Source organism: Diabrotica undecimpunctata, chromosome 6, assembly GCF_040954645.1.
Source record: "Diabrotica undecimpunctata isolate CICGRU chromosome 6, icDiaUnde3, whole genome shotgun sequence".
Lineage (NCBI taxonomy): Eukaryota > Metazoa > Arthropoda > Insecta > Coleoptera > Chrysomelidae > Diabrotica > Diabrotica undecimpunctata.
In genome coordinates, this window is record NC_092808.1 from 136,133,050 (window position 1) to 136,277,228 (window position 144,179).

At 32.7% G+C, this 144,179-nt stretch overlaps 6 protein-coding genes and 1 non-coding gene across 12 annotated transcripts in view; 3 read left to right on the forward strand and 4 right to left on the reverse strand.

Annotated features, from left to right (window-relative positions):
* Nucleotides 1-7,532: 7,532 nt before the first annotated feature.
* On the reverse strand, nt 7,533-31,242 carry LOC140443961 (uncharacterized). Of its 2 annotated transcripts, none has more exons than XM_072535500.1 (4): nt 31,085-31,242; nt 23,818-24,261; nt 16,339-17,151; nt 7,533-10,621 (listed from the first exon to the last, which is right to left on the reverse strand). In XM_072535500.1, exons 2-4 carry the CDS (start codon nt 24,249-24,251, stop codon nt 8,344-8,346), a joined length of 3,525 nt encoding a protein of 1,174 aa, XP_072391601.1. In that variant the 5' UTR covers nt 24,252-24,261; nt 31,085-31,242; the 3' UTR covers nt 7,533-8,343. The 2 variants fall into 2 exon arrangements, with proteins under 2 accessions (XP_072391601.1, XP_072391602.1); XM_072535501.1 differs by lacking the exon at nt 31,085-31,242 and adding an exon at nt 25,129-25,346.
* Nucleotides 27,927-30,622, reverse strand: LOC140443963 (uncharacterized). Its single transcript, XM_072535505.1, has 3 exons — nt 30,207-30,622; nt 29,708-29,801; nt 27,927-29,654 (listed from the first exon to the last, which is right to left on the reverse strand). Exons 1-3 carry the CDS (start codon nt 30,573-30,575, stop codon nt 29,362-29,364), a joined length of 756 nt encoding a protein of 251 aa, XP_072391606.1. The 5' UTR covers nt 30,576-30,622; the 3' UTR covers nt 27,927-29,361.
* A 1,848-nt stretch (nt 31,243-33,090) lies between the features above and the next one.
* Nucleotides 33,091-37,179, reverse strand: LOC140443962 (uncharacterized). Of its 2 annotated transcripts, none has more exons than XM_072535502.1 (5): nt 37,093-37,179; nt 36,480-36,917; nt 34,577-34,673; nt 34,236-34,519; nt 33,091-33,589 (listed from the first exon to the last, which is right to left on the reverse strand). In XM_072535502.1, exons 2-5 carry the CDS (start codon nt 36,840-36,842, stop codon nt 33,491-33,493), a joined length of 843 nt encoding a protein of 280 aa, XP_072391603.1. In that variant the 5' UTR covers nt 36,843-36,917; nt 37,093-37,179; the 3' UTR covers nt 33,091-33,490. The 2 variants fall into 2 exon arrangements, with proteins under 2 accessions (XP_072391603.1, XP_072391605.1); XM_072535504.1 differs by having other exon boundaries at nt 36,480-36,896; nt 37,093-37,176.
* Nucleotides 37,180-38,991: 1,812 nt separating this feature from the next.
* On the forward strand, nt 38,992-58,518 carry LOC140443964 (adipocyte plasma membrane-associated protein Hemomucin-like). Of its 3 annotated transcripts, XM_072535507.1 has the most exons (8): nt 39,048-39,086; nt 39,149-39,231; nt 42,245-42,362; nt 50,131-50,453; nt 51,664-51,832; nt 53,304-53,497; nt 53,680-53,894; nt 53,976-58,518. In XM_072535507.1, exons 3-8 carry the CDS (start codon nt 42,250-42,252, stop codon nt 54,786-54,788), a joined length of 1,827 nt encoding a protein of 608 aa, XP_072391608.1. In that variant the 5' UTR covers nt 39,048-39,086; nt 39,149-39,231; nt 42,245-42,249; the 3' UTR covers nt 54,789-58,518. The 3 variants fall into 3 exon arrangements, with proteins under 3 accessions (XP_072391609.1, XP_072391608.1, XP_072391607.1); XM_072535508.1 differs by lacking the exon at nt 39,149-39,231 and having other exon boundaries at nt 38,992-39,086; XM_072535506.1 differs by lacking the exon at nt 39,048-39,086 and having other exon boundaries at nt 39,093-39,231.
* Nucleotides 58,519-65,352: 6,834 nt separating this feature from the next.
* On the reverse strand, nt 65,353-106,272 carry LOC140443965 (uncharacterized). The gene is made up of 9 exons (XM_072535509.1): nt 106,096-106,272; nt 105,932-106,020; nt 99,637-99,838; nt 97,129-97,446; nt 90,899-91,048; nt 79,017-80,171; nt 76,134-76,232; nt 72,217-72,315; nt 65,353-71,090 (listed from the first exon to the last, which is right to left on the reverse strand). The coding sequence occupies exons 1-9, from the start codon at nt 106,117-106,119 to the stop codon at nt 71,064-71,066; spliced, it is 2,163 nt and encodes a 720-aa protein (XP_072391610.1). The 5' UTR covers nt 106,120-106,272; the 3' UTR covers nt 65,353-71,063.
* On the forward strand, nt 93,058-93,141 carry TRNAL-UAA (transfer RNA leucine (anticodon UAA)). Its single transcript has one exon. It is a non-coding gene; the product is annotated as a tRNA-Leu (tRNA).
* A 16,397-nt stretch (nt 106,273-122,669) lies between the features above and the next one.
* Nucleotides 122,670-144,179, forward strand: part of kay (transcription factor kayak) — a 126,230-nt gene continuing 104,720 nt past the window's right edge. The window contains exon 1 of one of the 2 annotated variants that reach the window (XM_072535512.1): nt 122,670-122,968. In XM_072535512.1, the coding sequence (XP_072391613.1) occupies nt 122,843-122,968 (126 nt within the window). In that variant the 5' untranslated portion in view covers nt 122,670-122,842. The remainder of the gene's footprint in view (nt 122,969-144,179) is intronic. The other variant, XM_072535510.1, reaches the window with a different exon arrangement.

The following is a 144,179-nucleotide window of genomic DNA, read 5'->3' on the forward strand; positions in this document are numbered from 1 at the left end:
TTTGTATTATAAATCATATTTAGCCGTGAATACGGGTTAATTCGGACAGAAAAAGAATAAGACAAAAAAAAAACATTTTAAATTTGAAAAAAATTTATTTCGACAAAGCAGCATCAATAGGTATAAACTAAAACAGGGCTCCTTAATTCTAAACACATTCTATAAAATAAGACTAACAAAAGAAACTCAAAATTCCACATTTAAACTAAAAACTAGAAAAAAATTATTCGATTCGAATATTTTCTATTTGTAATAGAGTGGGAAATTGGTATCTCTGACGTCTCATTTCCATCACTTTTTCAAGAATTTTAAAAATTTGACTCCCCTCAATTACACTTTCATCTTTTATTTGAGGATATGTAAAATAGACCCCCATTTTTTCTGATGTTTGCTTTCTAAGAAAATTGATAAGATAAAGATTTTTCTTGTTATCAATTACCTCTGTAACATTCCCAACATAATATTTATCTACATTCTTTGGTGAAACTAATTTAACAAGTACAAAAGTATTAATCTCTATAGAACAATCGGTCTCACCCATTTCAATTTGTTCACTTTCAACCTCAGCCTCTTCTTCAGTCTGCAGCTCTGTTCCACTTTGGTCGTCATCACTACTTGTTCTATATTCTTCAGTTTCCCTTTCTTCTCCGATTATTGGTTGTTCTAAATCTCTTACGCTTACCCCTTTACCTGCAGGCACCTGTAACTTTTTGCCCCGTGTTTTTAAACATTCCTGGGTTCAGCCCTGTCTACTTTCATGAAGAAAGTTTTGAAGAGTGTTGGTCCAGTGGTCTTGGTTTTCAGTTTCTGAAGGTTCACTAGCTGGTAACTTTTTGATGACGTTGTCGTCTGACTTTAATGGAATAATTCCGCAAGATTTAAAACCAGACGTAATATTATCTTTGATATAAACAATGGCTTTTTTTAAATATCCCAGGAAACTCAGACTTGGGAATACATCCTCTATTTTTGGTTTTCCATTCGGTAAGGGTATTTCGCCACGACTTTTCAAATGGAGCAAAAAAAGCGACGTCTAGAGGCTGTAACAAATGCGTTGCGTTTGGAGGCAACATCACAAACTGAATGTCATACTTTTCGCAGTTTTCCACATGTATAGACATATGGCTAGCTAAGTTATCGCCTATGATTAACTTTTTTCCTTGGCAATTTTTTAAAATATGGGAGAATTTTATCGAACCAGTCTTCGAATGTTGGAGAGTCGAACCAGCCTGACTTTGTTCTATTGTAGACACACCCTTCTGGCCCTCCCTATACCCATGATGGATATAAGTGTACCGATTTGTACACCACATATGGGGCTAAAAGTACACCTGATCCGCTGATAGCCATCATAACTGATGTGCTGGCTTTGCTCGAATCCATTATTCTTTCGACCCTGATCCGCGACGGCACAACGCTTTTAAGAATAAAGTAGAAACCCGGGTCGTCAGTTAAATTCGTTTCGTCGTAATTGACAATGTGAGACGGGAGAACGCCTTCAAGTGTGTTTTTAAATTGTTAAAATAGTTTAAAACTGTTTCTCGTGTAACATTTGCCCTTCACCGCTTTATATTTTGGGGCATACGTTCTGTTACACTAGAACATTATTTATCTTAAGGAATGTATAAAACCAGTCGATCCCGGGTAGATTGTTCTTAAAAACTTTAATAGTTTGTCCTTTTTAGATAGCTTTTTATTAAGACTCTTATATCGAAACGGGTCATGGGAAACCCCCATTCACAAAATGTTATGATACCTTGTGCTATCATTCTTTCTTCTTGTGCACTAAGAGCATTTTGTCCACCTTGTTGAAATGTCGATATGCCTTTGAGTATATCATGCAAGGTGGATTTTGGTACACGATAATATTCAGCAGCTTGTCTTAAGGTTTGTTTGGTCTTACATTTAGTTTACTCTCAATAAACACCAAATTCTGGTTTTATAGTATGTTATTTAGAAAACATAAATGATGTATTCTCGATGAATTGTATAGATGCAAAATTCACATTCTCGACGTTATGATTTTTTTGGGTTAGAAATAAAACATTAAATTATTTTATTTCAATTTTAATAAGTCATTTAATTCATTTTACAGTGCTAAAATTAATTGTTATTTGTGGTGTAAATCAGACTTGCCTTGATTGTTTTAGATACACTGTTTAGAATAACGTATTTTTAAACATTAAAGATGTTGGCTTCTTCGACGTGTTTACAAACTGACTCGGGGTCTGTATTGCCATCAGCCTCATCGATGACATTTTTGTAGGAGAGTAAATGGTCCCTCCACTGGTCCCTATAATGCTTCAACAAGTTGTTGAAGTCAACTTTCTTCACTGGTTTCGTCGAATTTGACAAAGGAATCAAGTTTGGATTCATGTTCAAAAGCAGTGTTCCTGGCGTGGTTAAAGACTTTGCTACACCTATGTCTGACTTGTATGTGTACTCACCTCTAACGAGAACATTTCTATTTAGCTCTTGTCAAAATAATCCTTTTGCAGGTCCCCAGTTGAAAATGAAATTGTGCCGGTTTTTTCATGAATACATCCTTTTCTTTCTTCCAGTCAAAGACGTCACAGTCTTGGCAAACCTTTACTACGTTCGAATGTTCGGCTATAATATCAATATACTCTGATGGTTTGTAAATCACCTCTTTTTTTCTCATAAACTTTTCTGAGACTCCAAATACTCGATCTGGTGGAAGATAGCTATGACCTGATATGGGAAAAAAGAACTCCAACGTTTTTACATTTTTTGGTACATGTTTAGAAAGCCAGAAACAAGCCATGACCTCGACTATTGAATTTTTGTTCTGGTCCCCACATCCTTCACCCACTAATCACACAGTAGTAATAGGGCATTCCATTTCTGTTGTTTTGAGTGTATCAAAAACAAACAAAGCAATTTCATTAGATCCTTTTTTCAACTCGTTTTCTGTCCAAATGTAGGATGTCACATTATCTGGAATGAGTTTACTTTTAGAATTCCCTTTGACCACAGTGAAGTTGTAAAGGTAGATTTGCTTACTATAGTAAGTGGCATAATCTGGTAATTTGGGCAAGGGTAGGTTTTTTTTTTGACAATCAAAATTTTTGGGTCAGTGTATTTTAGTGATTTAAAAAAAGCCTTAGCACGTAACTTATGAACACGTTTGTCAATCATTAGCTGTTGTTTTTAGTGACCTTGCTGTGCATGTTTTAATTGTTTATCTAACTATAGACAAGTAGAGCAAACGTCTACGCTAGGGGATCCTAAGTTATGATTGTACTTCGTGTTGAAAATTGACCTAAAGTACCAGTGTGTTTGGTACTTTAGGCCAATTTTCAACACGAAGTACAATCATAACTTTGGATCCCCTAGCGTAGACGTTTGCTTTTTGGTAAAAATTTTACAGTAAATACTGATGGTGATCGTGTTGTATGGAATGATATACGAAAAATTTATTTGAAAGATACTTCTCCATACCAAATGTGCTATAGCAACCCCTATGCTCCGGAAGCGACGATGAAATACATTAATGTACGCCATAGGACAAGAGACAAAAATGCAGATAATGACGTAGAAGTAGACTTACTGTCTTTATGTGACTCTAATGTAATCCCTACGGTATACCGCGATTATTATGCTGAGTTATCAGCCTCAAACAATCACACTGAGCATGAAGAACATTCTGAGAACAATTAATTTTTATTGTAAAATATTTCTGTTATCCTACATTCTACCAAGATAATTTTTCATTTATGTATTTGAGAATAAACGTTCATTTCAAATTTATTGTCATTTATTTCTTCCATTAACACAACATTTAGAAATATACCATTATATCTTTCACTTGTAATAGCTTTCTAATACATACTCCTAATTCATTACTGGAACATTTCACAAACTTATTTATTATTAAAAAAATAACAGAATTTTAAATTTTCTAACAATTGCTCATTAAACTGTAACATTTCTTCAATACATTGGCGTATTAACCTTGAAAATCGGAGAAAATTATTTTGCCTAAATTGGCATTTCAAATACTCTTCAAACTTTTTTAACTTACATTTTCTAACAATAACATAATTTGGAATGTTCCGATAATGAATCAGACCGACGATATGTAAACACGTACAAAAATATGAAAACACTCAAATCGCAAAAGAACATTTATTAGACTCTATTCAAATTCCGAAATAGACTTGTTATTTGTGTGATATTCCTTTGTACCATTCTAAACGTTTTAAAACCAATTTTTCACAACAAAACATTTATACTCCATTCGCTTAGCTCGGGCATATTTTGACAGATTCATTGTCGGAAACCTACAACACAACTTACTTCAACCTACTTCTCAGTATTAATAGCTCAAGTATCCTACAATTGCAGACTTCTTTCTTTAAAAAAAGAAGAATAATTCTAAATAGTGGAAGTGTATACTAAACCCATCAAATTTTGGATAGTATATATTTAAAAAATATATTTTAGTTGTTGTAAATATTGATTGTCGGTAATTCGTAAAGTTCTATTTTATATACTATTTAGTTTGTTTACTATTAAATTAATATTAGCTCTAAGTACGTGTGCTTGGTTGTATAGTAATTTCCAGCCACTTCTAGTCTGTCAAAAAGTAACTAACTTGGCAAAAAAATAATTACTAAATTCACTACAGTTAGGACTGGTAATAGCGAACCGAGTATAAGAGCTTCAAACTTCGAACAAAGTTTTTTATATTATTAAAAAATTGCATAGGTAAGTTAATTTTTTTTTCATTTATACATGGGCTCCCTCTCTATTCAATGGTATTTTGAAATTATATACCATAGCACTGAAGATGGCTTTATAAGCCGAAAGTGCTCAGCTGGAATTAAATTGTACACACTTAAAAATACTTTTCTTGTCCCTGTCACTCAGTTATCACTAGCGTGTACAAAACATACAAGTCTTTACAATAATTACTGTTTAGAAAATAAATACATTATTTAATTAGTTAAAATAAACTACTTATTTTTTTTGTGTTGTTGAAACCCTTTCTTCCTTCCTGAATGTCAATAAATTGTAAGTATTGAGGAATTTGTTATTTATTAAAGTACTCCTAATATTTTACTCATTATTTTATCGAATGCAACTGACTATAAACTTCATAAATATTAAAATCTATGAAAATAAAAATTAACAAATTCATTCTTCACTTTAATTGAATATACGTATAAAAATTTATTTTAAAGCTACCGGTTTCCGTCCGCCACTGGTAGAAACGATCCGCCCGTCTGCGCGAAACACTATGTCACATTCCCAAACTAAAGTTTGTCGGAGTTTACTTTCAAATCACTCTGATCTTCTGTGACTGAACCGATATACATTTTCTACATTTTTCTAATATTCAACTCAACAGAAAGATATTTTCTGTCCGTGTGTTTGGCACAGTAATGAGACTCTGAATATTTGATTGTATTTATGAAATTCATTATATGCGTTTTCTTACGAAACCTTTTAGTAGAAATCCTGTCACCTCCTCTGTTTTCTTTACTAAGCTGACCAGTTTCTCTGAAACGCTTCAAAATACCATTTACCCGAAATCGTGAAACATGGAATACACCTATGAATGTGTTACGTCATACAGGCATCATGGATTTATCTTTCAAGCCTATAAAGTATTTGGTCCTCATAGATTCTCTTTTGTACCGTCCAGAAGTTGGTCCTCTTCTTTTAACTTCTATTGATGGTAAACCTTATCTTTTTGAGGGTAGAAGTTTTGATGGAAACGTCTAATGTCTTGGAAAGGAATGGTAGCGCATTGAAATTGTCTTGGTTACAAGAAGGAAAATCCGGCATACCTTTCGTAGAGTACCTACACAAGAAAAGTATTATTAGCTTTTTATTCTTCCACAGCTAATGAGCTAACAATATTTTTCTTGGTTCCAGATGTAGTGAAAATGAGTTATAAACAACTTTGGTAAGACTAGCCTACTATTTTAAACTACTAACAACTAACCTCGCTAATTTAGATTTGTTTCGTTTCCACTTCTCGGGACTTATTTTCTTTTTCTTTGTTTGACCAGTCGAGGGTCGAGGGCTCTACTAGTTCATCCATTATGCACCAATAATTTAGTTTATTAACTAGTAATAAAAGTCGTATTATTTAAATCACAATCATAATAGTTATTTATGTACTAAGGGCATTATGTAGACGTTTATACCCGAGGGTGACTGTCTTACAAACAAGAGGGCCTCTGGCCAGAGTGTATACACATCTATTAATGCCCACGGTGCATATTCCTAATCTAAATATTTTTAAAAATTCAGAAAATTTTTCATAGTAGAATGAGCAATATCGTCGTTAGGGTGAAACATATGTTAGTTAGAATAATTTTATTCCATATTTTGTAACTTCAATAAAAAATGTTATTAAGAAGTTATCAATATTTTTTTTGTCTTTATGCCTGTGCGAGTAATAAAGTGCACTTTATGCCGCACGGGTATAAAGTGTATGTAGTTGGTAACTAAGCAATAAAAACACGATAATGAACTAGTGTGACATAAAAGCATTAATCAACCTTAACAAGCACATGTAAATGCAACAAATGAGATAAGGTTAAAAAAACCGTTGACAAAATATCACCAGAGTGACGACAATCACGTGATGCGCCCTACGCACTATGATTGGTCGAATTGGAGCATGTTAATTTTGCTGCAAATCATGTGTTGGATAATGTGACTTATGTTTCACAACTTCATTATCAGTATGGTTTTTCGATATTAAAATGTGAGTTTTGGTTCAAACTATTATCACGGTTCGATTTGCCTTTAAAAGACGAATTCATTGATATACATAACTGAAAATATGAAAATTTGGAGAATGTGAATTTTGCATCTACACAGTTCTATGTTACTGACTTACTAATAGTGGCATTTTCCTTTTATTAAGTTCCTCTTTTAATATGGGTAACCAGATCCTACCACATTCTGCTGAGGAATTTGCGACACAATTGGTATCATCTAGCATAATTAGAGTCGCTTCTTTGATTTTTCTCGTTTTACCATCTGTTTCTTTTAGGACTATACTTGAATCGTTCCATTTAACCCCACATTCATTTTCCCATGCATGTTTACATATTTGAGATCTATCAAATTCTCTATTTTTATTATAAGATTGATGTTTACTCTAACATTTAATTTAATAGATCTCAATGTGTTCGTTGTTTTGAATGTTGTTGAAATATTGAATATATTTCCTATCTTTTTCAGTTTTTCTGATAATCCTTTTATGTATGGTATTGGTATTTTCCTCGTAATATTCCTTATGTATGCTGCAGGATCTCGTTAAGTTGTTCTGTTCTATTCGGTCGATTGTTGAAAATTCCTTATTTGTAAACGATAAAGAATACTTATTTTTTAATAAAACAGATATTATAACTGTTTTTCCTCTAAGAACGAATTTTCGTTAAGTAATTTTGGCTCTATCGTGTAAGGATTTAATTATTCCCTTTTTTATTTATTAATAATTTTATTATAATAAAAAATATATCGATATAAATATAGCAAAACAGACATTAACGTTATTTCAACTTTATTTAAAAAGTAAGTTTAAGACAATATTGATAGAAAATATATTTTACTCTTGCTAGCAAGGAATCTTATAAAACTAGATATTAAAATTAAATATTATTCATTTTGTCACAATAATAAAAAAAATAATAACATCGAGAACTTATAAAAGCGAAATTAACAATTTATTCAAATGTTATTTATCACAGCTGCCTAATTATGATTTACTCCATTCCTTAACCCTTTCGCGAACACCTCAATGAGGTAGAAAAGTTTTACCGTTGTATGACCAGAATATAATAAGATCCATGATTAGAAGTACATACTTATTTACATTAGATTGCAGTGTCGTCCTATGATAAACTTTCTGCCTAAAACAGTGCCAAGGCACTCGAACCAATACCGATTGCTATGAAAGTAGCAATCGGCATTGGTATTTTCTTTTTTTATCAATTTTGAAAGTATATTCACACGTGCAAACAATTCATCATTTTAAATATTTTGTTTTTTAGCCGTAAACGAGATTTTATTTTATTCTAGTACAATATCCATACCTTGTACATACCGATCTCTCGAAAACACGATGTTTAAAAATATACAAATACTTCTATTCATCTAGAGTATACGTGATTCTAAGAGTGTCAGCTTTGATTGTGTTGTCTCATAAATTCGGCGACTAAAACCTAATCTGCGAAAATGTCAACTATTAAAAATAAAACCAGAATATAATAAAAAAAAATTACTTTGAAAAATAATCAACGATTTAATGACACAAAAATTTTAAAGCCTTACCAGTTCTGGTAAAAACGTATCCACTTAATTTTTTACAAGAAACGCTTTTAAATTAATTTGAATAATTGGTGTTTCAACAACTTTAATAATTTCAATAATGTCGTTGAATGTATTTTTAAGGTTTTCATTGCCATCGCCACTCATATTAGCTATATTGTTTAGTACTAAAGTACAAGTAGTTGGTGTTATCTTATACTTCAAAATAGCCAAATAGAACTTATATTCTTCCACCGTATCGTAGTTATTAAAGGCGTTCTTAAATTGTTCCCCAAAACGCTCAAAGCAATGATATCCAAATTCCGTGATTAGTTGTTCTAAGTAATTTACAGTTTTGGTAGCTAACTCATCAACAGACAAATTTTCCAATTTAAACGAATTCAATTTCAAAGAAATATGTTCATCAAAACTGTCGATCAAAGTGAAGTGTTTACACCAATTTTCCGCGAACAAAGCTAGCAATTGTTTGTCCGGATCATTGTGCATAAATGATTTAAAAAATGAAATTCTCATACTATCAGAGAATTTCGATAACATTTTAAAAACAATTTGGAAGTTTCCATTTCTTTCTGGTACTCGAGTTTGTAACACACGTACTACAAAATAATCGATATAACCAGGTCGTTCCTCTATAACAGGGAAGTAACGGTTGATAATGTCGCTTATGAATGGCGCCGACAATATCATTAATATATTATTATCTGCAGACATGTGATTCAGAAAAGCATTCAAATATTCGGTTATTTTAACCTCTTTCGATTTCAATCCTTCAAAGTACTTCCAACATTTTTCGATATATTGTGCTCTGTATTTGACAGGTATAGTAACATCCTTCAAACTATCTAAAGTTTCTTTATCGTTAACATCGATACTATTCATATTCTCGATAACTTTATTCAATAGTTCTTCGGATGGATTCTTCAGGAAATACTTTAAAGTTGCCGAGAATAGATATTTTAAACTTGATATATTACTCTCTTTTGTATTTGTCAATAAATGTAAGGTATGTTGTTTGTCCAAAACTTCGCAGCTGAGGAATATGGCGTGTTTCCTCGCAGATACTGCTTGCTTTGACAAAGCTTCTACGTATGAATAAAGCACTCTCTCTGGAGATCTATAAAAAGCTTTTTGTAGTGAAGGTAAGGCAGATTGTAAATAGTCTCCTCTGCAAAATTTCATTATTGTTGGAAGCATTTTGTAAGGTTCATTAACATGAGCAAGTCGTTTGGCTACTTCACATTGAACCATATAAATTTCACGCATCTCCTCATCCATTAAATCAAGTTTGTCCTTTTTGGGTAAATATCTTTCAGAAACAAACGTTACAAAATCATTAGTAGAAAGTAGGATACATATTGGTATAAGAATTATTCTTGGAACAGCAACATTATTCTTATCTAGTTGTGCTATTAGAGAATCGCTCACTATTTTATCAAATCCTAAATGTGAATAATGTTTTATTATTCTATAAATTGTGTTGCCATCAAGACATGTGGCATACTTTTCTGCTACTATTGTCATATAGGACGATAAAATCTTTGGTTCATTTTTTAGAAACCAACAGACAATATGTGAAACCGGATGGCTCTTGAATAATTCTTTAAAATAAAATTCTAACATCTTATTTGAGAAATCATCTCGATCTTTGGTAAGAATTATTTTACTAAAAACTGAATCAAATGGACCTAAATACCTATTTTTAGCAATAGCTTGTCGCAGTATGTCAAATATATCTCTATTGTATTCAACTGCATATTGAGGGAATTTTACATTGTATAAAATAACATTTGCTATTATTTCATTATCGAATTCAGAATTTTTACTAAAATTGTCTTGCATTAGCTGCACAAATAGTGGAAAATCTACAATTTTAATACAAAATTCGGGATGATTCTGACAGAACTTCAGAATTGTGAGTAAAAAATCTCGTTTAAAACGTGTACTATAAGAATCATTGTTAATACTATTAATAACATCTTCGATATGCTCCACCATTTCTGTGTAAAGCCGCTTACTCACGGATAAATCTATATAACAGAAATCTCTGCTACGATGTTCAACAACCATATCTTTAAGGTATTGAATAAGCAACGGTTTATAATCTTTACCATTCTTAACTAAATATTCCAAATATTTTTCAATAAAATCTCCATTGTCGTAAAGTGAAAATTTTTTTTGTATTCTTAATATTTGGAATTGTTCGTCAATATATTTCCAATGATTTTCATTAAAGTTTTCTAACTTGAATCCATTTCTCAACGAGCCTAGCATAGTTGTACGAAAATTTGGTTCTTCATTCCTATGCCTAAAACAATTGAATTTTATTATTTATAGAAAAACAAACACTTAAAACATAAACTTAAACTGAAATTCAAACCTAAGCTACCAGTGGGACGGTTGGTGATAATACCCTTTTTTAGTCGCCTTGACGTGAAAAATACACCGTTTGGTTTAACTTTTTAAATAATCAACAACCATGCAATTTTCAGTTCTCTCATACACGATATAAAGAACTAACGCTATGCAGATTATGATTTCTAAATTCGTGTCAAGTCACGCATCTACGTCACTCAGGAACTAGAAATTCTCGATCAATTGAGAAGGCTGAGAATTTCTATTTTCCGAATTAAGTAGATTTCTTCCAGCTCAGTACAAATTAAATAATCATAATTGGTATATTATTGATTCTTAAATATCGTAAATTAGTAAAATTGAAATGGATTAAGTGAATAATAAATGTTGTATTCTTTGTACGTATTTAACTGAATTTTCTAATTTGATTGCTTTGTTTCTTTTTATTTTCAATACACCGTTAATCCATTGCAAAGAGAACTTAGGTTAGTTAAGACCGTTTTCATGATTAAAAACATAATTAAAAATGAATATTACATTGGTATCAGAAGCAGAATTCTTTTATCATTGAATACGGCTTGCTTAAACGAGTACTGGAAAATGAAGATACATCAACCAATTTGGAGTGCCTTTGGAGATCCATAGTGACCAGGAACAGAACTTCGAGAGCGATCTATTCCAGAGAATCTGCGAATGACTAGGCTTGAAACAAACAAGAACTCCAGCCTATCGCCTATAATCGGATGGAATGGTAGAGTGAACGAATAAGACAGTTGGCAAGTATTTGGTAAAAATGGTGTTCAATCACCAACGAGACTGGGACAATAGCGAAAGAATGAAGAACGGGAGCGATACCCAAGCTGCAAAGGGATGTTTTAAGAATAATGACAAAGTCTAGCTCTATAATCCAAGGAAGCGAAAAGGTTGTTTTCTCAAGTTGCAGCAGTTCTCATCTCTATGAATGACCCCGCCCATAATCTATCAGGACTGAGCAAAGGTACCTTCGAGTAACATCGTGTATCAGCGTTTTAAGTTTACTTCTTAGTAATTTAGTTCACTACATAAATGGTATAATCTTATCGCCCGGATATTAATACTATTCCAATTGGATTCGCACGTTGATTAAACAATATGTTAAAATTAAGAACACCAAATTTTCATTATCAAATAGGTACTGAAAATTTGTGCAATGAATTCTTCGCCAATAAAAAGGCACAATTACTACCTTGACGTTCCCTAGCTTAAAAAATAACTTGACTTAAAGCCTACGACACAAAGTGAAATTAGTGAAAGAAAATACAGTTGAGATTTGATTTCACCTATAGTGACTATGTATATTCGCTTATACGTATTTCATCCTACCAGGATTCATCAGAGCGACTGGTACAGAAGCTCTAAAAGTGAAATCAAATATTTTCCGTCAAAAGAAGAAATTATAAAATGACTTCAATATGGACGCTATAGTGACAACTGAGAAAGATGTCGACATTTCTACTCAGTGTACGAGTGTACATGCATTTCTGCTAGGTCGTTCACTCATAGCACGGTCACAGTCTATTGCTAAAGAATCAGTAGGTTCACTCTGCCGTAGGTCTTTTGTTCTTCATGTTCCATTTTTTTCACGCGCATTTGTCCCACGCGCAGATAAATTCCAGCGTTTTTTACACTGCTCAATATAACTTTTAATACACTGCTCGAAAATAAATAGGAAAAGTGTGACTCGTGGCGACTTAACATTTGAATTAGATTTTCGGAATAATGAATACTTTCCTAAATTTAGTGTTTACGAAGCTCTTGACAATTTATCAATAGTTTCCCAAATAATTACTACTGATTGTCCTTCAAAATGTATTATGTTGAATCCGACAGATTGGATTAATCGAATATTTAATTTTTTGTATTCGTTAAAAAATCACGCTGTATTCACTGTTACTGGTGAGAAATCTCATAAAACAAAGAGCTGATGTCTAAAGAGCTAATGAGGAAACTAATTTCTATAAATGAAAAAATAATAATATATTCGAATTATAAATTATATTTTGAAGATTTAAATTTTACAATACGTTATAATAAAAATAGGATTATAAAAAACACAAGTAGCGAACTATGAATACAAGTTAGAATAGAATATATAGCCTAAAATCCCACTGTAGGATCACTATGTTCATAACGTAGTTAGTCAAACTCATATTTTTACATACATTTAAAATTAGAAGAATCAATATATAAGGCTAGGATGACAAGTCACACTGTTTGTCCAGTAAGGTAACTACGCCATCTAGGAATGAAATCTGAACTACCAACATCTACCAAAATTAAATATAATTAAGTAAAAGCTGTAAAAATGCTGTTGAGACAAAAAATACACATTTCGGCATTGGAGCGTGTGATGCGTTAAATGAAAGGGAAGGATATAAAGAATATATTAGGATAGAAAAAATAAACAAGGCGACTACTAAAAGGGCACTACACAGTATCTTCAATATTAATGAACGTATAGCGGCATACAAGATACGATAGGGCACTGTGTATAAAAATAGATTTACCTTAAGACAAATTTTGATTTATTGACTTAAAGAAGGCCTCAGGCTGAGTACAAAATTAACAACTGATCGAATCCTAACATGCGACATAGCAAATGAAAGGAGAGGATATAACATTACAAGTCGGAAGAGAAAAGTGATCATACTGGATTGGATTGAATCCCCCGTAGGATGCGACGGGCAAAGTCACTAGTACACTGATAAATAGGTTGCCAGTCAAAAAGTATTATAGTAAGTACATATTATCGCTTGTCAAACCAGTGTAGTTGCGCCCTAACTTTGTTTGATGTGAGTTTAATGAACTACGATATGGACGTAGTGATCCTGCAGTGGGATCTTGTACTAATATGAATGTAAGGTATATAGAGTTACGCAGACTCCCTACAAGACATTTCAAATTCATCCCTACAATAAAGTCCATTACTTAAAATGAACTTGTAAATTTCCCTTTTTGAAAGAGTGGTAGGTGCTCATTTCACAAAATCTACTCGGCATCATATTAAAAAGTCGCAGGACCATACATTGGACTCTTCATAATAACTTGCAAATTTGCCCAAATAATTAAGAATAATTTTTATCATGAAAGAATGACTGATGTTTGTAACGGAATAAAATAATCTGTAATATAAAGTCCTGGAAGTGTTAAGATTATATATATACTTATATATATATATATATATATATATATATATATATATATATATATATATATATATATATATATATATATATATATATATATATATATATATATATATATATATATATAATGACCTCTACAGCTCCTGTATTTGACATTGAGTTCTGAATGCTCAATTTTGTATGAGAATGTCACTTTTGTTTGCAACTGAAACATCATCATCATAATTACGGTGCTACAGCCTTTAAAGAGCCTTGACCAACTACAGCTTTATTCGCCATTCTGCTCTGTCCCTCCCTTGGAAAATTATACATTGATTATAACTGATTAGCATGTATGAGAAGTCGGATAATATCTATATTTAAAAATCCAGATCCAAGAAGTTCATCATACTAGAATAGTAGATCTATTACATAATATGTAATATTTATATTATTATTTATTATAATTTTATAGGCATAGGGATAGATACAAACTTATCTGTAAATCCGCCTATACAAGTTCTGTGTAAAAAAACACAATCTGACATTAGGAACCCTCTCAATAAAGATACTCTCTAAATTGAAATTAAAAGCCAGAGGCTCAAGAGTTCAATCAAATTGGATCACCTAATATTTTTTGGGCAGAAAAGATATATGACAGAGACATACATAGGAGGCTTACTATTGCAAGAACAGCTACGATGAAATTGGTAAAAATTTGGAAAAATTGAATCATAACAATTCACAAAAGACTGTAAGGGCTCTAATTTTTTCCATAGTCACATATGCACTCGAAACGTAGACCTTGAAGAAAGCGGATAGAAATAAAATAGGCGCTTTTGAGATGTGAATATAATTCCAGTAGAGCAGTTGAAATTAAGTTTTTAACAGGTTTTTAAAAAATCCCAACTATATAACAACAAATAACTGAAATTTATATGTAAATTACTGAAATAACTACATAAACACACACGTGTTTGGGATAAAATCAATCTTGCCAAATATAATTAATCAACGGATAGATACTTATGATTAATTATTTGAATAGATTAAGTCAATTAGGCAATATGATTTTTCAAACTTTAGAAGTGTGTATAGTGGGTATGTGAAGAATTTTACCATTTATGAAATTTATTTTCCACTTTTCGAAGAACTTTTATAATAATTATTTTATTATAATTTTGGAATATTCTTTGAAACTAATGGAATATTTTAAATCTTGCAACAGCAGTATTTTTCGCCAAATCTAGTGCGCATTTCTCATTGGAACCGTGAAAATGTGACTGATTCTTTAGCACGGTCGTCGCTCATTGTTTTGCGCATCCCAGAGACAAGGCGAAATTTGCCAAGTAGTACACTAGTCACATAACACAATGCATAGTTATGTAGCGTGACAAGGAAATTCCTTTGGGAGAAGTATTGCAAGTAATTGTGATTTATAAGTAAATTTATTGATTCTTTGGAAAACACATTGTTGCGTAACAACAATATTTAATATTTTTATCTTATTTTGTGTCATATTATTTTATATCACACTGTATATTAGTTTAAGATTTATAAAATTCTCTGTACCATCCAATAATCTGTATGGCGTCGATAACTTGCGTTCAAATAACTTTCTAGACATAAGCTTTTAAAATCATCAAAGAATCATAACAATGAAAGGATTAGTAATTCCAAATTATAGGTTTGAGTCATTTGAAATTTCCCAACATTAACGAAAGTTACCCTTCTCAGGTAATTTTAACAATAAAATGAAAGTCGAAGGTATTGAATGTAGACATATCCGTTAGATACGTCGAGGGGGCCAGGGGGAGATTTCTTAATGTTAAGAAACGGTTACAAGCCGAGTAAAAAATCAGTTTGCATCAGTTCGAATCCAGCATTGGATGAGCTATAGGCTCTACTCGCGCTAGCCGCACTTCAGAAGGTTTAACACAGTCGGGATATTAAGTTACTCAGTTCGTGGCAATATTGTATCACCGACAATTGATCTAATTTTATAGTTTCATAAAGTTTAGTTTCATAAATCAGCTATCGTAAGCAAGTTATCGGCGTCCAAAATACGTTGTTGTAATAATTTAAATAGATTTGTTAAAACGTTCTTTTCGAAACTTTTATTTGTCCCAGTTTTCTGGGTGGTCCTTCAAAGAAGTATATAAAGTGAACCTATTTCCCTAAGGACAAAACTTGTTCCCCAAGGGAAAAAACCAGCGACCTATGATTGGTGCGCGAAACAAAGGCATCAGAACAAGGTGTAAGGACAAACACACCTGCATCTTCGCTCACACATCTCTTTGAATTATTACACATCAATTTGAAGTATAAATACTTCACCTATAGTAAATTTTAGGGTACCGTATATTCCCGTGTCTTGGGAAACAAAATAAGGCCACAAATAACACAGGCTGAATAAAATACAGATACTTCGTGATAATATACCAATGTTAATTTTGCATTTTAAATATCGTTACATTCAAAATATTAAATAAATAATAGATCTTACCTGAAGCATATATACTTCAAAACTTCTACCAGCGCATCTAAATCTTCACTGTTGCTACATGTTTCTATCAGTAATAACACCAAAGATTGTCTCTCATATAAGTCAGAAGTGACATTAATTTTTTCTTTAAGCATCGGTATAGCTTTTGAAGGTGGGTAATACTTAAGATAGTGATTGTAATTTCCCTTTTGTTCTTTATAGTGAACTTCAGCCCACAACTCAACAATTTCTTTGGGTGGATTTAGCTTCATAATTGAACTAAAATTCAGCAAGAGATCTTTCAATTCTTGGCCATTGAATTTCTCGATAAAAGTTTGATTAAATAAGTTCCATCTTCTGTGTTTAGGATAATAATTTAATAATTCGCAGCTATTACAGTATAAATTTACGCCACTGAGCTGCTTAGGAAACAGATTTTTAAATAAAGTATCAAAATTTTTACCTAATTTCCGAATCACTACAGCTTTGTTTAAAAACGATAGGTAATATTCGGTATCTTTTATTATGTCATCATTAACTATATTAAAAATGTTTTTAGAAGTTCTTCTGCCAACTTGGTATAAATCAATCTGTTGCTCCCGTTGAAGTTTCAATACAAGTTCTGGATTTTTTACAGCTATATTCTTTAATACCTTTCCATCAGTGTAATGCTTTTGTTTCAAATTCAGATAAAATATGAATAGCTCTTCACTTTTATTGTATATGTTGAGTACTTGGTTTGAATTTAACTCCAAATCATGCTCAACAATTGCAGATTGGATTTTAGTAGGACTGCATTTATGTAAGACTGATACTGCCAGGGGTAAGCCATACCTGAAAAATATTATTTTGAGTCATTATAATATGTCAAAGTATAAACGAAAATAAAACAAAATACTTGGACATATACAAAATAAAGCTAAATATTATCAAGAATAAGTAGCGAAAGCAGAGAATAATGTTTTGGAAAAGTGGATCAATTCAAATACCTTGGAGTGGCGATTATAAATAGAACCGAAGATACTAAAATAGAAAAAAGAATTACTAAAGGAAGTAAAGCTGTAAGAGCACTAAACAGAATGATCAAATCAATTTTTTTTTTATTTTTTTTAAGCCCTTCTCTATTCGGATTGCCGAATATAGGCCTCTCCTACTTCTCGCCATTCATCTCTGTTGTTTGTAAGACGTTTCCACATTGGCCCTGCAGTTCTTTTAATATCGTCGCTCCAGCGCATTTGCGGTCTTCCTCGTGGTTTTTTGGCTTCATATGGCCGCCAATTCCCGATTTCTTTATTCCATCGGTCATCTTAAGACGTTTGTTATGTCCAGCCCATTTCCATTTAAGTTTAGCTGCCTGTTCGACAGCATCTTTTACTTTTGTTCTATTACGAATGTCTTCATTAGTTTTATGGTCTTTGAGTGAGATACCCAGCATCTGTCGTTTCGTAGCTCTCTGAGTTTTTCTGATCTCCTCCATGTTTATTTTAGTGGATGTCCAGTTTTGAGTTCCATATGTAAGTACAGGTAGGATACAGGAATTAAACACTTTGGTTCGCGGTCTTTGAGGTATATTTTTATTTTTAAGTACGTATGAGAGTCTTCCGAATGCTGCCGATCCCATTTTTACACGTCTGCTTATTTCGGTAGTCTGATTTTCTTTGCTTACCTTGACATTTTGACCTAGATATGTATATTCATCTACGTGTTCTATCTCTGTCCCTTCGATGTTTGTCATAAGTTTGTCATCTTTGTTTGACATTAGTTTAGTTTTGCTGAAATTCATTTTCAGTCCTTTTTTTAGGGATTCTGTGTGTAGCTCCTCAATCATCGTATTCAGTGCATTCCACGTGTCGGCTATTAGTACTATATCATCTGCGTATCTAAGATGGTTCAAGTGTCTTCCGTTAATAGGGATTCCCTTATTTTCCCAGTCTATTGACTTAAAGATATCTTCTAGGGCAGATGTAAATAATTTTGGAGATATTGTGTCTCCTTGTCTTACTCCTCGGTTGATTTTTACTGGTCTTGTTTTGTAAAGTTGTGAAAGAAGTGAAATTGGTTCATAATTTTTCAGGTCTGTGGTGTCTCCCTTTTTGTGTATTAGTATTGTTTTAGCAGTATTCCATTGTTCGGGTATGTTGCCTTGGAATAGACATTTATTAAATAGTATTTTTAGATATGTGATGGCTTCTTCTCCGCCTTCCTTCAGCATTCTGCTAGGATTCCATCGCTTCCAGGAGCTTTATTCCTTTTTATTTCTTTTATTGCTCTTTCTATTTCTTCGTGGCTTATTTCGGCAATCACTTCTGAGTTGACATTTGTTATCTGCCTTTTCAAGTTCTGCTTTGAGGAGTTAGAGGGATCGTTTCTGGAATGGTACAAATCGGCGTAGAACTTTTCAATGGAGTTTTCAATATCAGATTTACTTTTTTCTAGTTGCCCTTGTTCATTTTTAATGATTATTATGTTTTTCCCTCCTAGTTTCGGTTTGGTGCATTTGAGACTTCGGTTTTTCTATATGATTTGTTCTTTACGGACTTCTTGATGTTTTTTAATGTCCTCTTTTATCGGTTTTCTTATTACTCGGTTAAGTTTCTTAAATTCTGCAGTGTCTCTTTTGTTTTGTCTCAGAAGATCTTTTCTTTGTTTCAGCATGTTTTGTGATTCTACACTTATTTTGGATTTTCGTTTTCTGTTAGCGGTTGCCACTTCTGAGCTTGCATTTAATAGTTCTTTTGTTATGACTTCATTGATTTCATTTAAGCTAAGTTTATATAGATTTAATACTTTCGCGGGTTTTAACTTGCTTTTATATTGTTCTGCATTATCTGCATTTTAGTTTATCTGTTTTCCAAGTTTTTCTAAATTTATTTCTATTTTTATTATGTTTTATCTCTAATTTGGCTCTAACCATTCGGTGATCGCTACTTACTGACGCCGTATTTATTACGGTTACGTCCTGTATGATATCTGTTTTGTTACACATTATGTAATCTACTTCGTTCTGAGTTTTTCCGTCTGGGGATAGCCACGTCCACTTTCTTTGTGTTTTTTTCTTATAGAATGTGTTCATTGCATAGTATTTGTGGGCTTGTAGTAAGTTAACAAAGGTTTCTCCTCTCTTATTTCTAACTCCAGAGCCGAATTATCCTATATAGTTTTCGGTTTTTTCAAGTCGTTGTCCGATCTTAGCGTTGAAGTCTCCTATTATCATCGCATACGTGCTGTGATAATTCGTGCTAGTTTCTGCAATTTTCTCATAAAATTCGTCTATCCCTTCATCGGGATGTGCTGCGGTTGGAGCGGATACTTGAATAATTTTCAGGGAGATGTTCTCGTTTACATTTAATCTAATCATTGCAATTCTTTCAGATATTCATACGAATTGCTCTATTTTATGTGCATCTAGGCTTTCTTCTTCTCGCCCTTTGTAATATAGGACGTTACCGGACTCTAGTATTATGCACTCTTCCCCTTTTCTTTTTACCTCTGCTAGACCAATTATGTCCCATTTTAAGTCCTTGATGTCTTCTTTGAGTTCGTAGACTTTTTCATCTTTGCTTAAGGACCTTATATTTAGAGTTGCGATGTTCAATCGTGTGGTTTTTAGCGATTTCTTGCTTCCCCTAAATTCCATGAAGCTGTCCTTTTTTTCAAAGAAGTGTGATTTGCCATTACTGTATGGTCTACCCACCTGGGGAACCATCCTTTTTTGTTTTAGATATCGCCATATTCCTGTTAGGAGGTTTTTTAGTCTTAAAAACACCACGCTGGCTAGAAGAGTTGTTTAGTGATTTTATACAATCCCTAAAATCCCTAAGGGATTGCCACTTCCGCCATTCACACCGTACCGAGGGTATTCTTCTCCGCCGTTGTAGACTTCATCCGTGACCCTGGACAAGGGACCCTAAGCAGGTACTAGTTTCCCGTTTCAGGAAACCCCTGGCATCTACGGAGGGCAGGGATTGATTCATTTTTCTTGTTTGGAACTCCTTTGGATAGTCCTATCAGGTTAGCTAAATCTAAGTTAATATCCAGGAAATTGAAACGATAGGAAAGAAAGATCTTACGCAAGATATATGGAGGGACAAAGGACAATGTCGGCGTATGGCCGACAGTATGGCGTAAGGAAGTAATGGAAGCACAAAGAGCACGTTGAATGCTCTAACAGTATTAACAGGAGGAGCGGATGGAATGCGCAGACGCGGAAGACCAAAAAAGAAGTTGTTAGCAGAAGTTAAAACCGATGTAAGAAAACTAAGAATACCAGACTGGGAGGAAAAGACGAAAAACAGAGATGAGTGGAAGAAAATAGTGAAGAAAAAAGTCATGGGCCGCCAGGTCTGAAGAGTTGTTATATATAATATGTTATAATATACGAATTTAGGGCAACTATTCAAGGATTGTGTCAAGTACTAATAGAGGAGTAATGTTAATAATTGTCGTACACGATGTTCTTTACGGTTAAGTTTACTTATGTTAAGTTATTTTGGGAAAGTTAAATGAATTGTAACGAATAATTTATTAATTGTTGTATTTGGAAGAAGTTAATAAAGTTTTGTGTTGAATAACGATTTTTTAAATAACCACGAGGTTCACCGAAATATGGAGTTCATTCTTTTAGCTTAAATGTTACAAGTATAAGATTATGTGTAAGTGTAAGATTATGTATAACAATCAAAATTTATATATTAAAAAAAAATAGCTTCAAAAGGATTAGAAATTAGTTGGCTCAATAGAAGCGATTTAGTCTCTCTGCGTAAACATGAATTAAAAGAAAACTGGGAACTTGAATGGAATGCTTTCTGTAATAGAAGTAAAAACCTTTATACAAAAATTCACTCTGTATTACCTACTGCGCCTTTTCCTGTAAGAAGTCACCCAAATAGAAGATTGCCTAGTTAGATTGGATTTTTAGATGCCTTGTTAATCAAGCTACTGTGAAGGCTGCATAGATTTAATTTAAGTGAAACAAAATTCTGCGATTGTAATGGTAACACTGACAATATCAATCATTGGATGTTCGGGTGCATATATAATGATGCTGCTATTAAGTATCCACTGGAAAATCTGATAAAAGAACAAATACCTCTTCCTCAGAGTCAATTTTCTAGTTTATATATCTCTCGTTGTAATATTAGGCTTAACCAACCTTTTTTGGGAAATTTAAAAAGGACTAAAAGAAAAATTTAGGATGGAATGTGTAATGTGAATGTATAAATCTAGCTTTGTTCCCTCTGTCTATCCTTATGTTATATATTTACCTCCTAGTCGTTGCCTGTCTTGTGTTGTAATAAAGTCGCTATGAAAGGCACCTTAGCGTGAAAATTATTCCAATATTATGTAATCCCTTGTTGGTACTAAATATTCACTTAAGTTATTTAGGGCCCTGAATGCGAACTAGTACTAGCAAAAATAAGAATGAAAATAACACCAAAACAGGGGAAAAATTCAATGTAGAATCACTGCGGGACGACTCTACAAGAGAAACGTACCGAAGGAGGCTAGCACAGAAGATACAGCTGAAACAAATAGACGACATCGAAGATATAAACGCGAGCTGGGAGAAAATTAAAAACAACATTAAAGAAGCAGCAACAGAAGCTCTAGGAAAACGCAAAGTCATACTGAACAAAAGAAACCACAAAAATACACCATGGTTTAGAAAAGAAATAAAGAGGAACGAGAGGCCTACACGAAGTACAAAACATCAAATACTCCAGAATCCTGAGACACCTATAGAAGAATATGAAATGAAACAAAGCAGTTGGTAAGAAGAATAAAAAATGAACACTGGGAACAGTTTACAAAAAGGATGGAAAGCGACTTCTACGGTACACAAAAACAAATATGGAGATTCATAAGAAACCAACGGAAAGAAATGGCAGAATTGAAGGAATAACATACCAGCAAACGAATGGGTAAGATACCTGACGGAACTGCTTAAAGGAAAGGAAAATAATAATCAACACAATAACGTACCTGAATTAAGACACGAAATAGAAATCAGTTTTCAGGAAAAAGAGACAGCCATAAATTCACTCAAAAGTAGAAAGTCACCAGGACCAGACGGAATAACCAACGAGCTTCTAAAACACGGAGGAAAAAGTATAACCCTGGAGATGACAAAACTTATACAAAGACTAATATTGCACTGCAAGATACCAGACGCATGGAGAAACAGAATAGTGATATCAATGTTCAAGAAAGGAGATAAAGAAGACCCAACAATTATAGAGGTATAAATCTACTGAACACCGCACTTAAGCTTACCGCAAAAGTCCTAACTAACAAAGTCAATAAACTAACAACTTTTTCATGTGAACAACAAGGATTCAAATCCGGAAGATCCAGCGTAGATGTCTTATTTGTGCTAAGACAAATCACAGAAAAGGCTATAGAGTACAATAAACCAGCATATCTATGTTTTATAGACCTGACAAAGGCTTTCGATCGCATCAAGTCGAAGACGTGTTACAACTAGTGTATAAATGAAACATACCAATCAGTATTATACAAACCATCGAAAACATTTACTTGCATAATCGAATACGTGCAAAGATAAATGGAAAACTAACACAGTGTATACCAGTACAAAGCGGAGTAAGACAGGGTGACTCGTTAAGCCCACTTCTTTTTAATATAATAATGGACGAAATAATACAAGCAGTACATAAAGGTGATGGTTACAGAATGGGGAACAAAGAAATCAAAATATTATGTTATGCAGACGACGCCGCATTAATCGCCGAGACAGAAGACGAGTTCCAAAGATTAACACATATCTTCAATACAACAGCCAAGAAATACAATATGATATCAGCAGAAAAAAACCAAATGTATGACAACATCTATAGTAAAAATAGCACGAGATAAGTCCCCAAATGGACGAAGAAGTATTGGCAGACCAAGAAAAAGATGGTGCGGCGATTTAAATAAATTTAGGAGGCTAATATTGAAGAAGAAATAGGATATGAAGCCTACATACAAGAAGGAAGAAGAAGAAGTGTCCTGAATGTAACAATGAAAGTACGGTTTCTTGTCAAACTACCGATTCTTGCGATACTGATGCTTACAATATATTTTTTAATTCACCTCTAGGCGAAGTACTATTTTATTAACAAATGCGAGAGGGCAATACATGATTAACAAATTCAAGTAGCTAAATACATTATCGTGGCTGAATGGATCAAATTATCCGAAGCCATTGATTTGTAATATAGAAAGAATTGGGTTTGGATCCTGGAATACGATATGCCGACGATACGGTATTAATTGCCGGTAGCGAACAAGAACTACAACATCTGCTGAACAATATAGAATTCAAGAAGTCAAAATAAACACTATGGGCAATTGGATCTAACTAAAACAATTACAGAAAAAGGACCAGACTATAAAAAGGAAAATGTCCATCAAATTGAGAAAATTTAAAGAGATTGGGTAGGTCTGAACGCAAATGATTGAATGGCTATGATAATGACAACACTGAGTTGTACTTACTTTTTTAGAAGAGCTTCAAATAGCGAGTCTATCTTTTGCTCATTCCAGTGATTTAAAATCCTATTTAGAAATTTCTTTTTAACAGCATATGATACATGTGGCAAGAATTCTGTAACAAATGCCTCAGGCTCCACATTTTCAAATATATTCTGGAAAAACCATGTTTGCTTCAAAATTTTACTTATGTAAACATCATTTCCTCCTTTTAGAACCTCTAGGAGTTCGTTGGATCTTTTAAAATAAATTAAAGTTTCAATGTAAAACAAGTTTTCTTGGTAAGATTTAGGTTTTAGGCTTTTTAAGGCACTGTCTAATTGTTCTTCATTTTCAAATACTGTTGTTTTTAACAACTTAAAAAGATTTTTGGTCCTTTCTCCTTTTAAATCCCCATCAAGTTTATGAAATTTTGTTGCAAAATCTGCCTGGTCACCCATTACGGACTATCTGCAAAATAAAAGTATTCGTAAATAAAAACGGGATCAATAATTTCAAATGATACGTATTAGATATTAGTAAAATTATATTCTCACCTATATTCTTGGTAGATAAAAAGTAGATATAAATCTCGAAGGACCAGCGACAAATAGGTCGAAAAATTTCGGATTAGTATTAGTGTAGGGAAATTGAAAATAAAATAATTAAAATGTGACTTCCGGTAAAAAATTTTTATTTTATGATTTACACAAATAAATAAATAGCAGTATGCCAAATGCCAACAAATCACATTTTTAAATGTTAATGGAATGTACAAATGTTCATATAGTGTTCTTAAAACTAAATAAATGAGATGTATAGAACAATAAAGTTTGGTTGTTTATCCGGCAACCCTGTAATTTGTCGGGCCGGCATTTACGAATGATTTGTACAAAAAACTGTCGATTTCTCCTCGATCATCGATTACCTAATTGATAATAGCAGATATTTACATATTAGATGCACTAACACTGAATTTAACGACGTTAACTATTCCATAAAAATAAAATTAACTTGAAATCAGCTTCTATTTGAGAAGCATGAGATGAAATATATATGACGTGCGTTTTCAGTTGGAAAGTGGGAGAAGTTTTTACGTGCTTCTATTTCAGAAGCCAAAGACGAAGTATTTTAAGGTAGTGGTAGTTGTGCTTGAATAGTTCGAACGTAAAAAAACTGATAGGCGCAGGAGATACGATACAGTAGGAAGAAGACACCTCATGCTGATCGCGTATGTCTTTAATTTAGTTAAATGGAAATTTCAAATAATTTAATTATTGTTTATTTATTGAACAAACTGTTGTAGAAAAGACAATTTTCTACAAAATTTAAACATACCTTTACAGAAGATTAACAAATGCCACTATTGCCTTAAATAACACATCTAAGTAGAAAGGAGTTTACTTAATACAGTAGAAATATTATCACAAATTAATTGGTTATTACATTTTTATCTTATCTAAATTAAATCATCAGTTTAAATGATAAAAAATTAGTACTATACCATTCTACTCGTATTTGTACAATAGTTTTTACTATCACCTAGATTATTATTTGAACCAAGATTATCCTGAGGCTATGGCATAGCTTGATAATCGTTTTTCATTTCATTTTATAAATTACAGTATGAGTAACTTTATTTCTATTTTTATGGCACTAATAATGATTACTTTATTGATTATTTTTTATTTATGGCATTTATAAATTCATTGCACAACAAGGTATATTTTTTTTTAAATAAGCTTTTCAATAAATAGATATACTGCAGCCAATCGGTTTATTGTACATCTCCCCATACAAAAAGAGACAATGCGGATAAGTTTTTGGTTAGCCGTTTTTTGCGGGTATGGTCTTATCACGTACTTGGACAACCTAAATACTTCATCTCCTAGAAGAACATACTTCAGTCCTGATAAAGGCGGGACTTTTCTTTAGACATACTTAGTTGCTCTCTCGAGTCCCTTCGTCCCAAACGGGCTCCATATTTGGAAATTAAGTGCCCTGTTTTCCGCGGCATCAACGCGACGGCATAAGCGCTCGTCTAACAGCTCCCTAAACTAGTTACTAGCCAATAGTCTATCTTCTTCTAAATGTGCCTATCTTCTAAAAATGGGTCAATGTTGGCAACCACATTGACCCATCTTAATCTATTCACATCAGCTCGAAATAGATCAGTTGACGTTAGACCAGTCCACTTCCTAAGATTAGCCAGCCAGGGTGTTAATAATTTCTTTGTCTTTTCTTAGCCTCTGGAGAATAGTGTGGTGTAGCTACTTGTGTGTTGTATATATGAGACCCTCAATATACGTCGGTAGCACCACATTTCAAATGCATCTAATCGTTTTACGGCATCTTCTGTAAGGCTCCAGCTTTCTACTCCATAGAGGGGGACACTAAAGACGTAACATCTAAGAATTCTTATGCGTATATTGATACTTAAAGATCAGTTGCAGAGAACTTCACTCAGGTGTTCTTCTAATTTGGTGTACATGCGCGGTATATGCGCGAGTGAATGATAGTAAGGAGTACTTTAAGTACATGGCTCATCAAACTAATTAATCTATGTTCTTCGCATTTTCTAGCGTTGGCTTTTTTAGGAAGTAGAATGAATATTGGAGTAGCCAGTCTTTAGGTAAGTAACCAGTCTCGTAGATGTTGTTGAATAGCTTCTTAAGAGCTGTGATTTGGTGCGCCTCTAATAGCTTTAAAATTTCACCATGCATCTCATCAGGTCCTGGTGATTTCCCATCTTTAAACCACTTAATGGCCATAGTTACTTCATTTATTATTTCTGGGCCCTGGGGATTGTTCATTTCATTCGGACTTCATGCTGCATCTTCGAATAATTCTTGCGTATATTCTTTCCATCTTCGTAATTTATCTTCAATGGTAGTCAAAATCTGGCCTTCAAGGTCTATAACTATGCCTGTATTCCGTTGCTTTATGGTGTTCTGTACCTTTTTAATTTTTTTGTGCATATGGAAATCGTAATGTTTGCATTGTAGTGTTTCAATTTCCGTACATTCCGGACCGGTGTAGTTTCCAAGAAAAAGGGGTTCTGAATTGAGTAGCGGCTCTTCAGTACTTCTTGGAAAACACACTCGGCGGGGGATAGTTCTCAACCTCAACACAACGCGTCCCAATGGCTGATAGGGAACGTCCACAGATATGTGGGACAGGTGTGAATAAGGCTTTGCCAAATAAACACCCGCGAATCAACTGAGAGCATGGCATATGGTAGCAGCTATGTCATTACAGGATCGGAGCAGTAGAGAAAAATCTCTACTGGTCTGATACTGAATAATCACAGACATTAATTATGATTAATGTCTGTGAATCCCTCATTTGTTGGTCAACAGCTACGAGTGGAAAAACTGACATGTGATAAGGCACTCCATTGCCCTGGCGCTGAGAAATTGACTCCAAAGGCGGAAGAGCTAAATTAGCCAACGACATTGAGATGTGGAAAGCCACGGGATGATTACCACATTAAAGATCTGTAAGGATATCCCCAGAACACCACAATGGCTGAAAATCCAAAACAAACGGCCCTCAGTCCCGGGCACAAATTAAGTGAGGAGAGGGTGCTAAGATTCCCCCGGTCAGCCAAAAATATCCCAAAATACTCTATATATCTACAAATCTATGTGATATACTTGATATTTACATCCATTCAGCAAATATCGATTTTTGTGGATACTACATAATATACACTATCAACTATAAATATAACCAATAGGGAAACTGAAGCATTTGTATTTATGACCAGTATCTTTTAATAAAAAAAAAACATAGAAAACAAAGATAGTGGCCCTCATCTTTAAACAGAAGCAAAAGAAGCTAGTGATGAAGCTTTTCCACTAAACAGACAAAAGAAAAACAAATCACAAACTTGTGCTCAATAAAACAAAATTGCAACATTTCAAAAACTTTTTGAAAACTAGCATGTATTGTGACAGTTGGAGATTGAGCAAGTACCTCATTCAGAAGCGGGAACATCAAATGGTTGTGACATGTTTCGAAATGAAATGTGTAGTGAAAAAGGTCATGTTGTGTTTATTATTGTTGACTTACTAGTCTCAATAGGAATTTTGTACCAAATTAGTTGTTGTTTTGACTCACAGAATTTATCCACATCACTCACACATTTTAGGGGAAATTAATAGATTTTGTGCTGTAAAAATAGGATTAAAAATGGATACCTACAAAGGAATTGCCCTATTGTTTCAAATCAATGGGATGGAAATTGAAATAAAAACTACAAACATAATTTCACAATATCAATGTGAAAGAAGGAATTATAAAAAATGAAAAAATCTGGTGCAGGACGGCATTTTACACCCAAGTGCAGTTAAGGCAAAGAATAAAAAAAAACTTCTCTAAAAATGTTGTATTTTTAATTAGTTTGGTGTTATAGCGAGGTTCCTTTTAGGTTCTTAGTTAAATGAACTTATAATAAAATGCCTTTAACTTCACTACATTATTATATTGACTTTTTATAGTATAGAATAACAAATGTACACAAATGTAAACTATAACAAAGCTACTGACTAGCTTGAATCACAACTTACTCAAATGGACAATGATCATCATATCTAGGTACATTGTTATTTATAGGTAGATATACAAAACAATTCATACATTCCCCAATGTCAGTAGGTTAGTCCAAGTTCAGATCAAACTCAGTTCATTGTATCTTTAAGTATTAAACATTTATATTTATATTAGGTATAAATTATTTACGTTATATTGTAAGACTTAGCTTCAATAACTAACCAACATTGTAGTTAGCTACCTTAATACAATGTTGTTATTGAAGAAAAAATTGTGCTTTGACTTCCTTGTGACAACCACAGGAAAAAAACCATAAACAAAAACAAAACTGGAACAAAATGTAGTTGGTTTGATGGAAACAAGAGTTATGAGTTTGTTTTGTTTTTGTTTTTCGAATAAGGAAAACTCAAACAAAAATATAAACACAAGGTAAGTATTTAAAACTATAATATTAAACACATGGTTAATTTAAATAAATATATGCTCTGTAAATCTACAACTAAAATTAATGACATGTTAGCACTTTCATAAAAGTTTTTTATATTATCAGCACTCTCCAGCATAGAAGAAATTCATTGTGAATTCAAATATTACGTATATTTTTCAGAATGTATAAGTGATGTAGTACCAGTAGTGTGTATTTCCAGCAGCTGATCAAGCATTGTTAAGAGGGAGGGCTGATCGACTCTATTTTCTAAAATTTTCGAATAAACTGACCTGTTTTAGCCTACCAACCACAGGGGAAAGTCCTGTACTAACAAAATATATTCATATAATTCATATATAGAGTAATTTTAAAAAAAGTTATAACTACCCATTTGAAAAAAAAAATTAATGTTTTTATAATCTTTGTACATAATTAAAAAAAATTAAATCACTTGGTTTGAAAGTGCGAGCCAATCACCCCCCCTTGAATCCACCACTGTGTATTGTGGAGCTTGGTGATGGTGTTGAAATAAACAATTTTGACTGTATAATTGGAGTACTTGGAGAATTGAACTAAAAGTTAATGGAATGTCACTGAACAGAGTGTTGAGAAGAACGCATTTTAGCTTGGTACATCATATTTTCCATCACATGCATTAAAGAATCTCTTTCTTGTTGTTCTAATGCTCTAAGTCTTTTTGCTACCAATTCTCCAAATAAGTCGCACTCATCCCTTTCTCTAAGTTGACTTGTTTTCTGGAGTATATCATAAGCCTTTTCCATTTTGTCAAAAATTATGTCATGTGTCATTTTGCTTATTTTAGCCGTTTCATTAATGAAATCATCTGAAGTTGCTTTGCGTTTGGTTGTCAGTATGCTAGGTTCTGTAAAAAATGTTCTTGTATAAAAGTTGATTATAATGTACATTGAATAATACCTGCCGAGCTCACCAAGATATTTGAAATATCATCATATTCTGTTTCATTTTCTATATAATTGTCTTGCTCCTCATTTGTTTGTAATTGTATACCCTGAAAAACAATCTATATTGTAAAGTCTAAATTACAAAAGAGTTTCATACATATTTCATAATACATAATATGTTGTAACATACTCCATTTCAGAAGCAGAATGGAAACATATAGCAGTGGATTATGAAAATTAGGAATTTTCCACTTTGTTTAGGAACAATAGACTACAAGCATATTATTAAATATGATTATGTTCTCTAATGTAATAAAAATCAAGTTTCAAATTTAAATTATACACTAATTGGAAGTTTTACAGTGAAATATATGAGGAATTTCAAAGTGTAAAAGCAAAACAAATCAGAGAATCCTTTGAGGAATATTTTATGAACAAGTGTTAAGTTTCAGGGATAATAAACATTTTTAATGTACACAAATATATAAATAAACAATATAACTATTACTTACTTCTAACTTTATGGTCTCAATTGGTATATGAATATCATCCAATGGTGTATTATAATGGATTAAAAACCTTGCCATTATAGGAAATGCAAACCATTTAGGTTTATATATCTCATCAGTATCACTGTCATTTCTCTCACTTGCTTTGATTTTACCCAGACATTTTCTGAATGAACCCATAAGGGTGTCTTTTTTCTTTTTCAAATCATCTATAGATTTTTTCAAAGAAAATTTAGTCTGGATTCGCTTCCATGCATAATGAACTTCACTTCTAATTTTATTATCCTCGTGAGAAGGGTCCCAAAGAATTCTTTCGTTCTCATAAAGCTTCAAAAATTCAATAATTGCCTCTTTAGACCACTCCATCTTCATAGAATAGAACCATAGAACTGTTTATGTTTAATGTTTACACATGCTGCTTGTCATACGGCGCTACTACTTGTCACCTTTGACAAGAAACATGTGGAGTTTCGAATTTATGTCATTTCACATTTCATAAACACTGCACAATTTCACTACTAACTATTGCACAATATTGTATATATTTGGCAAATGCCCCTTATAATAATGCTGTAAAGTGAATAATCGCCTTAATCAAGCAACATGTTTCCATTAATTAAACTAATGTACAGGTATACAGTTTATATTAAAAACTATATTGTTGAACAAAAACGTGAAATTTTAAAATTCTAAAACAGGTACAGCAAAAATTATTTCACGGTGAATAAAAAAACTAAGAATATATTTATACTATATATTATACTACCATACTACTAAGAAATATACTATCCCACGAAAACTGTTTTTACTACCGGCTATAAAGTTATTTCTCGTTCCGTAAGAGATCTTATTACCAAATAATTAATTAAAAGAGAACTTACCTCACTTTGTATCTCAACTACGTTAAATACCTATATACATTTTTTAATAAAAACTACTTTTGGAAATATACTTAAATCTGAATCACCTATAAAAATAAAATGGGTGGAAATTTTGATTCCAATAAACAATGACATTGACATTTAACATATGTGAATATGCCATTTTTCAAAGTAAAAACGTTGCACGTCACAATTTATATGAAGTGACGTCACTTATACTTAAAATTTCCAGAACGTCATCCTTACGAGTTCAAATTTTCCAAACACAGCTAATAATACGAAACCCATACGGAACTGCTCGATCTTTCATAGGTGTCAACATGGTATAATAATCCGAAAAATGTAATCATCATTATATGGGGAATTTTAGAATTATATTGATTAAATAACCAAAAACATTTGTTATTATTAATAATATAAATTTTATGAAATAACTCTGTAAGTCTAATATTCCACAAAATAATAATTTTAATTAAATAGATTAGACAATTGTACGCAACTGATACGGGAATACTTCAAATTTTAATAATGACAGTTCAGCATGTGGCAAAATTGTTTAAAGTGTTGCCGCTTTTTTAGAGTAAGAATTTTGTTTACGTTTTGATTTCTTAGACAATTTGATCATAATATATTATACATTAATAAATTGTATTTATAAATACATATTAAATTTAGATTAATAGCTTTAAAAACTAATTATTATTGTGAATTGTGCTATGCCAAAACAACTAAATAGTCTGTAGAAAGCTGATAAGCTTTTATATAGGATGGATTATTTTGAACAATAAATAATGACGGGACGTTTTTACTATTAATGCTCTAAAAGTGGTAAGTTTAAAATTTAGAATATATAATTTTGTATCAAAACGTTTTCTTATGTATTTTAGTGTGTTGTAGCAGTCTTAAAACTAAGTGTATTTACTGTTAATATAATAGTTTGACAAGTGGCGCACCCAGAATTTAAACTCGATGATTACATCGTTGGTGAATACATTGATGCTACTTTGGTAAATCTTACTACTAACCTCCATTGAAGGCCAGGGAATTAAGCAAAAATTTGGCTTTTTTCGTCTATCAGCAAAAAGTGAAACATTATTTGAAACAAATTTGAGAGTAATAAACTTACAAGTCATATAAAATCCTTTAAAATAGCGTTTTTAAAATGTTACTCTCCTTATTTGTTGCTTAGAAAGTTAACTTTTTTAAAAATAAACTTATACTTCATATTACATGGAATATTGGGTTTTGTGGTGCTTAAAACATTATCAAAATTTCAAACAAATAGGTTAGTTATTTAATTTATTTATCCCAAACTAAAATTTTTTGCAACAATGTAAGTCAGAAAATTATGTAGTTATAGGAATTATACTGGCAGATTCTGAAAGAAGATTTATTCTATTATTATCATTTAAACATAATGAACAAAAGTAATTTTAAATATTGCAAAAACATGTCAATTTGTGGCTTATAAACAAATAGAATAACTTTTTTTAACCATTGCCTGCTAGAAAATTATTTTTTCATATTTAGAAAGCTTGCATTGTTTCACAATTTTAAAAGAAAAACAGTTGTCCTAAGACAATTTGGTACGAAGTTAGTCCCTTTCTTTGAAATTGACAGCTGATTTGTTTATAATAATTTAGAGATCTTATTACAGTCATTTGAAAGAACAAGCTTTAAAGTTTTATTGCGCAAAATTCGAAAAAATTCCGTGCCTTTTAATGGAATCGTTCACAAAATTTTAAAATGTGGAGCAGTGAAGGTGCTGTTAACTGTATCCCTGATTCTTGTTTATGGATTTCGACAATTCTTTTTTTAATTTGCATGTATTTTTTACGTACATTACGGATACGTATCATTTAAATAATTAAATTGTTAAATAAACCATCTAATTTGTTTAAACAATGTTTTAATAATATTTGAAGTAATCTTTATTGTAAAACATAAATATTTTAAGATTAGTATATTATAGTTCTTTAATAAACTTTTTTCATATACCTATTTTTTTAATTATTTATTTATTTAAAAATTTTTAAATAAATTATAAAAAATTATTTTTTGCTTCAAAATTACTTTTTTTAATAATTTGAGTTATTCTAAGATGAAAGTTATTTTAGACATGTAGAATTTTGTCCTTTATTAAAGGATCCTGTAATAAAGGAGGTTGTTATCTTACGGTTTCAATAACTCTCTAATAACAAATTGGATCATCTGTTTAAATTTTTATTCTAGACAATTCCCATTTTAAAATAATTTCATGTAGATACAATATCGGTTTTTTACAATTATCAGTTTGACTATTGTATTAAAATGCGACAAATATCTTGTAAGACATTTTAAGTTGAATATGAAAATATCTATACTTTGGAAGATATTTATAAAGCAGCACATATTAAATATGGCTTTTTATGAAATAGTCATCACAGCAAACAGTTGGAAGAGTCCATTTATGCAAGGAGGGCGGTCTGTTATACTACATGTAAATTTTATCAATTTTACTAAAACCTATAAAATTAATAAATATTAGATTTTAAAAATATTATTTAAAATGTTAAAATACAGAAACAAAACAAAAGAAAAAATTAGAATAACTGTAGAGAATTAGCAGACAAGGAGAAGATAAGAAAACGGGATACAAAAAAAAACGAAACCACCTAAACGAGGAACTTAAATATATAGAAAACCTCAACAGAGAGAAAGAATTCAGAGCATTCTATAAGAAAATTAACATCAACAGAAAAGAATTCAAGACAACCACAAGACAATGCAGAAGTCAGAATGGCGACCTTTTAACAACAAGCAAAGATGTATTGAATAGATGGGTGGAATACTTTAACCAGGCACTTAATATAGAGGAAGAAGAAGAAAACCTGGAAGACGAAAGAGATGAGGTAAGGGGAACAGACGAGAGGGAAGAGGAAACACAAACGATTCTTGAAGTTAAAGATGCAGTTCAAAAACTAGAGCTATTTAGTTAAAAAGATATTTAAAACAATAATATTTAAACTTTCATATAAGGTATTCAGGATTTCATAGAAGAAATGTATGGTGAATTTGAATATTGCGAGTATGTTGTGGGTATTGATAATAATGTTGAAACAAAAATGTTTCGACTGTGTAATTGGAGTAAACTTATGGAATTTCACTGAACTATGTGTTGAGAAGAACGCATTTTAGCTTGGTACATCATATTTTCCATCTGATGCATTAAATAGTCTCTTTCATGTTGTCCCAATGCTCGAAGTCTTTTTGCTACTAGTTCTCCAAATAAATCGCACTCATCTTTTTCTCTAAGTTGACTTGTTTTCTGGAATATATCATAAGCATTTTCCATTTTGTCATAAATTATATCCTGTGTTATTTTGCTTATTTTAGTCATTTCATTAATGGAATCATCTGAAGTTGCTTTTCGTTTGGTTGTCAATATACTTGGTTCTGTAAAACAAACATTTTCTTGCATAAAAATTGATTATAACAGATACTGAAAAATACCTGCTGAGCTCACTAAGATATTTGAAATATCATCATATTCTGTTTCATTTTCTATATAACTGTCATGCTCCTCAGTAATATTTTCTAATTTTATATTCTAAAACACAATCTATATTGTAAAATCTAAATTACAAAAGAGTTTCATACATATTTTATATTACATAATACTTTGATACAAACTCCAGTTTCAGAAGCAGAATGAAAACATATAGCAGCGAATTATGAAAACTAGGAATTTTCCACTTTATTTAGGAGCAATAGACAGCACAGCAAAATAATGCAGCCAACACAAACTGAACTGTAGTAAACTGAACATAGACACCAGCAATATTGACCAGTACTGGGATCAACTAAAACATTGTCTACTGGAACTGAGAACCAAAACAGGGACAATATAAGAACAAAGATAACAATAAATACAATGGATTAAGACAATGCGGCAATTACCACACCATTAGCTTGATGTCCATGTGCTAAAGTTACTACTAAAAGTCATCCATAACTGAATACTCATATATCATAAACTGGACATAGACATTAATGATACACAATTTGAATTTCGCAAAGGGTTAGGAATATGTGAAGCTCTTTTTCCACTTAATATACTGATACAAAGGTACATGGACATCAATCAAGATATAATGCATGTTTTATTGACTATAATAAAGCATTCGATAAAGTTTGATATGAACAATTAATAAATGTCCTGAAATCAAAGAAGATAGACTACAATGACGTCAAGATAATATCAAACATATACTATAAGCAGCAGAATATAATGAGCAAAAGTATCTGTTAACGAGCAGCTGTCAGAGAAAATTGAATTTAGATGTGGGGTGAGATAGGGATGTGTATTGTCTACAATTCTTTTTAATGCCTACTTGGAAGAGACCCTGACAAAAGCTCTTGAGGATGGAACAGCTGGAATAAAGGTAAATGGAGTAATTCCCATTAACAACATTAGATATATGGATGACACTGTCATCTTAGCCGAAAATATTAAAGATCTTCAGAGACTGGTAACTAGAATAGCAAAGTATGGAAAAGAATATGAAACAATCAACATCAAGAAAACAAAATTTATGAAAATATCGAAAACTCAAAGAAACAACGAGAATGTTCCAATAAACAGAACCAATGTGTAATGAGTGGATAAATGTATATCTTGGAACTGTGATTAACTCCACAAATGATTACTTCCAGGGAATCAAGATCAGAATAGAAATGGCTAGAGCAAATTTGAACAAAATGGGAAGAGTGCTCTGCACAAGAGTTTTAAATTTGGTGGTAATAGGTAGGTTGATGAGGTGCTACATTTTCTCCACTTTGTATTATGGAATGAAAGCTTGAACCTTGAATACTACATCAATAAAAAAACTGAAATTATTCAAGTTGGAGGTGTATAGAAGAATTCTGAAAATATTGTGGACAGAACATTTCACAAACAAAGAGGTCCTGAGAAGGATGAATAAAGAAATGGCAATCTTAAATACAATCAAAACAAGAAAATTAGAATGTCTTGAACATATTACACAAGGAGAGAGATAAAATTTGCTAGAACTGAATATGCAGAAAAATATCCAAGGAAAAGAAGCATAGGGAGAAGAAGAATATCGTGAATGCACAATCTGAGAGAATAGTACACATGATTTCCAAACTCTGTTGTAGAGATGGCACTGAAGAAGAATAGACAGCAAGCTGCATATTATGCTACAATTTAATACCGATAACTGTATTGCACAATCTATAAAATCTGATTATTTTCTCTAATGTAATAAAAATCAAAAATTCAAGTGTAGAAGTAAAACAAATTAGAGAAGCCTTTGAGGAATATGTTATGAACAAGGATTAAGTTTCATGGGTGATAAACATTGTTAATGTCCACAATAAAACTATTACTTACCTCTAAATGTATTGTCTCATTTGGTGTATCATCCAATGGTGTATTATAATGGATTAAAAACCTTGCCATTATATCAAATGCAAACCATGTAGGTTTATATATCCCATCAGTATCGACGCCACTTCTCTCACTTGCTTTAATTTTACTCAGACACTTTCTGAAACAACCCATTAGGGTGTCCTTTTTCTTCTTCAAATCTCCTACGGATTTTTTCAAGGAAAATTCAGTCTGGATTCTCTTCCACGCATCATGAACTTCGTGGCTGTTTTTATGAAGCTTGTGAGAAGGATCCCAAAGAACTCTTTCATTTTCATAAAGGTTCAAAAATTCAATAACTGCCAGTTTAGACCACTCCATTTCCATAGAACCGAACTATTTATACATACTTTTGCCAAGTACTTGTCAGTTAGTAGTCGCCTTAATAGAGTAACATTTTTCCTTTAATTTAATTAATGTAAAACACTTTATATTAAAAACTGCATATTGTTTACGAAAAACGTGAAATTAGAAAACCTTAAGATACTGTTCATACTACCGGCTAACAAGTTATTTCCCGTTTGTCAAAAGATTTTATTTCTAAATAATTAATTAAAAAGCTCACTAATTAACTTACCTCACTTTGTATCTTAACTAGGCTAGCTAATATCAAATAATCAGTCATATCAAAACAATAATATGAAATTTCAATGCATAGCATCGGCACAGCATAGGTAGAACAATAACAATAACATAAACAATAAATTTGAATTTGATATTTTGACTCAATGTCAAATAAGCATGACATATGACAGTGACATTTAACCAGTTATAATGGACCGTGGAAGTGTGACGTCACAACTGTCAATTACTTTCCAAACAAAAGTTGAAATGTCCAATCTCAAGACTTTTTAATTTCTATAAAGTTAACATTTTGCTTCCTCTGCTGCTTTTTCTTTTAAGTATAGTGTTTTTAAGATAATACCATCATAATTCAGTGTTCTATTTCTATGAAATATAGTTTAAAAGTTTAAATTAAAGACATTCTAACCTTACTTTATTGATACATGCATTTTATTCTATTTTTATAAAACAACATTTACTGCTGTAATCTGTACGCAGTTGCTGCCGGCGTGTTATTATTAAACGTCGGAAAGTCAATGCAATCAACGATTTATTTTCCATTATAATGGTTTAAAAATCTAATAATTGATACCTATACTGTGTCTAATATCTCTATGACCATAAACAAAAAGAAAAATCAAGAAAACCTCACTCATTGTTACTCATATCATAAGTCATAACTTATCATGCAGTGTAAACACGATTTTTTAAAACATCATGGAAACGAGGAATCATAACAAATCTCATATGATATTGTCATATGATAAAATCATGTAATGTAAAGTCTACTTTACTTTTAAAACTATTTACTTTGGTAATTCTGAACTATTAATTTTTATATATCTTACTGCTTTTGATTGCATATGTTTCATTTGTAGTGTAAATTTCAACACTGCCAAACACCAATATTTCGTTCTGTCAAACTCATTTGAGGCTATCGTCTCGTCTTTATATGCTGTGTGCTTCAAATATAAAGCGATAAAGCTTTAGAAAAGTACATTTTAACATATTATGTTATGAATTCTGCAATTTTTGATTTATATAAAACAAGAATGAGTAAATATTTGTTTCTTTGGAGATTAATTGCAGTTAATTATTAGAAATTTTTTGGCAATTGCCCTTTGATAGATTAGGGGATAGATTTGGCAATAGTCAAATAAGAAGTTGCCAAATGTTTGTAATTAATCTCGAAAGAGACAAATATTTACTCGTTATTGTTTCATATAAATTAAAAATTGCAGAATTCATAAAATAGTATAATCAAAATGAACTTTTTAAAAGCTTTCTCTCTTTATATTTGAGGCATACAAGATATGCATTATAAAAAAATCGAAATATTTTATTTCACAGTTGACATTTGCGACTATATTCAGCTTGTACTTTCGGTAAACTCAACCAATAATTGATATGCGTGTGAGACACCCTTTTGAAGTTCGTGTAAGATACCTTCTAGACCTACGTGTAAGATACCCTTTAGCGTTGGTAGTCATAGAACATAAATTTATTCTGAGAAATAATTGACATGCCTATGAGACACCTTTTGAAGTTTGTGTAAGATACCCTTTAATGTTGGTGATCACAGAACATAGATTTCTTTGAGAAAATTAACATGAGTGTAAGATATCCTTTAATATTGATGACCAAAGGTGGACCAAAGGATATATATCATAGAATTCATAGATATATGACAGTTAGCTCCAAAGAATATAATATATATTCTTTGTATATACCATGAAAATATTTATCTTAATCTTAGCTAATACAAGAACCAAGACTTGTACAGTACATAAATTCTTACATATTTTCATACAAAATTATCCCGTTAATTACTTACTGATCAAAATTCATTCTTTGAAACCACTGGTCGTTTCTGTTTATTCTGTCGGGCCCACTAGCCCACTGGTCCACTGCTCCCTGCTCCGTCACGTCAGAAGTACCAGAAAAAATGTAAACGTCAACAAACAATGACATTTATATGAGCTGTTGTACAAGGTTGCGGGTTGTACGGTACGTTTTGTCGTTTTGATTTAATTAACATTGAAAAAACTAATCAGTATATAAGTCCACAGGTCACAAATAAAATAATTTGGAGATCCTTTATTGGGTGGTAGTTAGTGCATATATTGTGTATGAAATTTTGACTGATTAAGAGGTATGAGATTAAATTTTTATATGAATTTTGTCTATTCAAATAAAGTTATTTCAATCGTTATTTGCCGGTAATTTACATTGTGATTTATGAACTAAAACTTATATTATTTTTTTAATTTTGAAAATATAAGGTTACTATCGATTAAATAAGTTTTGTACACTATAATGTATCATCTTTTGAAGGTAACAACTGTTTAATCGCATTATTCTTATTATTTGAACATTAGAAAATGAAGTAAGGTCAATTTCTAATATTTTAAAATGACATGACAAATTTTGCTTTCACTATTTTATGATACAGTGATCATACTTTAAGGTCTTATTTAGTTCAGTGAAAAGTAAATTGTTTTAGGATTGGAATGTATGGCAAAAGTCCTGCTCCTGTATAGTTTTAAATGGTCATTGACCTTTATAAACATGAATGTGAACAGGATTCTTCAGTTTTAAAGGTCTTAAGGTCATAGCTTACTTCATTCTGACTATAAAGAACATGTTTAAATTGATATTTTTCTGGTATCAGTAGAAAAAGTATTCATTTTTCCCATGACAAATTCAGTTTTTGTAGACATCAACTTTTTCTTTTGTAATAATTGTAATGCACCGCCTTTATATACAAAATTTTTTATATATATATATATATATATATATATATATATATATATATATATTGCATATATATATACATATATATATATATATATATATATATATATATATATATATATATATATATATATATATATATATATATATATATATATATATATATATATATATATATATATGTGCAAAAACTGTATAAAATAAAAGTTGCTTAGAATTAGTCAGTTTATTCAATTCTGGACTTATTTTGAACGCATGTTTTTTCACACCCGAGAAGGGATGAAACTCACCTCCATGGCAAAAGCACACATTGGTACAATATCACTTTTTTCTTTGCCGTTAGCTATGTATATGCTAAATTTCATGTCAATCCAAGCGGTTCTTTAATATTTACAGCAAAAACCGTGATTAATGGACTAAAAAGGAAATAAAACTTTTCGAAACATCAATAAATTAAAATATTGGTTTATCTTCCTTTATTAAAGTTATTTCCGCAAGCTATTTTTACTTTTGATTAACAAATACTTTGTTTTTGGATACTAAAAGTTCTCCACACACTATAAAACTTAATACTAAACACTTAAACTAAACTCTAAAAAATAACACGACCAGTAAATAACTTAACAATACTATAATATATAACACACAATATATTAACTTAAAAACCAACACGCTACAATTTGAATTTAAACAGACTGGCAAGTTTCGATCTGTAACATGAGAATATGTCTGGCTTAAGGCAATAAATTATATTTAATAGCCTCTTGACGAATGAGAGAGCGAATATCAACACATGCGTGTGTTTATAGATGGGAATTTGCTAAACGAATGTACTTTAGGAAAAATGAGATTGTTCTTTATTTTGCAATTTGTTAGCGTTTTCATTACCCTTCACTACTTAATGACCTTACCTTTTCTGCTGTCAATTTCTTGTTTATAAACAACAGTTTATGCTGTTTACGCTGGACATGTAGCTAGGAGCGATCTAAACAAATAGCACAGATCAGTTTTAACCTGGAGACCATACCAACACAAAAGACCCAGAGGCAGACCTCCTATGAGATGGACAGATGATCTGAAAAGGACTGCCGGGAAAAATTGGCTACAAGTAGCGTACAATAAAAAACAATGGAAAGGAAGACTTGAAGAGGCTTATGTTCAGATGTGGACGTGAATGGCTAGACGAAGAAGAAGAAGAAGAAAATAACAGTTTAAAGTAACTCATAAGCAATAGACTTCAAAGAGTAGTTAAAAGCTGTTTGGCTGTCTGGAAGAATGTAGTCATTTACCTTGCAGATATCTTAGCACTAGTTATTGTTTTTGCCTGAAAGATATTCTTATTCTGAAAGGTGTTCTTAAAGAGATTTTGAGAGCTTGAAGTTTAGCCATGTTACTTCAGCTCAAGTTCTGTTGTAGTTCCAATGCAATTTTTATATAATCACTTCGTATGGTCTATTGAAGTTGAACTTAACTGCTATGGTGTCCATTGGTTGGATCAAACATTTATCACAATGGAAATTGTACAATTTCACAACCAGAACATCAGAATTTTTTGGGCAAAATAGAACTCGTAGAAAAATATAAATACCTTATATTATGATTGGCAGGGATAATCAGACCCATGAACTGAAGAGAAGAATAAATCTTGGGTGGACAGCATATGGAAAACTGAGAGTAACTTTTAAAAGTGAACTGCCCACATGCCCGAAGAAAAAAGTATTTGATCAATGCATCTTCCCTAGGGTAGTCTAACAGACTACTCTGTCATAGGTGACAGAGTAGTCTATCACATATTTCATTCCGTAGTCCCAATTCATTTTTACCAATATGTTTTCAATTTTATCTTTACCCACTTTTGCATTGGTATCCAAAAGAGTCACTATAGTGACAAGGTTTTTCGAAAGAATCCCTTGATAGTAGCATAATATATCACTAGACTCTGACTAATATCACAGTGATATGAGACATTATCTAGAGTCTAGTGCTATGTTTGTAGTGTATATATATATATATATATATATATATATATATATATATATATATATATATATATATATATATATATATATATTATTCTGGCTCTTTAAAATTTTCAATAGACATAACATGTATATGGCCAGATCCTAGATTTTTTTTATTCAAGTAAACATAAATTTCACCAAATGTTACAATTATATTTTCAAATTATTTTTTGTTTTATATTAGTTGGTGCATTAAAAAAATAAGAATATATTAATTTTATTATTAATATATTCATTATAAAATTATGATCCTTCTCGTATGCTTGGTTTAACTTTTTTGTAAACCATTTTTTTCTCCAAAAATTAAATATCTTAGAAATCTTATAAAAATACCAATTAAGTTAAATGTACTTCCTTATATTATAACTAATTATTTTGTTTTTGTTTCAGTAATCATGGGACTTGTTAGTTGTTTAGGCAAAACTATATTGTTTAATGTTATTCTAGTCCTCTTAGTATTATATCTACCTAATATACCACCTGATGCAGAATTTACACAATCTGTAAAGTAAGTTTTAATATATATAATTTTAAGAATATTAAATAATTATTTTTTAATCAGTGTTATTTGTAAAAAAGTTGAACTTTGATAGCATTCAACTTTATATCAGAAATAATTGAAATGAATTGTGATAAAAATATGTTTGTCAAGAGTAATCACATTTGTTCTTTTGTTATATATATATATATATATATATATATATATATATATATATATATATATATATATATATATATATATATATATAAAATTAGTATTTCTTGGGTTTAGGTTCAATAAATTATATTAAATGTGGAACTAGATTTTATTTTCCATAGAAATCAACGTTTCGGCAGGAAACCCTTGCCTTTGTCAAGATTCTAAAATGTATAAGATTAAGAACAAATAGTAATTGTGATTATAACTTACCAAAACGTAAAATGGAACACTGACATTATCGAATTGACAAGTAAAAGTTTATATCTGATATCTCATCTTTTACTGTCATTAGTGTATAATTATTTTTATATGGGCGTATCATTGATTTTTTTGAAAAAGGTAAAGTGGAGATATGTTATGACTTTAAGAGCTTTTTATGGTGTTTATTTATTATTATTTAAATCAGATTGAAATATATTTTATTTAGGTTTTGTGTATGTTTTTTGTCATTGATTGCGTTGGTATTTCTTTTTGGTTGGTAAAAAGAAATACATACAAAATATATTTCAATCTGATTTAAATAATAATAAATAAACACCATAAAAAGCTTTTAAAGTCATAACATATCTCCACTTTACCTTTTTCAAAAACATCAATGATACGCCCATATAAAAATAATTATACACTAATGACAGTAAACCATGAGATATCAAATATACCATTTTTCAAAGTAAAAATGTTGCACGTCACAATTTATATAAAGTGACGTCACTTATATTTAAAATTTCCATAACGTCAACCTTAGAGTTCAAATTTTCCACAGCTAATAATACGAAACCCATACGGAACTGCTCGATCTTTCATAGGCGTCAACATGGTATAATAATCAGAAAAATGTAATCATCATTATATTGGGAATTTTAGAATTATATTAATTAAATTAGCAAAATAATTTGTTATTATTAATAATATAAATTTTATGAAATAACTCTTTAAGTCTAATATTCCACAAAATAATAATTTTAATTAAATAGATTAGACAATTGTACGCAACTGATACGAGAATACTTCAAATTTTAATGACAGTTCAGCATGTGGCAAAATTGTTTAAAGTGTTGCCGCTTTTCTAGAGTAAGAATTTTGTTTACGTTTTGATTTCTTAGACAATTTGATCATAATATATTATACATTAATAAATTGTATTTATAAATACATATTAAATTTAGATTAATAGCTTTCAAAACTAATTATTATTGTGAGTCGTGATTGTGCTATGCCAAAACAACTAAATAGTATGTAGAAAGCTGATAAGCTTTCATATAAGATATATTATTTTGAACAAGAAATAATGGTGGGACGTTTTTACTATGAATGCTCTAAAAGATGCAAGTTTAAAATTTAGAATATATAATTTTGTATCAAAATGTTTTCTTATGTATTTTAGTGTGTTGCAGTAGTCTTAAAACTAAGTGTATTTACTGTTAATATAATAGTTTGACCAGTGGCGGACCCAGAATTGTCCTGTGGGGGGAGGGGGGGTTTATTTGGGCACCGAAATTTTTTTTATGCTACCTCCATTTTGAGTCCTTTAAATTTGTGAGTAAAAGTGTCGGACTAGTGCCCTGGGGGAGGGTTAAACCCCCCAAGGTGCGCCACTGAGTTTGACAAATAGTTGACATTTTAAAAATTCCTCACTTACTAACTATTCTGATGTTTTGGCAACAACTATTCTGATATTTTGGCAACATGTGGGGTTCTGACGTCATAAATCTTGAATGACGTGCATTCATTATTATATGAAACATTCTGTATTATGTTTGTTATAGGGTGGTTATAGTCAATGGCGTATATTATACGTCATTGGTTATAGTATCATGATACGTCACTGATACCATTAGTGCCATTACATCCATCGAGTTCCTATAACGCGATGATTAGATCGTTGGTGAATACATTGATGCTACTTTGGTAGATCTTACTACTAACCTCCATTAAAGGCCAGGGAATTAAGCAAAAATTTGGCTTTTTTCGTCTATCAGCAAAAAAGTGAAACATTATTTGAAACAAATTTGAGAGTAATAAACTTATAAGTCATATAAAATCCTTTAAAATAGCGTTTTTAAAATGTTACTATCCTTATTTGTTGCTTAGAAAGTTAACTTTTTCAAAAATTGTTTAAAGTTTTGCCGCTGTTTTAGAGTAAGAATTTTGTTTATGTTTTGATTTCTTACACAATTTGATCATAATATATTATATATTAATAAATTGTATTTATAAATACATATTAAATTTAGATTAATAGCTTTAAAAACTAATTATTGTTGTGTATTGTGATTGTGCTATGCCAAAAGAACTAAATACTAAATACAAAACTGTAGAAAGCTGATAAGCTTTCATATAAGATATATTATTTTGAACAAGAAATAATGGTGGGACGTTTTTACTATGAATGCTCTAAAAGAGGTAAGTTTAAAATTTAGAATATATAATTTTGTATTTAAATGTTAAATGTATTAAAAGTAGTCTTAAAACTAAGTGTATTTACTGTTAATATAAGAGTTTGACAAATAGTTGACATTTTAAAAATTCCTGTTACTAACTATTCTGATGTTTTGGCAACGCTGTGGGGTTCTGACGTCGTAAATCTTGAATTATGTGCAATAATTTTTATATGAAAAATTCTATATCAACTTTTATTTGTAAGTGTAAGTTATAATTTTACAATTACTGTTTGTTCCTAATCTGGTACATTTTAGATTAAGAGAGAGTCATGTCATAACCGGCAATAAAGAAACACACATATTTATCCATGTTGATAAATTTCTTGTAAAAAACGTAAAGTCCCCTGAGAAAAACTTAAGTTCATGCTGTATATTTGGTGACCAACTTGTGGCATAGATATATATTTGTTACCCAACTTGTGGCAGGAAATTGTAATCTTGATAACTCTAAGTTTAGTGTGTTTTAAGGGATAATTAACTACAAAATTCGCTGGTTAACACAGTGACCTATTTTGGCAATGAAGATAATGATGATGAGGATAGTGTATTTGGCATGGAAACTAGTCCATTTGCCACAGATTTTTGAATGATTTATGTTTATGAATTGAAACTTGATTATAACAAATTTATATTTTATATTATATTTATATAGATTTCTGATCAATGACAGTAGGTGAGTTATGTTTACTGCAAGTTGCACATTACTTTTAACCAGGTTTTCATAAAATGTAGATGAGAGTGCTTTATTTTTAATACATCCAAACAGGATGTGATTAACATCACACTGGGTAATATTATCACATGAGCACTTTCCTGATTCTATAATGTTTAATCTAGCCAGGTGAGCAGGAACAGCACCGTGACTATTTATTGACATTCCTCATCATACCATTCTTTTGTTTTGTGATTTCTATTAGTTTTCATTGAGGTTTCTTTATTCGTGTTTAAAACTGCTTCTTTTATTCTTTTCCACTGTTCTTCCGGGTCTAATGTTTCTCGTTTTTCAGTCATTTGATCATTTTCCAGTGTTCCAAATTTCACACTTAGTCAAGCTCACACTTTTACAGCTCACACTTAGTCAAGCTTTGAATTGTGCTAACGCCGAAAGGCACTGAGTGGTGAAAAGTGGTTACTTGTATACTGGTCAACTTGACTGCACTGATAGTAAAGATCAATAAGTCAGAAATATATATTTAGAGGTGCCCTCTATCGTTTAATACGTTTTTCATCCATTTTGGTGCGAGGTTTGCCGTTATCCTTATTAATTTACTTGATATATAACTCTGGTATTTTTGATAATTCTTTTAGTCGAATTTTTAATTATCGATGCAAAATAAAAATATATTTAACTTGTTGCTGATAATTTTGAACCGTGTTCACTGTATGTTGAATACTATAATGGTTACTGATATAGTTATCTTAGATCAGTTTATTATTATTAGTTTAGATTTAGATAAAACTGTTATCTAAATATTATATAAACCTTTAATTTATATTTTTAGCCTAAGACTCCGTGCACAAATCATTAAAAAATAATTAAAAGGAATTTGTTTTAGTCTAAAAAATTAAAAGGGAAACTATTATTATTATTAAAAGGAATTTGTTGTAAACTAAATAGATATTACATAATTGAAAACACCAGTATGTGGTGGGTATATGTAACACATACATATTTTTAAGAAAAATGAAGTTTAAATGTAGAAAGTTTTATTAGAAATCTTATAAATACCAAATGTACAGAAGCTGTATACAAAACTGATGAAATACTTTATAGTAGGTTTTTTATAGATCTACTTTTAACAAAGGGGTGTTCATGTAGAAATCCGTAAAAATATGGTTTTAACCCATTTACGGCCAAAGGTGCGTAAACGCAACCTTTATTGTTAATTTTTTTTGGCCCGAAAATAATTTTTTTAATGTTTTCTTTTTATTGAAGTAACATCTCAATAGATTGAGGTATATAGTATCATTTTTCTTTTGACAAAAATATTACTTTTTAAATATTTTAAGATTATTATAATTTTGCATAATTTAATGATTTATGCACATCTTCGTACAAAAAATTTTTCCGATACTAATTATAAACTTAATTCATATTTTGTATTCTATAATTATAAAAATATGTTGAAATTTTTATTATTCTAAAAACTTATTCATTCATACTTTAAAAATAAGGTCTATAATTGCATGTTTATACGATGGATTCGTATACGCACCTCGCACCATATTACGATCTCGTCAATAGTCAATACACTTCATTCACTATTTATAAAATTGCTGTGTGCTGTAAACGTTATATTTGCTTTTTTCTTGACTTAAATCAGTTTGAAAGTTTCCTTGTGTTTATTTGTTTTATATTCCATATAAGTCTAAATGAGGTAAGCTAAATTAGTAAATTCTCGAAATATGAAATGAAGAGGTCACTAACTACTAAAGAGTTAATGGCTTTGTTAGAAGAAGACTCAGACTGTGAAAATGCTGACTCACTTGATGTGGTTTATGTGCCGCCGGAAACAGATGAAATTTCCAATGTAGAAGACATTTATGATAATATTATTGGTACAGAAGGAATACAAACAGAAATTGCAGGTACATATGAAATACAAGTGAATGGGAATTCTGACGATTCTGATGATGATATTCCTCTGAACCACAGATCAAAACGTCCAAAGAAAAAACAGGCAAAAATAATAGATTAAAATTTGTCCCAAGTTGGGTAAAAACAGATACTCCTTCGTACTCGGCAGTAATTCAACATCAGTCTGATCGAGATTTAGAAAATATAAAAGCCAACCATGGAGGCAAGTCACCTATTGAAGTTTTTTCACTCTTTTTTGATAAAGAAGTAAGTGAGAGCATTTGATATTTTACAGATATTTATGCATCGCAGAATAACCGTCACGATTTTGAAATGAATGATACAGATTTAAAAAAATTTATTGGCATATGTATATTGTCTGGTTATCACACTCTGCCTCAAGTTGATATGTATTGGTCGAAGGATGAGGATAAAGAAGTACACATTGTAAGAGAAAGCATGAGCCGACATAGATTTCGTTCAATCAAACAGAACATACATTTGTCAGATAACACCTTACTGAATAAAAATGACAAATTTGCAAAATTGTCACCAATTTTTTAAATAATTAACCGAAAGTTTGCACAATTTGGAGTCTTTGCAAAAAATCTTTCCATTGACGAGGAAATGGTTCCATATTTCGGGCGACATTCGTGCAAAATGTTCATCCGTGGAAAACCTGTTAGATTTGGTTTTAAACTATGGTGTTTATGTTCTGATACTGTTTATTTGTCCAAATTTATTCCATATGGCGGGAAAACTGAGAAAACAGATAATAGTTTTAGCTTAGGAACGGCAGTTGTTTTGAATTTACTTTCGATATTTAAAAACCCACAGCAACATAAGGTTTTTTTCGACAACTTCTTTACGTCATATGCTCTTTTTGGACTATTGAAAGAAAAAGGATTCTTTGCAACAGGAACAGTAAGGGAAAATCGCACTGCTAAGTGTCCTCTAGAAGAAAACAAAATTATGAAAAAAAAAAGGAAAGAGAGAAAAAGATATACATGTGCATTCGATTCCAATTTAGAAGTTTTGGTGACAAGATGGAACGATAATTCAGTAGTGACTGTAATGACAAATACATGTGACGTTTTACCCCTTACGCAAACTAAACGTTATAACCGTAAAGAACACAAAGAAATTCTTATCCCTCAGCCTAGTGTAATTCACCAATATAACCAATACATGGGTGGAGTGGATCTGCATGATAATGGCATTGCGAATTACCGTATTAAAATAAGAGGAAAAAAGTGGTGATGGCCGTTGTTTACTAACATGATTGACAGTATGGTGGTCAATAGTTGGAAAATTTTTAAAATTGCGAATGATTCTAAAATTTCCCAACTGGAGTTTCGTTCGAGATTGGTTCTTAACTTACTAAAATATAGTGGACATGCAGAGAATAGTGAAGAAACCGCTACATCATTGTCAAACTCAGTATATGGACGTCCATCTAAATTTGCTTTACCAGATGAAACTAGATTCGACAATATTGGCCACATTATAAAAAGAGACGATAATAGTGAAGAAAATGTCGGATGTGCAAAAGTAATACTATTTATTTATGTAAAAAGTGTACAGTGCATCTACACCCCGAATATTTCGAAAACTTTCATCTTAAAATTTAATTTACAGTTAAGATACAATATGTTCCTTTTTTAAAAATTGTATGCGTATTCGGCCAAAGGTGCGTATACGCATCCACCTGTTTTTCCTTTCATGAGAAAAAAAAATTCTTTTTGGTTGTAAATTAGTCTTAATTTATGTGTTTTTAATCCAATCTAATAAATCAATTGTCAAATTTCTCTTTGTTTATTGTCTCGGCTTTTAATGGGTTAAAGATAAAACTATCTTTGTAAAAGCAAATTTCTTCAAACTTGCATCATTTTCCTCCTCTAAACCTGTTGTCCTCAAAAATATTTTGAAATTCATGCACCATTATTCCCAGTTGTAAGCCAAATTTCCCTTCCATGACAAAGGTTGAATTTCATTGCCGACTACGTTACTTTTTATTTTTACAACGACTGGTTGATTCTGTTCGACAGCATCTTGTTCTTCCATGGTTGACGAATTTTATATCTGGACTGTTTTTAATATTTCTTTTTACACCCCACCACATTGTGTTTCGACTTTTGTGACAATTATAATGACTCCGACATTTGACTTAATTTTTTACCCTACACCTGACACGATGTTTGTTCTACTCTGTGGGCTTTTTGTTAGAATAGACGACCAGTTTCTGTATATATTAAAGACAAACTATTAATTACTTCTAATGAACCATAGAACAAGTGTCTGTAGGCTGTCCATGTCTGTCGCCATCTTTTCACTTCAGGGCGTCATCTGTTTCACATGTCACTAATGTTAAGGTAGGTTTACAACTTAACACAACATAACAATTTTATATATTGTATATTTTATAAGTGAATAATACGTTGTGTTGTGGTTTCAAATATAAAATATTCTACTCAAATTGTTTAATGATCCCCTCCCCCCATTGCATTTGAAACAGTATCATTTAAAAAACAATGCCTTATCCTATTCCTTTTTTCAGATTACCTAAACCTAGAGCTCTTGAAGGTACCCTAGCTCTTAACGAAAAGTTACAAAATGCAGAAATCTTACACAAGGGGAAATTCGTAGGCCCTGAAGCTTTTGCCGATTTCAATGGAGAATTATACACTGGTGTGCATGGTGGCAGTATAGTTAAACTTGTGGGCGATAAAGTTGTACCTGTCGCTAAAACTGGTAAAACTTGCAAGGGTTACTATGAAGAACAAATTTGCGGGCGGCCGTTGGGTATGGAATTTAATAAAAATGGCGATTTGATTGTTGCTGATGCGTACTATGGAATCCTTAAAGTAAACGTTAAAACAGGTAATTTTTCAAGGTTTCTGTAATAGCTATATGTTCAATTATTATAATTTCGCTGTATCATTCCTATAATTACCAACCTCAATTTCGAAATCATACTTAAGCCAACTCTTAGTAATACTCCTCCATACTTAAATCTCCACCCTCTAGAAATACAGACGTTGTTGGACAATAAAAAACAAAATTTCTTAATTTGCTTCCCGTATCCATATTATACTTGTTCAAAGATGGAAATTATTTCTACGAAGCGTGCTAAAGTAGTCGCTCTACGTCTATGACTGAGAGATATAGCTACGCCAGTTGGTGTGGAAAAATCAAGTGTTTCAATAACTTTAAAAACATTTCAAGGTTCTGGATCATGGTCTCCAAAAAGAAAAGGAAAATATGGGCGCAAACGGAAAACAAGAACTGATCAAATTGCAATAAAAATAGCAAACTAAATTCAAGAAAGACAAGCACAGACCTTCGAAGGGATTTATTGGATTAGCAAAAACTACCGATTATGAACTCAGTGATTCATGGTTATCATAGGAAAAGGTGATTTTCAGTTATTATGCACATTTATTTGTTCGGGCATAAATCAAGTTTTGTTAGACGAGGTGAAGGGAACCTCTACGAAGAGATCATATTCAACAAACTATAAAATAATTGTAAACAGACGTGTTGGGTTTTTTTTTCACGTCAAATGACACAAGAAGATTAGTTCCTATTAAGGGCATGGTGAATTCTACCAAATCTACATATTGAAGTATTACGCAGAAGGATTATTCCAATCATGGAAACATTTGACCAAACATTTTAACAGTTCTTGGCCCCTTGTCATAATTCGAAATTGGTTCAGACCTTTATGCGGGAAAATAAAGTAAAATTGCTTGATTGGAACGTTAATTCCAGAACGCCAGACCTAATTCCCATTCAGAACTTATGGCATAATCTCAAGAATCGTTTAGCTAAGATGAATTGAACTACAAAAGAAAAAATGATAACAAGTGCTAGACAAGGGTGGTTCCACGATGATGAATTCAAGAACATGTGCATTAAACTAATGGATCAAAACGAAGACATCCTGAAGATTTCATCTCTGCTAAAGGAGGACATACTTCGTACTAATATACAGATTTCTCAGTCTGCTTCTGGTATATAATGATTAAAAGCTAGGTTTAAAAAATATATTATTTCGAACGATTTTTCAAATGTATATTTTATTTTTTAGGAACTAAGGAAGTATTGGTTTCTCCTGATACAAAAATCAACGGTAAAAAGCCACGGCTATTTAACAGTGTTTCAGTGGCAAGTAATGGAGATATTTATTGGTCCGATTCTTCCACCAAATTTCCATTGTACGATTTAGTTTTTGACGTTTTGTCACATCCTTCAGGAAGGTTAGTACTTTATGTAATCAACAAAATACTTAGAAAACCTTAATGTTCTGGTAAACCATGAACATATATATATATATATATATATATATATATATATATATATATATATATATATATATACAGTGCTAGTCAAAACTCCGTTCCCCCCTCGTATTTTTTGAACAGTTATTGTTATAATAGTGAAATTTGGAGGGAGGTAATAAACAGACGCAGGCTTCTCAACTAGTCATAACAGGTGACGTAATAGTGACACATGTTACAGCGCCACTGTGACAGATAATTTTAAATGGGACCTTATGGCAAGTGATACCTCGTTTGAAAGGTATTGAAAATACTTATTTACTACTACTACTACTATCGGTTTACAGCGTTCTCCGACGCCTTCCGACTCCTAACCGCCATTCTTCTCTATTCAGCCATAGGCCTGGAGGGATTTCTCTTTCATCTAGTTGTTTTTCAATTCCCTCTCTCCAGCTTTTTCTCGGCCTTCCTCTTTTCTTTCTCACTTGGACACCACAAGGGAGAAAATACTTAATTAATTATAATAATTTTGTTTGAGTTTAAGCTCATTTTGATGAATAAATTAAATACATACTAAAAATGCAGCTTCTCATTTAATTATTAGATATTTAACAACCAGTTCTTATAGTAAGTGTTCAAAATGTGCTCCATCTACTTCCTGACAGTAGTGCATCCTATTTCTAAACTCTTGCCGTACTCGTTCAAATGTGTGGGGGGAAATTGCCATACGTTCTTCAACAATTCGTTGTTTCAAAAAGTCATTATTGTCGGGTACTGTAGCGTAAACTTTAGATTTCAAGTATCCCCACAGAAAAAATCTAATAGTGTGAGGTCCGGTGACCGAGCTGGTCATTCTATCGTACCTCGTCGTCCAATCGATCTACCACGATATTCCTCATCTAGGTAATGTCTTACTGCACCATAATGGTGTGCAGGAGCACCATCTTGTTGAAACGTTATTTTGTAACATCTCCAGATACACTTCACCGGTTAAGTTAGTACTGAGAAAAACAGACCCAACTATGTGGTTTCCCAAAATACCTGCCCAAACTTTTTTTTTTTTTTGGAAATTGAGTATGTGTTCCACGAAAGACGTGAGGATTTGTGTCACACTAATACCACACATCGTGTGTATTAACATTTCCATTGAGAGAAAAAGTACGTTCGTCACTAAAACAAATTGTTTTTATGTAATCGGGCTGTTGGTTAATTTTATTGGACATACATATTTTCACAGAATTCTAGTCTTCGGTCGGGGTCATCATCTGAAAGGTGGTGCACAATTTTTAATTTGTATAGATGAAATTTGTTTTCGGCACAACACAGAAATGAACTCCGACCAGGAACCCTTTCGAATTCTTTTTGGTAGTCCACAAAGCAGGTTTAAAAAGTTTTAATGCTTGGCTCATTAGACTTATTATCATAGTGACTAATAATTGTTGTATTTTAGATTAGTCCAATACGATGCTAAAACAAAAACCAACAAAGTACTCATCGACAATCTACATTTTGCAAATGGTGTTGTACTTTCCGAAAACGAAGACTTCGTTTTAGTTGCCGAATCGGTTCGTGCCAGGGTACATCGGTACTATTTGAAAGGTCCAAAGAAAGGAACTCAGGAGATATTCATTGACGCTTTACCAGGTAAATAATTCTTTGTCAATTAATAACTACACCTAATCTAGGATCTAAAAAAGAGGTTCCAGACTAAAGTGGTGGTCTGTCTGGAGTGGATGAGGACTTCTCCACGTCAATTTTCGCTGTCTGTTCAATTTTTTTGTTCTCAATCATCTTCTAAATGATATAACTCTTGTAATTTTTTTTAGGTATACCAGATAATTTAGGGAAGGACGGAAGAGGTGGATTTTTAGTATCCCTAATTGAAAACGACGATGAAGAAAGCCCAGCTCCACTATTCCTTCTTTCCCGGTTTCCACTTGCCAGAAAATTCGTTTGCAGAGTTTTTGGCATCGCCCAGCTTGCTTTTGAAACTTTGGATAGATATTATCCCAATGAATTAGCTCAAAAAGCTGTACATTTTGTAAGTTTTTATTTTTACATTTTTATTTAAATTTTAAAACAATATAACAATTTCACAATATAAAATATAATGTCATTTCAGGTTGGTCATTACAGCTCTATAGCTGGAAAATTACCCTCTAAACGTGCAACTGTTCTTCGTCTTTCCAATAGTGGGGAAATAGTGGAAGCTCTACACACAACTAATAAAAATGTTTACCTGATGTCTGAAGCTTATCCCTTTAAGGATCACTTGTATTTAGGGAGCCCTGCAAATGATTTTATTGCTAGAGTTCCTTTGGATTCCATGGGTTGGACAAAACCCAAAATAGTTGCCGAACCTAAAGTAGAAACTAAGCAAGTGCCAAAGCAGGAAGAAGCACCTAAAGTAAGAACTACACCACCTCCACCAGTAAAACAAGAAACTACTACTACCACTACTGCGAAACCACCAATTAAACAGACAGAAGCGCCTAAAGTGAAAACCACTCCTCCACCAGTGAAACAACAAACTACAACTCCTTCACCAAAACCGACTACCACTACCAAACCTCCAACAGCACAACCCACTCAAGCTCCAAAAGTAAAGCCTACTCAAGCTCCTAAACCTCAAACTACAACACCAAAACCTCAAACTACACAAGCACCTAAAGCCCAACCAACGAAAGCACCTACACAACAAACAACACAAGTTCCCAAAGCGCAACCCACGCAAGCTCCCAAAAAGGATAGTAAGCCACAACCTAAAAAAGAAACAGTAGTACCACAACAACAGACCGCTCCACCGTCTCAGAAAACTACTCCACCAACCAAGCAACAGGCTCCACCGCCAAAACAACAAACACCTCCCGTTGAAACCAAAAAAAGTGAAGGTACTAAGGCGGTACCATTAAAAGAACCCAAAATTAAAAATTAAAAGAGTTAGGTATTATTTTCGTCAAGGTTGTGCATGTGTGAGGCTAAACAAGCAAAGTTTTACAATAGTTAAATAAATTAAAAATATGTACCTTTATAATTATTTGAAAAAATCACTACTGTGCAATAATATTTACTTAAATAAATCTATTTTCATTTATAATAAATATTACATTGGAATTATGTAAAAATGATGAAATTTATGAAAATATTGTAAAAAGTTGCTTGTGCACCAGAAGAGTAAGTTTTCTCGTAATAAATATATGTACCAAAAGTTGGATCATCACCATTATTATCATTTTACAAATTTGTTTTAATTTTAAAGTGATCTCTATTAGTCAATTCCTATTTTTTTGTTTGACATGTCACAGCCTATTTTTGAAAACCAATACACGATAGGGTGCATTTATTCGCGGCATCTGACTTGTTTGACAAGTTTGTCAATAAACTGCAAAGTTTTATTTGTTGTTAACCGCTATTCGGACAGGTTTACGCCGGCCATTGTTCCATTGCTACGGTTTACCTAAACCTGCGCGTCGAAACTTTACCGTGATTGGCATTCAGTCTTTATATCCTATAATAGCTATGTTGTTAAGTAGTATGTTGGCTTAAAGCCAACCTTGTGCACCGATTCTTTGTGTAGGCTTGGGAATGTATTAATATCTGTATAGTAAATTCCTTTCTGTTTTTTTTTTAACTAAACTATAATTGTTTTAGATCCTAGAACATTTGTTACAGATATTTATATGCTAAACTTTGTTGTAAAATCTTTCGTACTAAGACAACGATGCGTATTACGTTATATTTAGCACTTGTCGTTAAATCTTCATAAATAGCCTCTGTCGGTATTTAAAAAAGCGTCATGTCAATAACTTTGTATGTTGGTTTTGTATATAGTGCAGTTTTCTCACAAACCGCAAACAACTAATTCAATGTTATTCACTACAATATTGGATCGAAATAAGATTAGATCGATAAAAGTCAATAATTTAGTTGAATGTGGTCCGTCACTCGGTCCGAAGATATAGTGTAGTCAAAATTACTACACTTACATAAAAACTGATGACAAATGCAGATTCAGCTTTTTTAAAAATATTAGAAAAACACATTAGGCCACTCGTACCTTATCCACCGGTACTTGAAACAATCCAGTAGTTGTCATAGAAAACCATTGGTGTAAATTTTTAAGTCAGAAGATCAGTCTGCGTCCGGAACCTTTTTTTCCCCTTACTTTTCCTTGCAAGATCAGCTGTAACCATAATTCACTTCTGTAACTCTATTGTGTATACAGATTGAACGAGATAAATTCGGAACATACGAAATCAATGTATTTCGGCTCAACTCCGCTCTAGGTGGTTGGCCAACAAAAGGTTGTCAAATAATTATATTATAAAAATCCAATACTTCAGCGGGCTGCTGGATTCTGAACTCATTCTAGAACAAGTCAAAACTCCACCCAAATAGGTTGTCCCGCCCATCACGTATAAAAATTGAAAGCTACACTTGTCTTTACATTTCAGCAGTGTTGCCAACCGGAGGAAAATGTTCGTTATTTATTTATTTCTGTCACATTTGATGAGAGAAATCACATGCCATGAAATTCGATCAATAACGACGTATTTCAGTTGAGTCAATTTATCTTTACTCGTGCGTTATAATAAATCTAGGATTTTATTATGCTGTCAAACCAGCTATCGCTTCCTTAGGCAAGCCCCTCTTTCCTTTATCTAAGCAGTCAGATGGATATTTTGAGCGGTGTTGCCAATCTCATTTCTCTAGATGTTTCTCAAATAAGGTGTTAACCATAAAATATTTACAGGAAAGAAAGGAAATAACTACAAACCATTAAGTTTATTTTTGTTATTAGTCTGTTGTAGTAGATTGGTAAATACAATGAAAAATATAGGCAAATATCCGATTTATTTAAAGATACGAAGAAGATATAATTCTCAAAAAGATCCGCAAATCGGATTATTATACGAAGAAGATATAATTCTCAAAAAGATCCGCAAATCGGATTATTACACGGCGATTGGCAACATTGACTTTGGGCGGCGCTATAGACTATGGTGCGTCCTAAAAGGAGACAGATAGTTGAACGATATTTTATACAATGTATATTATGTACAATTTTATACAATCATTGGGTATGGATTTATTTTTGTCCAAGTTTTATATTGGTCCACTATTTCAAATGCAGTTCAAACCGACATATATTAAATTGTATGATCCGTTTTAAATTCGTTCAATCTGTAGGTTGTAAGCCTTCTAAACTATCAGCAAATATGACGATATCACCTGTCTAGCGGATGTTAATTAGTTGTTCTCCGTTTACTAAAATACCTTCATCCGTTTCATGTAGTGTCTTCCTCAGAATATATATTAAATAATAATGATGACAGAATACACCCTTGTCGTACACCGCGTTTAACTTCCATAGTTTTTGACTATTCCTCTGCTGCTGCAAGTTACATAAACATATATTTTTGGAACTATTGCAAGAATGATGCTAAGACATTAAGTTTTATTTCATTTTATAATGAAAGTTCATTATATCTAGAAGAATCTTAGAAGAAGAATATTCTAGTTGTCTCCAAGATAGCAATATTTTGGCACGTTATAGTACTGAAGCAATGTTGCATACTACAGCGTTTCAGGATGATGTCAATGTCGGAATATTTGTAATGGTGCATTTTTGAAACGATCAAACTGTAACGATTTTCTGATATTCCTCTTTATTTTGAGAACGGTGTATGATACATGATTCATTATACAGGAAGGTTAGTTTTTTGAGTGAATGAGCTGGATTTCAAAGTTAAGAATATCTGAAGGTGCCAATGAAAATGTATTTCTATTATATCTTTCTTAATAATCATCTGAACTAGATGAAATTTTCACAGTCCATGTAAAAAAGCCCAAAAAATTTGCTTGTATGAGGAAAAAAAATGCAATAAATGAAAATTTGCAATTTGGGATAAAATTGGTATTTGGAATTTCAGAAAATTTTTAAATCGTAAGAAAATTTGTAAATAATTTCAGCCATAGTTCCCATTACAAAAAGTTCCATTTATGTACTGAAACAAATGTGATTTTTCGAAAATTCAATTCGTAGGTTCAAGGTTATTAAATAACAGCAACGGTGTTTTACTACATATATGACCATAGTTAATGATGGATGTTGAAGCATGTTTTGGTTCTTCCTAGCTATACTTCGTGTGGAAGTTGTTCTTCTAGTCACTTGAAATGGTAGTCTTAACTACATTTCTTGCGTTTAATCAAGAACGTTGAGAGTACCAACTTTAAAAACATATCTGCATATTTAAAAACTCATTATCTTTCTTTTTATTTCATTTGCGAACTATCTGAACCTTTTCTTTTTGGTTAAATTCATATTTTTATTTTTTGATTTTTGAGGAAACCACAATGCTTTTAACATTACCTAAATAAATGTTGTTATATGCAACATCAAGTATTGTATGTAAAAGGTATGAATAGGTTATTTAGATAAACTTTTTGTTCTGATATTTCCTTTATTATGACATATGGTTAAAGTTTGAATAATTTAATCTTACTCGTTTTGTACATACAAATTGCTTTAAGAAGTTAATGAAAAAAAGGGGAAGAAAGATTTACGTGTCATTTATATTTTCTAGTATTAACAAACATAGTATCTCCAGAAACAAATGAATCGTATGATACTAAGTTTTAATAGACAAACATCATTAAAACATTAAACTAAAATTAATATTATTATAAAAATTATCTAATTACTACGAATCTTTGAAAGAAAAGTATTGACCATATATGGCGGAGTTAACGAACAGGGTCTGTGGAGAAGGCGATATAACTTCGAACTCTATAGACTTTTTGGTGATGCAGATATCGTGAAAACCATTAAAATAAACCGCCTAACATGGGTGGGCCACATTATTCGCATGGATGAAAGTGATCGTGCTAAAATAACCATGCTAAATAGACCGGTCAGAAGAAGAACAAGGGGGTGACCTAAACTTAGATATCTGGACGATTTAAGGGAGATTGGAGTAAGGGGATGATGAAGACAGACATTCGACAGGGAAGATGGAAGATATATTAATATCAAATTTACTCAGTTTCCGATATACGAAGACGTATATTTCAATGCAACAAAACGTTTTTAAGTTATTTGGTGGGTATGCTTGATGGTTTAATACATTGAAACTTGCTCAGTTTTCGGTTTGGATTGCATCAAATTTAGCTATGTTCGTCTTTTGACTTCGCCTCTGGAATCTTTCTCCCAGTCCCGCATTACTTAATAAAACAGTATATAGGAGTCTCAAAGAAGGTGATCCTTGGGGAGACCAATCATACACTCAATACACTTACCATTCCCTTATTTTGGACAATCGTTTTTAATATTAAGTAATGATAAAAATTGGAGCATATCGTAATTTTTCTATTACTTTTTTTATTTAAAACAATTTTTATAAATATACCAATTGTTTGTGTTTTTGGTTAATATATTGACAAAAAAATCACTATGCGAACTCGAATTGACAGATTTGAATTTATCTATTTGATCTTAGGTTAGGCTAAATAGAAAAAAATGAGTACTGCATGTTTGAAAACATTTACCTTGTGTTAGTTGATCAGAACTACCAATATAGTAAGTATTTTCACATATTTCAGTAGGACTCAATAATTAAAATTTATAGTTCCTATTTTTGTAGTATTCATAATCTTCTCAGCATATTGTAGTTATACAGTTGATGTTAATAAAAGCTAACATTGCGTGGGTTTTTAAAATACCAAAACATCTCTTTGGTGATTTGGTAGTAGCTTAAAAACAGTAGAATCTGGTAAAATTTACCGATTACTCTTTAATCTTTGGGGCTATTTAAAATCTTTTAAACGATTAGAAAACCTAATGTTCTAGATAACAAGAACTTTCATTATTTAAGTGGTAGCATTCGCAATGTTAAAGATTTCTTCACTTGCCTGATCTATAAGATGTAGACCAGCTCGTGGCATCCTTCAAAGTAATGATCATTCAAATGATTGCGTTGCTTAAGTCATTCACGACGGTTCAGTTTTTGTAATGGCTTCAGTGTCATTGTCAAATTTGTTCCATTCGGCTCTGATTGTCGACGAAATTGAAATGAAGTCATTTCAAAATGTGAACATATTCACTGTGCAAAACACCTTGTGAGACAGGCGACTCTTTTTCTGCTATGTCATCGCAACAACGTCAAGCTATAATCACAAGTTTTACATGTTGGAAGATGGATCAGAAATCAGGTCACTATCAACAGTTGTACGGCCATTTTTAAACGCATCTCCAAAGAAGTTTTGAATCATTCGAATCGTTTAGAATATTGCTAACCAGATGCTTCTTGTTGGTAGCTTCAGTATACGGCAAATTTGTGAATACTTACTGATTACGCTCTTCCCTAGAAGCCGTTGAAATGTTTTGATGGAAAGTTGTAAACGAAGATGGATACTTTTGGAACAGACCTCGTATATCTCTTCTCAGATACAATTCTCACCCTTCTCCAATCTTCTCGTGTTCCTTTTAGATTTTAAATACTTTAAATTTTGACCACTACACAACCTGTTTAGGTATAAAACAAGTCGATAACTTGCTCCTTAATCTTTCCAATATGTTTCCAGTTTTTATATATGTGTGTATTTCGATTTGTATCACATCTAGGTATCGAGTAACCTATTTTATTGGGGTTTCAATCTATACATTTTCTTCCACTTTAAGTAAAAATAAAAGTGCAAATTTTGAAAAGAATTTAATTGATTTGTATCCAAAGCATTAGTTTTATCTTTACCTGTAGTTTTTGCTCTACTAGTGACACCTACATAGGTCTTTAGGTGTTATATGTGAAGGATGGGAATTCAATATCCTAATTTTTGGAAACTAACACTTTAACGAACGATATTCCCTAGCGCCACCTTGTGATTTAAGTAAGAAATAATTTAATTATACATTTGCATAGGGATTTTGTGCTTTTTGCGCGTATATTCCTGTTGTTTAGGGTTTTTATCTTTGATCCTTTTTCAGTAACTCTTATCGGTCGTTATGTACAACAAGCTTTTTTACTTCCAAGTAGTAATTATGCATTAAATAAAAATTGTATTAATGCTGCCAGTAAATGTACATTGTTTTTTATGTAGATACCACACAATGTATGTAATGTAATACAAATGTAAAAATTGACATACAAAATAATTAGTAACTCATACTTGTCTGAAACTACTGTTTGTTCTAATAATTCCATATAGCCTGTGATTTACTTTATATTTTGTGATTATATACATATATCATTCCACTTCTAGATAAATGCACACATTTTCAAGTATAGTTTAAAAAATTTAACTAGAAGAAACGTACATGCCAGAATATAAATATATTAATAATAATATTGTTTTGTTTAATATCTATAGAATATTTATTTTTAGCTTATTTGAATACAATAACTTATGTTTCCAAAAATAACGTAGAACATTTATAATAAATATTTAATAATAGTGTATTTAATTTGGAATTTGTTGGTGCTTTTTTAATATTTATAGGTAAATATTGTCTTTGAGTTGCAACTTTGTTAAGCATACATTAATATTCACGAAATATATGTAATTTTTGGTGTAAAATTGTTCGTATTTTTTGTACTTTTTTAAACCAGTTATTGTTGAAAATAAACCAAGTTTTCATAATGTTTTCTTATTAATATCCTCACCATTACGACTTGCATAATAAACATGATAACAAGCTTTTCCACAAGAAAATCAATGAAATATCCGAATAAAAAACCAACAAAAAAGTTGTATAAAAAGGAGATAAACTTTATATCAACAAAAAAGCGTATACAGCAGAACAACTAGAGGAGGGCGGTACATCTCCATAAGTAAGTATATACATTTTTCTTCATTAAGTAAGCTGAGAGCTGCTTCTTTGATTTTTCTCTTTTTCGTGTCTGTTTCTTTCATGATTATCGATCCATATTTCCATTATACTCTGTGTTCATTGTCCCAGGCATGTTTGCATATCTCTGATTTGTCGAAGTCTCTGTTTTTGATGTATGTTTTATGCTCATTTAACCGGACACTTAATGGTCTTGCGGTTTCTCCCACATAAAAATTGTTACACTCACGGGGTATTTTATAGATGCAGTCCTTTGATCTTTCTTGTGCGTTTTCAGGTTTGGTTTGGACGAAATAGATCTGTTGTTTTGAATGTTGTGATGTACTTACTTCCTATCCTTTTTAATTTTTCTCATAAGCTCTTTATGTATAGTATTTTTGTCATCCTTAAATCCGTTCTTGTAGGCATTTCTAGATTGCTTTGGTGTTTTGTTGCTTCCTTTCTTTAATCTTGTGAAATTCCTTGTCAAAAAATGGGACAAATAAATAACAATGGGTAATCACCTTTTGTTAAAACCTTTGTTAGCAGGTTTTTTCTTCCTGAAATGCATTTTCATTATAGCATATTTTTTATGTTTACGTTTTGGTTCGAGTTAATTTAAGTATCTGTTGCTGTAGGTTGGTTTGCTGTAAACTTTGGTTGCATATCCTGTATTCTCTTTTGTGACACATCCAGAAAAGGAAATGAGTTGTTTTTTTTCCATGGTGAATTTGATCTTTTTTATTGTTGATGTCCATCAGAAATTTATTCAATGCTTCTTAGTCCGTGAGATCAAATGAAGAACATTTCTAGCACTGTGGGTTGCTGCTCAATGTTTTATTCGAGTTCCTTCATGAAACTATCTGCTAATAATGGAGATAAGGATAAGCCCGCAGCTAATCCAAAATCTTGGTTGTAAAAATCATTATCTAGTTGAAAATAAGTGTTGTCTGTGCAAAATGTTAGTAGCTCCATTGTAACTGATACATTCAGTTTAGTTTTTGTTGTCACTGTATCATCCTTCTCTAATTTGACTCTTATTATTTTTAAACTTTTCTTTCTGACTAGCATATTGTTGGGATAGTAATCTATTTCTGCTAGTTTTTCCCGTTTTCCAGTGATTTGTTTGAATGTTTTTATTGTTATTTTATGTAAGGTCCGTTTGTGACCAATTCTTGGATTTTCTCCTAATATTGACTGTTGTCCATAAGGTTTTGTCCATATCCTGTACGGTTAAAAAAATAATATTTTTATAACATAAAAACATATTTTACATGTTGCACATCGCGCGCCACTGATGCGAATTTGAGGTTAGAAAATATTACGACAACAAAAGTGTTATAAAAATATAATTCGTAATTTATTACATATTGGTAAAAGTGAAATGTAATCTTATCTTTTGTTGTTTGCTGTGCTTTCGATGTATTACATGCAGTACAATCCACCATTTTAAATGTTTTTTGTATAAACTATTCAATATTTCCAATAGACTGCACAATATTAAAAATTTAACGAATTTATTGATTTACCAAAAAGAATACATTAAATTATTGACTTAACACATAATGTTACCTGCTTAACATTGAAATATTGGGAAATAATTAATCATCTGTCAAATTCACGTCGGACATTGTAGCTAGTAATGTGACGTCAGTTCCGTCGTCTATCAGCTACATGTAAAAATATCAACATGTTCCATCCTTAGTATATTATATCGATGAAAACGTGACATGATACAGGCTTCCACCAAAAAATGGGGTCAAAGGTCAAGTGTGATGAAGTGGACTCATCTTTTAGAGCCTTGATAGCTTTGAGTTTCCCTCATTTTTTTTAGTTACCACATTGAACAGGTAGTAGTTAATAGAAAAACGTGCAGAACTATCCTTCTTCTACAAGGATTACAGTAAACATCACGGACTATTTGATGGTTCAAAGATCCTAATGATACTTAATTCATATAAGTTTCCTAGGTTATTGTTAGATTGGCTGATCATGTCCGGTACAGAGTTTATGGGTTACGACGTTTGTTTTATCCTTATCCTGTTCGTTCGTGGTAAAAAAGACCTTGAAAGTCTTACTTTTAATGTCTCTTCCTTTTAATGTACTTTGACTCTGAAGATTTGTCAATCTTAGTTACAGAACAAATCCAGGCCAAAGTTTATGTAGTCAATTTGATAGTACCTTCACGTTAAAGACATTTCATAAAAGAGCTTCACAAGAGTCATACGTAGTTAGTACGCGGACATCTTCTTTCTCTTCATGAAAGGCAAACTCTTCACGATTAACCTTAAAAAGTTTTTTCAAAAGGACCACCTACATTGTTCTTTGTTTGATTTTTTCTTCATTCGTTTTAGAACTATTCTACGACAATTTTAGAAACTTGTGGGGGAAACATTTTCGAATTTCTCAACGGTTTTTCTAGAAACTTTTAATTTCTCCTCTTATTTTTCTGTAAGTTTGTTTGATTATATCTAAAGTTTCGTTGAATTTCTCATCGATCTTTTCAGATACTTCTAGAAGTTTCTGCCAAGATTGCATCGTCCTCCGAATCCTGTGGATCTTCTTTCTCTTCATGAAAGACGAACTCGTCACGTTTGACCTTAAGGAATCCATTTTGAACATCTAGTTAATTTTTTTTTTCAAAAGAACCATCTACATTTTCTTTATTTTTTTTGATTTTTTCTTCATTCCTTTTAGAACTTTCTACGATAATTTTAGAAATTTGTGGGAAATATTTTTGAGTTTCTCAAAGGTTTTTCTAGAAACTTCTAATTTCTCTTCTGGTTTTCCTGTAATTTTCCATGATTCGTTCTGAAGTTTGTTGAATTTCCCATCGGTCTTTTTAGAAACTTCTAATTTTTATTGGTGTTTCTAGAAACTTATAGAAGTTTCTTTGAATATTGTCTCGTCCTCTGACCGTGGATTGCCTCCGCTCTTGATGAGGACTCCCTGTAGTTCCATTAGTTGGAGAGCTCGCTACATTATTTATACGAAAAAGTAAATTAAACAAATCGACGCTAATAGGAGAATATACTGTCTTGCCAGAGTACTTCTAGTCAAGGTGATAGAAGTTTCCTTCACGTTAAAGACTCGATAGAGGAAGGATGTCTCTATATTTCTAATAAGAGCCTTACAAGAGTTACGTAATAAATAGATAATAAGCGCCCACCTTGTTTCACTTCATGAGAGGCGAATACTTCATGGTTAACCTTAACGAATCCATTTTGAACATCTAGTTATAAATTTGTTTTCAAAAGAACCATCTACATTCTTCTCTATTTGTTTGATTTTCTCTTCATTCGATTTCAATCGTTCTATAATAATTCGATTCGTTAGAACTTTCTACGATGATTTTAGAAACTTATGGGAAACATTTTCAGAAACTCGAAAAGGTTTCCCATAAGTTGGTTTTTATCGGTCAGTTTTTCTAGAAACTTTTAATTTATCGTCCGATTTTTCTGAAAGTGTCTTTGATTATTTCTGAAGTTCATTAAATTTATTATCGGTATTTTTAGAAACTTCCAATTTTCATTGGTTTTTCTAGAAACTTTTCTAGAAGTTTTTTATAATTTTCAAATGTCTGTGAGTCGCCACCGCTATTGATAAGGGCTCCTTCTATTCTATTAGTCAGAAAGCTCACCACACTATTTTATGAAAAAGTAAATTAAACAGCAAATGTGTTAAACAATCTTTATTTTCAACTTTATAAGCTAGGCTTTTACAATTTTAAAATTTTTGATAAACTTTATATAGTTCCAACAGCACACCTAAATACGCCTATAAAGCTGCAAGTGATATAAAAATAAACAAAAAAATGTATTTAAAAAATAGCTTCAATGTATATAATAAATATCAAAATTATAAATATGTTAGTATCAATCACTCAGTAATCTCATTTCTTACAAATATTTAGGAAGGAATAGGTGTAAAAGAGGCATTGCTGTGAAAAGTAATTTACAACGTTATTCCTAAGGGTGTAGGAACACGTGACAAGTATATTTACGACCAGCAATCTTCATTTAAATAATAATAAATTTTAATAGTATATTAACGATATATATATATATATATATATATATATATATATATATATATATATATATATATATATACTAACGATATATTAACAATTTTTTTATGATACGCAACACACCTATTAGAAACTGCACAATATTTAGGTATTATTTAAAATTAACAATTACAAGAAGACTGGTTTGTTTACTATTATAGATAGTATTTAGAGAGCAGTTTAAATACCTAAACATATCTTTTGACAGCTCCATAGTACATATTTGACTACTTTATGAACACACTCATGTACTCATACATATCCTGCATGACAATGTAAATTTTCATAAAACAATTTTATTAGTATAACAAAAAAGCAGCTATAACATATTTAAAGCATGATGCAAACTGTTGAATCCGGTAGATTTATGCAGAACATGGAAAAGCTATGTCAACTTGAAATAATGGTCTGTCTAAGAAATTTAGGAGTCTGGAATCCAGCAAGTTCTGAGAATGAAAAATTGAAAAAGCCCAGGTCATCACAATATGCTTGCAATAAGTTTTTAAAATATTTGACTCGCAGCATCTAGCAGATCATTTAATACTTATTTGTTTAACCGATTTTTGAATTCTTTAAGTTGGAAGAACATTTGTCAAACTTAGCTCTGGAGTCTTCTACTTGTATTTCGACTACTTATCTTCATAGCTATCCGTACTTCATTTGTAGCTGCTCTGAAGTTGAACTGAGCTGCAATGTTACTATTCCTGAAGGTTTCTCAGCCAGGAAATTCTCCTTCGGCCAATGTTTCTCTTATCTCTGATCCTTGATATTATTATGAGCATCCGTCTATAGCGCCACATCTCAAATGCTTCTAACTTATTTATTTGTTCTATTTTTAATGTCCAGCTTTCCATCCCATACAACAAAATAGATGAAATGTAACATTTTAACGCTCTTATCCTCAATTTTATAATAAGAATGTGTGTACCTATTTCTCTACCTAGTTTGTTACTCTCATTCATTTAAGTTCTTAAATCTTTGTAGCTGTTAACCCTTTCTACCTGTTTTACTTTTTGGTTTTCTTCACTTTCATTTCTAATCCGTGCTAACACTACATTAATTTGCTCTGTTTACTAAATATTGTAGTGTATCTAGACTGTTAGCTAAAATAACGGTGTCATCTGCAAATCTTCGGTTGTTCAAGATTTTTCTGTTTATTGCTCTACCATACTGTCCATCCAAAAATGCTTTAAAAAAAGATTCGCCGGAAGGGTGAATATCATTAGAGACAACACACACCCCTGTCTAACGCCTCTTTTAATGTTTTCTGTTTCATACTTGTCAATTTTGACGATCGCTCTTTGATTTAAATACAGATTAAATATGATACGTATGGCTCGACTCATTATTTTATCTCGTCAGTTCTACAAATTTCTGATGTCTTACTCTGTCGAATGCTTTCTGAAAATCAATGGAACCGATCCTGATTGATATCTACAATTGTTGTACATTAAAAGCGAAACGTGCTTTTTCCTTCATCATCTGTACCTTCTTCCAGTTTTTTGTAGTCTTCCGTGTATTATTTTCAGGAAGATGGCGTGTGGCTTATTAAAGATGTTCTGTATTGTGAAAATCCTGTTGCGTGTGCTGTCTTTGGTTGTGTAACAAAAATGGACAATTACCATTCTTGAGTGATTACATGTTATTTACATGCTGTTGATTACAATTAGAAGTATGTGCAGGATTTCATCATAAATTCAGCAGGTATTAATTCGGCAGGTAACCCATCTGGGTCTACCGATTTCCCGTTTTTTGTATTCCTAATTGCTTGTTCTAATTCTGCTTATAATATTAGGCGCTGTGTGTCCCTCAAGTTCTTCTTGCAGTAATCCATCATCGTCAAACAATCTCGTGAAAAGCTACATATCGACAATTTTACTTTATGACGCAGAGACGTGCTTTCTTAAGATTAGAACATGAGTTGCATTAAAGCAATTGAAATGTGGACTCTACGGAGACTCTTATCATGAATGAAGGAATTTTAAGAATTTTGCAAAGCAAATACAGAGATTCCCAGGCTCAGGAAGAAAACAGCATTTTTCTCTAAGAATCATAAGGGACTAGTGTAACTAAGCGCAACGTACAATCAGAACGAAATAAAAACACGTTGAGATATAGGTTAGGTTAGGTACATCGTAAATATTCAAAATTTAATAGAACAAAAAGTCTCAATTTTTTGAAAATAAAGCCTTTTATTATTCCTTAAGCCTCATTGCCAAATAAAAAGACCTAAATATTATCATTGAGAAAAATTTCATAATCAATTTTAAATTTATTTTAATCTAAAATTTAATATCCTGATTAAAATTGTAGGCTGGTTTACCTTTCATACAGTTCTTTGTTTGCCTTTTTTATATTATCTATGCGTCAAAAACAAACAAATATAAAAAGACTAGCCAAATTAAGTGTACCATAGTCAAATATGTATACTATTTTATTGAATGCTTTTATTGCAATATGTTTACATATTTACCATAGATTGTAGCATACAACTTAAGTGTAGATGGAAGACAGAAAATTAAACGAAATCGGAGGCTTTCACGGCCAGCACCAGAGTTGGAATTAACTAATCGTCTTCTTTTGGACCGTCTCTTTTTTGGACGACCCGCGTACGTGTATTTGTGGCTCAATATTTCCTACCCTTATAAATAGCTTCTTCAAGAGACTTGCATCTCGGAACAGCGAGTGCGGATTGGGATTCAGTGCGTCTTTTACTAAGATAAGGCAATATCAATCAATTTCAAATACAACAATACGCATTTAAGAAAATGCCACTCAATAAGAAAAAATAATTAAAAATAGTAATTTAAAATTGGAATTGATAAAAAATATGAAAAAATATATATCGAAATAGAAAATTGTTTAATTCGTTTTTTAACAGTGTCTACATTGTAGAATTATTTTGCTATCTAAAATTATAAACGCTTATAGTCGTGAGTCCCAATCCGCACTCGTGTCCCGAGACGCAAGTCTTCAAGAGTGGGTCTGGTCATTGTCACTAACTCAATGTATCTTGAGATCAAACGTGGATCGGTTGAAACAACTGTATAACGGCCTTCGTTTGGGTCGTCGACCATTATTGTACTCCTTTTGATGGCGAGAAGTAGCCTTGCTCCCTGTTTATATTTTCGAAGTGCTTTCGGATCTTTACTGAAGCTGCTGAGTTTCTTTGTGAAAGATCTTCCTTATTCTGTGTACAACGCAGTGAATATTAAGAGAAGAGAGGTGAAACATGTAGGAGTCGTACGATACCAGTTAGCTGCACGTATGATGAGAGTTAGATGCACGTGAGATAAGAAGTTTCCTCTAAAAGATTTACCACCACCTCCTTACTCTTGTGGTGTACATTGCATCCCATGTTCCTCAAGTCACCCATGAATATGAAAGATGTCTTACATCTAGCCTTCTCTCCTGGCTGCCCTAGCTGCTAAAATACAGAATTTTCCATATTGTTTAAAAAAATCCACATTCCGTTTAAAAATGTCTACTTATATTGCACAAAAATCCGTTAAGAGATTAAGATCTGAATGTATTCCCAGAATATAAAAAGGAGGAAAGCTACTTCCTATCTCCATCTGAAAGATAACAGTGTCGCAATGATGTTCTGCATGGTACACAGAAATGCCTCTGATATTCGAAATTTATCCCATTTTTCATAGGAATATCCCTCCCCACTGTCAAACTAATCCAACTAAAAATATTTGAATATTTTTCAGGATATTTTAAGATTTAATTGAAAAATTCACTTTTAACATCACTACCCACATCAATTAAATAGATATGTAACAAAATCTTCTGTATATTTTACTGTGGATTTATTTTCTTAAACTAGTTTAGAAGCTATAAAATTAAGAATTTCTAACAATTATGTAAATCTCCATTGAAATGTTAGGAACTTTACCGATAGATGGCAAAGTTGTGTAAATTACATAAGTATTGAAAACACAAATATTTAGTTTTGCTTAACATGGCAATATCCTTTATTTTGATGCAAAAATCTCATTTGCTTCCAAAAATCCCTCAAAAAAGGGATAACTCTGAAAAATGCTCCAATTAATGCGATGAAGCAAAGAATCGGCTCTATCAGGGGCGTGCGTTGCAAATTTGTTTTAAAGGATTCATATTTCATCTATATGTACGTTGAATATTTCAGTTATTGTATGTGAATCCTTTCCCCAGCTATTCTCCTCCAGAGTTATTTCTGGCCAACTACCACACCTGCAGAAGCTATTTACAAAGGTAGCGAAATTTAGATATGCGAAACACGCCACGTCCAAAAAAGCACAGTCTAAACTCTCAAAACGATTAGTTAAGATAAAAAACTCTTCATTTAAAAGCTTATACTTTGTTTTATATTAATAAACTTGACATTAACTAAGGCACTATATTATAAGAGCATCCATTATGCTTTAAAAAATATTTTTAAGTAATATGTAATATTTTTGACTTGAGCTCATACTAATAATTTCTGGCCTTCAAAATGCCATAAATTGGTAGATAAACTTGAAGATCGGGATCCTTTATTTTTAAGGAGGATTTAGTTTTGACTATCCCTACACAGATAGATTATATATTTAAATCTTGTTACACTAGTGTACTAGGTGAAGACACATGGACATATTTTTAAAAATCATCAAATAACGGTTTACTTTTTGATTTTTTGAAAATGGCTGATATTTAGAAATATAGGTCATTCATGATGCTCTTCTAGCAGTATTGTTAGTTTCTTTGCTTGTAATGGACCATTAAAAGTAATGGCAAGTAAATAATAAGAATACTACATCGTTCTGAATCACATTAAACAATTTACTATTTGCAGCAAATCCATTTTAGTAATATATGTTAAATGTCTAATGAGTAATTGACTAATATCTAATAATATTTTTATTTTGTAATATGGTTTTTATTTTTTTTTTTCTTGCATTGGTTTTGCAATACTTTAATTGTCATGTTGAAAAATAATAAACTTATTTTCCAATTATTCATATAACAAATTTGATGTACTGACCAATCTTATAAAAATAGAATCAAAAATGTTTTATACATTTTTTTACAGAGAGAATATTTGAGATTCGTTCCAATTTCATATTCGTATTTTTCCCAAAAATTTAAGGAGGGAAGTATGGACAAATTTATATGGAAATTTGCAAAAGCCAACAATTGATATTTCGAGCCAACTTTTTGCTAAAGCTGTCATCTATAATATCTGTATCTACTTCTACACTTAATGCTTTCGAACTGTTTACTGTTGGTGGGTGATATAAATTTGTCCATATGTCGTACTATTTGCTTGTAAGCTAATTAAAGGCAATGGTATCTTAATAATTTTGACGCTGGTTTCCATCCTGTAACAAAAAAAACATGAGTTAAGGGTGAAATAGTTTAACACAAGAAAAGTAAACAGGTACAAGTACTTAGGTACATGGATAACTCATAATGCAGAGCATATTCAAGAAAATAAAAGTTGTATTGAAATCGATAGAGCTAAATTTGTAAACATGATGAAAGTACTAGTATTATGCAATAAAAATCTAAAGATATATCTAAGGACAAGGCTACTGTGCAGCTATCTTTTTACATGCAACTCTAAGCCTCATAGTTGTATGAGTATATTCTACTCCGAATACTGTTTGGAGCTTAAAGAGATAAAAAAGAAATAGAGAAACCACTGAAAGGAATTAAGTGGTCTTAAAAAGGAAATTAAGAAAGTTACACAAGATGAGCAAATGGCAGAGCAATAAAAAAAAGGAAAAAGAAAGAAAAGTCAATAACGTGGTAAGATTGTTAATTGATACAAACTACAGAAATATACTCACGGAAGATATAGGAAGTTTCATGGAAAAAACCGAATATTAGCATTAAAATAGATGAAACAATAAAACTGGTAGAAAATATGCTTGACAAAACTGCAAACCAAACATGAGAAAGAAAGAGTCACGTAGTATAAACTAAAGCATACAAAAGATCTGCTGTAACCCAGGAGAGAAAATGGTAATGATTTGCCACACATTGAGAAGAAATCAAAATAACATAGCGAGAAAAGAACGGGTATTAGCCCAGGATAAAAAAAAACAGAGCAAGATCCAAAAATAGTTCTGTTGTAAAAGAACCGTAATTATAGAACACAAAAAATTCTAAAAGATGGGGAGAAAAAAAAAGGGCATGAAATATGGGAAATCAAAAGAATTTGTACACAGATTTTACAGAGAATAAAATTCAAAGAAGATAATGCTAACGTAGCAAGTCAGCAATTTCACACTAGTGACTTAAAAACACAAAAGTGCTCAATACTCCACTAATAGTGATAGTACTATAGAGGAAGAGAGAAAGAGAGCAAGCTTATTATTCACGCCTTCAAATAAAGGACTCGGTTTATTTTATTCTTTAGTTATATCTACTACGCTATTAGAACTTATATTCTTATTAACATAGGAATCACATAATGATTATTGATCATAATTAACAACTTACTCTTGGATGTAATATTTGACCGGCGAAGTTTTGCAAAATTCCACCCATACTTCCTAGTCCTCCAATGGATTCGCCCCCGTATTGGGGCACATGTGGCGGCTAAAAATCAAAGATAATTTTAGACATATATCATGCAATGTATCCTGAAAACTAAAAACTATATGTTTTTACAAAAATAAATGACCTACGGGGTACAATAAAATTACGAGTGAGTTTTGATATCAGTTTATAAATCTGCTGACTACACGGGTACCATAAATTTAGTTTTTTACATATATATGAGATGAAGGGAAGTATATTTTATCCATATAAGTTATGGAACTTCTCGCTATATGAAGTTAATTACATTTCATATTACTTCCCTTAACTAGACAACAGTTTGATCGTTTATTTTCATTTAAACTCCATTCTGGTTATGTTTTGTTTAACTCTTTACAGATTCTAGACCACGGGTGAACAACCGACTGCACACATGCCATAGAGTGACATGGTGGAGTCTTAGAGGTGGCATTCGAGGATTTGTTGAAAAAACAAAATTTAATTTTTCCGTCAAACTGAGTAAAATTTCATATTTTATATTACGTTACTGACTCATGCTGTAAAGCAGCAGCTACAATCTTGCTTAGATACATTAGTGATCATTTCACCGACCGGTGATCGGTTGACTCAGTAGATTTTCAGCTTTTGTGAAATACGCTTTAAAGTCTCTTTTAGATTTTGCTGTGTGAAATATAGTGTTTTCAAAATTGATTTTCTTTTAAACCAATTGTTGTTAAAATAACCAGGAGCAAGCCAAAACGTAAACATAAGGATAAGGACGATATCGCGATTCCTGAATTTAAAACTAAGTGGGAGCAACAATTATTATTTTTTATTATTATTTGTATGACAGCACCAAAAAATACTTACCTTGCGGACATAATGGCACTTTTAAACATATTAAATTTTAAAGGGAAAGAACAATAATACATTTTTTCAACCTAAGCCATGATGGTGTTGTGGATGACTCTTGTCCTCAATACATATCCGTTCGGCTCGCGGAGATAAGAATACGGCCGAGGTCAGAAAGCCCTGCCTGTCGTAAGAGGCGACTAATGGGCAGGAATCGAGAGGTAGAGAGCCGTCGCTTGAGGTGTCGGGTTTGTAGAAACGCACACGGTCGCTCAGGCGACACGGTCACCGGTCTACATTCCTAGTATCCGAGACGAGACTCTCGTGGGACCACTCTACTCTCATTCGAAAAGAGCCTGGGTGGGATAACGGGTAGGTGAGGTAATTGCAACACAGGTACTACGGGGAAGGTGGAGCCCCACGAAACGTTTCTTGCATACGTGGCGTGGCACCTTTACTTTGGTGTCGGACTCGTAGGGGCAGTGGATTCGTTAACGGTCGTATGCCTAAAGGCCAGGTAGACCAGGATCCTGCCAAATTTTATTTGGAAGGCACAAAGCATCGCTATGTCCTCAATACAAGACGAGAACCAAGGTTCTACAGTGGTTGATTATGAAAGACTGCGATTAGCCAATCTTTGTCGAAGCAGATGTCAATTCGATGTTGAAGTAAATTGTGGATTTTGAGTTTTAATATCTTAACTTTATTTTATTTGATCATAGTCACAAAAACACTTTTATTTTATAAATTTGTGTTTAACAAAATAGTTAATTTAAAAACTTAACTTCATGTTATGTCTTATTGCGTGCTTAATAAAGGGTGGTGAAAGTGAAATAATATTACGTGCACCGTGGTGAAACTGTCCCACTCGAGACTTAAGGATATAATAGTTTGTTACTGCTTAAAAGCAGCAATTTATAGGGAATTGTCGTAACGTCTTTAACGAATGTTTTTAACGGCATTAACGAACTTTTTTAATGGGCCTTTGTATTGACTTTTAGTTTGAAAGCTTAACGCAATAAAACCCTTATTATAATCGATTGCTTAAACCTTTTAGAACAAGAAAAAATACAAGTGAGTGATTTATGGTCTACAGTAACATTAAAAGGTAAGAAAAGATATTTTACGACTGGCTGTTGAAATCTTTTAACGAGAAATAGATACACAGGTGTCATATTGAGTTTCCAAGGATCGGCTGAAATTACTTTAATCGAGATTGACCTAAATTAACTGACGATTCAAAAATATAGTAACAAGGGGATCCGCTATTAATGAATTTATTCAACCTAGTATTAGAACAAATCGTAAGAAGATCAAATATGAGCACAAACAGGACTATTTTTAATAGCAGGGAACAGTGCATAGCGTACGCATATGATGTGGTGATACTAGCGAGAACAGAAAAACATTTAGAAAAAGTTTTCCAGAAATTTGAAGAAGAAGCGAAAAGATACGGATTAATAATAAACCAAAAAAAAAACGCAATATATGGAAATAAGAGGAGACAACAAATAATAACAAATATATCAAAATGAAAGGAGCAGAGACTGTCTATAGTTTTGAAAAAGTGTCAGAATTTGAATACTTAGGAGTTACCATAACGAACACGGGAAAAGAAGAAAAAGAGATAGACAAAAGATTAATGAAGAGAAGCAGAGCGATAGGGTCACTAAATTTATTACTGAAAGCAAAAAATGTGTCACGACCAACTAAACTGCGAGTCTACGAGACAGTCATCAGACCCACAGTGATGTATGCCAGTGAAACGTGGATTATGAACCAGCAGGAAGAACAGAAAGTAAAGATCTGGGAGAGAAGGGTGCTCAAAAGAATCTTCGGAGGAATAAATGGAATGGAGAAGACTAACAAATAAAGAAATAATGAGGATGTATGGAAAACCAGCAATTACGACAAAAATACGAGCCCAAAGAGCTAGATGGCTTGGTCACATTATAAGAATGCCAGTGAATCGAAATTTTAAAACAATATTGAAGGAGGAAGAAATAGGAAAAAAAGTAGAGGACATCCAAAGAAGAAATGGTTAGAAGCAATAAAGTAAGACTTGTCAGAAATAGGCGTGAGAAATTGGAGAGAGAAAGCAAGGGACCGAAAAAAAATGTAGGGAAATAACAAGTTTTTAGAAGCCAGGGGCCTACAATGCCTGTAGCGCTTACTTTATGAAAAGAATAAAAAAATTAATTTCAAGTCTTCAAAGCTCATCTACGAGATTTTGGGATTTTCAGGAGAAAATTTCAAGAAAAGAAGTAGAGAGAAGTAAAATATTCAACTTTGCACAAATCCTTTTTCCATTTCACTGTAACACGTTGAAAATTATCCGCCGGAATTGCAAGCAGAAATAATAATTTTGTTGAAAAATAAATAGAACGAGCTTGTTTTAAGCACAAGCAATTCAAATTATAATGAATTTTAGAAATAAGTTTTCACAATTTTTCTTTGCGGTATTGTCGTTTCGGTTCAAATGTTTCAAAAGCGTTTTCAGTTATGAAAGTTGTTAAATCACAATACCGTTAAAAATTTACTAATATTTTTCTGAAAAATCTAATTATATTAGCTGTAACACAAATTAACTCCAACATTAACTATTTAGTTAAAAAAATTCAGATTCAAAAGCCACATTAACTTTCTTGGTGGCACGAAAATTTTTCATAAACAAACAGTGACACACTATTAAGAAAGGTCGCCACTCCTGTTCAAGACGATGATTACTGCGTGAAAATAAAATTCAACTGAAGAAGAAAACGTACTTTTACCGAAAACGAAATTAAAACCCAGTTTAGTTTTAATGTGTGATTATTATGTGCAGCTAACTAATACTTTATTTCCACATATCAGTAGATTTCTCTATTTGAATCCTTAACTCTTCTCTTTATTTTTGATAACCAGTTTTTTATCATTATATTTTGTAAAAAGTAGGTCTACAATCTTCAAAATCAAACAAGAGTAAGAAGTAATATTAAAGTCCGCGAAACAAAATTTTAAATTCGATTCCATTTTAAAATACTCACTTGTTGAGCAGGCTGCTGTCCACTAGATAAAAATCCAGAAAGTAAACTTTCTAGTGGTCCTCTCTGTTGTTCTGGCGGATGAGGATAGTATCCGTATTGCTGAAATAAAATTACAGTATACAATAATTTAAGTAATGTTATTTTTTTTATAAAATATAACAAAAAATAATTAATATGACATAGGTACTACCTATATTACTAATCTGATTGGGAAATTTTTATTAGCGATTTTTTAAAAAGTAACAAGAAATTGTTTACTCACATTTATTTTATTTTGTGCATGGGTGTAAGATTTAATGAGGGAGAAAATACGAAGTATGCTTTTTCTGTGTGACGACGTTAGAAGTGCGAAAATTAGAGGTGCAAAATTTAAAATCTTAGAGAAAATTTAAATGCAAAACTTTCGATACACTTTTCATAGCACTTACGAATGTTTCCAGTTGCATTCCTTAGTTGTTGGAGGGTAATTTCTGCACATGTTCGAACCTAAGGTTCCTCTGATACTAATCAGGATTACTATCAACTTACAACGAGCTATCAGTAGAGTAAAAGTAACCTATCTCAAGATGCCTCGTGACGGTCGGAACTCAGATTAAGTTCCCTGTACAGGGGTGAATAATCCAACGACATCAAAAAGCAACATCGCTATGAACGCTTTGCTGCCATAAGCCCGTTATCTCTGTGGTAACTTTTCTGTTACCTCTTGCTGAAAACTCTTCAAGTTAAAAGGATCGATATATCCTGTTTTTGCAGTTCCTATACACAATGAATATTAGGATCAAGCCAGCTTTTGCCCTTTTGCTCGCGTGATACTCCTGTCCTGGATGAGCTGGCCTTAGGATACATACGTTATTCTTTGACAGATGTACTTCAATCAAACTCTCCGCCTGGAAGTGTCCTCGAATCGAATTTGAGTGGAGTTGATGCTCGAAACGAAGCATTTGAACGCTAGCCAGGTATGCGAAGACAAGTTTTATCGGAGGCCAAAAACCGACGAACGGTACAATGTAACGAAACGTCTCTCCGTGCCATCAGCTTAAGAATACCTTGACAGATGCTTTTTAAAAAACCTTTTGTATAAGTTCCTAGAGAAAAAAGTCCATTTCAGAAACTGTAAGATCTAGAAATCTGGGTGACCAATCAACCAACAGACTAACACACCATATCCATCGGTTTAGAAAACGACCGAAACCATTGTCTTACAGCTCTGGCATGGTGAACTAAACACCCATCTAATTGGGTGAATTAAAATATTTCAGTCATATTAAAGAGAAATTTAAATTATGATAAGTCGAATTATAATTGGCATACATGGGGCAATAAAGTGACGGACCAGAATGAGGAAGACTTGGGGAAAATGGGCCAAACACAAATACCTGCAGCTCATATAAGACCCAAAGTTGCAACTCCTTTTCACAGTGAGTGATGGAAAGGAGTATACAATCCTGACAATATACAGAGTCCGCAATGAAACGAGAAGAGTTAGTACATAATTTTATTGTGTAAGAATTATTTTTTAAATACCTTTAAATACATTAATAGGAAATAAGAGAGTAGCCATTTTACTTCCAATTAAAAAAAATCAACAACAAACCCGCTAAATGATTTGCATTGTTATTTCTGTGCTTATTTCTCTAACTTTTTGTAGCATCTTGACTGGTATTGCTGCAATCTCGTCACGAATGAGGGCTGGGATTGTCCCGTTGTTTGAGGGCTGAGATTGTCCTGAGTGGATCACTTTCAAACACTTTTGACTTTACAAAACGAAGTAGCACATAGGTCGTGAGACCGAGAGGATCAACTAATATTCCCGTTTCGAAAACAGTGGTATTAAGAGTATTAAATTCTTGAAACGTGGCCTGTTGTACTGTCCTGTTTAAAAAGTGTGTTTTCATCGACTCGAAAGCGGTCAAGTTGTGGTGGAGGAAATTCCGAATCATTGCAACGTAATGCTCAGAACTAACGGTAATTCAATTTTCAGTGTCGTTCTAAAAAAAATGGACCGATAATTAAATTTGCCGAAATCGCACACCATTATGTCACTTTCTGAGCATGAAGAGGTGTTTCATGAAGCAAACGAGGGTTTTTACCTGTCCAGTATCTGAAATTTTGTCTATTAACCATTTTCGTCCAATTTGATAAGAATAATCGCACAAAATATAATTCGTTGTCGAAAATGACCCGGATTAAGAGCTTGAACAACTTGCATTTTGGAAATCTTGATGGATAATCTTTCTCGATGATGTATCACTTATTTGAAGGCGTGTGGAGTGACGGACAGTTGATCGGCGTGGACTTCTTACGATCGCCTGTCGAACACGTTCGAAGTTAGCAGGAGTTCGAACTGTTTTGGCACCACCACCTCTTTTTTAGAAGTCGGCTAAATAGTTAACTCTCATTCAAAATAATAAAGAATGATCAAGGAACAAAAATAAAATAAGAAGGTGAGTGCTAGGGACTCCCTATATTATAATAACTTAATTTTGGATTAGAGAAGGCAGATAAACTTTCATGATATAATTAAAAAATAAAATATCGAAGTGTGTATATAACAATACTTTAAAGTTGTCGATTGGAATAAAAAATTAATCAAACAAAAAACAGCAACGAAAACTACTACGACAAAAATTGAAGACAGTTTCAGAAGAATTACTGAAATGAAGAAGGCTAATAATGATTATAATAATAAAAGTTTCCTCTTCTCTTTAGTTAGAAGATGACATAATTAAAAAATAATAATGTTTTAGTGTAATAATAATTTAAAATAAAAGTAGTGTACTTAAAATGTATTGTTATTTACACAGACCATCACCTTTCCGATATTAAATAATTAAAGAGATTTTTCACTATCTAAATCAGAACCAGTGTACTGTAAACACTTACCTCATTACCACTTTGCCTATTTTCCTGACCACTATACTGTCTATGAACTCCTTCACGGGCCATTTCTCTTTCTAATTGATCACTTACATCCTCATGGTTATGCCCAGCACCCTTGTTGGCCGATGTTGACCTTTGGAGTCCACTATAGGGAGCACCTCCAGCACTTTGAGGAGGTGGCCCTTCATTATTTGCTTGTGTTGGACCAGTGTACTGGTTACCTCCGACATTGGAAGGTTGATTACCGCTATAAGGGGGTTGATTTCCACTTTGAGGAGGTTGGTTACTAGCATAAGGGAGTTGAGTTCCACCTTGGGGAGGTTGATTATTACCATAAGGAGGTTGAGGACCAGTTTGAGGGGGTTGAGAACCACCGTAGGTAGGATGAACAGAAGGTGGAGATAATAAACTTGATAATAATGAACCAAGATCTATTCCTTGTGACTGTTGGGGGCCAGAACTTTGATACCCAGCAGGTCCGGGACCATGTTGGCTAGGATTGCCTTGTGGATGCTGCTGTGAACCTCCAGATAATAGCTGGGATAACATAGAACCAAAATCTGGTTGTTGAGATCCAGCTGCAGGTTGGGGTGGAGGAGAGGGTTTACCAGTTTCTTGAATGGGTCTAGTGGCGGTACCAGAAAGAAGATTAGGGAGACTTGAAAGTAAACCACCAAGATCAACTCCATGGTTTTGGGAACCAGGCTGTCCCTGACCTCCAGGATGTTGACCTCCCGCTTGTTGATGAGGATTAGAAAGAAGTCCTGATAGTAATGTACCAAAATCTGATCCTCCTTGAGGTTGAGGTCCTTGTGGTGCTTGTCTTCCAGGTGGTGGCGCATTATTACTAGAGAGTAATCCTGATAAAAATGAACCAAAATCTGGTCCACTCTGCTGAGCACCCGGGACACTTTGTGTCTGTGATACCTTTGACTCTTGGTGACCACTTAATAAATTCGTTAATAAAGCGGAGTAATCAACTTGACCTTGTTGAGCTCCTGGAGCTTGGTGGGAACCTGGAGGTCCACTACCGGGCTGTTGAGAACCGCCAGAAAGAAGTCCTGCAAGTAATTGTTGGACTGGACCTTGAGACTGTGGCCGAGGCTGGTTGACATTTAGGTTCATGTCTTGAGGAAGATCAGGATATATGCCATATTTCTGGGAATATTAAAAACTGATGTAAAATTGCACTAGACGTTTAGTTTTAGTAACTAAGTGCCTGTTTTTAGATCCAGTGCAACTAATGAGTGTGATGGAATGCCCCCGATGGATTTTAATACATTAAGTTAGTTTTTAAAGTGCAACTGATTCTGAAAAATGACTGTTTTTGTTTTACTAAGGTGTAAGGTATTAGTCAATTAATTATATTATCTGCCCAATATTGCTCTTTAAACCGCAATGAAATATATACATAACTCGAATAAAACAAAGAGTTAGTAAGTTCACCCTTCACCCCGAAGTGGCAATTTTGTATGCAATTTTGATATATTTAGTTATATTTTCTCAGTTTTAACAGATGAACCATGGGGACAAATTTACAACATTAAAATAATTTAAATTATCCTAATATCTTAACAAAATTTGGAATTTCTATAAACAAATTACAATACCCAATACCACTGTTAAGATATTTTATTTTTATTTATTTACAAGCTATACATTTCTAAAAAAAATGTAGTTGTTCTGACGTACTTTTTAGTTGCGTTTGCCGTGGTATTACAATCCATTGGTTTTACACTCGGGACATCTGTTTACAGGTCCAGACAATTTCTGGCGTTGTTAACCACTCGCTTCCAAGCTGATCTATCCAGTAGTGTTTGTGTCCAGTTATTTATTTCCAGTGTTCTTAAATCTCTTTCAACTTGGTCCTTCCATCTCCATTGTATCTGGTGTCTTCCTTTTGGTCTTTCTCCTTCTGGTATCCAATCCGTTAATCTTCTTTGAGCTGCGTTTTGTGTCCTATCCTTTCCTAAATATATGTCTGCACTACCTAATCCTCTGTGCTTTTATTATTCTTACCGTGTTTTCTCCCTTTCGTATATTATATATTTCAAAATTCATTCATGATCTTATTTAGTTTTGGTTGATTCTCTTTGGTCCCATAATCATTCTATGCATTCATACATTTAGACGAGCATACGCAGACTTGTTTATAGGAACTTTTCATCATTTATATAGCGAACGATGAATTTAATGAAAATACTTAACACACAAAACCGTGACAAAATCCAGAGAAAGAGCATTGAAGAAAGGCAGGATGAAACATTATGAATAATTGAATATGTTTTAAAGAGATACCATGAAGATGTAAAAAGTTTAGATGAAATTGATATAAAGAAATTGAACCAAGCTCAACATATAATAAAAAACAGAAAAGCAACAGGTTTAGATAGCTTGAAAGCTGAGTTAATACGGTAGCCTCACGTTGCAATTACGCACAATACACCTATTTAATATCTTTTGAAAAAAAAAACACACCGTAATAGAAAAGTGCTGATGATTTTGTAGATAAATATATACTCGCTTCGTAGACCTTGAAAAGACATTTGATAATGTAAATAGAAATACTCTGTAGAACGTTATGGTAAAAGGGGGTTCCAAGACATGTGAAAAATTTAATTAAATGCTTATATCAATACCAAAATAATATACATTTTAAGTCTTAACGAAAAATACACAAAGGGGATAAAAACAAAGAAAGGAGTAAGAAAGGGCTGATGTATTTCTTAAACTCTTTTCAAAATATATGTAAACAACATGCGTCTTGACATTTTTAATTTGCTCAATATAGATTACCAATATTACCAATTTCCCTAAGTTTCTCAGGCAGGATTTTTTCTTTTTACCTAACACTTTTCTACCTTCAATCTTGTCGTCCATGTTATCAATTACATATCCTTACCCATTCGTCTCACTACCTCTTTATTAGTTACACTGTCCTTCCAAGTTATGCTCAGAATGATATTATATGATAAAGCCATATTTTCAAAGCTTCGAATTGTTTCATCGTTGCTGCTTTTAATATTCACCCTGTAAAGCAGCGTAGAGAGTACGCAACACTTCGTGGCGCGCCATCGGGAGCTAATGCTTAGATCTCGATTACCAAAAAGCCTTCTCATTTTTATGAATCCTGATCTTTCTGTTTCAATTCAGATCATAATCTGTACATGAGGGTCCCACTTATCATTTATCATGTATCCTAGATGTTTGAATCGATGTACTACAATACGTTCTTTTTCAGGATGTAGGTCGATATCTTGAATGTTCTACTTACTAATTACCACAGATTTGGTTTTCTTCCTGTTGATCTTAAGTCCAAATTGGTTGTCTGTAATATTTGCTTTATCGAACATCATCTGCAAATCTTTGCAGTATAACAGTAACCTGTCAGTATAACAAAAATTTTTATGCCTTTATTGTACTCCTCCAGTGCCTCTACAAATAATTGGTCCATGTATAGGTTGAACAGCAGTGGTGAAATAATGCAGTCCAATGTAACTCTCTTTGTAATTTTACGATTACTCCCTTTGTAATGTTTTAACCCACTATATTTACATTTTTGATCAGGGCTGTTTGATTCCAGATTTGAACACAGATTTTTATAAACCTGGAAGTGCTTAGTATCAACTCCTGAAAGATGTAATAGTTCTATAAGTTTGTCATGTTCGTTGATGTCGAATGCTTACTCGTAGTTGATAAACATCGTTTTGTTGATACAAGCATTTTTGAACCAAGACTTGTATTTCAAAGAGGGACTTTCGCGTTCCAAAATCGCATCTAAAGCTGCACTGTGTATTAACTATATTTTGTTCTAACTTTGTTTTTATTCTAGAATGAATACGCAAGAATACTTTAAAAGAGTGGTTCCTTAAACTTATAAGGTGATATTTGATGCACGCTTTGAATGGTACCTTCGGAAGTGTCACTACCGTAGCCTTCAACCAGTCTGATGGAATTTGCCTGGTACATTATATCTCAGTAAATAGTTCTAAGATGATATTTAGGTTGTTCCCTTTGAAAACGTTCAAAAATTCAACAGGTATTTCATAGCATCCTGTTGTTTCTCATATTTTGTTTGTTTTATTGCTTCTATTACCTATCGTGCATCCGGTTAAAGAGTGACCCATAACGATAATCCGTACACAAATTTTGGATAAAAATTTCTCATCTCTCTTAGGTACTATTCTTTTTTGTCTACAATAACTTTGTTCTTCTCCTCTACTAACCTTCCAAGATAATTTATATTTAAATGGGAATAAGCCACAATTAAAGGCTAAAATACGTTTATTGACGTTTCAATTTCCACTTCGGAAATCGTTCTCAAAATACAAACATTAGTAAATTAAACAAATTTTGTTTTTTGTTACTTAGTGAAAAATTCTTCTAATAATTTAATTTTATCTGACTCATCTATATTGACAATTCAGACATACCTTATACATTTTAAAGTAGACGACTTAAAAATGATATTGCCAATATTGTTGAGTTGCGTTCCTGGGACGACTTTACTTATAAGATAGTTCATTCGATTACATGAAATCAACTTTAACTTGAGAATATCCGTCAGAAAAGATCATAACATGTAATTCGTCTTTAAAAAGACAAATACATGCCATGATGACAGTAAAATTCTCCTGTTAGTGATTCCATAGTAAATTATGAGGGAAAAACCAGGAACAAAACCTCATAATACTATCCCGACATGGTAAGTATTTGATCGTGCATTTAGTTTACCTTCAATAAACACCAAATTCCGATTTTATATATTTGTTATTTAAAAAACATAAATGATGTATTCTCTATATGTTACTGACTTACCAATACTGGTATTTTCCTTTTAATAACTTCCTCTTTCAATATGGGTAACCAGATCCTACTACATTCTGCCGAGGAATTCGCGACACAATTGGTCTCATTTAGCATAATTAGAGCCACTTCTTTGATTTTTCTCTTTTTACCATCCGTTTCTTTTAGGACTATATTTGAATCATTCCATTGAACCCTTTGTTCATTATCCCATGCGTGTTTACAGATTTGAGATCTATCAAATTCTCTATTTTTAATATAGGATTGATGTTCACTTATTCTAACATTTAATGGTCTTGATGTTTCACCTAAATAAAACTGATCGCATTCACAAGGTATTTTATAAATGCAATTCTTTGTCCTTTCTTGTTCATTGTTAGGTTTGGTTTTGGACAAGATAGATCTCAACGTGTTTGTTGTTTTGAATGTTGTTGAAATGTTGAATTTATTTCCTATCCTTTTAAGCTTTTCCGATAATCCTTTTATGTATGGTATTGTTATTTTCCTCGTATTATTCCTTGCATATGCTGTAGGATCTCGTTCTAAGTTGTTTTGTTCTATTCGATCGATTGTTGAAAATTCCTTGTTTATAAACGATAAAGGATAATCATTTTTTAATTATTAAATTATTATTATATTATATTATAAAAATAGATTATCGGAAAAGCTTAAAAGGATAGGAAATAAATTCAACATTTCAACAACATTCAAAACAACAAACACGTTGAGATCTATCTTGTCCAAAACCAAACCTAACAATGAACAAGAAAGGACAAAGAATTGTATGTATTTATAAAATACCTTGTGAATGCGATCAGTTTTATTTAGGTGAAACGTCAAGACCATTAAATGTTAGAATAAGTGAACATCAATCCTATATTAAAAATAGAGAATTTGATAGATCTCAAATCTGTAAACACGCATGGGATAATGAACATAGGGTTCAATGGAATGATTCAAATATAGTCCTAAAAGAAACGGATGGTAAAAAGAGAAAAATCAAAGAAGCGGCTCTAATTATGCTAAATGAGACCAATTGTGTCGCGAATTCCTCGGCAGAATGTAGTAGGATCTGGTTACCCATATTGAAAGAGGAAGTTATTAAAAGGAAAATACCAGTATTGGTAAGTCAGTAACATATAGAGAATACATCATTTATCTTTTTTAAATAACAAATATATAAAATCGGAATTTGGTGTTTATTGAAGGTAAACTAAATGCACGATCAAATACTTACCATGTCGGGATAGTATTATGAGGTTTTTTTCCTGGTTTTTCCCTCATAATTTACTATGGAATCACTAACAGGAGAATTTTACTGTCATCATGGCATGTATTTGTCTTTTTAAAGACGAATTACATGTTATGATCTTTTCTGACGGATATTCTCAAGTTAAAGTAGATTTCATGTAATCGAATGAACTATCTTATAAGTAATGTCGTCCCAGGAACGCAACTCAACAATATTGGCAATATCATTTTTAAGTCGTCTACTTTAAAATGTATAAGGTATGTCTGAATTGTCAATATAGATGAGTCAGATAAAATTAAATTATTAGAAGAATTTTTCACTAAGTAACAAAAAACAAAATTTGTTTAATTTACTAATGTTTGTATTTTGAGAACGATTTCCGAAGTGGAAATTGAAACGTCAATAAACGTATTTTAACCTTTAATTGTGGCTTATTCCCATTTAAATATAAATTAATTTAAAATGCCACAAGAAAATAGCTGCAGAACAATATTAAGAAACCTTCCAAGATGTTCAATTAAAATTAAACCTTGAATTTGTAATCTCACATTAATCTAAACTTCCTAATTTTACTGTATATACCTTAATATATAATCACTTAATATATAATTATTATTATTGTCATAGATATCTATAATATACTTTAATTACGAAGGTCTTTTACCTTCCGGTAGAATTGGATCAATTGCTAAATTCTATTGCAATAACTTCCTAGTTCGAACCAAGTGCAATTCAATTGACTTTTTGATAACTTGGTGTTTTATTTGTGAGTTTATAAATTGGGGTTGTACGATTTTTAGCAAGTAGTCTAATTAGAATAATTACTTCATTTAGGAGTACGTAAGTTAATGTTTGAAGTTACGCCGGATGTACGAATTTATTAATTACCAATAAATTTTTATTCCACGACTTCGAATTTTTTCACTTCGTCGATCGATAAGTTGTTCTGTGTAGTTCCTTATATCCTTCGGATGTAAATTTTATTTTCCTCCTTCGGTCCAAAACTTGTGAAAGTTGTAATCAATTACTTATATTGCACCTTTAAATATTATTGATAGTGGCTGTCAGTGCGACATTATTAAATGCTTTCTGTAGACTTGATTTCTGAGATAACTCATATCTAATTGTTATTCTGTTTTTGGATGAGGATTTTTAGTTGGACTTGTAATTGGGCTACAAGCGGAGTATTATCAGAATTTATATCTGCTCCAAGATATTTTTTGACTGCTATTACTGCGTTTACGGAATCGTTTGTTTGTTATTATAAAATATATCTGATTTCTAACGATATGGCCCCGCTAATTCAATGTCAATTTGGCTAAAAAACTGTTGTCATTGCTGATATCTTTGCCTTTTGATCCATTTTGTTTTATTCCGAGCTTTCCGGCATATTTCCGGTGTTTTGATATCTTATTTTGCAAGTAGGTACTTATGATATGATATTTGTGATATACTTGTGATAATACTTGTGAATTCTAGAGAACACCGAAAATAAAAAAAAATACGTTAAAATTGAAACTTACGTAATATTCTTACTAGATTATAAATAAACTATAAAGCAAAATATGTTACAATTTTAACTAACTCTTCCTAATCATTTTATGCCCTTCTAAATAATATTTTTTTTTCAAAATTCATGCGCGCTTAAGAAAGTAAGTACAGTCTGTCCCAAACCCTTCTTTCAGTGCGTCACTAATTTTGACGTCGTATAGGATTTTAAGAATGTCGAGAATTATTGCATGACATTTTAGTTAAATTTGACAGTTGCAGGATCGTAATCTATCTGTCTTTTTCTAATTGAAAATAATTTAATAATTTTAATATTAGTCTTTGTTCTTTCTCGATATATCTCGGAATATTTAAAATATTTTTATGACAATAAATACAAAATTGAATTTTCACTGTAAAATGTCTGATAATACTAACCTGGAGTGAAAATTATCATTTTATTAGTTGACATTGTGAAAGTACTGTCACGATCGAGACAATCTGCGTCAAATTATATTTATGCGCATCATTGATTGGATATCTATTTAGCGTATTCTAAACTCCAATCAATTATACATCCGTAAGTAGAATTAGCTTTACGATAAATAATTTTTTAAGCTCTATGTATAATAATCACAGACTCATGTTTTTTTTTTGTCACTTCTAGCTTAATGTGTTAGAGAGAATTCGATCAACTATGACGCACTGAAAGAAGGGTTTGGGACGAACATAGTATTTTGGATTTTACCTTATTACGATCTATAAATTGTTACAATTTAAAGCGTTTTGATAATATTGCATGTTTCGTAAAAGCTGTTAAAAATGAGAAAACAATTTACTATTATAACCAAAATTAATTATTCTGATAAAAAAAAAGCCAAAATATTTTTATCAATGATATACAGTAGCATCTTTAGATATTAGTAGCTTATACAGAATGTATCCGAAACTGAATTTTGAGTTCTAAACAAAATTTTAAAAGCCAAAACATTTAATTTAGAAATATTAAGCCACCGATAATTAATTTGTTTGCAGCTAAATTATTTTGGTGATTGTACAAAAAAGAACGAAATGAAATTAAAAAAAAATAACATTTTTGCATGCATCCATACCACTCAAATAACACAAAATCCTTCAAACCTTAAAGCAACGTTTATAGAATGCACTTTTCTGGACACTAAAGCAAACAAGGCAGTTAGTTTCATTAAAGAAAAATAATAGCATTGTCTTAGGATTGCTTAAGTTCAAAAACAGTAGATCTGATAGAAATCTCAAATGTAAGCGTTGTACTATTTTATACAGTGGAAAATATTGTGTTATTTCCAGAAAATTATTAATTTAATTAAAAAACTGTTAATACTATACTATATCGTTAATTATGATGTTATTCACATAATATAACGCTGTCTCCTGTTGGCTCTAGCCTTTCCTACTCAATTCCGACTCGCACCTCCACGTGGTGAACCCTGTGGAAGATCGTGATAACCAACCTTAGTGGGAAGCAGAATCAGGGCTAACAAGAGTGGGAAAAATGGTCCTGCGAAGACTAGAGGATTAGGGAAAAAGCAAACGACCTTTTCTCTCAAAAAAAAATTGACAAACTTGACTTGAAAAACAAAGAAAGCACGAAGGAAGGAAAGAAAATCCGGACTGTTTAATTTAAGGAATAAAAAGGGATACCAATTTACGGATTTGCACATGGAACATACGAACCGTTTACGACGATGGACTGGTTCAGGGAGTAATGAGAGAAGAGACTGTAATAAATACTATAGCAGACATATCAACCAGTACGTAAATGCTACGTTTATAAAATAATTGCTGGAGACCTTAATGCAAAAATTGGTAAAGAGCAATTTTTCCAGCTAACTGTAAAAGGTCAGAGCTTAAATGAATAGTCAAACGATAACGGGTTGAGACTAATAAACTTTGCAAGCACCAAAAACATGATATAGGAGGAACAAGATTTCCCCATAAAATGATACACAAAAGAACATGGAAAGCCGCTGACAACGACACCGTTAACTAGATAGATCACATCGTGATAAATGCAAGGCATTCTTAGGAACTCATGGACATCAGAAGCTACCGAGGTCCAAACATAGATAGTAACCACTTTCTTGTCATGGCAAAAAGCAGAGGAAGAATATCAAACCTAAAGAAAGATATATATCTAAAATACAGAATTAATATCGCTAATTTGCGCATTGAAACAGTTGCGAGAGAGTATTGATTAAATGAGGAAATGGAGAGCCTGGAGGCGGGAGAAATTGTGGAAAAATATGCGGAAACATAATTAAGAAGATAGCAAGAATATTGGAGAAAACCAGGGAGTGTCAAGCAACAACAGATAACAAAAATAGAGCATACTTTAAGACACTAATCAAGTGGAGTACACAAGAAGAGCAAAGAAGAAATATCGTATCATACGAAGGGAAGAAAAAGATTATATAAAAGAAAAAAAGAGGCAATTTGAATAAAAGCAGTTAGAAAGCATAAAAGGGCTAAGAAATCAAAACGAAACTTGGTAAGTTCCTAATAGAAGAATGGAGAAAAAGTATAAAGAAGAGCTGATGAGACACAATTAGGATATGTCGCTAAAAGGGAATGATATTTATCCTTACATCATTTAGTTTATTTAAAATATAGAACGGCATCAGAATTTGAATCGCATTTAGGTTATCTGGAATATGCTAAGGAGAAAATGAAACACAGGCATCCAATCTGTGTACAACATTGACAAATTAAGAACTGAAAAATAGAAATTTCGTTTTATCAATCAACTTTTAAAACAAATCAAAATATACAAAACCATATTTCTAATATACAAAATAGCATAAAGCTTTTCAGAACTACTAAGTTTTTTACTTACAGCAATCCTAATTTATTTGAGTACATTTTAGTAATAAAAAAGCAAATATATTTTCAGTATTATTGTTTTAAAGAATCATTTATAAAACTAGTTAATACGCTGTAACAATATGTAGAATATAAAGTAACAAAGCTTCATTGCCCAAAGTTTCTTTCATATAAAATATTTTTAAGTTGTAACATATAACGCATCCTCTCTCTTTATGAGAGAGGATCTGAATTTGGCCAGGCTCTCGACTCCCATCAATCAATCTTTGAGGCCAACATCTTTGAGATCCTGGTATGTGCTCAGGAGATAATAGATAGGCTTGCTCAGGCGGCACCATCAGTCTGATAGTCAAGGGCTTTGGAAGCGCCCAAAGTTAGCTCTAAGCTGGTTCTTGAGTGCAACAGAGCAGAACACTTGCTGATGCATGCGCTCTGTTGCACTCAAGCACTTGCAAAGGGCTGACGCCCTGGCAAGATAAAATGAGTTAAATATCATAAAATAAAAGGGATAATAAAAAAAAATTTTTCCTTCTATGACACCTTTGAGTTGAAACTTGACATTAGCACGGCGAGCAGAATTACCAACACACAAACAAATTTATAACTAGTCGGAAATAGATGAAAGCTAGCATACGGGGTGTAGATACGGGGGATTCAAAGAGTAAATGAGCATATAACTGAAATAAATGAGAATTTAAATTGAAGAATAATGATTAAAGGTAATAATATTTAGTTGATAGAAAAGTTGACCGCCAACTATTTTTAGTAGAAAACAGTAAAACAAAACAGAAGAGTAACAAATGAATAAAATCAAAAGAAATTGCAATAAAATAATTATTTAAAGAAAAGTAACAAACATGTGACGTTTATTACATTACAACGTGTTCCTCAATGATTAACAACATAATTTAAATTAAACTTAAAGGTCCATATTCTTCAATGATACGCAATCGTCGATTTACTGCCACATCATGTTATCTGGATGTCATTGTTGGCTACTTGGGTGATCATATTTTAGGGTCAAATCATATTTGATAAATACGATATGAGATATTGAATATTGACAACCATGCAAAATTTGTTTCCACTGGCGACTAGATGTAACGTTTTTTAGGACTAATTATTAGATAAAGAAATTTTTTCCGGAAACTTTTGTTACACACGTTATGGGTTTATATTAATGGAAAAACTTGTCAAATACCTGGTTATTACGAGTAGACGAGAATGCACGAAGTAATGTTCAGTCTACTCAGTTCGGCAAATTTTACATTCATTAATCTAGGGTGTGTTTTTTCTGTTTGATGAAATTTGTTCCTCAAATACTACGTAGCATTTATTGTATTACAAAACAATAAAACCAAATTTTTATTTAGTTCCGTAAACGTACTAGCAACTATTGGAACGTTGGTCGTAACCTCATTATCGATTTTTAATATTGTTATATATAAAACATATTTACATTTAAAATATATTTACTCACAGCATTGTTATGGGAATATCCCCTCTGTGCGTCTCCTCCACCTCCTAGGAATTTTCCAACGAGAGCTCCTGCAGCACCGCTTTTTATAGCTCCCGATAAGAATGTCTGGGCTCCATCCAGAAAACTGTCTAGTGATGATTCAGGTTGAGCCTATAAATCAAAGCGTTATAAAAATTAAACCTACATAGTTTAATATTTTTTTAGACTACATAAACAACAACAAACTAAAAATTGAGAATGTATACTCCCAACACATTAGAATATGGAAGCAAATAAACAAATGGCACAGACACAACAACATAGTACACAAAATCATAAAGGAAGAACAAGCCAGTGAAAGATCTCCAGAATCAGAACATGATATGATAAAGAAACTGTCAAAAATAACTAAAAATACTTATACAGGACGTTAAGTTTTAAATTAGATATACACACTATAAATGGCAACACTGCACGCCGTCGACTTTACACGAACCTCCGTTGTCCCGTCGCCAGTCGCCAATAATTTGTCATTATACAGTGATTGATTAAAGCAATAATAGCATAGATTTTTTTCTGTGTTTTTTGAGGGAAGACCAATTCCTTGCGTACAGTCAATTCATATTGTTAAAAATTTTAAAAGTTGTTATTGCCTTAAGAATTACAGAAAATGTTACACTCAAGAAGTGTCACCAAAAAAAGTTGAGGAAAGAGAATACCGGGATACACAAATTTGTGCAACAATCGAAGTAGATTCAACACGTTTAGATAAAAGTGTCGCTAGAGAGCTAGATGTTACAAGTATTTTAAATATTCGAAAAGGTAGCAGCTTTATCCAGGCGACTACTTTCGAAGAATTGAGTTTTGTGGAACTCTAATAACGAAGGCTGATGATGAACCAAATTTTATTAAAAACATTTTATTCGCTCATTAATCTTCTGTTTCGTTAGTAGGAAGACACAATCCTTCCATTAAGAGGTATTGGGCGCGGGAAAACCAACACAGAAATGTTGTTTACTGAACTCAAGGTCCTCAAAAAGTTAACGTCTGGACTGGCATTTTAGGAGACCACATAATAGGTCCATTTTTTATTGGAGGCAACTTGAATGGTAGAATATCTGGTAGAATGGTAGAATACTTCCTGATGTAAATCTGAAGAATGTTTGGTTTCATCAAGACGGTCGTTCAGTTCACAACGCTCGAATAATTAGGGAGTACTTAAATAATACTTTCCCGAATCGAGTTATCAATGGAAGAGGCGATATTAAGTGGCCTGCACGATCCCCAGATCTTACACCCATAGACTTATTTTTTTGGAGACATTTAAAAAGCATCATCTACGATCATCCTGAGGCTATAATTTAGAGCCCAAAATTTGGATGAATAAAAAAACCGAATAAGAGAATTCTCCAACTCTGTTACAGCAGAAACTCTTACATCTGTCCGCAAAAGTTTTTATGACAGATTGCGATACTGTTCAGCCGTAGAAGGTTAAATATTTGTATTATTTTTCTAGGGCATAAAGAATTATTCCTTATTTTATTAGGAATTATTTTTTGAACACAGGAGTTAATTAAATTAACGGGTCACTCAAATGCAAGCTCTTTAAAACTATATCTGCATCTGGATTCCAGTCACCACCAGAAGTTATAGAGTGTTATTTCTATAATGCAAAATTTTCTCTTATGATATAAGAAAATTGCATTATTGAACAAGAAAAATGCATTTACCACAGTGCATTTCGAAATGATAAAAATTGCAATAACAATAATTGTAAATGTCTAAAAATTTGTGACAATGAAGGCACCCAGAGACGAAATATTTAAACAACTGTTCTTGCCGAAAAATACCATTGTCTCCTATTATAGAACATTTTACCAACGTGGAATGAATTCTTGAAGTTTTCAACTTTTTGAAAGGATTTATCCAGAAAATTTAGATATTATTTATTTCAAACTTGTTAAAAATAAACATTTAAGATAATTTCGTTATTTTTCATTACAATTAATTTTAACAAGTTGATCTGAATAGGTGGTTAAAAAACGCAATAGTACAAAAAACTTCTACGACCAATCATTGTTATGTTAATTCATATCGACTCGGAAAATATTCATTACAATTTATTGTCATTTATAAAATATTCACTGTTTGTATAGGAGATATAGAATTCATTCGCTATCGTCAGGTTGGCCGAGCGGTCTAAGGCGCCAGATTTAAGCTCTGGTTCCCGAGAGGGAGCGTGGGTTCGAACCCCACACCTGACAAAAGAAACTTTTTGTTTTTTTATTCTTTAAAATATTGATTAAAAATTTTGTAAATAAATTAAATCATTCATAATCAAATATAATCATATTAAATTATATAATAGTCCAGGAGAAAGACAAATACATTTCTGATGTGTTTTCTTTTTAATGTTTAATGCAATATATTTTTTATTTGAATATTTTATTCAATGTGATACAGAAATGAGCATTAAAATAAAGAAACATATAAAACTAAATTGTCTTGCAATCTCTTATAATAATAAGATCACAAATTTTGATAGGGGTTTTATCCTTTTAAAGACTATCGAAGAAAACTGAAATATGAGATATTTTTATAATTTATTAACTCGAATAAAACTAATCCACTCTTAACCCATTTTACTACTTAGGATGTCGGATTTTTTGTTGAGTGGTGTCTATTCTCTATTTCTAATCTTTTTTATTTCTCGGTATCATTTTTATTTCTCTGCAGCTCATCCTTCTGGCTTTACCTGCTTTGATAATTTCATTTATCCAACCTTTTCTTGGTCGTCATATCTTTCGTTTCTTTACTCTGTTAATTTCTAATATTCTCTTTGACCATCTTTCGTCGCCCAAGTTATAGTACAATGACCGCTAGAATCCAGTATATTCGACCACGCGAATTCAATAAGAAGTTAACGCATATCAGCACCGAATAATCCGGAGCCTTACAACAACATCAATTGCGACTTACTAAAACAGCAAATTCAGCAAGTGGAATTATTATTATTATAAATAAAGCATTGTAAAACCTCCTTTTTTTAGTCTGACATTAATGTTATAATAATCTGTTATATTTGTATTTGAAGTTTGAATAATATATTTTGAGTTGTAACTAAAATCTTTGCTAGTGCAAATAAAAGTTTATTTTGAGTGTTCGTGCTTTTTAAAAAAGTGTTTTCCAAAAGAACATTCATAATTCCCATCGTCTGTATGTGCCTAAATAATTCCAATTGTTTTTTGGTTGTTTTACTTATTATGGATTTCGTACTGTATGGTTTATCCAACGAGAAAGGATAGCGCGCCATAACAACAAAGCGTTTTGCCAAATTTATCAAGACCGGATTTAACGTACCGACCGCACCGCACAACCGATGCAAGCAGCTGAGAATTTCAGATTTCAGTTCAGTCGATAAATAGCTTTCGTGTTTATTGAACATATCGGCGTGATATATCGAACTTAATGCTTGTTTATACTTCTTATATTCTGCTTTTATATTTATTAAGAAGGTGACCACTCTGTATGCTAAACATTGTTTTACACTGTTTACAGTTTTACAATTAAATGTCATATCTATCTATAGCCCCGAGGACTGCAAACCAAAGGAGAAACAAGAGGCATTCTACGAACAATTGCAAACCATCCTGGATGAAATACCTCATAAAGAACCCTTAATTCTTATGGGTGACTGTAATGCACGAATCGGAAATGAAATAGTTCCAGGAGTAAAACAAAGATTTAATGAAAACCATGTCAACGCAAATGGAGAAATTATGGCTAATCTCTGTGTTTTTAACGAATTGAGAATCCATAATACATTTTTCGACCATAAGCTCCAGTATAAATATACATTTGAAAACCCCAGGGGGCACACATCTATGATTGATTTTATAGTCCCTAATAGAAAAATCCACCCAAATCAGGTTCTAGATATCCGAACTTTAAACTCAGGGAGTGAACACAAACTAGTACTAGCAAATATAAGAATGAAAATAACACTAAAATATTTTCTACAGAAAATCACCGAGGAAAATTATCGCAGCATCTTTTTCTTGGTCTGCCAATACTTCTTCGTCCATTTGATGACTTATCTCGTGCTATTCGTACTATTCTATCCTCTGCCATTCTACTAATATGCTCGTTCCACTCCTGTTTCCGTTTTTTCACCCAATCCATTTATGTCTTCTATATTGCATGCTCTTCTTATGTTTTTGCTTCTCTCCCTATTCAACAGATTTTTCCCTGTTATTCGTCGGAGTATTTTCATCTCTGTTGTTTCTAGTAGTCGTCTCGTTTTAGATGTGTCAGGTATTGTCTCCGCCGTGTATGTTAATATAGGTCTAATTGCTGCTTTATAGGTTCTTGTTTTTGTGTCTTGTCTTAGGTGTTTCTTCTTCCAGATTGTGTCATTAAGAGATCCCGCCGCTTTACTTGCTTTTAAGCTTTGTTGTCGTACTTCTTCTTCAACATCTCCGTAACTAGTTATATATATATATATATATATATATATATATATATATATATATATATATATATATATATATATCTATTCCCAGATATCTAAACCTTGCTTCCTGCTTTATTATTTTCCCATCAATTTCGATTTTACATCGTAGTAGGTATTTAAATGTTGTGATACATTTGGTTTTTTCTGCTGATATTATCATATTGTATTTATTGGCTGTTGTATTGAAGATATGTGTTAATCTTTGCTCGAGTTCTTAATGAGTTAGCCTGTCTGACTCCGCTTTGTACTGGCATACACGGTGTTAGTTTTCCATTTATCTTTGCCTGTATTCGATTATGTAAGCAGATGTTTTCGATGGTTTGTATAATATTGATTGGTAAGTTTCTTTTATACAGTAGGTGTAAGACGTCTTCGACTTGGATGCGATTGAAAGACTTTGTCGGGCCTACAAAACATAGATATGCTGGTTTATTGTTCTCGATGGCCTTTTCTGTGATCCGTCTTAGTACAAATACGGTGTCTACGCAGGATCTTCCGGATCTGAATCCTTGTTGTTCATCTGATAAACTTGTTAGTTTATTGATTTTGTTGGTTAGGACTTTTGTAGTAAGCTTACGTCTGGTGTTCAGTAGATTTATACCTCCATAATTGTTGTTATATGCAATAGTTTTTGTATAAGTTCATCTCTAGGATTATAATTTTTCCTCCGAGTTTTAGAAGCTCGTTGGTTATTTCGTTTGGTTCTGGTGACTTTATGTTTTTGAGTGAATTTATGACTATATCTACATCCTGAAAACTGTGTCTTAATCAGGTACGTTATTGTGTTGATTATTATTTTCCTTTCCTTTAAACAGTTTCGTCAGATATCTTTCCCATTCGTTTGCTGGTATGCTATTGTATTCCTTCAATTCTGCCATTTCTTTCCCTTGGTTTGTTATGAATCTTCATATTTGTTTTTGTGTATCGTAGAAGTCACTTTTCATTATATTTGTAAACTGTTCCCAGTGTTCATTTTTTGTTCTTCTTACCAACTGCTTTGTTTCATTTCGTATTCTTCTATAGGTGTCTCGGGATTCTAGAGTATTTGATGTTTTGTACCTCGTGTAGGCCTCTCTTTTCTCTTTACATTTCTCTTTTATTTCTTTTCTGAACCATGGTGTATTGTTGTTGTTTCTTTTGTTCAGTATGACTTTGCGTTTTCTTAGAGCTTCTGTTGCTGCTTCTTCAATATTGTTTTTAATTTTCTCCCAGCTCGCGTTTATATCTTCGATGTCGTGTATTTGTTTCAGCTGTACCTTCTGTGCTAGCTTCCTTTGGTACATTTCTCTTGTAGAGAGTCGTTCCACAGTGATTCTACATTAAATTTTTCGTCAGTGATTTCCTGTAGATTAAATACATAAGTAAAGTCATAATAGTCACAAAATTGATAGAAGTTCATGAACTAACTAATAGGAAAAGATATGAGGCGTAAAAGGAAAAAAAATATATTCACTTCTCTATTTTAACTACTCCAAACAAATCACTACGTACTATAATGAGTGTGGCACAAGGCACTACATTTTTTAGCATACACCGAAAGCACAAAAACATCGAAAAGTGCTATAATAAAAGTAATAAAATCGGTTTAGAATGTACGAACATAGTATCATAAATCATTTCTTGATTCTTTTCTTTTTTCTGATTTTCAAGTAACTATTTTATCAATTATTCGGATTAATATGTTATTACTTGTATGTAAATTGATACATAAATTTTATAAAGTTTATGGTTAGCTTACCCCTGGTGGCGGTGGTGGTCCATATCCTTGAGGAGGTCCGTATCCCGGACCAGATGGTGCGTACCCTTGTGGAGGACCATATCCCCCTTGGGGAGGACCATATCCGCCTTGGGGAGGTGCGTAGTTTCCTTGGGGAGCCCATTGAGAATGTGTATCTGTTTGGCTGACTTTTTTAATGTCTTCGCCAGCACCCAGACCCATAATTCCTTCCCAGGATATAAGAGTAATGCTGACGTCTCCATCGATTTGCAGATCGGTCACTGTGGAGAACGGTACTCTGTGCTTGAATTCGCTGAAATGTTGTCCATTCACTGCTATCTGCAATTAAATTTAAATATTTTAAATGTGAAATATAACAATATCAGCTACAAAATAATCGAAACTAGATTTTTTGGACTTTAATTGGAGCTTTATTGAAATTTATTGGAATATGAGTGTAAATTTATGAGAATGTTTTATAAACGAAGCATTCTTGAAGAAACTAGATGTTTTTTTTTTGTAAAATAAAAGCAAAAGATTACTAAAAATCGTTTTAATAAGGCATTATATTTTTATAAGATACTCCATTTTTTCGTTACTAAGATTGTATAGATAAGAATCAGTGGTCAAGTAGGAGTGAAATAATTTAAGAAATTAGTATAAATTGGGGACACCCGCAACACCCGCTTAGCAATATTCTTATTTAAACCTTTAACCTTGATGTAAAATTTCATTAAATAATTACGAAATATTTGTTAAGAAAAATGAATATTTTGTGTATGATAGCTATTTACAATTAACCATTTATCACCTACACGTAAAGTGATAGTAGGTTAAATATATCCGTTAGTTAAAGAATCCTTTATACAGTTTTAAAATTTAGACGGAGTATTAAATGCCTATGCAGGATTTATGACTATATTAATAATGGTAGTGCTATAACAATATATTTTTCACTAAAAGCAAAGGTATATTAACCAAGACGGTAGCGTACATTTATATAAGTCATACGTGGAAGCCTCCGTATAAAAGTCGAGCCAATTTAATTATTTTTATATAAATTTCCATTTTCTTGAGATTATAAATCACCTACAATCGTATATTATTGACTGGCTATATTATAAGCTGACTTGGCCCATTTTTAAGATCGGTCCAGAGCGATAAGTAAACGGCGTAGACAGAGTTCGTCTTTTGACAATTAATACTGACTATACGGTACTCCTATAATCAAGCAAAGGATCCACAAAATTTACAATAATTACTACGACAAAAACAAAAAAACGGATGTAAAATATATTGCTTTGCCTTATATACCCGAAATTAATGTTTTCAAATGAGTTTTAAAATAAATTAAATCTATTTTAATTGCTAAGATTATAGAAAAGCAAACATTAATAATAATTTGTGGTTTTGAAAAGAACCGTTTTTTTTTAATCTTAACATTTGTAGATCTGATGACAGTATCACTCCACATATAGTTCTGTTTCGCTATCGCTATCCTCATCTAAATTAATTATGATTGGTTCAATTATATTATGATCTACATGAACATATGAATCTTACTGTACTGTACTTATCAGTACAGTTTCGTCAATATAAGCCTTATCTGTATTAATGAAATTATAATTTTGGATTGTACGCAATTAAATCAACATTAAGAACTGAAGATTGACAAATTTTACCAGGAAACATATTTAAATTTTACCTTAAACCGGGCCTTTTATACTATTATCGGTTAACCCAGGATGTTTATAGTCGGTACTAATTGAAGTCAACCATTTACTGCTAAACAAACTTTACAAGGGTAGACATTTAGGGACACTTTGACCCCGTCACAATTAATTTTTTATGGATATGCCGCGGACGCCACATAGTATGTGGCGTCAGCGGTATGTGGCACATTCCTCGTGTCTGTCCTACAGACAACGTGCCACAGCTACTGTCAAGAACAGACAGCGTCATATAGCACAGAGTCAGCGTCTTAGAGGCGAGGCTTGTGACGTCAGCAGCGCATACACAAACATTTAATTGTAACGGGGTCAAAGGTGAAAGTGTCCTTAAGTGTCTACCCTTCTAATTACCTTCTGGCATGTACTGATGATCGTTAATGTCTGATAAAAAATGATTGGTAAGTAAGTCATCAAGTCTTCAAATATATATGAATTAAAGATAGACAACGAATTGATTTTAATAAAACCATGGTGGTTAAATGTTATTAATGGACCTTGAAGGCAGTGTGTGTTGTATATTTAACGCGTTTATATCATTCGAAGATGAAGCGAATACGAGAGACTTACTATAATTGTCCCATACCCCTACGAAATAACTATTGTCATAAGGATCTAAAGGTAATTATAGCTAAGAATAATTGGTCGGCATTGTTGCGAATTATAAAAGGTAAATTTGCTTTCCCATTAATGCGATCATAGAAAATTTCATAAGAAATAAAGTGGCACGACGACATCGACTTGCCACTTCTGATATAATAATATTGCATAATAAAATTGTATAAAAAGGAAATATTCTTACCTTGTATTCATTTTGATCCACCAAAATTATTATTTCCCAAGATTCTCCTTGTCCAATTGTTAATTCGCCATCTCCCGATTCTTCGCCCCATTCTTCATTTATGTAGGAATTTCTAGCTATGTATCCTTGTTTGTGTCGAACAGAAATATGAAGAGCTGTATCATCGCTAGGTTTGGGACCGACTTGGAAGTTTATATTAAATCTGGAATTAAATTAAATGTTAGAAAATATTAATCAAATATTTGGTTTATTTTATTAATTAGTAGTACAAGAAACATATATTGCTAGGATGCTACAAAAATAATCAAGAAAAATAAGCTATGTCAATTTTTATTTCAAACAATTGTTCGTCTATTTCAGTGATTTCAGTAATTATTCTAATTAATAATTAATGATTATGATTGACGTTACGCAGATTCTATTTTAGAACTAAAATTCACAAATGATTCATCTTAAAGGACGTACGATGTAAAAAGTAATCATTCGATTGTGGAAATGGCACCTAATTTCACGCGATTTTAATAAATTCTAAAATTTTATAAATTAATCATTTCTTTGTTATTTATTAATTTCTATTAATCTAGTATTTAGTGTAAGAATTTAGTGTTTAAGAATCACAATCCAAAAACATCGACTAAAAACAAGAAAGATAAATACCCCCTTCCATTTAACATTTTAAAAATAAATATTCGTTCGATGTCCCAATATTTACTTGATAACAAAATAATATTTTTTATTATTAATTAGTTCTATTGAAGTAATTATATTTTGTTGTATGTTGCTGAATAAACCTATATTATTAGTAATTAACTAATTGCATAGCATAACATTAAAAAACATTATCAGAAAAATTTACTGTCAACTATTTGAATTATGGAATGGTAATGGAATCGAAACAAGACCAGTAAAAATCAACCGAGGAGTAAGACAAGACACAATATCTCCAAAATTATTTACAGCTGCCCAAGAAGATATCTTTAAGTCAATAGACTGGGAAAATAAGGGAATCCCTATTAACGGATGATATTTGAACCATCTTAGATACTCAGATGATAATGATGAGATAATCCCTAAAAAAAGAATTGAAAATGAATTTCAGCAAAACTAAACTAATGTCAAACAAAGATGACAAACCTATTATAAACATCGAAGGGACAGAGATAGAACACGTAGATTAATATACATATCTGGGTCAAAATGTCAAGGTAAACAAAGAAAATCAGACTACCGAAATAAGCAGATGTGTAAAAATGGGATGGGCAGCATTCGGAAGACTCTCATACATACTTAAAAATAAAAATATACCTCAATGACACAGAACCAAAGTATTTAATTCCTGTATCCTACCTGTACTTACATATGGAGCTCAAACCTGGACATTCACTAAAATAAATATGGAGAAGATCAGAAAAACTGGGAGAGCTATAGAACGACAGATGCTGGGTATCTCACTCAAAGGTCATAAAACGATGGAATAAAGAAATCGGGAATTGGCGCCATATGAAGCCAAAAGACCACGAGGAAGACCACAAATGCGATGGAGCGACGATATTAAAAGAACTGCAGGGCCAATGTGGAAACGTCTTACAAACAATAGAGATGAATGGCGAGAATTAGGAGAGGCCTATATTCGGCAATCCGAATAGAGAAAAGGGCTTAAAAAAAACAAAAAAAATTTGAATTATGGATGTTTAGCGTAGTTTAGTTTGTGCAAATATATAGTTGTTAAGGTTCGTAATCAAGACTAACCTTAATTATGTTTACGTCTATCTAAACAGTGTTTTTCGTGTTTTTTTACCTTTTTGACCCAGATGTTACAAATCACAGACACCTTCTTTATTTCAGTTATCGTCTACCAAATAACAAACAAACAAAACAAAATAACGCATTTTTTCTTCACATCAGCGCAGCCATAATGTCTTGTCGTGGACCCTTGAGTCAAACTTTCGCGTAAATCCCGCTTTATTTTTAGAATCAAGTTGCAGTCGTCTTAAATTCAATATCGGCATACGTTTACATTGCCTGTCAATCTCAAAGAACTAAGGTTTCTTCTTCTTAGGGTGCCTGCCTGTCCGTTCCGAACGTTGGTGATCATTCTGGCTATGATGACTTTGTTGGTTGCTATACGGAATAGCTGTGTTGAGGTCTTTCTATGCCATGCTCTCAGGTTAGCAAGCCGGGATATTCTTCTTCGTCCTGGGACCCTTTTTCCTTCGATTTTACCTTGCAAAATGCATTGGAATAGCTCATATCTGCCTTAATTCTACGCGTAATGCTTAACCAATCGAATGGTAAGTTTTATGTCGGGGCTGCTTTCAGAAAGCCCATATCATCGCCTTAGTTCCGTGTCTATATAGCGATGTGCTTCGAAATGATTATAGTTACTGCATGTCGATTCCATGGTAACCGCTTGTCTTTATAGGGCGTTATGAAATCAGCCACGAGTATAGTGCGGATGCTTAATACAAATCTAATTATTGTAAAATTTAGTTCGGTTAGGTAAATATATTTTAATTGAATAAAGTTTCAACAGAAAAGGGAATGAAAAAGAAAATGAATGAAGTTTGAACAGAAATGTGTAAATAAGAAAATATGAAATACAAAAATTAATTGTTCGTACATCATTTTTTTTTTTTTTAGGGAAGCCTGCGTCCCGTACTAGCCGCCACTGTCTCTAACTTTCTCGAATAATTATTAAAAAAGAATAATGAATACTGTTACGATAAATATACTGGCCTAAATTTTATGACTAAATATTCTGTTTTGTTGTAGAAATTTCGGTGGAAGTCTAGAACCAAAATTATGGTGAATGAGCCCGGCTAAGCTTCTCGATCTTTCGATGCAAGACAATGCGATCTTTCGATGCTGTTCTCGAATATCAGGATTGCTTATAAAATAACCGAACTTTGATTGAAGAGGACAGTTAATTCTGAAGACGCGCTCGCGATAAAATGTTACGTTCGCTAAGTAATAAATTATGTATATTTAGTGATAAATAAATTAATATCAGTTATTGTGCTTTTTGATGAATTAAGATAAGAACAAGACATTATAAATTAAATAGACATAAATAAATATCATTACAATACACTCAAACAATATATTGTTGTAAGGGCTTGTATTCAGATTCATAATGAACGATGGAAAAGTTTCGGACCAAAAGTTGTTTTTGGAAAATGACAAATTTGTTTTACCTATCAAAAGTAATCAACGTGAAAGATGTTATAGAGTAAATCGTAAGTAACACATTAAGGTAAATTGGCGGTCTCAACCCATAGGTTCAAGGTTCAAACACTTGCTAGGCTTAAACGTGCTCTTCTTGTGTCCTTAAAAACACTACAAATAGGCCACCTAAAATTTTTGCAATTTTTTTAATTTTTACGAATCATACCACAAAGTTATCGTCATTAGATGTTTGTGTAATGTTTAAGAATATGTTCTAAAGCAGTATGCAATCATTTTTTAAATAACAAATGTCAAAAAATAACTTCTTCCAAAATAATGATTTTATTGGAAAATAAAAAAAAATAACATTGTACATTTTTTCTGTTTTCTTTATAAAATTACAATTAAGTCGTGATTATTAATACTGTGTATTACCACCCCTATTGTGAATTACACTCATTCGATTTGGCATTGAATTGGTCAAATTCTGGATGTTATTTTGAGGAAAAGCTTATCATTCTTCCATGAGCGCCAAGTATTCTGTTTCTTACCCTTCGTTTGAATTGGTCCCAAACATGTTCAATCGGGTTCAAATCTGGACTTTGAGCCGGCCAGTTCATTTTTGGCACACCGACAGTCGTGATTCTTCTCGGGCCTGATCCTGGTCGTCGTTCGTGAGATCTAGTATCTAAGAATCGTTAGTAAATTTTTTGGACCATACAACGACTGACTTCAAGCTGTCTGGCCACTTCTCTTTGACTCATTCCATTACCAATCAAAGTAACAATTTGAACCGAGCTAGCAAATTTCTCAGCCATAGTTTTTAATTTAAAAATTGCACAAGTTTACTCTTCGAACAACTGTACACTATTGAAAGGTTTTTGAAAAACAGAATAGCCAAATTCCAAGAAAAATAAGGTACAAACAACACGTGCATTAGCCGAAGTCGTAAAACTGATATCAATTCTGCAAACTTATTACCCTTAATTGACCTGTCAGCACCGTTTGTCGGTGCCTAAAAGACGCTAAAAGTGTTTCTGCATTGTGGGAATTTAGTTACAATAGAATAAATTGTGTAAACTTAAAGTTATTGAAGAATTCTTACAAAATTCTAGGTGACCTCTTTTTCGTGACGCGCAGTGTATAATTACCGTTTGCAGAGCTATGTATGTAAAATCGCCGCATTACTAGTTGGTATTTTTTAAAAGGCTGTTTCGTGTTTCCAGCATGCATTTGTTTACATGTCCGAGCACGGCGTTCCGGAGGTTGGAGTGCCACAGGGAGCTATTCTGTCACCTCTACTGTATACAATATACACCGCAGATGTTCCAATAACACGAGAAACTGTACAATAACCGCACTGACACTGCGTTTGAGCAGATATTAATTGACTCAGTATCAATTGCTAAAGAACTAGATCACGAAACTAAATTTTCGAAAAGTGTTCGTCCACTTCCCCGAAAAAGACATTTCAATTTACGAGGCCGCAGACGACCCTCTTTTAGACCCAAAGCAAAAATTTAAAGTTAACTTCTATTATTATTGATTGGACATTGCCATTGCAAAATTAAGTGAAAGATATGAAATGTTGAGCGAATATAATTATAACTTTTCTTTCCTGGAAAATATATCAAGTTGGAGAAACTCCGAAGAAAAGTTAAAAAACACAATGTTTAAATTTACAAAAAAAAACTAGCGCAAGAAAATAGATCTGATATAGAAGATGAAGATCTATTGCATCAGTTAGAATTGTTACCAATATTTTTTATACTCAAAACTTTCTACGTGTCTAAGAATATATTTAACACTTCCAGTAACAATAACTGAAGGAGAAAGGTCTTTTTCTAAACTTAAATTGATCAATTAACAGATTAATTTGCTAACTTAAAAGATAGAAAAGTTGACTTTGATAAATAGTGTTATAAAATTGATCTTTTTTGAATACTGAAACCACGTTTTATCTAATATATAAATAAAGAAAGCAAACATAATTAGATTTAATTTTAGCGTACCTATAACCTATACTTATAATCTTCTGACAAAAGGGGGCGCAAAGATGAGTCTTGTACCCCAGCGCCGTGTGTGCTTAAGCCGGCCCTGTGTCTCAGATTAGGTCTATGTGATTCTTTTTCAAAAAGTTATCAGATATAACCTTTTACTCATTGTCTTGGTATAAACAAATTAGGTATATATCATTTATATCTTAGCAACCAATGAACCGATGCGGTTTTACAAAATCTCATTTTGTGAGGGATTGAAAGGGGTTCAATCTAATACATTAAAAATTATTATACAAGCTTTTTTTACAAACAATATGGCCATTTTAATAAAGTACCGTTTGAACGCTAATTATGCAATAACAATTGATCGAAATTAAACTTATAAAAGATTAAATTAAAGCTTATCAAATGTACTTTTATGATATAATGGTTATATTTTATAAAGTCGCGCACCTCAGACTTCGCAACAATCTGAATCAAAAAGTGCATATTTTACCCCTTCAAAGTATTATAAATAAATATTAAATAAAAAATTTGCTGTTGCATGAATTGGGGAGTTGTTCCTGACATCGATCTTTAGAACACAAAAATAGTAGTTTCAAAAATTCCCTAATTAATTCGCATTTTTTCATCCACAGCCCACAGCCCGCAGGGCTATTAATAATTTAGTATAAAGCAAGACTAGACGTTGTTAAGCAGTTGTTAAAAATTGTGGAAGACACTACTTCTATCTATCTAATTTTGAAATTGAATCGTAGTGTTTTACTTACTTTCAATTTTGTTTAAAAACTATTTTCTAGGTATATCACTAACTTTTGACATACAGTTTATAACCTATGGTTTTATACTGAAAAGATGTACCGGTATAAGCAATTTTGTGAAAAAAAAATTCTCAAAACCTTTAAAATTGTCCACTTTTTTCAAATAATCCTATGTGTAAGTATATAGGTACATATAAGTTATATAGAAAACATTCAAGGTAAATAGTTGCAGTTGAAGGTTACGCTATACGTTAATTAATAAATATCTGCGTATACAAAACACTACTATTTTAAGCACTGCCATCATCAAAAGAAAAATAAATAGCTAAAAATAAAACGAAATATCTAAGCATTTTAAAAAATTCTAACCTGTCAGAATCGGGATGGCTCACCCCTTGAATCCTACACATTCGTCCAGCCACTAGGCCTCCAGGAATTTTTCCTTTAAAAGGGATCGCCTGAAATAAATTAATTATTTGCAAATTATTTCTACTGCAGTTAACCTACTTGTGAATGAATTATGGCCTACTTACCGGATTGACAACGGGATTCTCCATTTAAAATCGATATAAATGTTAAAACTACACAAATACTTTTTAACACCAAACTGCTAATTGTTAAATTTGAAATCTGTGGTCTAGTCTAGAAATAATTCTTGTTTCAATTTAAAATTGAATGATATATGCGAGTGCGAGGTCGTTAGTGGAGGGGTTAAACACGTAGATGAGGTAATGGCTATTTGGAACTGCAGTCATTCTACATCTTGTGGGGCATATGCAACACTTTATCCACTACGGTGCATGAAGTATTGCATACTTCAGAACTACATTTTTACAAAATTTACTACATCTTTATTTAATTTTAATATAAATAAAAAATATGATAAGAATTATGATTTATTTCTGTACAATTAAAAAATGCTTTAAAAATTTGATTTAAAATATAGTCAATTTTTCTTCATTAAATTCATATACTATAACATTCTTAAATTATTATTTTTTGTTAAACAACTAAACAAAAAGACATATTTGCTTTTTTTAAAGATTAAAGTGGGTGGTCAAATACTTCCGATGAACTATATTGATACAAATAACACCTAGAGATCTGTGAACAGGTATTATAAAAGAAGGTGCATTATCGTCTTAAATTGGCCCTTCCACGAAATTATACAGAGGTGTACTTAATATTTGTTGAAATAGCGATTACACTGGCCTGCAACCAAATCCTCCTTCCACAATATTTATCATAAATATGAAGATATCAATGCTCTAAATATATTTCCGTTGACCAATTTTTTCTATCACTTCTATTTTCTGTAATTAATTTTTTTTTTTCAAAATATTTAAAATTTAGGATTCTTTGAATTTGTTTTTTGCCTCAACACTAGAAGGGGGATAAAGGGGTAGAATGCGAAAACATGGGTTTATTCCAGTTTACTCCAATTAGCCTCTTCTACTCAAATCCGACTCTCACCTTCACGCTGGTGTCCCCTGTAAACCAAGCAACCTAAGTGGAGATCCGGTATACAACTCTTGTGGAAAGTTGGGTCAGGAACTGACGAGAGCGGGTGAAATTGCCCTTCGAAAAGGGGGTTTGGTGTTGGGTTAACTACCCAACAATGTAAAGAAACCTTTTGTTATGAGAGCTACAACGAAAGAAACCGGACTGTCTAACCTACGACGAACTCGCAAACGAAATAAGGATAATGATTTAAAAATTTGCACTTGGAACATTCTTCTTCTTAGAATGCCTGTTTGTTCCGAACGTTGGCGATCATTCTGGCTATGATCACTTTGTTGGTTGCTATACGGAATAGCTGTGTCGAGATTTTCTATACCATGCTCTCAAGCCAGGATATTCTTCTTCGTACTGGGGCCCTTTTTCCTTCAATTTTACCTTGCAAAATGCATTGAAGTAGCTCGTATCTGCCTTGATTTCTCATTATATGTCCCAGGTACTGCAGCCTACGGCTCTTGACGATGTTGACCAAATCAGCAGTTGTGTTCATCCTCCGCAGTACTTCTTCATTGGTGACTTTGTCTTTCCATGGTATATTCAGGATCCTTCTGTATGACCACAGGTCAAAAGCCTGAAGTTTTGATAGAGTTTCCGCCTTCTTCCGTGGAACGTAAGAAACCTTTATCAGCCTGGAGCCACGGCTCTGCTCATACAAGAAATGAATAAAGCCAAAGCAGATATCATTGCTTTACAAGAAATGAGGTAGACTAGCTCAGGCATCCTGGTGGAAAAAAATAACTGCACTATTTACTACAGTGGACATCCTACCCGACACGAATTTGGTACCGGATTTATTGTTAGCAGCAAGGTCAAACATAGTGTAATCGATTTCAAAGCTATTGATCATAGGATATGTCGAATAAGACTTAAAGGGAAGTTCTAATATAAGCATTATTAGCATCCATGCTCCAACGGAAGAAAAAGAGAATGATTAAAAAGATATGTTGTATGAGGCACTTGACCGAGAGTACGATAAGTGCCCAAAAAATGACATCAAAATAATAACAGGAGACTTTAATGCCAAAGTCGGAAGAGAGAATATATTTCCGCCCACGATCGGAAAAGAGAACCTACAAGTAGACTCTAATGATAACGGTCCCAGAAATATAAACTTTGCGAAGATGGTAATAGCTGGGACACGATTTTCCCATAAAGATATCCATAAGGGAACTTGTAAATATCCTGATAATGAAACGATTAACCAAATAGATCATATTTATAATCATCGACGCAAGACACTGCTCTAACTTATTAGATGGTAGGTCTTTTAGAGGAGCAAACATAGATAGCGATCACTATTTAGTTAAAGCACGATTTAAAGAGAGAATATCCAATTTAAAAAAGGGGATCGGGAGAAGGAGAGAAAAAATCGACATTAATAAACTAAAAGATCCCGACATTGCAAATGTATACAGACAGCAAATAGAAGATCAAATAAGGACAAAAACTTTTAAGGAGAAGACATTAACCAACTATGGACAAATATACGAGATGTTGTGTTACAGAAATGGGTTGAAATATTGGGCAAAACCAAGTCAGAAAAAAGAAATCATTGATTTGATCATGAGTGCGAAATGGTCACAAATAGAAAGAACGCAGCATATCAAAAAACCATCGACGCAGGTTGTACACGGAGAAAAAAAGAAGAGTATAGACGTCTTAGAAGAGAGGAAAAACGTATCCATCTACGTAAGAAGAGGGAATACGAACAGAACACTCTCAATGGGATATAAAGTTTATCCGATAAAAATGAAACGAGAAAGTACTAAAAATCCTTAAATATTAGCCGTCGAGAATTTAAATAACGATTAAAAATTTGTAAAGACCCTAACGGTGAAATTCTACATGATAAAAACTCAGTTCTTAACAAATGGGCACAACATCTCAGCGAACATCTAAATATAAACGATATTGAAGGAGGTTACAACATAGAAAATCAACAAAATCTACAGCGTCAACTACACAGTGAAGACCCAACAAGAGAAGAAGTGTCAAATGCCATCCTAAAACTCAAAGACAATAAAGCCCCAGGAATCGATGAAATCTGTTCGGAAATGTATAAAAAAAAGGTGGTGATCAACTTTTTGCAGCAATCCATAAACTAATAGTACTTATATGGCAGAATGAATTGGTACCAGAAGAGCGCCTAAAGAGAATAATATGTCCGTTGCATAAAAAGGGTGATCAACTGTAGTGTAAGAACTATAGAGGCATTACTCTATTAGCATCTGCGTATAAAATCGTCGGCAATGTATTGTTTAAAAGGCTTAAGCATTTTACAAAGAATATTGTTGGTCAATATCAATTCGGATTTACTGCTGGAAAGTCAACTATACATCAAATTGAAGCACATAGGCAGATTCTAGAAAATCCCCTTAACTATAACATAGATACACACCATCTCTTCGTCGACTTCAAAGCAGCCTATGACAGTGTAAAAAGAGCTGCATTATATAATGCAATGATAGACTTTGGGATCCCACCTAAGTTAGTTAAGTTGACCTAACTAACAATGTAAAACGTAAGCTCATGCGTTAGAATTGAAGAAGAAAACTCTACGTTCTTTGACCGTAGAAATCGACATAAATTCTTGCATTCGCTGAAGATATAGTTGTAGTAGGCAGAAGTATGAGAGACATGGTGCAGTGTTTTACAAGGCTTGCGGACGCGGCAAGTGAATTAGGACTTGTGGTAAACGAGGAATAAACCAAAAATATGTTGTTTTCTAAAAACCCCCAACAGAGAATTCAAATTAACAACCATACCTTTGAGCAAGTCAAAGAATTCGCATATCTTGGATCGCTAGATCGCAACAAACACGACAAGCGACGAAATAAAAAGACGCAAAGGAATAGTAAACAGAACTGTTCATGGTCTCCAAAAACATATAAAAAATAAAAATATAAAACGTGCAATTAAGCTTAAGACCTTAATAAGACCGGTTTTGATATATGTGGCTGAAACGTGGACCTTATCTCAAAATGATGAAAGACTTCTAGATATTTTTGAGAGAAAAATTCTTAGAAACATTTTTGGAGCAGTAAATGAAAATAGGCTATGGCGTCAAAGATGCAACTTTGAACTATATCAGTTATACACCAATTTGCTAGGATGTCATATCACGAATACACGAAGAGATTAGCATTTTCAAAACCAGAGGGCACAAGAAGCAGAGAACGACCACGAAGGAGATGGATTGCTGATGTGGAAGAAGACCTACAGATTCTATTTGTCAGAAGATGGAGGGAAGTTGCCAGGAATCGACAGGAGTGGCGACTTCTTTGTGAGCAGGCAGAGCGAAAAAAACACAACAAAATGTAATAACACATCTAGTCAAAGAAGCCCATCAGCTTTATTTTGGACTTCCACAGTCAGTTCTTTATAAATCTGTTCAGGGGTAGTATATTGCTTCTATGGAGATAGTGGCCGTATTTCGATCAGTTCATTAAGGGTGGAAAATCTTCCGCAATAAATATAAAGAACTAAAACTTTATAATTGCGATTTTCAAACGGGTACCACTTCTATACAAGAGCTAGGGCTGCTTAGTAAACATTTGTAACGTGTTGGTAAATTTTTCCAATTCATGATTTGAAAGATAGCCTTTTCTTAATGCCATATGCATTTGCCACTTCTTTTCTTTGAAACGGTGTCTAGATGAATGCGGCTGTGGTATGTTTCTAGAATAACAGAATAATTTATTGAAAAGAGGCCATAGTGTTATGTGTGAAATACAAATATAGCTTGTAAGTGATAAGCTTCACTCGTTTTTTTTTGTCCAAAGAGCTGTAGAGCAATTAATAGAACCTCGTTCTAGGATGTACGATAAAATCATACTGTCAAAAATATAAAGATCAAAGGCAAAAGACAAAGAAATTACTTAAATCGAAAAAAAAATCAAAAAGTAGAAGAAATTATGAACGAGATAAAAACATAAAATAAAAGACACAACTCAAAACCATTGTACCAATACTTAAAACTAGGTAACCGAAAACGGACAGCTAATATAGCTATAGAAGCAAAAATATGGCAGAAGTATTTCGAACAAATATATCAAGAAACGGATAGAGAAGAAGAAAGGGTAACATTACCGAACACAGAACAAGATAAAGAAGGAGAAAAATTGACCTATACAGAAGTGAAGGAAAAAATATGCAAACTTAAAAACAATAAAACAGCGGGAGAAGATGCAATATGTGCAGAATTTATAAAATACGGTGGGGAGGCACTATACAGGCAGATTGACGACAGATAGATAAACTAATACAGAATATATGGAGTAAAGAAATAATGCCCGAAGAATGTAAGAAAGGAATCATAGTGACAGTCTTAAAACAAGGAGACCATAGAATATGCAAAAACTGCTGAGCAATTAATTTACTGAATGTAACATGTAAAGTACCTAATGACTGGTTTAATTATTAGAGACAGACTAACAATATATACAGAACAAAGCATAGGAGATTACCAGAACGGTTTTAGAAAAGGAAAATCCACGATAAACGCTATACATACGCTAAAACAAGTGATAAAGAAAACATACGAGTATGATGGAGAAAAACATATACTTTTGCTAGACTTTAAATAGGCGTTTGACAAACTAAACAGAAGAAAAGTGATCCAAGACTTACAAGAAAGTAATATAGCCATATTACTTTCCATACCATATTATTGGTTATAAGCCATAATGTTATGTGTGAAATACAAATTGTAAGTCATCAATCATCATTGTAAGTGATTAGCTTCACTCGTTTTATTGGTCCAAACAGCTGTAGAGCAATTAACAGAACTTCGTTCTATAAAGTACATACGATAAAAGCATACTGTCAAAAGTTTTAAATAAAATAAGCCACATGCTAGGAATGTGGCGAATGACTTCCCTGTGTTCGATTTTCCAGTCCCCTTTATTTAAGGTATCAGTAACGAAGGTAAAATGAGCTTTATTCTTTAAATTTTACTGCACAAGTTTCATAGAATATGGAAATAAAACTTGGTTTAGCAAAGTCGTACATTTGTTCCATCCATGTTTCTGTGGCCACGTATTCATCGACCAAACTGTTCGTTTGTTAAATTCCAAATACAAGATCATCAAAGATGCATTAGATCTGGTTCGTTCTCCCATTTTGCAGTAGCACCACACAGCCAAAAAATCAGACATTCTACATTGTTTCTTCTTCCAGTGCCGTCCTCGGTCCTTCATCAAGGCTAGACGTACTTTTAAGACTGTTGCTCTAAACAGATAGTTATTGGTAATGTTGAACCATTCGTGAAGATTTTTTAACCAGGATCTTCTCCTTCCTATTGAGTTTCTTCTACTTATCTTTCCTTGAATTATAAGCTAAAGTAATTGATATTTCTCCGGATTTTTCCGGATTTAAAGTAGTTTCCGGATCCATAAACTATTTTCTTCAGGTTGTTCTTCTTTAGTTGCTATGATTCCATGCTATAGTACAGCACTATCAAAACATAACATCTCCTCAGTACCTAGTATTTTCAGTTCCAAGTTGATATCTAGACTTTCAAATAATTGTTTTATTTTCATAAATGTCCTTCGACATTTTTTAATTTATATGTTTATTTCAAGAGAACTGTCAACTATATCATTAAAAAGAATAATATTCGAATAACTGTACCTAAATACCTGTAAAAATCGGATTTTTTAAATACTGTTTTAAACCTCATTATATTTTATTTAATATTTTCTGACAAATCTAAGCGGTTTTAAAAAGTATTCTGTAAATAACAACTAATGATCTTGTTTATCTCTTAATATTAAGATAGCAACAGTTGTTTTATTCATATACGCGTGCAAGGGCAAATTTTAAAGTTCAAGGTCTGACATTATTGTAAATACGGTCCTGAGTATATCTACCCACACATTTAAATTCAGTTCAAAAAGGAATACTGATGCTGATGACTCATACTTCGTTGTTCTCTTCGCTTCTTTTCCAAGAAAACACTTTCGTCGGTGAAACTCGTATTATTCCGCTAGGAGTTGATACGGGATTGGGCTGAACTTTTGCGGCCACTGTCTATGGTGGCTATGTTGCCATATTTTTTATTTTACATAGAAAATAAACCATATGTAAATATTATATTTAGGGTTAAACACCTGTTAATTTATACAAGGCAATGCTAAAAATAATAAAATTGTATTGCATTTTTATCAAATAAGAAATATCTGAGTGAACATTTATCAGATTTTTTTGTATTTTCCATTTATTTATGTCTGCTAGTTTTTATATGAGCTCCTAATGTTTAACTAATGTAAGGTAATCATTAGACTTAGCAAATATGCAAAAAAGTGAAAATATGCCCATAAATATGCACTAATTTACCCAAAAATATGCAATAAATATGCATTTCTTTTAGAAAATATGCATTAAAAAATAAGCATTTTATTTTTAGAAAATATGCATACTGTCAATGGAAACACATATATTTAATAATGGTATATTAATTAATGATTTTAATAATTAGAAAACAATATAAATAAATTTAAAAACTAAGTAGATAGTAGGTATGTAATTCTAATGTACAGCTGCTGTCACTGAATAGTTTGCACCTTAATTTTTACTTAATTTATATTTAAATGGGAATAAGCCACAATTAAAGGTTAAAATACGTTTATTTTAAAATATGAAGTGGAAATTGAAACGTCAATAAACGTATTTTAACCTTTAATTGTGGCTTATTCCCATTTAAATATAAATTAATTTAAAATGCCACAAGAAAATAGCTTCAGAACAATCTTAATTTTTACATTGTAATACTGTACAGGGTGTCCCAAATTGGTATGTTTTGCAGGGTATTCCTAAAATTAGAGAAGATGGAACAAAGTAGTTAAGATGTCATGACTTCTTTTTACGTTAATATAACGATTGCCTAATCAAATCATCAATAGCTCCACACATTAGCGAGATACAGGGCGAATATTGAAAAATGTCGAAAACGACAGGGTTAAATATAGTCTTTATTAAGAAAAATTTTAAAAAACTTTATTGCAACTTTTGATCGATATATTATGGTAGAGTTCAGTGGTGTACGAGAAATTTTTGCAGCGGATCTACAAAAACTATTGTTTGAATTATTATTTCAAATTTTTGAAAAATATCTTTTTCATTGTCACTTTTAACATTTTGACAAGCTAATCTAATTTCTTTTTTTAAGGCTATGCTTTCTACCAAGGGCAACATTGATGATTCTAATTAAGTAATAGTTTTTTTAAGCAAATTAATATTTGATTTAATGAATGAAAGTTGTTGCCGAAGAACGTTGATTTTAAAAATTTGCTTAGCATTTAGCAGAGAATGGGAATTTTCATCCGTTAAAGCGTCAATTATATTTTTTAAATCTACGAAAAGAAAAAAAAGCGGCCTCCAACCATGTTCCCCATAGTGTTAGAACGGGTTCTGGTGGAAGTGGAATATTTGTAAGTATTTCTTTATAGGGTGGAATTCTTATAGGAGATTTGAGGAATAATTTTTTTATGCTTGATATGATGGAGTTTACAAAAGGAAACTTTTATCTCATTTTTCCGCAACTCTGTTCATTTCATGTGCTAAACAAGTAACGTGTATTAAGGTGGTATAAAATATTTTTAAATTTTGTCCTGCCTTGAACATACTTGGTGCAGCATCGGATAAAAAAAGCAATAATTTATGGCTAGGAACAGCTACATGAAGAAAAAAAATTGTATTTCTTCTTATACAAAACTTCTTATACTTAGGACGAATGATGCATCGTTCCTACAACGAGTTGATATTCTTCTTCTTCTACGGCACTACAGCCCAAAATGAGCCTTGGCCTCCTTTATTTTTTGCCTCCACCCTTGTCTGTCTGTGGCTGCTCTTCTCCATACACGGACTCCTAAAAGTGCTTGTGCGTCGCTGCTTACTGTGTCTTCCCAGCGCTTTCTTGGCTTTCCAACTGGTCTCTTTCCCTGCATTCTGGCGTTCAGTGCTCGTTTTGGTAGCCTATCCTCTCCCATTCGTATCACATGTCCGGCCCATTGCAATCTTTGTATTCTAATGAAGTCTGACAGGGGTGTTTCCTTATACAGTTGATAGAGCTCGTTGTTATATCGAATTCTGAAGATTCCGTTTTCCCTCACAGGTCCTAGTATTCTCCTCAGTACTTTTCTTTCGAATGTGTCGAGTTTGTTTTTGGATGTTTCTTTCAGGACCCATGCTTCGCTGCCATAACATGCTATTGGCCGAATTAAAGTTTTATAGATTCTCATCTTTGTATTTCGGTGGACACTTTTAGACCGAAATATATGGGAGAAGGCAAAATAAGCTTTGTTTGCCTGCGTTATCCTTTTTCGTATTTCTCCATCCTCTGCTCCATCGGCATATATTTCTACTCCCAGGTATGTAAACTTTCCAACCGTTTCAATGTCATCTTCATGCATAATGTTTTGTGGGATTATATTTCTTCTCGTCTGTACCATTATTTTTGTTTTTTCTGTGTTAATTTCCAGACCTAGCCTTTTCGTTTGTGTTTTTAACTCTGCGTATGCTTCCTGTGCTCCTGTTGATGTTCTACTCATAATATTAATATCATCGGCGTAGGCAGCCAGTTGAACCGTTTTATTGGTCAGTAGGTTTTCTCGTCCAGTTTGCATTTGCCTAACCGCATACTCCAGTGCCAGGTTAAACAATGTTGGTGCCAGCCCATCTCCCTGTTTTAGTCCCTGCGAGATTTTGAAAAAGTCTGTCCGGTTGTTTTGTATTCGTACACATGCCTGAGTTTCATCCATTGTGGCTTTAATGAGTCTAATCAGCTTATGTGGTATTGCTAATTCTGCCAATATATAGTATAGTCTGTCCCTTTTGACTGAATCGTATGCCTGTTTGAAGTCTACAAACACGTTGTGAACATCAATGTCGTGTTCCCACGATTTGCTCAAGACCTGCTTGACTGTAAATATTTGATCCATTGTCGATCTTCCCCGTCTGAAGCCCGTCTGATATTCTCCAATAATATTTTCTGCTAGTGGTTGGAGTCGCTGGTTTATAATATACGTGAGGACTTTATACGCTGTACATAGTAGAGAAATTCCACGGTAGTTTTTGCACTGGAGTTTGTCTCCTTTTTTATAGATTGGGCATACTATACTTTTCTTCCATTCGTCGGGTATTTTCTCTTCTTGCCATATTTCTTTGATAAGCGCGTGGATATGACTTGATAGGTGGTTGCCACCTACCTTATACAGTTCTGCTGGAATCTCGTCAACTCCCGGGGCTTTATTGTTTTTCTGGGCCTTAATAGCTTCGAGAACTTCCTCTATGGTTGGAGCTTCTACTTCAACTTCGTTCTCTTCTACATGGTTCGTACCCATTTCATCTTCCATATCTACTTGTGTTCCAAGTAGGGTCTGAAAATAATGCTTCCAGGTTTCTGTGACTTTCTGTTGGTCACTGATTATTTGCCCACTTTCATCTTTGCATAGGCTTGTTTGAGGTTTATATCCACTTTTTATCTTTTTTAGGTATTCGTAAGCTCCTCTAGTTTCGTTTTTTTTGAAATTTTGTTCCATTTCTTCTATTTGTCCATTTTCATAAGCTCTCTTTTTGTTTCTGCGTATCTTGTCTGCTTTCCGTCTTGCGACTTCAAATGATGTTCGTCTTTCCCGTGTTCTTCTTGTTATGTACATTTTGTGCGCTTCGTTTCTTTCTTCTATCGCTTGCCTGCACTCGTCATCAAACCATGTTCCTCTTCTCTTCTTTTTCTTGTCTCCCACGGTGGACGCTGCTGCTGTCAGCACTGCTGTTTTGATATTATTCCATTTGCTCTCTATGGAGTGCAGTTCTTGTGTCCTTAGCTCATTTGTGACTTCTTGCTCGAACTTCTCTCTACATTCCTGAGTCTTCAGTTTTTCCAGGTCTAGTTTGTTTGTTCTTTGTTGTCTTTCGTTTCTTTCTCTGTTAACTCTGCACCTAAATTTGGTTTGCAGTAAAAGATGGTCTGATCCACAGCATGCTCCTCGTCGTGTTCTCACATCAGAGATACTACTGGCTGCCCTTTTGTCTATCATCACATGGTCAATTTGATTGGTTGTGGTTCCATCTGGTGAGATCCACGTCATTTTGTGTATGTCTTTATGTGGGAAGCATGTGGAGCTTATAACCATGTTTTTACTGGTGGCAAAATTTATCAAACGAGTTGATATGATTTCTCTTTAGAGTCCATTCACTTGGAATATTCAATTTACAATATTTTTTTAAAAAAGAATTCAAGTTTTCATTGCATAATTTTGAAAGCAGTATATGTCAAGAGATTAATGCATGGCACAAGTCTTCATTAAAAGTATCTTATTCGTTTTCTTCTTTCAAACCTGACTGAAAAGATTTAGAAACCGAAGCCTGATATTTTTTCCAGATTTAGTTTTGTCTTTTTTGGCTTATGTGATGAAGTTCAGACATGTTAATATATCTGAAGTTTATTTTCGCATGCCACATGTCATAGATTTTTTAATATAAATAACTACAGTTAGAACCGATTTCCTTATAATCTTAAACTTAAGGCATCAATAGAAGAAATTCAATTCAAGTAACTGCGCGATTATTACATGGCAGTCACTGATGTTTCAGCACTAGTTAAAATATTTATTCTATAATAAAATATACATAAATAGGTATTGGTATTATATTAAAGTGTAATTATATTATTCCGTTTTATTAACGTTAATTTATGCAATCATCACAATATTTTAAATAACATCAAATATAGAAAAGTATTAAATATTTAGTACTTACAATTTTGTCACAAACTGAACAATAAACTTTGTCCATATCCATAGAAAGCTCTTTGTAAGGTTTAATCCAAGCAGCGACAACAAACAACAAACAACTCAAACAACAAAAAAGCTCGGCTGAAGATGCTTAAGTTTTCACTTTCACTTTTGAGAACAAAATGATTTGCCAAAGAACAATTCTATTCATACCCCATGCAATAGAGTTTTGAAACACATATAAAAAACACATATAATTTACCATTATCTACGGTTCGATAAATATTATGTATTTAAAATCCGCAATTTATGCATTTTATGCAATTTTTTTTATAAATATGCAAAATCCTTAGATATTTGCATAAAATAAGCAATATATGCATTTTTCATATTTGCGTAAGTCTAGTAATCATTGTATCAGTAAAAATTTTTCAAATGTAGATTGTAGATTAAAAGAATAATGAATTTAGCATGTATATAAATTCGCAATCACCCAATATGACGATTGATAATGACATTAGTCGCCATCACTCAATTCTTGTTGATTTGTTGAGTTTCAGCTTTCAGTTAATTTATAAGTATAAACTATTTAAGTTTTATGGGAAACTTAAAACTTTATGGAATGAGCTTATCTACGGCGGTTGATTATAAAACTTTTTATCAGAGTGGCGAGTGCCTGATATCAATTTCGTTTAAAAATACTATATCAGTTTTCTCACAAAAAGACATATATTATATTTTAAAAGGGGAAAGTGGTTATATTATGGCGATTTTTCAGGAAACGGGCAAAACAACAAAAAAACACAAACTCGTGTCGAATAAAACAAAATTGTAAAATTGTAAATTTTCGTAAACTTTTTGAAGACTGGCGTGTTTTGCGAAAGTTGGAGTTTTGTCTTTCGGGTTTGTCTTTCGGGTCCCGCTTGGAAAAGGTAATATCAAAGGGTTTCGACGTCTTTTGAAACTGTTTGGTGAATATTATGTTTAGTGGAAATAGTAAAGTTTTGTTTGCCTTCTATTATCGCCTTACTGAAAGCTGAAAAAGATTTAAATATTTTAACAAAAGATGTACCAATAATTCCATATTTTGTCTTTCAATGTAAAGCAAAAATTAATCATTAATATTATTGCTTGATGATGTAAAAGTAAAATTGAAAAAAGGAAAAATTTAATCAATTTAGGTATATATTTAAAACAGTAAATCTATATTTATAATTGGACAAAAAGTAAAGTTAGAATTAGGATCTAAAAATCATCACTAACCAAACCTAAATACTAACCAAAAACAAAGCTCAACAAGAAATTCATTATTTAAACATTAGAAAATCTTATGGGCTGGATAAAAAAATGACCAAGATGATAAAGGATCTACCAGATAAAGGAATCATACAGTTTACTCTCATCTTCAATGCCATTATAAGGTCAAATTACTGGCCAAAGCTCTTTAAAACCGCTGAAATAATACTAATTCCAAAAGCAGGAAAAAATCCAAATGAGGTTTCATCATATAGGCCAATAAGTGTACTACCAATCACATCCAAAATACTTTGAATAGTTACTGTTACAAAAAATTAACTCAGACCCCAATACGGAGAAATGGATACTGAACCACCAATTTGGCTTTCCAAAAGAACACTCAACGATACAGTAGGTTCATAGAATAGTACACTCCATAAACTCTGCAATGGAAAACAAATAGTACTGCACAGCTGCCTTTCTAGACGTTAGACAAGCTTTGGCACACGGGCCTGATTTTGAAAATCAAGAAATATCTTCCCATCACCTACTTGAAACTGTTAAAATCCCATCTAAGTGGAAGAGAATTCCGAACAAGAGTGAATGAAAGTAATTCCAATAATTTTCCTATAAAATCTGGTGTCCCACAGGTCAACGTTCTTGAACCAGTATTATATGTGCTATACATAGATCTATCCTCCAATAATGAAACCATCACTAGTACGTTTGCAGATGATGCTCTCATCCATGCAGTCGACGAAATCCAATTATAGCATCTAACATTCTACAGGTACAACTGAATGAAATCGAGACGTGGTCAAACAAAATCAGTCCAAGTGACTATTAACTTGAGAAGAGACCAGTGTCCCCCAGTTTCAGTTAACAATATCCAACTTCCTCAATCTAGCACCAAATATGTAGGAATACATCTTAACTGAACACTCATTTGGAAAGAACATATTATTAAGAAGCAGAAACAAATTAACCTAAGAATGAAAGATGTAAACTGGCTAGTCGGTAGGAAATCGAAACTGACCATAGAAAATAAAATCCTTGTCTATAAAGCTATCATAAAACCTATCTAGACGTATGGAATCCAACTCTGGGAATGTGCGAGCAATACAACGCTTCATGAAGACCTAAGAATCCCGTTCATACAGGATGTGATTACTAAATATAGCACGAAGCACCATGAATGACTGGAATCACACAGTAACCCCTTACTTTAACCTGTAATAGAACATAATGCCAATAGGAGACTCAAAAGGAACTGGTCAGCTGACCTGAGAAAGAGTTAAAGTGGTCTTGTCACTGGAGAAGATCTCACCAAGCCAATAGGAGCCCTTTACTATGCAGCTAGCAAATTAGCTTATAGAACATTTTTTGTGTTTTGATTTCTAAATAGTATAACTAAAAAGAATCATTATTCAAATAACTAGGGAAATGTGCGTATGATAGACCCCTTAAGGAAATAGGCCCCTGGCTTCTAAAAACTAAAAAACTAAAAACTAAACGTCCTCTTCTTTTTTCACCATTTCTCCCTCCTTCAGTATTGTTTTAACATTTCGATTCTCTGGCATTCGTATAATGTGACCAAGCCATCTAGCTCTTTGGGCTCGAATTTATTTTTGTCGTAATTGCTGGTTTTCCATACATCCTCGTTATTTCTTTATTTGTTCCTCTTCTCCAAATATTCTCTGCCCTTTTCCTACAGACCTTCTTCCCTCTGGCCTTTTCCAGAACACATTGTTTATAAGGCGATTGTCGTTGCCGTATCACATGCCCTGCCCATCTGAGTCTATTGGCCTTTATATATCTGACTAGATTTTCTTTTCCGAATAGAGACTCAGCTCGTTAATAATTTTTGCAAGTATTTTATAGACTACCTCTATAGTTTTCGCACTCCGTTTTGTCCCCTTCTTTAAAGATAGAACAAATAAGAGCAGTATTCTATTATTTAGGCATTTTTTCCTTTTGCCAAATTATTAGTGTCAACCGAAACATCCTTTCCTTCAATCTTTCGCCACCTTCCTTAAAAATTTCAGCTGGGATACCACTTTCTCCTGCACTTTTGTTATTTTTTAGGTCTCTCATTATTACTTCGACTTCATTCAAAGTTGGTTCCTCGCACATCGCTTCTTCATCTTCTTGCCAATTCTTATTTCCCTCAAGTTCCTCTTGTTGGTCTGTATTTAATAGATCTTCGAAATATTCCGCCCATCGGTTTAATTTTTCTGTTTCTCCTAAAAGTAAGCCTTCTTTGTTTCTGCAATACTGTAGATTCTTCTTTGTAGTTTCTCTGGATTTATTAACTTCTTGGTAGAAATTCTTTACTTCTTTGTGTATGTAGGCTTCTTCTTTGTTTTTCAATTACTTTTCTAGCTGTTCTCTTTTCTTTTTTCTGCAAATTCTTTTCACTTTCCTTCTTCCTGCCACATAGTTTTCGACCGCATTTTGGGTATTTTCTTTATCTCTTTGTAAATTTGCCCTGGTTCTTCTTACCAAAACATTCCTACATTCTTCGTCGAACCACTCTTGCCGTATTTTTATAATGTTCCCTTCCTATACAGTTTTCTGCTGCTTCCGAAATGGCTGTCTGTATGGTACATTATGCTATGGTCTGTATAGTACCTTATGAATGGTATAGAAAAAGAGGCAAAAGCTGGCCAAAGAAGTGATGATAAAAATTTATTCATAATTTACTAAAATCCTGTTAAGAGTCCATTATAGGTATATAGACGCTCATGATGGACTCCTTGATACCCCCATGATGAACTCGTTGCATTTTGTATGAAATAATTAAATAAAAAATTATTTTATTAAAATTACAAGACAAAAAAGACATTATAAACGATAAAAAATATTACAAATAATTAAAGATATTACAAATATTACAAATAACAAAGTTTCTTTTGTAAAGTCGCCAACACAGCTTTATATAGTTGGAAGGCATCAAGTCAATTGACACCTGACAGAATACAAAACATTGTGATAGAAAACATTTAGAAGAAAGAAAAAAAACTTTTTCTAAAAGAAAAAAAGGAAGAATAATTTAATATTGCTAAATTACACTCTCATCATTCCTTGATTTTTTTGACATTTTAAGAATATCAAATATAATGCAATATTGTTACTACGTTGCTTAGGAACAAATATATTGTATACAATTCATAATAAATACGAAAAATCACCAACGCAAGCCCAAAAATATTTAAAAATCTAAAGTCTCTAAATGTTTACAAGCAGATAATAATAGAATGGAATATTATTTCCTGGTAAACAATCAAACATCTACTTCGTCCATTAAATATCTATCAACTTGATATAAAAGATAAGCTAATCCAAAGTATTTTCTGGATTTTTAAATTATGCACATAATATTTTTTGCTTATAATTATAACAATTACTTTGTAAACGGTAAAATATGTTTAATTCAAAAAACTAAATATCCTTATTATTATAATGAACTTTGTTAACTTATCTCAGCATAAATTTACCCATTCTTAACGGTGCACCGACCTGATATGGCAACCGCGCGACTGGTATTTCTAGCGGTGACATCATATTCATCCAGTCGGTGGTTCTTAGAAAGGGTTTCCCTGTTGTAGTGACTCATTCGTCGTGTTTTCTAGTAGGAACTCGTGTTTTTTAAAACTTTATACAACTCTCGTGAATTGTTAACCTAATTTGACGTAGAAGTTTGTAAATATTAACTCTAGTGTTCGGTTTGGCATCGAGAAAAGAGCCAGCTGTTTTGTTAATCAAGGTTAACTTGATTGTTAATAAAAACAAGATGAAGTCTGATCTCAGCGACGGGATGTCAAATCACTCAGATTTTTCAAATGACAGTCAAAATTCAGTGTCTACTGCAGAGTTTTTGGCAAATATGGGAAACGGAGTAATTTTGAGCCACACAAATGTAAGTCTTATCTCATTTATTATCTAAACAACAGCTGGTGTCAAGATTTGTAGGTTAGATATTGTGGGATTTCTTTTTGTAAACAAATATGCAGGCAGGAACATAATATGATAATATTTTTAAAATTAATAAGTTTTGTATTTTTTGTCGATCAAACTTTTAGACATTTACGTTTTGTTTGTGTTAATCTAAAAAGCTTAGTTAATCAGTTACGAAAGTTAAAATTATCATTTACATAAAAATAAGTAAGTACACAGTTAATGTGGTTTAACCACATAAAAGTGTTTAAATGTTTAATTATTTTGAGAATTATCAAATATATTAAATAATTTGCCTGATTACGAGTTTTTAGTTTATTTTTATAAATGATTAATTTATTGTATCAGATTATTGCTGTCTATTTTGGGTTCTCTATCAATATTTTGTTTATAATTTGAATACAAAATCTGAATAATAAAGTTTTGAACGAAAATAGTTGTAAGTTGTATCCAGGATAGTGGACACTATGGCCCAATCAAATAAAATTTCAATACATACACCTAAATCATATCGAAATTCGTTTCAGGTTGGGAACTTGTTTATATCAAAGTTTAGGTGAATAGAAATGTTATTGTGAAAAGATTATAATGTTTAATATTCAATCAACGGTTTAACATAAGGATCATTGTTTGAACATTCAAAAAGTGTCATTATAGTTAAAATTCCCGTATGTATAGAAGTTTTCGCAATTTTTATAATAAAGTATATGTAAAAATGATTCATTGAACACTTTCTCGGTTAAATTTCATCAATATTGTATTTAAAATAATATTAAATAGTTTTGAATTTTTTTTAAATAACAATAAACTAAAAAAAAAGCATTAATAATCTCGAATCTTGCATAAAAAGTAGTATTATGATAATTTATTAACCTATGGTACTTAAGACTTAATTAATCTCTTCTTCTTCTTTCTTCAATATCTTGGTACCCATTACATGTGAAGGATACATATTATATATTTTATCGCCTTATCAAATTTCCATGCTTTTATATAGGGCCAATTTTTCAGTTAATATTATTTATGTCCAGTGGCGGCTGGTGATAATTTCGTTACCAATATTACCAAAAAATATACGGGCACTAGGAGTACATAATACCGCATTTTGCAATAATTGGTACAATTGGTAGGTACTTAATCTAAATCGTTCTAAATTTTTCTGATTTTAACGTTAACTTCCCGCAACTGTCCACGCATTACAGCATCACCATCTAAGCCTGTTTAATTAATTTATCGGGCGCGTTAAAATAGGATTAGTTCTTCCTCATAAGCCGCCACTGTTTGTGTCAATATTATTTCTCGCTATATTAAAAAAAATTTCTACAAACATTTCGGCTTGTTTCCCCCCACCATTTTCAGACATACAAATTAAATTTGAGACTTCCCACACAATCGTTATGTAGGTACGAAAATAAAATAAGCTTTTTCGATATTTTTAAATGTTATTATTAAGTTCAAGAGTCGATTGACGTACTCACGTAATTTTTATGTTAATAAATAAGTAATTGCTCGCTTAAAACTATACCTATTAAAAAACAGCATTTTTTTAAATACGTGAAAAATGATCAGGAAGACGAAAAAAATTTGGTAAAATATTTATTCCCTGCATTGTCCAGTCGTCAGAGATTTGACCTCTAAAAATCATACGAACAAAGTATGAGTGTCTGAGAGTGAGAGAGTCTGAGAATCAGTGGCACACCTAGAATTTTTATGTGGGGGCACCGACATATTTTTTATGCTACTTCCATTTTGAGTCTTTAAAATTTGTGAATAACAGTGTGGGAATAGCTCTGAGGGGGTGGGGGTAAAAAACCCAAAACCCCACCCCTGGGTGTGCCACTGCTGAGAATGTCAATTTAGGGACCCCAAAAAAGATGCAAAAAAGTACCCGCGGCTTTCCCCTAAAACACCACTTCGTAGGGGTGGGGGAAACGGAAAAAATGGATTTACCAAAAATGTTTCTACGCCGTAGAAAAAAATGTAGCTGTGATAATAATTCTTAACAAAAATGTTTAGTTTTTTATTTATAGCTACATTTTTTATTTGAAATATTTTTTTCAACGGCCTACAGATTCTTGGTAAATAGATTTTTTCCGTTTTCCCCTACGAGTGGGGTTTTAGGGGGAAGTAGGAGTGGTAAACTGTTTTGCATATTTTTTGGAGTCCTAAAATGGACATTCTCAACAAAATTTAGCTTGTTCGTATGATTTTTAAAAATTCAGTGGTATTTTCGTCTCGGGCGAGTGGAGTAGTAATGTTATTAAAAATCGATTTATGAATAAATTAGCATGTTTTTCAAACACTATTTAAGGGAAAATATAATAGAAATTTTAATTTCTTAATGCATGTCTTATGCAAAATATAAATCAAAACGAATAAAATGAGCTCTATTAAACAATCAACGATTAAACACATGTCCTCATATTGTCAACAACCGCGTTTTTGCAAGTGAAAAATATACAATTTTGCAACTTTTAATAAACAATTTTAATAATTCCTATGTATATATAAGAGGTTTAAGCGTAGATTCCTACGCCTTGTCGCCATCATTGTCTTGAGTTCTCTCTTCTTTCAAATTCCTGCGCTCTATTGCCTTCCTGATATTTCCACTCCAGGAGAGTCTTTGTATTTCTCTTATATATCTGCTGATTGATTTCTTCTATAGACTCTACTGGGTCATCTACTTTCTTCCATACGCAGAAGATGCCCAAAAGGCTTGAGACCTTTCTTTTCTATTCTGGTTATAACGTGTCTGTGGCATTGAACTATATCTTAGGTACACAAATACTCTTCTTTCTTCTTCTTCTCCTTTCTTCTTGTATGTAGGCTTTAAAGCCTGTTTCTTCTTCAATATTAGCCTCCTAAATTGTTTAAATTATAGCACCATATTTTTCTTGGTCTGCCAATACTTCTTCTTGTTAATGTTGTTTTTAATTTTCTCCCAGCTCGCGTTTATATCTTCGATGTCGTCTATTTGTTTCAGCTGTATCTTCTGTGCTAGCTTCCTTTGGTACATTTCTCTTGTAGAGTCGTTCCACAGTGATTCTACATTAAATTTTTCTTCTGTGATTTTCTGTAGAAAATGTTTTGGTGTTATTTTATACTCTTCTAATTCTAATTTTTGTTTTTTCTCTTATATCTCGGTCCCACTAGATCGAATTCAGACTTTCCTTTTTTCCTCTGTTCTATTTGGTGTTCCATTTCATCTTTGTCTACCCCCTTTTATTGCTAGCTATCGATCCTAGTTACTTAAAGGATTTTACTTGTGTTATCTCCACGTCATTGTTCATTAAAACCTCAAAATTAGCTTCCTAATTAACTACAAAATATTCTGTTTTTTAATCTTCTCGGAAGAAACTGTAGATCGTAGGAGTCATGTGCAATAATCGCTTGGTCATCTGCATAGTTGATGCTGGTTAAGTACCCATCTCCTACTATCCCTATACCTTCACAGCTATGTCTGGAGATAAATTTCATCCTTGTCTTTAGTTGGAAGTTGTTGTTTCTGATTGGTAACATATTGTCAACACGTAGGTTTTGTTGTTTCTATATATTTCTCCCATAATATTGATTGTCGCCTGCTCAACTTTAAGTTATTGCAAAGCTTTCCATAATTTTGACCTTGGTGCGATATCGTACGCTTTTTCTAAGTCTTGCTAAAGATTCTACTCACAGTGTTACCTGGCATTTCTCTCTAATTTGCAGCGACACTTATTCTTCCTTTTCTATATAAAGAGATATATGATATTTTTCTCCGTCTGGAGTTAAAATTTATTTTAAAATAAATTAAATTTAATTAAAAAACCGAAAAATTTTCTTATTTATTGTTTTGATCCAATCGATACAATTATAATATTTTTATATGGTTCTTAGAAAAATAAATTTATATCTGTATGTGACAATATATTTTTATCTCTATCAAAATAAATATCTAAAAAGTATATCGAAGTGTGGAAATACCGTTCCGTAAAAATAATTCCAATTAATGAGCAATGTCAATAAATGTTTGACAATATTACCTATAACTAAATTCCCCAAGTTTTACAGATAACAAAAATTTGGGTTAAGTTCTAGGAAATATCATCAGGAGGAATACAAATGGTAGAAAGAGTTGTCTACTTTATTCAAGAAAACATTAATATTTATCATTTTTTTACTCTCGAACAGTTGCAAACAGAATAAAAATAAATTCATATTTTAAAATTTTCAAGTTGGCGAAACTCGCGGTTTCAGTTATACTATGATAACTAGGAAAGCATTTTAATGGTGGGTAGAAATGAAAGGTAAGAGGAATCTCCCAAAATGAAAACGATTTGACAACGAATGCGAGGAAATGCTGGAAAAAAAACTAGCAAAATTTTAGAATGTTACAAAAACTAGAAGAACTACCTAGAACATCAAATATGGGAAATAGACGAAGTAGAGGGATGAACCAGGTGAGGAAATTCTATAAGAAAGTGAAGACAGCGAGACAAAGTGGAAGTATTGGGGAAAGAAAGGCTATGACAAATGAAACAGGAGAAATAATAATGATGGAAACAGAAATCATAGAAGTACGGTGGAAGAAGTACGTTCAGAATTTACTAAATATGTCAAGTGAGACGGAGGAAGAAGATATTGCAGTCTATTTTGTAGATATGAAAATACTATCACCAACACTAAAAATAATAAAAATGCGATAACATCTCTTAAAGTTCATAAAGCACAAGGAAATAATGATAAAAATGGAGAAATGATAAAAAAGTGAGAGAAAGTTCCAAATCAAAAATTATATGCAATTATTATGAGAATATGGAAACAACGCATAACGCAAGATGCCTAGGGAATGGAATAGATACCCATACATAAGAAAGGAGATACAGAATAATTTCGAAACTATAGAGGCACATCACTTATTAGCACAGCATATAAAGTTCTACAGTTATCTTGCTAAAGAGACTACCAATGTGGTTTTCGTGCTGGAAAGTCAACCATAGATCAAATATTTACGATCCGATCTAAATATTAGAAAAAACTAGGAATTTAACTGTGATGTGCACCAAAGCTTCGTAGATGTTCAGCAAGCTTATGATTCTATAAAAAGAAGCAAACTATGGCTAGAAATGCTAAAAATGGGAATACCAGCTAAATTAGTAGAGCTATCACAAATGTGCGTGATAAACTTATATGCATAGGTATACGTAGATAGGAAGCTACCACTTTTTTTTCCGCATTCAGCCCCTGCCCAAAATCGCAACAATTAATGCCAGAAATAACTCCATACGAGATCAAAACGGCAGTTTTAGAAATGAAAAATAACAAATCTCCTGGCGATGACGGAGTAGTGATCGAAGCAATCAAACTAGGTGGAAATAAAATTATCCTGGCTTTGGCCAAACTTTTCACCGAATTCATCTACCAAGGAAAAACTCCTTCTCAATGGAACAATGCAGTTATTATTTTATTACACAAGCAAGAAGACATAACGTCTAAAAAACTACCGTCTATCAGTTTACTTTCACGCATATATAAACTTTTCACAAAAATTATCCAAAAAAGACTGGACGCTAAATTAGACTTCTATCAACCTAGAGAACAAGCTGAATTTAGATCGGGATACAGCACTAACGACCACTTACTAGTAATAAAGAACCTGATAGAGAAGTCTGCAGAATACAACAAACTATTGGCACTGATATTTGACGAATACGAGAAAGCATTCGATACCATAAGCCATCAGAAAATGTTAAAAGAATTCACAGAATGCCGAATAGACCATCGCTACACTAACATATAATCAAGTATATCTAGCAAAATGCCACAGCTAGGATAAGACTATCTGAACAAGAAATAAATAAATTCTGTATACAGCGAGGAGTACGGCAAGGAGACACCGTCTCTCCAAAGCTACTGCTTACCCATATGCATCAAAAGGAAAATCTTTGAGCAATGTGTGTTACCTGTACTCACTTGTAGAGCGGAAACATTAACACTCACAAAAAAGGTAGTTAATAAGATTCGCGTGATTCAAATGGCTATGGACCGCCAGATGTTGGGTGTCTCTCTAAGAAACCGAATCCCAAACGAAGAAATAACGTCGTAGAACAAAAACAACAGACGTCATCGAAAAAATCGCGTCGCTAAAATGGAATTGGACAGGAGACGTCGCCAGATTATCAGACAACCGATGGACAAAACGTGTTGTCGAGTGAAGACAAGTAGAAATACGGAGCAGAGGACGCCCACCAACCAGATGGACTGACTACCTGAAGCGTGTTAGCAATAACTGGATGCAAGCCGCACAAGACAGAGCTGAGGGAGACCTATGTCCAGCAGTGGTCAGGTACAGATATTATGATAATGATGATGATATATAGGAAACAGAACATCAACGCCATTTAGTATAACATCAACACTCAGACAAGGAGACGCCTTGTCAACATTGCTGTTCAATTTTGCCTTAATAAACATGCCATAAGTAAAATATTGTCGGATATTTTACCGTGGCTCAGTTTGTCAGTGGCACATTTCACAAAGGACGTACCGGAGGTGTTTTCACAACTCGAGGAGGAAGCAGGTAATCTGGGTCTCGGAATAAATGAATAAAAGACGAAATATATTGTCGTAACAAAGGTCTAGAATTAGATATGGAAAGAGCTATTATCCAAGGAGAGGTAGAAGGCCGAAGATCACGAGAAAGATCTCCAACAAGATGGATCGACCAAATTACAGAAATATTCAAAAGACCTATGCATGAGTTAAAAGAAATGACCAGAGATAGAGATCTTTGGAGACGGACAATACACGACATCACGATGACTCCCTCCGGGGGGTCATGATTGAAGCGAGAGAAAGAGGTAATTCTTAATGATAACAACCAAGTAGAAAAACAGATCTCAGCAAGAATAACTGCTGGGAATAGAGGATTATATTCTCTTTCGACATTATTGAGATCTACGCTGTTAAAAAGACATTATAAACTAATAAAGTACAAGTCAATAATTATTCACACACTTGGTACTTATGCTAGTGAAACCTGGACCCTCAATCAACGAGAAATAAATAAGCTCCTGCTATTTGAAAGAAAGGTTCTCACAATGATATTTGCATTTGACAGTCAGGTCATGTGGTAAAGAGAAAATAACAGAGTATTCAATACAGTACTTTTTGAGAGACCAGATGGTAGAAGATCAGTAGGCCGTACCAGAAACAGGTGGAAGAATGAGGTAGAAGGAAGGGTGGAATTAAAAGAATTTGGCAAGACGACAGCATAAAATCAATAAAACACACAGATAGCGAAGGCAAAATTCACATCATTCTTCATGCAGGAGGGAAAGAAGGCTTTATAAAAGACGCAGATTTGATTTTTTCATCAAAATCAAAATCTGCTGATTACCATGAAAACATGAATGCAGATATGTTTGTTAAATGTCTTGAGGAGAAGCTGTTACCTAGTCTGAGTGAACCATCAGTTATAGTTTTAGATAATGCTTCTTATAATTCGGAGATTTTGGAAAAACAACCAAAACAGCCGTGGAACGTACCGAGCATAAAAAATTGGTTAGTTAAAAATAATATCAATTTTTTGGAATACGCCTTCAAATCAGAGTTACTGGAAATTTAGAAACGTAATGAAAAACCAACAGTTTATATAGTTGACCAAATTGTATCAAGTTATGGACATCAAGTACTACGGTTACCACCGTATCACTGCCAGTTTAATCCCATCGAACATATTTGGGGTATATATAAAACGTATTATAATCACGTTGGATGCAGTGGATACAGTGACGATGTTAGGGAAACGTGGCAAGATGCTCTTAAAACTGCAACTCCAGGAATAAGGGCCAAAACTGTAAATAAATGTGAAAAATGAATAGAAGAGTGGTGGATCCGGGAAAATAAAATTAGTGAAATTAATCCAGTGATTATAGATTTACACAATGATAGCCGTAGTGACGATGATGATGATTTATAAATTTAAATAATCAGTAAGTACACTATTATAATGGTATTTACAAAATAATTGTACAGCAGGTTTACCATTATATTTATACATTCATTATTAGAAAAATAAACAATAATATTTAAAATTCCATTTGAATTTTTGCTCCTCATTTTATTCAAATCAAGTCTAACTGATAATGCTGGCAAAAATACTCTAAACAAACTAAGTAATTAAAAAGATTATCGAGAGCTCCAGTGCAGTTTACCGTTGCTTTTACAACAACGAAAGGTTTTCTGCGAATTCCATTTATCGTTTAGATGTATAAGTTGGTTGAATGTACTGTACAATTCTATGATACACAGAATATTGTTAATAATATGTATAAAAAAGTGTTGTTGGTACATTACTAATGATTTACTCATTATTATCATAATGATTAACTGTTAAACGATCATGTTTGACCAACCATCAAGTTCATCTAGTTCTCATCTGTTAATTAGGACCCAAAAGTCTGTGTACTTAGTAAATACCTGCATTGTCTGTGAAAATACAACAGAAACACATATTCGTGTAGCGGTGTTCGCCCCCTAGTGAATTTCGCACCCCTGACCGACAATTTACGACGGGGTCGGGGCCTACCCCAAACGTCCCTTCCATCTATCTAGCCCTTGCCCTTGCTTTTCGCTCACGCACTTTCGTAAATAATCCATTAAACGGGGCGTAGTATACGGGGTAAAAATTTGGCTTTTCATATATATGTAAAATTAAGGCAAATTTGCGACATATACACAAAAGCTATAAAAACTAAAATAAAAAAGATCTCGAGGGAAATGGAGAGGACAATAGAAATATTAGTCAAATGGTTGGTGTCAACAAAAATACGAAATGAAAGATACATTTTAACATATTATTTGAGAGTATGCTCATTTTGCCCAGTTTCTTGCTAAGAAACATTTTAAGAATTTAAACCGGTGAGTTGGCTACATTGTTTGAGAAACAAAACTCCCTCAAATGATGAAGTAATACCTTTTTCACTATGCCTAGAATACATTTATCAGTTGTTCAAAATATTGATAACTAGACTATTTCTACTACTATTAATTTTTCAGCCGAATATTCACCTCAATTGTTTTGATACGGGATGATTATACCGAGTTGGCCAAAAGTCTGGAAAAGCCTAATTACGTACCAATAGAACTTCTTTCGAAATCAGTTCAGGAAAATTGACAAATCTGTGCTTTCTAAAATTGACGAAGCAAATAGACGATAAATGAACTGACATGAGAAATCTAAAACTTAACTCTCTTTACTATTTATTTGAAGGTCCGAACTATACAAAAACAGGGATACGCCTGTATCTCTGTTTTTTGCCCTGTTGCCAAATTGACCATTTTTCTGATATCATGAGTCACTTTGGTTTTTTGAAGAAGGACAGAAATTCGGATTGGAGCTAAATGAAGACAAAACCAAATATATGATCATGAGAGGGACATAAGAAAAAAAGAAGACGATTTTAGTGTGAGGTCTGTAAATGGTAAAAGTTATATTTTTAAATAGGTGAACAATTATACCTGGGATTAGTATATGATGAAAATGAAAAAGAGAAATGGGAGCTCGATGTCAGAATAGCGAAAGAGAATGAAAGAAATTATGCAGTTTAACTTAAATGCATCATAGTTAACCTGACCCCGCATGGTAGTAAAGTCACCATTCTTGGCATCTATGTAGTAAAAGAGAACTCTTTATTAAAAGATAAAGAAGAGTTCTTTGAGCAACTATCTTACGAAATATCAAAAATAGGAACGCCAAGAGAAATATTCCTATTAGGAGAAATGCGAAAACGGGCAAAAAAGTTAAAGATACAATAGTTGGTCAATTCGGAGAAGATACTACTTGGATAGCCTCAACTATGAAAGCACAAAGGTACTGTACAAAAAGCGACTCGATGAAAAGCTCTTACAAGAAAACTTTGATAGTGTTGAGCAGCATTACAATTACATAAAACAATGTATCAAAAGTGCAGCAGAAGAAGCCCTGGGTAAATATGAAAAAACCGAACGAAGGAAGCCATATTGGTGGGATGAAAAAATCGAAGCAAAAATAAAGATTAAACGAGATAAATAATATAAACACTTAAATATAAATACTGGTCAAAGTAAAAACGAATATCGAATAGCCCAAAGAAACGTACGAGGTGCGATAACTAAGAAGAAAAACGAAAGCTGGGAAAAAAACTGCTTCAGAATAAACACTTACTTGGGAGGTAGCAGAAGCACCGAAAGCTTTAAAATACTTTGATCTCTTCGACAAGGGGCAGAAACGGCAGAATATTTGCAAACACCTCGAACACAACCAGATGTGCAAGTACATACAATAGCTTCCCCAATTAGGATTGACGACAAAGAAGTAGCACGAGTATGCCAAGCATTAAAGAATAGAAAATCACAAGGTCCTGGCAATATCCCATCTGAGCTACTCAAGTACGGTACAATCAAATTATATAAGCAGCTAGCCAGCCTTTTCCAAAAATGTATTCACGGAGAGAGTATACCGGAGGAGTGGAGGACATTGTTTATCACGACAATACATAAGAAGGGAAGTAAAGATGTATTTGACAATTATCGAGGAATCGCAGTCCTTAGCACCATCTCGAGAGTTTACGGGAAACTCATCAAAAAGAGAATGGAAGATGAATTCTGTGATATGGAGGCCGGCTTTAGAGCAGGTAGATCGACTATTGACCATATATTTACTGTTACCCAGCTAATCGAAAAAAAGTAGCACGAAATCAACCAATACATCTCCTCTACGTGGATCTTAAAAACGCTTATATAGTGTGCCACAATAAAAACTCTGGGAAGCTCTCGAGAAAACAAATATTAGTGTAACCTTAATCAAGGCTGTTCAAGACCTCTACAAGAACAACACAAGTAAAATAAAGAAAGGTTAGGAGGTATCCAAGGGTTTCACTATCAGCAAAGAACTCAAACAAGGATGCTGTTGTAACCTCGGAAACCTTTTTTGGATGGTGCTAGAAAGGTCACCAATGGAGACACTGCGGACGGCAGCCAGATGGTTGGTGGAGAGCGAGTCGTGGGTTCGAAACTAGCTTTTGGAACCAGGAATGGGTCCAACGGACGAAATAAGTAAAGATACGATAGGAGATATTAGAAAAAGATACAGAAATAAACAAAAAGATAGATGGGTAAAATTACCAAAGATAAGATAAGATAGGGAACAGGGCGCCACTTAATTTTTTGGGGTTTAAGGAGAAAATTAAGAAACCTTAGAAAAGAAAAGAGATAAGGAAAGATATTTAGGTTCAGAGATCAAACCCAAGAAAAGATATCACAGTTAATTATTGAATAAATTTGGTCAACACATAAACAAAAAATAAATATATAAGGTATTACACTTACTTACCTACGATTAATAAGCCTGATCTTTCTACTGGTCAAAGGTATAGTTAAATGCAGAAACATGGTCCTCTAAACGACGCATATAAGACCTCGGATATATGACTCGTAAACTTATCGAATACGAACTATGGGGGCTAGAAGTAAATATCAAGAAAACTGAATACATGTGTATTGGGGGAATTCAACAAAATCTAATCTTGGAAGAAATACAGCGAGAAATAAATCACTGTCAAAAATACAAATATTTAGGCATGCAAATAACCGACGATGACAAATTAGACGAAGACATTAAACATAGAAATAACTAGGGAAGGCAGGCCATTAGGCAATTAAACAGTGTACTGTGGCACAAAACAATCTCCAAAGAAAACAAACACAAAATCTATAACAGCGGTATAAAAAGCATTGTTACATATGGAAGTGAGGTATGGCCACTGAAAGGAAAAAACTTAAAAGCATTAGAAGCAACAGTAATGGACTTCTGGAGAAGAACGGCTGGAAAATCAAGATTAGACAGAGTTAGAAACGAAAGAATACGAAAAATTGTGGGTGTTAAGCACAATATGACAGAGGACATCAGAATAAATCAACTAAGATGGTATGGACACGTCCAAAGAATGGATGAACACAGAATACCAAAGAAAGTATTGAACTGGACACCGCATGGAAGAAGAAAGCAAGGTAGACCGAGATTAAGTTGGAGAGAAGGAATCGATAAAGACTTAAAGGAGAGGGGAGTTGAAGAAAACCTTTGGAACGACCGAGATAAATGGAGACTGGAATCAGAAGACGGCGTAGAACGTTATAAACTGATTGATTGATTGATTGATGCAGTTTAAAAGTCCAAATGAATTCAAAATACGTTTCTACACAAGGAAAACTCCGAATATATAAAGACCTACAGTAGCATATGGACATTGCATAAGAAGGAAGAGGATATTCTGGAAAGATGGAAAAGGAAAATATTGAGACGCGTATTCGGAGGAAGACACACAGAAGATGAATTTAAGAGAAGAACCAACAACGAATTAATGGCTTTGTACAAAGAGCCTACCATCACCAGGTTCGTCAAGTCGCATCAGATGGTTGGGACATATAGAAAGAATGGCAGCGAACAGAATTCCTAAACTAGTTATGACCAGGAAATTAATTGGTCCCAGAAGAACAGGTAGGACTAAACGAGGTGGATTAATAACGTGGAGGAAGACGTTAAATATGTGAAATATGAAGGTAAGGGACTGGAAAAGTAAAACATAAAACAGAAGTGAATGGAGAAATATTGTTCATCAGGTCCTTTAGAGTAGTTAAGAATTTTAAGTGTAAGTTTTGTTAAAAATAATTGTAATTAGTTAATCTTATGATTGTATTTTCTAAAAATACCCCAGGTCAAACGACATGTTGTTCGTATCGATAAAAAAAATTGCGAATTAAGGTCCTAATTTTGCGTGCATGTAAATTAGTTGAAACTAAGGTACGAGGAGGAAAAATTAACAACACATGTCAGATCTATATATTATCGGCTTTAATTACACAAAAAATAATGATCACATACGGATACATTTTTGAGAAACACCATACGTAACTATAAGACAATAATAAAGGATTTTTTTTTGATACCCTTCGAAACCACACTTACGCCAATGGCTATTGACACTATTGATTTTTTCGAAAAGACCTACTGGCGCCCCACAACTTTGCAGAACCTGGTATATATAATGGAAAGTGGAAAACACGCCGTCGGAGATTTCGAATGAAGTTGTCGGGGCGCCGCAAAAGCGTCTAGGCATACCGACGCCCGTCTCGTTGTCCTTTCATTTTTAAACCCTTTTTAGTTTTGGGTCAAAACAACATCGACAGCTTTACTATAAGAAATATTTATAGCTTTTCTTATTGCACACAAGCTTTTTTGAGATACTTAAATGAAAATGTTTGTTTTCTTAAATAGGATTATATAAAATTGCGTAAACAAGTAGACGAAAAAAAACCATAAAGGCGGCAAGTAAAATGTCTGGATTTAAAAAAATATTTTCAGGCTAGCAATGATTAAGAGAGTTGGGTATATCACCGATTTCAAAATTTATCTAAACTACAACTTAAATATGGCTACAAAAAATTCAGTATTTTTTGAGGTTAAATTTGGTGATATTTTACATTTCTAATTAATGTATAATTAGAAGAAGTCATGTGAAGGTCTGGGATCTATTTTTGGGCTGTAGCATTAGTTTGTTGTCAACCTCTGTGGATTTTAAAACGATATTCTAATAAAAAGGTAAAATATTTTATTTTATTTGTGCAGTACTTTTATACAGTGTGTAAAAGCCAAATGGAATAAATTCATTATTTATGTTACTGTACATATTTATAAAAAATCCCGAAACATGTCAAATTTAAATTATAACTTGACATTCTTTAACGTGAAAATGCAACCCCTACCTTCAACCCCCTTAGAATGACAGGTACAACCCCCAATTTTTAACATAGGAAGTATAGGCTTGTGATATATCGTTTGAAAGGTCTTTTCATTCTCCATTCAAAAATGTTGTCGCTTTCAAGTTTATTAATATTAATTAAGATAAAATAAATTAAAATCATGTTGTTACCGAAATTCGCTACAATACAATCAAAAACTAAAATGTAATGCAAAACGCAATAAAATGTAGAACACGAAAAAGAACTATGAATGTTAATAAACTAGATCTTTAAAATGTTCACCGCGAACGTCTTGGCAACATCCTAATCTCAAATAAAACTGTCTTCTAACATTATTTAACATAACAGGCGTGATCGACCTAATAGCAAGCGTTATTCGTTCTTTTAAGTCATTTAAATCAGAAGGTTTAGTTTTGTACACATGGCTCTTCACATATCCCCATAAAAAGAAATCTAATAATGTAAGATCAGGTGATCGCGCTGGCCATTCAATCGATCCTCGCCTCCCTATCCACCGATTGGGAAATATTGTATCGAGGTACTGCCGGACATTAAGTTGGTAATGTGGTGGTGCTCCATCCTGCTGAAACCATATTGTATTCGCTGGAACTTGGGGGTTTCCTGGATCAGGATATAAATTTGCCAACGTTGGAATGACATCGTTTTGAAGTAGTGCCAAATAATTGTTGCCATTTAAGTTGCCCTTAATGAAAAAGGGACCAATGATATTGTTTCCTACAATCCCTGCCCAAACATTAACCTTTTGAGGGTATTGAGTGTGTTCTTCTCTCATCCAGTGAGGATTTTCCGTGGCCCAGTAGAGGAAATTTTGCCGATTAGCATGACCATTAAGTGAAAAAGTACACTCACCAGAAAACATCACGTCTTCTAATTGGATAATATTGTTATCCAACATGTCCATCATTTGCTAACAAAAAAAAGTTCTCCTATCAAAATCGTCTTCCATGAGCTCCTGAGTAGGTATCATCTTATAGGGATGCAATTTATTTTCTTTTAATATGTTTACTATCGATGTATGGCTAGCATTGACTGTAGTGGATGCCTATTTACTCGATGTATGTGGATTTTCCTGAAACTCAAGCAACACATCTAATTTGAGTTCATCACTCAGTGCATTGGCAGCTGCTTTTTTTATCTGCCTTACATGACCAAACTCACGAAACTGCTTCTCTATTTTACTTATTGTTCCTTGGGATATAGGCGGTAAATTAGGAAATTTCTCATGAAATAGGCGAATTACTTCCTGTTGTGTTCGGGTGTTATCTCCGTAACCAATTATTTGTAAAACTGTTATTTTATGCATTTCCGTTAATCTAACCATTTTTCAGAATTGAATTGAACGAACTTTTTACTTAAATTAAAATACTGACAACTTAAATAAAACAATTTACTAATGCGTGTTAAAATAACGTTGCCACGGAAATTCTTTAAAGTGTTTTAATGGTTACCATCTAAAAACCACATTGCTATGGTATGTGTTCACTTTCTCATTATCAAGACCTAAACGGGAAATAAGTTTTGAGTATATTTTAGCGAATTTCGGTAACCACATGATTTTAATTTATTTTATCTTAATTAATCTTAATAAACTTGAAAGCGACAACATTTTTGAATGGAGAATGAAAAGACCTTTCAAACGATATATCACAAGCCTATACTTCCTATTTTAAAAATTGGGGGTTGTACCTGTCATTGTAAGGGGGTTGAAGGTAGGGGTTGCATTTTTACGTTAAAGAATGTCAAGTTATAATTTAAATTTGACGTGTTTCGGTATTTTTTATAAATATGTACAGTAACCTAAATAATGAATTTATTCCATTTGGCTTTTACACACTGTATGTATTTATTATTTTATTATTATGTATGTTTATTTATTTTAAAAGTGTTTGTCCCCCTACCTAGCCTGTCATAAAATTACATCATCTATGAATTTTCAGATGTTCGTAAACTTTCTGAGGAAACTGTATACAATTGCAATATTTTTTTATAATTCTTCGAGAGCGAACACTCTACATAATGAACCGACCTCCCAGATTAGGACTTAATGACAGAAATGCAGCGAGTTAAAAGACATAATCACAAAGATTAAAATTATGCTTAAGTACCTTCCATTTCAGAGTTCAAATACCATTTTGACCGATGACCTTTGTAAAATAAAAAATAATAGGTAGGCGTCGAAGAGACAAAAGGCTGACAGTGTTCGATGTGTTGTTGTTTTATGTACTGAAAAATACAGATAGAAAAGGTCGGTGATCTATTTTTTAATTACAGTATGTCCTCCTTTTATAGTAGAAGGAAAGATGTTAGTAATAAAGTGTTGAAGTGTTGTTAAAACCACAATTATATATAATTGTTTTTGTTGAGCACACATCCAATTGTTATATATTTCCTTAGAGTGAATCATTATTACAAATATTTCAACCAAATATTTTTAGCGTTTTACTTAAAGTGTAAATAAAAATATTTCCTGGTAGAGATTTGTGCATGATACATTGTGAAAGAGAAATCAACTTTTTGAATGGCTTCTGAACTTAAGCTCAATATATCCACAATTAGTCAAGTGGTTATGGTAGCTCGTAGCAGTTTCAAGGTAGTCTCTAGTCTACTATAGAAATACCAACAAAAAATCTACAAACTGTGTAACGTGTCAAAAATTCGATACTTTAAATCTTACTAGTCTTAGTCTATTTTATTGTATTAACCAATTTTACTAACGTTGACTGTTCGTTCAACTTATGCGAGAGAAATGTTTCATTCGGATTCACTGCTAAGTCTATTTTGCAGGCTCAGATAATAAGGAATTTAACGATAGTACCCTTGGTGTTTATTCTTCTTGCAGTACCGTCTCCTATCGGAGGTTGGCTACCATCACAGCAATCTTTACTTTGTTGGCTACAGCTCTGAACAACTGTATTGAACTGCACCCATACCACTCCCTTAAATTTCGCAACCAGGAAATCCTCCTACGTCTCACATTTCTCTTTCCCGAGATTTTTCCTTGGATTATGAGTCTAAGCAGAGTATTTTTCGCCTCTCATTATGTGGCCCAGATATTCCAGTTTTTTCGTTTGTATGGTTTTTATGACTTCGCATTCCTTCCCCATCTTCAGCAGAACATCTTGATTTGTTACTCTTTCTGTCCATGGTATTTTCCACATTCTCCTGTAACACCACATCTCGAATGCCTCAATGTTTTTGATGTTTATCTTTTTCAGTGTCCAGGCTTGCATGCCGTACAGCAGAACGGAGAACACATAGCACCTTAACATTCTCGTTCTTAAGTTTATATTTATGTCCCGGCTGCATAGGAACTTTTTCATTTTGACAAACGATTGTCTCGCTATCTCTATTCGCCTCTTGATTTCTCTTGTCTGGTCATTAGTATCAATGAAGCAAACCCCTAAATAATTGTAGGACGTTACTCTTTCAACTGGCTGATTATTTATGGTTAAATTCACATTGGTGTATAGCTTCTTTGTTACAATCATGAATTTAGTCTTTTTGATGTTCAGTTTTAGACCTTACTGTTTGGTATGGGTGTTTATGTTTTCCATCAAAAACTGTAAATTTGCTAGGTTATCTGTTACTATTAGCGTGTCATCAGCGTATCGTATATTGTTAATTAACTCTCCGTTAATGTTCATACCAATGTTTTGCTCTAGGAGCGCTTCCTGACATATTGTTTCGCTATATATATATATATATTGGTATTTATTGCATACTGATAATACAGTGTTAATAGAAAATACTGAAAGCTGAATTAGAGCAAACATTCGAACAGTCAACCCAGGTTCTTAAAGAAAAAGGAATAAGACTTTGTACGACAGAAACGGAGTATCTAGAATGTTAATTTGAAGATGGATTTACTACTAAAAATAATAACTTTGGATGGCAATTTTCTATGTTTTATAGACCTCACAAAGGCTTTCGATCGCATCCAAGTCGAAAACGTCTTACACCTACTGTATAAAAGGAACATACCAATCAATATTATACAAACCATCGAAACCATCTACTTCCATAATCGAATACAGGCAAAGTTAAATGGAAAACTCAAACAGAAGACGAGCTCCAATACAACAGCCAAGAAATACAATATGATCATATCAGCAGAAAATACCAAATGTATGACAACATCTAAATACCCACTACGATGTAAAATCGAAATTGATGGGAGAATAATAAAGCAGGAATCAAGGTTTAGATATCTGGGAATACATATAACTAGTTACGGAGATGTTGAAGAAGAAGTACAACAAAGCTTAAAAGTAAATAAAGCGGCGGGATATCTTAATTACACAATCTGGAAGAACAAACACCTAAGACAAGACACAGAAACAAGAATCTATAAAGGAGCAATTAGACCTATATTAACATACACGGCAGAGACAAGACCTGACACATCTAAAACTAGACGACTACTAGAAACAACAGAGATGAAAATACTCCGACGAATATCAGGGAAAAGTCTGTTGGATAGGGAGAGAAGCGAAAACATAAGAAGAGCATGCAATATAGAAGATAAATGGATGGATGACAAAACGGAAACAGGAGTGGAACGAACACATTAGTAGAATGGCAGAGGATAGGATAGTACGACTAGCACGAGATAAGTCACCAAATGGACGAAGAAGTATTGGCAGACCAAGAAAAAGATGGTGCGATAATTTAAACAATTTAGGAGGCTAATATTGAAGAGAAAACAGTCTTTAAAGCCTACATACAAGAAGGAAGAAGAAGAAGGATGGTAATTTTAGCCATTAATAACCTATGGGAAGTCCTAGAGAAAACAAATGTAAATATTACTCTCATTGATGCTCTGAAAGAACTGTACAGAAACTTCATCTCTAAAATTAAATTGGAATATAAAATATCAGAAGTACAGTATTATTCTATATATGTACATTGATGAGGTCCAGAGACGGTGGAAAAAGAAATGTAAGAAAAAGTGTTCAGTGCATTATGCAGATGATCAAATTGTGATTGCAGGTACAAAGGATTTAGAAAAGAGAATTTTAGGATAAGGAAAATTTCACTTTTGGAGCAGAGCCACAAAAATATTTCAGTTAGAACACATTAGAAATGACGATACTAGGAGACAAATGGGAGTACAAAGGAATATAATAGAAGACATAGGAAATCAGCAATTTATATGGTTCGGACACGTCAGACGAATAGAAGAAAACAGAATACCTAAAAAAATATTAGACTGAACCCCCACAGAGAAACGGAAACGGGGAAGATCGGCAGCGACATAAATGAAGGGCATCGCTAAGGCGATGCCTGAGAGAAATCTTAGGTGAAGAAGACTGCTAAAATAGAATGGAGTGGGAATTACGAGCGGAAGGGCGTAATATGGTATGAAACCGTTTTTATGTACAAGTATAGTATATGGTAATTTTAGGATGTGATGCAGAATCAGCAATGATGAAATAGATGGAGGTGCGAATAGTAAAGTTTATGAAGTAGAAGCAAGTGTTGTGTTGTGTTACAAAAAAGCTCTAGTGGAAGTGAAAGGTAAATTCTTAAATGGTAAGACATTTTTAATTACCAATTGCAACATCTCAAATAGGAACGTATTGATGGATGCACTTGTAGAAATGAGAATATTTAGATAAACGGTCGGAGATATAAAACAAGATGAAAAAATTAAAAATAATTATATTAGTGAGCCAAGGCTGTATTTTGTCTCCTCTAATCTTCAATCTATACTCTGAAAGAATATTTATCGAAGCTTTTCTCGAAACTGAAAAAGGTATTCTACTAAGTGGTTACCAGCTAAATACCATCAGATATGCAGATGACACCATAGTATTTGCGGACAACTTAGAAGACCTGCAAGTTCTTATGAATAAAATCACGTATTACAGTCAACAATATGGACTTAATATAAACGTTAAGAAGACAAAGCTTATGATAATTAGCAATAAAAGGATAACATAAGGTCAACTCTACGTCAACCAATCCCCTGTAGAAAGAGTGACTACCTCGGCACCATAATAAATGAAGAATGGACCAACAACCAGGAGATTAGAGCACACATCGGAAAAGCTAGATCCACCTTCAATCGGATCGGGGCCTTTTCCAAGAGTCACAACCTCTCTCTTGATACAAAATTAAGAATGCTGCGATGCTACGTCTTCTCTGTTCTTTTTTATAGTGTTAAATCGTGGACTTCGAATGAAGATATGTGCAGAAACTGGAAGCATTTGAGATGTGGCTATATCGGAGAATACTTAAGATCTCGTGGACTGACTGAGTCATAAATGAGGAGGTTCTCAGAAGAATGAATAAGAACCGAGAGGTACTGACCACCATCAAATCTCGAAAGTTACAATTCTTCGGACATATTATGCGAAATGAATCCAGATATGCTCTACTTCAAGCCATCCTTCAAGGAAAAATATTTGGAAAACGAGGTTCAGGAAGAAGAAGAACATCTTGGTTAAAGAACCTCAGAATCTGGTTCAATACAACATCTGTGCAGCTTTTCCGCGCTGCTGCAGATAAGATAAAGATTGCCATGATGATCGCCAACATTCGTAACGGATAGACATATAAAGAAGAATATTAGTGAATCATCAATTAATGGGAGAGCCTAAATGGAAACAAGACAAAAGAAGAAGTTTTAACTGTAGCAGTATAGGTTTAGCCCTACCAAAAGTTGCTCCACTAATCTATTATTGACTAAATTAGAATTACGTAGTGTGAATCAGCACTAAACTATGAAAAAATGAAAGGAATTCGACTTTTTGACAACATTATCTGAAATAAATTGGCGCGTCAACCCGCATTATATGCTTTATTAATATTAATACCTACATTTCATAAATAAAAACAAACTCCACTAGCTACATTAACATAAATTAACATTATGCATCTGGCTTCATTGAATAATAATTTTGTTACCTTCGTATCATCCATATTGAAAAAAACAAACATAATTAAGAGAAAACAGTTTGACCTTTTAAACACCGAATATGAGATTAAACTTGCAAACAGATAAATTCGACAAAAACATGAAGCTATAGAACTTCTTCTTCTATCGAAGATTGGTAACAATTTGGTAAATTTTTCTCTGTCTTGGATCTTCCTTAGCAAAACGTTTGAGCGCAAGTCTGTCCAATCTCTTATGTTCTTAAGCCAGGTACCGGTCTACCTTCCTTATTATTCTTATTAAGAGTTGACGTAAGTGATGTCAAACCTGTGTTACCCACATTTCAAATGCCTCAAGTCTATTCAGGCTGCTAACTGTTAGCGTCTACGCTTCAATTTCATACAAAAGTGTGGAATTTATGTAGCATTTTTTAAAAAGGTTTAAAAATCTTTCATCATAGACATCCGTATATATCTTTCATCTTTTTGCTTTTTGTGCA

What these genes read in the sequence shown, in the direction of transcription:
- LOC140443963 (XM_072535505.1), bottom strand. Translation starts at nt 30,575, where the DNA reads ATGAAGATGGAGTGGTCTAAAGAGGCAATTATTGAATTTTTGAAGCTT. An exon ending in TTGAGACCATAAAGTTAGAA is followed by an intron (nt 29,802 to 30,206) that starts GTAAGTAATAGT and finishes ATTGTTTTTCAG; the next exon opens with GGTATACAATTACAAACAAA. An exon ending in TATCTTGGTGAGCTCGGCAG is followed by an intron (nt 29,655 to 29,707) that starts GTATTATTCAAT and finishes CATTTTTTACAG; the next exon opens with AACCTAGCATACTGACAACC.
- LOC140443962 (XM_072535502.1), bottom strand. Translation starts at nt 36,842, where the DNA reads ATGGAAATGGAGTGGTCTAAACTGGCAGTTATTGAATTTTTGAACCTT. An exon ending in TATCTTAGTGAGCTCAGCAG is followed by an intron (nt 34,520 to 34,576) that starts GTATTTTTCAGT and finishes TTTGTTTTACAG; the next exon opens with AACCAAGTATATTGACAACC. An exon ending in TGCGTTCTTCTCAACACATA is followed by an intron (nt 33,590 to 34,235) that starts GTTCAGTGAAAT and finishes TTAATTTTATAG; the next exon opens with GTTTTAGTAAAATTGATAAA.
- LOC140443964 (XM_072535508.1), top strand. Translation starts at nt 42,250, where the DNA reads ATGGGACTTGTTAGTTGTTTAGGCAAAACTATATTGTTTAATGTTATT. An exon ending in TAAAGTAAACGTTAAAACAG is followed by an intron (nt 50,454 to 51,663) that starts GTAATTTTTCAA and finishes TTTATTTTTTAG; the next exon opens with GAACTAAGGAAGTATTGGTT. An exon ending in ATTCATTGACGCTTTACCAG is followed by an intron (nt 53,498 to 53,679) that starts GTAAATAATTCT and finishes AATTTTTTTTAG; the next exon opens with GTATACCAGATAATTTAGGG.
- LOC140443961 (XM_072535500.1), bottom strand. Translation starts at nt 24,251, where the DNA reads ATGGGTGACCAGGCAGATTTTGCAACAAAATTTCATAAACTTGATGGG. An exon ending in TTTGAAGCTCTTCTAAAAAA is followed by an intron (nt 17,152 to 23,817) that starts GTAAGTACAACT and finishes AATATTTTTCAG; the next exon opens with GTATGGCTTACCCCTGGCAG. An exon ending in TTGAAGTATATATGCTTCAG is followed by an intron (nt 10,622 to 16,338) that starts GTAAGATCTATT and finishes CAATTGTTTTAG; the next exon opens with GCATAGGAATGAAGAACCAA.
- LOC140443965 (XM_072535509.1), bottom strand. Translation starts at nt 106,119, where the DNA reads ATGGAGAATCCCGTTGTCAATCCG. An exon ending in GACCACCACCGCCACCAGGG is followed by an intron (nt 91,049 to 97,128) that starts GTAAGCTAACCA and finishes TTTGATTTATAG; the next exon opens with GCTCAACCTGAATCATCACT. An exon ending in GACAGCAGCCTGCTCAACAA is followed by an intron (nt 72,316 to 76,133) that starts GTGAGTATTTTA and finishes TTTGATTTTTAG; the next exon opens with CCGCCACATGTGCCCCAATA.